General features: G+C 37.1%; 4 protein-coding genes and 1 pseudogene across 8 annotated transcripts; 2 read left to right on the top strand and 3 right to left on the bottom strand.

Annotated features, from left to right (window-relative positions):
• Nucleotides 1–4,970: 4,970 nt before the first annotated feature.
• Nucleotides 4,971–9,265, bottom strand: LOC114355239 (uncharacterized). The gene is made up of 7 exons (XM_028307973.1): nt 9,184–9,265; nt 8,616–8,750; nt 7,643–7,751; nt 6,261–6,406; nt 5,883–5,960; nt 5,733–5,815; nt 4,971–4,982 (listed from the first exon to the last, which is right to left on the bottom strand). Exons 1-7 carry the CDS (start codon nt 9,263–9,265, stop codon nt 4,971–4,973), a joined length of 645 nt encoding a protein of 214 aa, XP_028163774.1.
• A 44,132-nt stretch (nt 9,266–53,397) lies between these two features.
• LOC114355455 (retinol dehydrogenase 11 pseudogene) lies at nt 53,398–54,462 on the top strand (annotated as a pseudogene).
• Nucleotides 54,463–55,418: 956 nt separating this feature from the next.
• Nucleotides 55,419–70,812, bottom strand: Xe7 (A-kinase anchor protein 17A). 4 transcript variants are annotated; one of them, XM_028308292.1, is made up of 9 exons: nt 69,532–70,810; nt 69,054–69,261; nt 67,130–67,286; nt 66,441–66,578; nt 65,603–65,686; nt 62,365–62,497; nt 60,110–60,310; nt 59,550–59,579; nt 55,419–56,049 (listed from the first exon to the last, which is right to left on the bottom strand). In XM_028308292.1, exons 1-9 carry the CDS (start codon nt 70,446–70,448, stop codon nt 55,824–55,826), a joined length of 2,094 nt encoding a protein of 697 aa, XP_028164093.1. In that variant the 5' UTR covers nt 70,449–70,810; the 3' UTR covers nt 55,419–55,823. The 4 variants fall into 4 exon arrangements, with proteins under 4 accessions (XP_028164093.1, XP_028164085.1, XP_028164071.1 ...); XM_028308284.1 differs by lacking the exons at nt 55,419–56,049; nt 59,550–59,579 and adding an exon at nt 59,531–59,549 and having other exon boundaries at nt 69,054–69,303; nt 69,532–70,346; nt 70,598–70,812; XM_028308270.1 differs by lacking the exons at nt 55,419–56,049; nt 59,550–59,579 and adding an exon at nt 59,531–59,549 and having other exon boundaries at nt 69,054–69,303; nt 69,532–70,812.
• Nucleotides 70,813–73,189: 2,377 nt separating this feature from the next.
• On the bottom strand, nt 73,190–86,286 carry LOC114355413 (uncharacterized). Of its 2 annotated transcripts, none has more exons than XM_028308257.1 (7): nt 84,805–86,286; nt 82,167–82,456; nt 81,002–81,109; nt 80,000–80,085; nt 78,655–78,775; nt 77,444–77,622; nt 73,190–76,250 (listed from the first exon to the last, which is right to left on the bottom strand). In XM_028308257.1, the coding sequence occupies exons 1-7, from the start codon at nt 85,760–85,762 to the stop codon at nt 76,013–76,015; spliced, it is 1,980 nt and encodes a 659-aa protein (XP_028164058.1). In that variant the 5' UTR covers nt 85,763–86,286; the 3' UTR covers nt 73,190–76,012. The 2 variants fall into 2 exon arrangements, with proteins under 2 accessions (XP_028164058.1, XP_028164051.1); XM_028308250.1 differs by having other exon boundaries at nt 78,655–78,778; nt 84,805–86,284.
• A 7,987-nt stretch (nt 86,287–94,273) lies between these two features.
• On the top strand, nt 94,274–95,620 carry LOC114355236 (uncharacterized). The gene is made up of 4 exons (XM_028307961.1): nt 94,274–94,656; nt 94,816–94,950; nt 95,149–95,523; nt 95,615–95,620. Exons 1-4 carry the CDS (start codon nt 94,531–94,533, stop codon nt 95,618–95,620), a joined length of 642 nt encoding a protein of 213 aa, XP_028163762.1. The 5' UTR covers nt 94,274–94,530.
• Nucleotides 95,621–140,882: the final 45,262 nt, after the last annotated feature.

Below are 140,882 nucleotides of genomic sequence, written 5' to 3'. Positions count from 1 at the left end.
ATAACCTACTCGTATAAAACATAACTGTGATGTAGAGTCAGAGTACATAGATGTCAACAAAACTGCCGTGCTCGCGATATCAGTATCAGTAACTCCATTTTTGGCAAAACTGCAATGAGCTCTATCAGATGAGCTGACAGGCGTTTTTAACAGCAAAAAATTGGAGTTATTAAATAAATAAATATAAATAAATAAATAAATATCCTTGGACATTTTACACTGCGCCTCTAGTCCCAAACTAAGCAAAGCTTGTACTATGGGTACTAGACGACGGGATATTACTGATAGATATCGCTAATACGGCGGATTAAATTCAAAGCTACAGTCACTCTGTGTCTGTAGAAAATTTTACCTGATTGGGATCTTTGAAGTATAGCAAAACTAAGCTAGGAATATAAAGTTGTGAGATTTTGCTGATAGTGAGAGGCCTATGTTCAACAGTGGACGTCCTATGGCTGAAATGATGACTGATAGTAATGAAACCGTTGATAAACAATAGCTTATTACTTAAATTCAATCGGAGAACATAATACTAAAATTTATAAGATTGTTAATATACTAGTTTTAGAAGTTGTGATTCTCACGCTGAGTTTTAATTATGCTATAGTCATAGAAGAAGACAGAGTCGGACAGTGTGAAAGGACGCTACATCAGAATGTTATGACGATTTAAAAGGTGTATGTTTGTGTAGGAGGAATACAAAATGTGTTAGTAATTATATTTTTATGTCCTTAAATTTAAATGTCGCGTAAATAAAACCCCAGAGTTAATAATATTCTAGATTTGCTATTTGATTTATTTGTTTAGTCAAGTTATTTTGTTGAAATTTATAATAGGTAAATTGAATTTTCTACATATACTAATAGTACTCGTTAACTTATATTATCCTAATAAATGCCTCGTTATGGCTTTATAAAACATATTTTTAAATAACTATTACTTTCGTTTTTTTTTATTCCACTAAAGTAAAAATACTTTTGAAGTGCCTTATAAAAAAGCTATTGAATTAATTTTATAATCGAAATCCCATTAATAATATAATAAATACTTTCTTTTATTATGCAAAATAAACCAGGCTTTCTGTCTACAAGCAATAATAATCATAATCGGGCGTATTAAATTCAATATAATACACCGGCGGCCATTGTGCGCGTTAATTATGATATCATACATCAACCCTGCGCGGGCGCCTAAAAAACCGTCACTAGCAAAGAAATCTCGGGCGCGGCACAGTGCAGGGAGAGTCAGCAATACCCGTTAGAAAAGACTGAATAAACAAAATGCTTTACGTTTTTAACAAGATTTTGAATTTAGTTCCTGAATGCAGTACAAATAATGAAAATTAGTTCCAAATGAGATATCAAAATAAGGCTTCATATCTCTCCATCTAATTGCAATTATTTTCACAAATTATTAAATATCTTTGGAAGTGCTTGAATATTCTACGTATTATGATTATAATTAGAAAACGATCTACGATCTTTATTATGATATGTAGATAACTCCAAGGGATATTTTAAGCCATGTTATGGAAGATGCAATTCATAAATCGGCTGTCCTACAATGACACATGGAGGACTAGCCGCGATTTTAAGAGTTTCGATATGCCAGGAACACGTGATAAAAATTGATAAATCCTAAAAATACCATACAACAGAAATAAGTTACAAAAATTTAACCTGCTGTTCCTATCTGCACTGTGAGAGTGGTCGAAATGATCGAAAAAACGGATGAATAAAGAAAAGGGCGATAACTCAAAGCAATGGCTTATTATGCGGCATTACTCCGCAGGAAGTATTACGTGTCACACGGATTAGTTACGACGATTGGGAGATGAAGTGCACGTGTCCATTACCTAGTTTAAGACGTCACGGTTCGACGATGGCAACCATGGCGATGGCGATCAGATGTAAATGCATTGATCGCCATAACCATCGCCATCGCGAACGCGGGCTGCTCACGTTGGTTTGGTCGAACCTTTACTAATCTCATCTATATCAATTTTATTCACAAGCCTTCGTATTTTTAGCAGTGGTGATGTTTTTTAATGGTCATATCCTGTCAAACAAAATCACACAGTAATAATAAGCTCCTTCATAATAATATTGCATGATAAGGACTCTATAAGGACCACAAGCCTGCGATTCTTCTTTAAATATTTTACTCTAGAGTTAGACACTAACCCCCTTTCTAATAAAATATACACGCTTGTTGAACAGTATTTCAAAGTGACATTTAGTAAGGAAATGCCATTTTAAAATAGTGATCAAGAAGAGTGTACCTTTTATTTAGTAGGGAGGTCAACTTCCGTTAAAATTCTTATTTCTTTGCAATGTATTCATGTTTTCATTGAATAGAATAGAATAGAATAGAATTTATTTATTGCTTTTTCTGTGACCAGTTTGCAGTTGTTTAGGCATAAAATTCGTTACAACAGATTGCTCATATTGAGCATGCAATATTAAATTGTACAGACGATGCCACATCGAGACAAAACTTATTTCGACGTCAACATTTTGAACTTTAGGTTGTTTCTGTAACAATTTTATACATAGTCGTTAATGTGTAATGGAAACGTAGCCGCAGGAACAATGGTCCATAGAAACTGGCGGGTGTTTCGGCTTTCTAATAATCATGTCACAAATTATTTCCTTACTTAGAAATATTGCCTTGACTTATCTCCTAAAAAGATACTCTCTGACAATGTCAGCAGAAGATTTGTAAAGTTCTAATATGACGTCAGAACAAGTCAGTATAAATTTATAAGTATGGTTTTCTAGAACATGGCCTACATTTTTGACACAAAATTGTGATGGAATGCATGTTTTAGTTTTCATCATTGCTTTTAGACGACCAGCACCTTCATAGTAGGTAGTTCTTGATTATTCTTACCACCATCCGATATCATCATTTCAGCCATAGGACGTCCACTGCTGAACATAGACCTCCTCTAATGCTTTCCACGTTGATCGATTGGTAGCGGCCTGCGTCCAGCGCTTCCCTGCTACCTTTACGATGTCGTCGGTCCACCTTGTGGATGGACGTCTCACGCTGTGTATTCCGGTACGCAGCCTCCATTCCAGAACCTTGCTGCCCCATCGGCCGTCAGTTCTGCGTACTATGTGCCCTGCCCATTGCCACTTCAGCTTCCTAAACCGTCGGGCTATGTCAGCGACTTCCGACATAATGTCCCGAAATGGTGGTAGAGCAAGCTATATTGTCACTTGTATAAGTGCCCTAAAAAGGTTCACATGCCCACTAATAACGAGCTTGAATTTGAGCCACAGTATCATAGACAAGACCCTTTATTCTTTCTTCGACTGTCGCTACTTCATGCTTCGTTTTTACTCGGGTATGCTCGTATTTTTTGTGGCGCATAAAGTCGCCCCATTACGAGCCGCGCGCGCATAAACATGTCATCGATGAGGCTCTACGAACAGGGCTGCCAGAAAAAACAATAGAAATACTTTTTTACATTCGTGAATCACCTATTACATTTTTACATTCGTGATTCACCTATTTAAAACGATCTGGGTATTTTACAATGTGAGAGGAGATTTCAAATACAAATAAATAAATAGTTTTTTTTTAACAGGTCTTTTGAAAACTAATAATTATTCTTTACGTTCATATTGATGTCCATTAATAAATTTTTCGCAATCATATCATATGGGATAATGTCTGGTTTTGTTTTTTGTATATTTTAATGTCCTTTTTTACCGTCCTGATTTGTATAATAAATAAAATAAATAAAATATATCGTACCTATAATGGCACTTCAAGATGGCATCTTATTAATACATTGTAATTTTGTAGTAAAAGTCTATTTACAAAATGAAAAGCCATAATATGCTGTCGAGTTTAAAGAAAGTACAACAGTTAAGATACATCGACAACAATAATTTCAACTCTCTCGAGCTCTTGGCAGCCCTGACTGGCTGTGACCCACGCTCTCTTTACGGGTTGAATCTTTAGTACTATTTATTTTGATTTATCTAACCCTCCGATGCGGTGTTCTTCGCTTTCAACTTTTCTTTAAGATGTCTGATATTATAGCTCGTGAATGAAATATTAACTGTTTACATACGTTCGGAACTTCGTAATAATGTAATATCTTCATGCGTTTCTTTGTACTGTATATCATGAAAGAGTTTAATGTATGGTAAATGTATTTATTTAGTACTAGCTTTCCGCCCGCGGCTTCGCCCGCGTGGAATTTTGTCTGTCACAGAAAAACTTTATCGCGCGCGTCCCTGTTTCAAAAACCGGGATAAAAACTATCCTATGTTCTTTCCCGGGACTCAAACTATCTCTATGCCAAATTTCATCAAAATCGGCAGCGAGGTTTAAGCGGGAAAGCGTAACAGACAGACAGACAGACAGACAGACAGACAGACAGACAGACAGACAGACAGAGTTACTTTCGCATTTATAATATTAGTTGGGATTTTTTGTCATGTTGCCTTTTCTAGTTGTTAAATCTATCTCGCACTGCACAAGATCGAATCTGACTTTTGGCACTGATTGTAATTCATAAAACTAAGCATAAATCAAAAAGTAATTTAGATAAATATTGTAAATTAATGCATTTGTGTGTTAGGTCGTTCCTGGAACTTGTAAGTTAGGGATTAGAAGATGATTTGAGAGTCACGACTCGGCGATCCACCAAAATATCCTATAATTTACCTTCGCGTTTTATCAAGCAAGCATTATGCAAATGTTAACTTTACAGGTTTCATAACAAAGTAAAATATTGGATAAGGAGCAATAAAATTAAATGGTCAGTCGGTGGCAATCAGATAGGCTGCGCAGTGCGCATATCTGTGCACGGGCTTGAGACTTATTTCAATAATGCTATAACCATGTCGCATGACTTTCTTCGCGAAAATACAACAATATAATTGTATTTTCTCAAAAAGATTTAAAACAGTTATATTTGTCCAGTTACTCCTGAAGTATTTAAATCTTCATTACACCACCAACTTGAAATAGAAATAATGATTTTAGAATTCCCAACTGTTTATCAAATAAGCGAAACAGTTAATTAATTAATTTACCAATAATGTGAATATTGAAATTGGTTTGAGTTTACGAGTTTATTAGGACGTATTTTCTGATAGTAGGTAGATTTTTGAAATATCATACCTTATCTTCGTACTTCTATTTTAAGAATATTTTTGTGTATTAACAGATAAGTAACGAAGGATGATTAACTTTTTGTGGCAAAGCAATTGGCTAACTACCATAAATAAAACTTCCAAAGCTTGCAGTACAAACAAATAAAATAATATCCATCTTACAATAAATGCAGATCTGGGGGCACGGCAGTGCCCCCGCCAAGTCGAGCGCNATCATCATCATCATCATCATCATCATCATCATCATCATCATCATCATCATCATCATCATCATTTTGACCACAGGACACAGCTGAAAATACGCATCTGCCAATTGACCGGTTGGCAGCGGCCTGCATCCAGCGCTAATGCGTTGTCTATCTTACTGTCTATTTGAGATTATTTATTACTAAATACGCGCATGTAAAGTTTTTGTGTTAGGTCGTCATTTCAGGCAATTACTTGAGTTAGGTCTCCCTCAAAGATTCCCACAACGACCGCATCTTGGTGCTTCCATTCTGTCAGTCCACGGAGTCTGATCGCCACTCGAGAACTTTTTTACTCCAAAGGTCATCAGTTGTACAAACTAATAAATATATTCTTGCTTTTACTTACTCCAACTCGATTATAGAATTCGTTGCACAAAGAAGGCTTTATGTATTGGACGGTGTAAACTATTTTCTCCATGAGCTCGTTTTCTGAAAGAATTCAATGGATCAGTTCATTAGGTCAAAGACTTTTCGATAGGTATTAATTTGTACGTACCGTCTGTGTACCCTACTGCGTATAGTAGGTTCGACGTATTGAAGAAATGGCCTGGCCAGCATACTGGTTTGAATGGCACTGAAAATGTAATTAAATAAAGCGTTATTGAGAATTAATACTTCCTTTCATGTGAGCCTACTATTAGATGGGAGCATGCGCTGAAAAACTTTCAGCTTTTATAAAACAACGTAGGGCTGCCGTTCACTAGCTCTTACCCCTTATTAATAAAAATTTACACCTAAGATGAACCTTGGATTAAAACGACAAACTAAATGACAATTTAAGCCAGAGTTCGACTACGGTGTAACTTTTATTAATAAGGGGGTTAGTCTATAGCTGCTGGTCTTTCGGGCACCTTAGAGCAAAATTAGTACTAACCCACAGTGCCTGGATCTAAGTCAAGCTCCACCAGGGCTATGGTGTTGTACGTGGCGAACTCAAACTCAGGGTGGATCATGTAGTCCTTGAGGTTGGTGAACCACGGATCTCCTGTTTTGGGTATAAACATGGCTTTGCTGTCCTGCCTGAAAGTAAAATATATCGAAAGGTCATTGACAGACTGACTCACTCACTCATCACGAAATCTCAGAAACTACAAGTGCTAGGAGTCTCAAATTTTGTTTGAGGGTTCCTTTTAGAACGTAGGTGCTCACTAAGACGGGATTTTGCAAAATACGAAACGTGGTTCATGCGGACGAAGTCGCGGGCGGCCGCTAGTACTTCTACAGGGTGTTAGGTAAATGGGTATATGAGCCGACACTAGCCCATGTTAACATGGTCATATAAATGGTATGGTGAAGTCAGAAAATTGATATCTTCATTTTAATTATTTTATTTTTCATACAAATAGGATTCAATAAAATTAATTTTGTATGAAAATTAAAAAAAAATAAAATGATGACATCAAATTTCTGATTTCACCATACCATTTATATGACCATGTTAACATGGGCTAGTGTCGGCTCATATACCCATTTACCTAACACCCTGTATAACGACAAAATTATTTACGAACATTTACAGATTTTATTTACGTGTATATTCAGGCAAAGATTCTCCTTGAATAAACATTTAGGATAGTCCGAATCCCTGACAATGATCTCCTTCATTTGTTGCAGATGTGCTCCATCAAGCCTACTCGCTACAGTGTGGCTACTTCTCATTGCTTTAAGCGGGACCCAATGCCTCACTACCTCTTCGCGAAAAAATGGATTTCTCCAATGACGAAGCCCACAGACCTGCCTCAAGGAAACAACTAAGTGTCAGGATGTCCTATTCTTAAGGTATGTACATAAACTTGCTGGACGTAGTATTATGTTATCTGTTGAACTTAGAGAAATATAGTATAAACACAAACATAAGTGGGATAACATAAGTTGTGTCAATGGAAAATTATACCAGTCCCATGATAAAGACTGAAATTACTTATTTATTTCTTGGAACTGATAGAGTCGTTACTCTATCTGCCAAATATCTCTATCCTAAAACAACTAAACTTGTACTTCATCTGACAGATAACTTTCTAATAGGCTATCAGGGGCTTTATCAGTGGTATCCATTAGAGCAGGGGTTCCCAAAGTGCGGGGAGGCGCTAGGACCTTTAAAGGGAGGCGCGCTGAGAGAATACATTCCAGACTGCTCGATACCAATAAATAATCTTGACTGGAGGAGGGGGGGCGCGGATTTTTTTTCATGGTCGAAAGGGGCGCTCCCTTCTCAAATAAGTTAGGGAATCCCTACATAAGAGTCTGTTGACTTACGTAAACACGTGCTTGGGTATCCTTGAGACATCATCGGCGTTGGCGACGGCGTACCTCTCCTTTACCAGTATCAGGCCCGTCACCGCTATCTTCAGTTGGTCGAAGTCGTCTGTTGAACGTGAACATTTATCTATCTATGAAATTTCTTTTTATTTTCAATCATTTCCGTACCGACTGTCTATACAATATACTAACTATGTATGTTATTAGTACCGAGAGAGTGAGAGATTTTCATCGCTTTTGTTATTTTGAAGAGTTTTCCTAAATTAATCAATCAGTATTATGCCTGCGTTGTGACTTTTAATTTAGTTTAATTTACAATAAATTACCACAGACACTAAAAGACACAAATATTCAGATATTTCGCAAGCAGCTGCTATCCTTATTATTAAGCAAAGCCTACTACACATTGACAGAGTTTTTAAGTGACAAATTGTAAGATTCTTGACTTTTTTTTATGTTTAAATGTTTATGAAATTGTTACTGATTGGACATTACTAACTTACTTTTTATTTTATTTAATTTCTACTAACCTAATACGACTCAATGATGTTATGTAAATTTGTACGCCGACCTTGGGCCAAACATAGTGATACCGACTTAATTTTTAACACCTGTAATATGTTATTTACCTATGTTCCACAAATAAACGAATTTGATTTGATTTGATTTGATTTGATTTGATTTGATTTAGATAATCTTGTCTATTAGGTAACTAAGTTACTTAGAGGTCTTTGTTTCATGTATGCAAATATTTATACAGTTGTATTTAGTTTCAATCAAACCACTGCTGGACAAATGCCTTCCCCAAAGATCGCCACAACGACCAGTTTTGCACTACTCGCATCCAGGTGTTTAACGGGATCTGCACTAGATTTCTGGTCCGTCGAGTGGAAAGCCTGCCTGCTGCTATTATAGTGCGGGGCTCAAATCCGCGACCCCCATTAGTCCATTACAAAGCTACAACACTCACGTATGTGCACCCTTAGCAGTCCCAGCCATGGGAAGGCAGCGCTCTGGCCGACGTTGCCCTCAGGTTCGGTGGACCGCGAGGCATCGCAGTTCGCAATCTTCATCATACTTTGTATGGGCACGGGGAGCGACCGATCTGAAATATCATTAAAAAGTTGAAACCTTATTTATTATTCTTGTTTTCGAAGTCATGGGTACAAAGTAATAAATGCTTTTAGAAAGTACTTAAACACGTCCCAGTAAAAAAAAAACTACCACTGGTTCGGGACAATAAATGTGCCTATAATGAAATGCTAAAAAATGGTTAAATAAAAATCGTCATCATCAGGTCACAGTCTCCACTCCAGGAACATAAGGCCCTTTCCAATTTACCAGAGGCAATACGTAAAATATTATATTTGTACACAATTTTCAATACTAATCCAAGGTCAATGAAAAATAAAGGAGTTTTATAAATTAGAGTAAATATTACAATAAATCTGACTCTTAAAACGCAGCAAATAGATGTAACTACAATACAACTTAAGTAGGTATGACAAGTAGATTGTATTAACTAATCAAAAACTCACCAAACAATAACAGCACGACCACGACACACAACTCCTTTCGGTCGTCCATATCAGCCGCCAATGATTGTGTAACGGTAATCATTCCGATTAATTAACCGCGTGAAATGGCGACTCATCTCGGATTGGGTTACACAAACAACCTAGGGAAATGCCAAAACAATACGACGACAAACAAATATTCGTGTTTAGTAAATATGACGTGAATTATGTTATTGGCGCGCGGTTTATTTATTGGGCCGCTATCGCGTCTCTTGTAACTCAGACACTACTATTTTATCAGGCCCTTTTTTAAAAAACATATAAAATAAAAATTAAATTAAAAAAACACATGTACAAGTACATAAAAGTACTGTAGGCTACGGAACTATTCCCACATCTAATTCCCACCGCTGCAACTTCTGTGAAGCCAGGATCTACAGCTTGACCGCCACAACCCAACCAGTGAAGGTCAAGTTTGTCCCGGGGGAAAGTTAATCTTTCATTGGGCCCGTTACGCAATTAATCAGAAGAACACAGTAGGTACGTATTGTAGGCAAGGCAGTTATCTATTTACATTGGAAATAAAAATAAAACTTAGTATTTGGCTGCTTGCATGGCGCTATTGTGAAGTGACATAAATGGTCCAGTAGAGTTTTAGCTCCGTAGTTCAAACAGCTGTTTCATTTGGGACACAATTTCAGTCAATTAAAATAAAATATCCTCATTCTGAATACCTCATTATTTACTGTAGTTATACGTACTTTTTATGCAGTACAAGGCAAGCATTGACATAGACAGCAATCGCACCTGATGATAATTAGCACATTCTAGTATGGTGCATTATCTGCCCTGTAACTTCCTGTAAGTGCCTTTATTAGAGAAACCGCTCTCCTCAATATGTGACAAATATTTTGCAAATAATTTCAAAAATCATAACAAACGAAGCCCAGTTTTTGTGGAAGCCCCCGACGTCACCAAACGCTTGTTAAAACGTTCGTATAAGGCCGACGCTAACGAATTGAGGGCTACGTGACTGTGTTACATAATACGCGGGCTAGGGAGTCTGCATGATGGCTGGACAGAAGTTTGAAAAGCAGTAACCGATGTTCACTTGGTAGCTTTTCTTGAAAATACATAACCTACTCGTATAAAACATAACTGTTCGTTGATATGATGTAGAGTCAGATTACATAGATGTCAGCAAAACTGCCGTGCTAGCGATATCAGTATCAGTAACTCCATTTTTTGGCAAAACTGCAATGAGCTCTATCAGATGAGCTGACAGGCGTTTTTAACAGCAATAATTATATTGGAGTTATTACTGATAGATATCGCTAATACGGCGGATTAAATTCAAACCTACAGTCACTCTGTGTCTGTAGAAAATGTTATCCGATTTTAGATCTTTGAAGTATAGCAAAACTAAGCTAGGAATATAAAGTTTTAAGATTCTGCTGATAGTGAGAGGCATATGTTCAACAGTGGACGTGCTATGGCTGAAATGATGACTGATAGTAATGAAACCATTGATTTAAAACAGTAGCTTATTTCTTAAATTCAATCGAAGAACGTTTGTTTATAATACTAAAATTTATAAGATTGTTAATAATACTAGTTTTAGAAGTTGTGATTCTCACGCTGAGTTTTAATTATGCTATAGTCATAGAAGAAGACAGAGTCGGACAGTGTGAAAGGACGCTACATCAGAATGTTATGACGATTTAAAAGGTGTATGTTTGTGTAGGAGGAATACAAAATGTGTTAGTAATTATATTTTTATGTCCTTTTTGAATGTCGCATAAAACGCCAGTTTTAATTCTACATCTGCTATTTGATTTATTTGTTTCCTGAAGATTTTTTATTTGAGTTTTTAATAAATTGAAATTCCTACCTAATAATACTCGTTAACTTATTTATTATCCTAATAACATGTCTCAATAGCTTTCTTCTTTATAAAACACCTTCTTAAATAATGATTACCTTCGTATTCCTTTTTCTTGCACTAAAGTAAAAATACTTTTGAATTGCCTTATAAAAAAGCTATTGAATTAATTTTATAATCGAAATCCCATTAATAATATAATAAATACTTTCTTTTCTTATGCAAAATAAACCAGGCTTTCTGTCTACAAGCAATAATAATCATAATCGGGCGTATTAAATTCAATATAATACACCGGCGGCCATTGTGCGCGTTAATTATGATATCATACATCAACCCTGCGCGGGCGCCTAAAAAACCGTCACTAGCAAAGAAATCTCGGGCGCGGCACAGTGCAGGGAGAGTCAGCAGACCCCGTTAGATAAGACTGACTGAATGAAGGAAATGCCTTACGTTTTTAATAAGGTCTTTTGATGAATGGAATAAGAGTACGTATTTTAAGTAATGCTTGCTTGCTTGAACCTATTTAGTTCAAAATAAGATATCAAAATGAGGCTTCATATCTCTCATCTAATTTTCACGTATTATAAATACCTTTTTGAATATTTTTTAATTTGCTTATTTTGGAAAAGGAACTTAGTTCTGTTTTCTAATTTTGTTAGCTATTTTAAATTATAAAATGTTTGCTTATTAGTGTCAAGTTGCACATGGTGACACTTGTTTTTGAAAGAAGAATTGAAATACTTAAAATAAAAAGCTTTAATCCTTGTAATTTGGCGAGAAGTGGGTCAATCCCTAGATTTTAAGTATTTTCATCGATAAAATTGTCCATTGACTACGCCCTTAAAGTTTCATCACTAATTCTCCGGACACATTATATAAAACTTGCTGTTCCTATCTACACTGTGAGAGTGGTCGAAATGGCCGAAAAACGGATGAATAAAGAAAAGGGCGATAACTCAAAGCAATGGCTTATTATGCGGCATTACTCCGCAGGAAGTATTACGTGTCACACGGATTAGTTACGACGATTGGGAGATGAAGTGCACGTGTCCATTACCTAGTTCAAGACGTCACGGGAATTTTAAGGTTCGACGATGGCAATGGCGATGGCGATGGCGATCAGACGTAAACGCATTGATCGCCATAGCCATCGCCATCGCGCACGCGGGCTGCACACGTTGTTTTGGTCTCGAACCTTTACTAATCTCTCTATCAATTTTATTCATAAGTGTTCGTAATTTATAGCAATGATGGTGTTTCAAATGGTCGTATCCTGTCAAATAAAATCACACAGTTATAATAAGCTCCTTCATAATATTACGGCGTGATAGACTCTATAAGTACCACAAGCCTGCGATTCTTATTTAAATATTTTACTCTAGAGTTAGACACTAACCCCCTTACTAATAAAATTTACACTCGCTCGTTGAACAGTGTTTTAAAGTGACATTTAGTATGGAAATGCCATTTTAAAATAGTGATCAAGAAGAGTGTAACTTTTTATTACTAGGGAGGTCGATTTCAGTAATTAATTCTTATTCCCTTGCAATGTATTCATGTTTTCATTGAACTTTAGGTTGTTTCTGTAACAATTTTATACATTGTCGTTAATGTTTAATGGAAACGTAGCCACAGGAACAATGGACCATACAAACCGGCGGGTGTTTCGGCTTTCTAATAATCATGTCACAAATTATTTCCTTACTTAGAAACATAACTTGACTTATCTTCTTAAAAGATAGGTACTCGCTGAGAATGTCAGCAGAAGATTTGTATATTATTTTAGGATGTCGTCAGCACAAGTATAGAAAATGACCTACATTATTGTCACTAAACAGTGAAATAATCCATGTCAGAAAGTCTTTAGGCAGAGTTGTACCACCTAACTTTTGTATGAAGTTGGACAGATTTTTGACGTTTGTCAAAGTTAAAGAAAGATGGTGCAACCCAGCCTTAAAATTGTGTCTTTTTTGAAAAAGGAATGAACTTCATGTTTCAATTTCAGTTAATCACATTCTAGTTTTTATTTTATTTTATTTTTATTATTTTCACTAGCGACCCGCCCCGGCTTCGCACGGGTGCTACGAATACTTATAAACCTTCCTCTTGAATCACTCTATCTATTAAAACATCAAAATCCGTTGTGTAGCTTTTAAGATCTAAGCATACATAGGGACAGACAGCGGAAAACGACTTTGTTTTCTACTATGTAATGATTTTGACTTCTGAGTAGTTCTTGATTCTTCTTAGTACTGCCGATATAATGTCCCGAAATGGTGGTAGAGCAAGCTATATTTGGGACTTGTATAAGTGCCCTAAAAAGGTTCACATACCCACTAATAACGAGCTTTTTGAGTTACAGTATCATAGACAAGAGCCTTTATTCTTTCCTCGACTGTCGCTACTTCATGCATCGTTTTTACTCGGGTATACTCGTATTTTTTGTGGCGCATAAAGTCGCCCCATTACGAGCCGCGCGCGCATAAACATGTCATCGATGAGGCTCTACGAACAGGGCTGCCAGAAAAAACAATAGAAATACATTTTTACATTCGTAATTCACCTATTTAAAACGATATAGAAAATACCTACCAACCAGGTAACATGGAAAGCATTGGGGGAGGCCTATGTTCAGCAGTGGACGTCCTGTGGCTGAGATGATGATGATGATAGAAAATACCTAGATTTTTTACAATATGAGAGGAAAAATAAACAGCTTTTTTTTAACAAATCTTTTGAATATCAAAATAGTATTGTTTACGTTCATATTGTTATCCATTGCTGGTTGTTAAAAATCTTATATTTTCGGAATCATATCATAATGGGATAATGTCTGGTTTTGTTTTTTGTATATTTTTATTATCCTACTTTTTATTATCGTATCTATAATGGCACTTTAAAATGGCATCTTATTAATACAATAAATATATTTTTGTAGTAAAAGTCTATTTACAACATGAAAAACCATATGCTGTCGAGTTAAAAGAAAGCACAGCAGTTAAGATACATCGACAACGATAATTTCAACTCTCTCGAGCTCTTGGCAGCCCTGACTGGATGTGACCCACGCTCTCTTTACGGGTTGAATCTTTAGTACTATTTATTTTGATTTATCTAACCCTCCGATGCGGTGTTCTTCGCTTTCAACTTTTCTTTAAGATGTCTGATATTATAGTTCGTGAATGAAATATTAACTGTTTACATACGTTCGGAATAATGTAATATCTTCATGCTTTTCTTTGTACTGTACTTATTATTATCATGAAAGAGTTTAATGTATGGTAAATGTATTTATTTAGTATTTTTTGTTGGGTTTGCTTTTTCCAGTTGTCTATCTCGAACTGCACAAGATCGAATCTGACTTTTGGCACTGGATGTTATTCATAAAACTAAGAAAATATGAAAAAGCTTTTAAAGTAATAATTTATATAGATATTGTAAATTAATGCATTTGTGTGTTAGGTCGTTCCTGGAACTTAAAAGGCTAAGGATTAGAAGATGATTTGAGAGTCACGACTCGGCTATCCACCAAAATATCCTATAATTTACCTTCGCGTTTTATCAAGCAAGCATTATGCAAATGTTAGCCTTACACGTTTCATAACAAAGTAAAATATTGGATAAGGAGTAATAAAATTAAATGGTCAGTCGGTGGCAATCAGATAGGCTGCGCAGTGCGCAGATCTGTGCACGGGCTTGAGACTTATTACAATAATGCTATAACCATGTCCCATGACTTTGTTCGCGAGAATGCAAAAATATAATTGTATTTTTTCAAAAAGATAAACTAAGTAAACATTTCTATTTACCTAGTTACTCCTGAAGTATTTAAATCTTCATTTCACCACCAACTTGAAATAGAAATGATTTTAGAATTCCCAACTGTTTATCAAATAAGCGAAACAGTTAATTAATTAATTGACCAATAATGTGAATATTTAAATTGGTTTGAGTTTACGAGTTTCTTAGGACGTATTTTCTGATAGTAGATTTTTTAAATATCATAATACCTTATCGTTGTAGGTATTTCAAGAATATTTATGTGTATTAACAGATAAGTAACGAAGGATGATTAACTTTAAGCTTAAAGCAAAACTTTCAAAGCTTATACTACAAACAAACAAAATAATATTCATCTTCCAATAAATGCAGATTGATATTACAACAAAGTATTAGACAGCCAATAAAACGTAGGCATAGAGAAAGCAGACACCCGCCATGATTGGCTCAAACGTACTATTATTGTTATGGCCGGCCGACAAGCGAATGCTAACTTGATTTCAATGATGGAGGCATTCCGATTCGCTTATGATGACATACTCTACATAAGACTTACTATTTACTTATCGATATTATATTGTAAGTGCATAGACTCTACAGAAAACTATTTTTTTACTGGTCGATATTATTATTGTAGGTGTTTGGTGGATAGGTGTAACTACTGCAATCTGTATATGCCGGATGACATTAATTTTCTTGAATTCACAAAAGGTTTTTTTGGTCTTAAAGTTGATTTCAGCTAATGTGACAATTGATATATACCTATTTGGTGACAGATCTAGAGTGGTATTCATCTTGTGGAATGGTTTCAGCCAGGTCACTTACTTCGTAAAGGCGTCGCGTCGTTTACTTTTCGGGTCTCGGCGGTAAGCATCTTGCTTGTCGTGTGAAGAGAAATACATATTTTAACCTAAAGATCAGGAAGTAATACTTATTACAATAGGTAGATTAAAAAATAACGAAGGGCGTTGATTTTTGAGTATCAAGTTCCAGCCTAAAGCTGTTAAAATTGTTCCTATGAAGTAATCGGAGCTGTGAGCCGCGACCGATGAATAAAAATATTTGAATTTTGCAATTGCAATTGCAAAAATTACAGTCGGCGTCACATAGTTCGTGACACCCAAGCTGGCCCAAGTGTTGACACAACTTTATTTCAAGTGTAACAAAGACGTGTTGCGAACTTTTTGGCTGACTGTATGCTAATCGAGTACCAACTCTATAGGCAGGTGATAAGTACAACTTGTTTGGATGAGTAACATCAATTCTGATGGGTGTGAAGACGGTAATCAGTCGTAGGAGTCCGTCATTTGCATTATTGTGGTTTGTTTATGGGCAGACGCAAATTGCCGTCGTTACTGATGATGGATCAGCCTAAAGTATGCCGTCACGAACAGCTTAGGTTCGGTTCTAGTGCGAGATGGACTGACGCAATAGCTTACACGTTTGATGTTTACAAAAAAATTGTGTGGAGATAGTATACCTTAATAATTATTTTAAATAGATAGAGCGACGAGTAATTTACATAATAGGTAAGCTCTTGGTTTTGAAAGGTAAGCGTGACTTTAGCCAAGAAATTAAATCTCCATCAGATCTTATGTCTATTTTGCTATTTTTGTTGCATACAAAATATAAAGGTCACTGACTGACTCACTCACTCACTCATCACGAAATCTCAGAAACTACCAGTGCTAGGAGTCTCTTTTGCATGGGGGTTCTTTTAAAACGTAGGTGCTCACTAAGACGGGATTTTGAAAAATTCAACTCCTAAGGGGGTAAAACGGGATCCACGCATACGAAATCGCGGGCGGCTGCTTGTATTTTATAAAATTTGTTCCTTCGTTTCAGCCAAATCACGTCCACTGCTGGACAAAGGCGTCTCCCAAGATTTTCCACAACAACCGGTTCTTAACAAAATTATGTAACGTAAAAAGATTTTTGTGTTGGACAATTATTATTTATAGCACAGATGTAGTTATTCCAATATTTGAAATGGGCCTGGAAATCAATCCCACTCATTTGCTTGCGTTTCACCTGCAATAGATCACAGTGGGAAGCGCCCACGCGTGGGACACGCCCACTCGAGCAATACAGCTAAATACTCATTATCGTAATAAATCGTCGGTCAGCTTCAACAGCTTTCATTAGCGGTCAATTTACGAACTTTTCTTGATTGGTTCGTGGGTTTTGTGATTATCGTGCCTCTTGCACTTGTCGAGACAAACTTTCTTCAGTGTGATTTTCTTGAAATTGTAAAAGGAAAACATTAACCACTATTAGACTCAGACAAATATGGTAATTAAAAATTAGTTACATCCCATAGATTACAATAATTTAACCCAATAAAAGCATAATTCAAGTAAGGTCAGAAGTATTTAACATACTAGCGGCCACCCGCGACTTCGTACGCGTGGATTCCGTTATCCACTTGGGAGTTTGATTTTCAAAATCCCATCTTAGTGAGCACCTACGTTCTAAAAAGAACCCCCATGCAAAAATTGAGACTCCTAGCACATGTAGTTTCTGAGATTTTGTGATGAGTGAGTCAATCAGTGACCTTTCGCTTTTATAGCTATAATATTTTTAAATTAGTGAACAAAGCACGAAAAGGAGTGAAGAGACTTCCCTGGCCCTATTACCACTCTTAGGTTAAGTTGCACCACCTTATTTTAGCCGTAACATTGACAATAAACGGTGCTTTCTGTATAGAGTTTGACAGATTTTTGTCATTTGTAAAAGTTAAAGTAAAGTGGTGCAACCCAGCTACCCAGCCTTATTGAATTTTAAAAAAATACACACGTTTTATTTTATTTTTAAAAGCAGCGTTTATTATCAGCCAGTGCGAAGCGTCGATGTGTTGCAACCTGCGCCTGCGCTTGTACCGCTGTGTCCACAGGACGCCGTTGTACGTCACCAATGGAAACTGATAGGCTAGGGATGGGCTACTACGGATATAAAACGGTTGTCTGGATTACAAGTTCAGAGGTAGATTTTAATCCAATTTAGGCCTGATTCGACCAAACTTTTATCCGAAAATAACTCCCGGCTATCACCCCATTTTATCGATTTTGCCCCCATACATTTTGACGTCGACAAAGTATATCACGGCGCGCATCCTAGTCCTTCTGGTATAACTTGCACACTGACAATTTTAGTATGGGAAATATGTCAAAATGTCTAAGAACTGACGATTTATTCTGAGATTAACATTTACTCTTGTTAGGTTGATTAACAGTCTAATAAGTAAGGGTATACCTTACTTATTGGACCGTTAATGCTGCTAACTTGTAGAATAAATTATAGTCCTGATAACCCCTCGTGCTAAGTTAAATATATGCTTGTGTTACGAGTGGGTTCAGTGGCGACGGGACTCAAACCAGCGTCAACCAGACATCATTAGGCTATTGTCCCTTTAAGCTAGTTTTTAACAAACGTCAAAAATCTGTCAAACTCCATACAAATTTATCGTTATACATAGTTACGGTTAATACGCTTGATGTTGCAACTCAGCCTTACAGTCTTTCACCTGACTTAGTTAATCAATTCATATCTAGTTACATCACTAAACAAAATCGTAAATACCAGGTCCGTCAGCTCAGAGCGGTCGGGTTCGATAAATACCCGCACTCGCCCGTTAGCGTCGCCGTTTGTCACGGCTATCACCGGCTGAATAATATAATAAGCCAGTTTTATTCGATTGTTCGCGCGTAACGGCCATTTGCAAATTGCAGTTTCGTTTTCACTTTATCTAGAATCACTCTATGTATAATAGACTAGCTTTTGCCCGCGGCTTCAACTGTAAACTTTGAAGTTTTTGCGTGAAAGAGTAACAAACATCCAGACATCCATACAAACTTTCGCATTTATAATATTAGTAAAATACATCAGTTAAATGTATTGTTTAGGCTGGGTTCTTCTTATTTTGTTAATGGCGATGCACCATCTTACTTTAACTTTGACAAACGTCAAAAATCTGTCAAACTCATACAATAAACACCGGTTGTCGTTATAGTTACGGTCAAATTTAGGTGGTGCAACACAGCTTTTTATTTATTTTGCATTTTTTATTATTGGGTATTATAATGTAATTTTGTATAGTGCAATAGCCATGCCACAAATTTTGACTAAGTTTTTACAGTTAGGGCGAGGGCTTTGCTCTACATAAGATCTGATAAGTTTTTCACGGTGTGAACCATTGGTCTCATCTTTGCAAGATTTTATTAAAAATTAAGTTCAAATGTTTGAATTGTGTGCGGATCGAACCTACAACCTCTGGCATAGTATTCCGCAAACCACTGGGTCAAGCAGCCGTCAAACATTACCTACTTACACCACTAAATAGTTGATAAATAACGTCCGATTATACCGAATTTACAATGCTCTCTCGGCTCCAATAAATATCTCAATTACTGTTACAATTTGCGTTTTGCTAGACTCGTTCCACAGCGGATATTTTGTTTATAGGACAAATCCTACGACTGTGTGCAGTGCGATTGTCAAGACTTTTGTGTCGGATTGATAAATACAAGGATTTGGCTGGTGTTACGGTAATTTATGGGAGGTTTGTTGTAGAGATTACTTGTTATTGACGGTTATTCGTCGTAAGTTATCTCTAATTTGTATGTGGGATAGTGGACCACGAAAGTGGCATACGATTGTCAGATAAACTTGGTATTGTTGACACATTTTTCGTAGAAAGTTTCATTTTCTGCTTTATCCTCCTGGGGCCCGGGAATTATTTTGATCGTGAATTCATATGAAAACTATCCAAATAGTATTAATAATTGATATAATTATCATAAAAAATAAAATAAAAAAAATTATCTGGAAAACGGCAATTTTCTCAATGTCATATATTTACGACATCGGTTCCCAATGTCAACGACTTTTTTATTTCATGTACAGGATGTCCCGTAATAAATTGCACAAAAGTAATTCCTAGTTAAGTTTCTTGACTATCTACAACGAATTTGAATCGATTTTTGAAATATATTGAGAAGCCAAAATTTTTTTTGCTATATTTTTAATTTTTTTTCTGCCTGTACTTATTTTTTTCTATGCAGTGGATGCAAATATTAATATTTTTTAAGTACCTTTTCGTTAAAATGTAGCTAGATAGATTCTTTATCAAGTTTTATGTCATTTTTGGGCAATAACATTGCATCTCTATTTTTTTTTAAATAGTATTTCAAAATTTTATTGCATTTCATTTGGATGACTCAAATTAAATAATCCTCGTGATAAAAAAATGCATCACACCAATGTGTAATTAACATTAAATGACGTAGATAAGGTCAATAGCAATAAAAAAAATTAAAAAACAATTTGATTAAGTGCCATATGAAATTATTTTAATTTCATAAAAAAAAATCAAAGTGACTTGAGGTGTTGATAATACTTCTGGGCCGACTGTACCAGTAAAATCGATTTTTGAGTGTTCTTATATGTTATATTCGCATATATCTACCTAAACAAATAAGAAAATAATATCAGATTGTATGCTATTTAATAGAAAATGTATAATGTCATACAGGTATTACACTGGGCTCTGTCAGTTTACACTAGTAATTGGGACCTCATGTAATACCTGTATGACATTCAGATTTCACCATGGTTTTCGTAGTTTTCATACGTATTTCCACTATCAGTGATACTCAGNATTTTTTTAAAAAGTTAATTATATTCCAACGCAGTTGTAATACAATTTTCAGTGTTCGGTTCTGCAAGCTGACGACAAACGTCTGTCTTGAAACGTGTAATTTGAAAGAGCTCTTACTTAATGTAATATGTATCTATTACGGCTTTATCTATCTTACTGCGACATCTACAATTCCACATATAAAAGGCTTAAAAATAAATAAACAAAAAAGAAAAAATCCTTATTTTCTGACAGCACTATGTTTCGACACCTGGATATTGTAGATAACCGTGTATACGTCGGATAATATCGCGTTGAATGTTTTTGTTTTATATTTTCTAATAGGGTTGCCAATCATAAAATAATTTTAATTTGACATTAAAAACGTAAAATAACTTATCTTCTTAAGGTTCCTGGTCTCTATTTTATAAAAGCTCCCCGATACTCTCTATATTTCGTACTTGACTCTGACTTGGACTGACCTTGTTTTGGAAATTATGTCAATTTGAGTGTCCTTTAGACTCAGAAATTGATAATGTTTCAAATGATACCACTGCCGCACTCATCGAGATCTCCTCATGTGACCTTGTTAAGTAATCAGTCCATCTTGTTAAAACAATAATGCGTTAACTTAAAACCCATTTATTCTGAAGGGGTGGTAGAGCAAGCTATACTTGGGACGTGTGCCCTGGAAGGGGCCTACGTACTATCGGCAACAGTGTTTAACTGCCCATTGCCAGTCTTGTCATCTCGTTCTTTCGCAAAGAATCACCATTTGATTATAGCGAAAGCAAAAACGGAAATGGATAGTTAACAGTGTGGCCGTGTGTACTGATTAAATTCATTCGTTCGTTTCAGCCAAATGACGTCCACTGCTGGACAAAGGCCTCCCCCAAGGTTTTCCACAATGAACGGTCCTGCGCTGCCCGCATCCAGGCTCTTCCCACTGATTAAATTATTTGAATTTAAATTTGTATATTGCCAGCCCTACCGCGTATTGATTCGCGTTGACGTTGATTCGAGCGGGCATGCGCACGCGGCGATCTACGGCGCTCTGATTGTATCGCTCAAATAAAAAGGCTTCGCGTGCTTTATTGTTTCTTTTGATACGCTTATTACCACCTTCGTTCGTAAGTAGGTACCCGTGTTTCACAGAAAATATATTTTTTTGGAATTGTTGAAGTTTTATCATAAGCTTATTTGTAGCATAGACATCCTAAATTTGTTATCAGATAAAAATAATGCTTTGCAACCTGTAAATAACCTAAAATTACTTGTATGTACCCGTAGGTACTGTTTACATTACTTTACTTTAAAGTTTTCTTAGATGACTGTTTGTAACTTGACTAGCGATCTTCGTGGAATGAAATCTATACTTATAATAAATCTGTAGAGAGGTCAATTCTGTACATGAAATATATTTTCAAAATAACTATCAGGGGGTGATTAGTGNTGGAACTTGATAGGTTTTAGACCATGCCACGCACCAAAACGTCCGGAAGTTGTAATAGTATTATAGAATAAACGTTAAAAGACTTATTTATTTAATTTTTCAATGCTTAAGTGTCCATTAGAATGAAAGGGTGCTTAATGTATTAAAAAAAATAGAAAATAATTATGATGGGTTAATGTTTTTGGGCGGTTTTTTAGGCGGTTTCTGACAATGTCCTTTGGTATTGTTGACACATTTTTCGTAGAACGTTTCATTTTCTGCTTTATATTGAAAAAGTTATCTTAAAAAATACAAATAACGAGTAAAAAAAAACACCGATTTGATTCTGATTCATTTACTTATATATATATCAAAGTTTCAAGACTTTTAAAGCCTTTTATTAGAAATCAAAACACTCCCAAATTTCAATAAACGTTAGTAAAACTAATAAAATAGAGATGACTGATTTTATTTGCGACTAAAGTTAATTAACATTTTTTGAATTAAGATCATGCGACCCGCCGAGCGTTTTTTCCCCGCCAGAACCAGCGTCTAAAAGCCGCTCGTGTTCAGACCATCTAATTATAATCCGCGTCTTCGTGGGTGTTAAATAATAAGCTCTTGCGATACGTCGATCCGGAGCTATGACGGTGATGTCACGAGGGATTCTAATAGTATTTCATGGATATTAACATCAACAAGATGATCTTTGCATAAGTCAATTTTCAAGCCGAGAGTGAATTAGCTACTTACAGGGCAGATTATGTATCATTCTAGACTGCATCTTACTTAACATCAGGTGAGATTGCGGTCAAATACCTGGCTTGTTTTGCATAAAGAAAATAAATTTAAAATCTGTCTTCTTCTAAACAAACAATACGCTATCCATGTCCATGAGATGTATTTACTCTACGAAATACACTTTTCTGGTAACTTAAGCACTTGCAACGGGATTACAACACCTGCACCTGATTTTAAGGGCTGATTTCCTAAATGATTTCGTTCAAGTTTCTACGGCTGTGCCCTTACGGAGATATATCGATAAAAGTGTATCTACAGGGCATCGATATCGTGATGGACAGATAGCATCGACCCAAACATTGCCATGCAAACAGTCAGGTATTTCGCAATACCATAACCGACTAAGATATTCCAGAATATAATTTCGTCAAAATCAGCTTTAGGAGTAGGGTAACATGGGCTGTTTCAAATAAGCGTTTTGAGCAAGACGTCACGGGACTATTCCCATCTCTCGTTCCCACCACTGCAACTCCTGTGTAGCCAGGATCTACAGCTTGACCGCCATAAAAACCCAACCAATGAAGGTCAAGTTTGTCCCGGGGGAAAGTTTAACTGTCATTGGACCCGCAACGTCCTAAGCTGTGTCTGTGTGGACCGCACGATGCAAACTTCCGCCCACCGTCTTCCTCACCGCGTCCGACCATCTCGTCGGTGCCCTGCCCCGAGCACGTCTGCCTTCCATTTGTCCCAAGATAAATTTGTTTAGAACGTCCGTCTCAAAACGTGTAATTTGAAAGAACTCTAAATATCATCTGTATCCACAATTATTATTCCACATGAAAGGCTTAACAACAATAAACAAAAAGGAAAAAATCCTTATTTTCTGAGAGCACTATGTTTCGACACCTGGAAATTGTAGATAACCGTGTATACGTCGGATAATATCGCGTTGAATGTTTTTGTTTTATATTTTCTAATAGGGTTGCCACTCATAAAATAATTTTAATTTGACATTAAAAACGTAAAATAACTTATCTTTTTAAGGTTCCTGGTCTCTATTTTATAAAAACTCCCCGATACCCTCTATATTTCGTACTTGACTCTGACTTGGACTGACCTTGTTTTGGGAAATTATAATTATTTCAATAATTTGAGTGTCCCTTAGACTCAGAAATTGATAATGTTTTATGCAATATCGAACTCATCTAGATTTCAAATGATACCACTGCCACACTCATGGAGACCTCCTCATGTGATCTTGTTAAATCGTCAACAAAAAAACAATGCATAAACTTTGATATAGCCCATTTATTCTGAAGCGGTGATAGAGCAAGCTATACTTGGGACGTGTGCCCTGGAAGGGGCCTACGTACTATCGGCAACAGTGTTTAATTACTGCCCATTGCCAGTCTTGTCATCTCGTTCTATCGCAAAGAATCACCATTTGATTAGAGCGAGAGCAAAAACGGAAATGGATAGTTAACAGTGTGGCCGTGTATACTGATTAAATTCGTTCGTTCGTTTCAGCCAAATGACGTCCACTGCTGGACAAACGCCTCCCCCAAGGTTTGCCACAATGAACGGTCCTGCGCTGCCCGCATCCAGGCTCTTCCCGCTGATTAAATTATTTGTATATTGCCAGCCCTACCGCGTATTGATTCGCGTTGACGTTGGTTCGAGCGGGCATGCGCACGCGGTTACGGCACTCTGATTGTATCGCTCAAATAAAAAGGCTTCGCGTGCTTTATTGTTTCTTTTGATACGCTTATTACCACCTTCGTTCGTAAGTAGGTACCCGTGTTTCACAGAATTGGGATTGTTGAAGTTTTATCATAAGCTTATTTGTAGCATAGACATCCTAAATTCATCATCAGATAAAAATCAAAATAACTAAATCTAAATAATGCTTTGCAACCTGTAAATAACCTAAAATTACTTGTATGTACCCGTAGGTACTGTTTACATTTCTTTACTTTAAAGTTTTCTTAGATGACGGTTTGTAACTTGACTAGCGATCTTCGTGGAATAAAATAGAGTAACATTATATTTTTTGTTGTTACTGTGTAACGAGTTAAACNGGCGGCCGCTAGTAGAGTAATATTATATTTTTTGTTGTTACTGTGTAACGAGTTAAACCTTAATGTTAATTAGTTATAGACAGCGAATAAATTACCTAATACCCACTTATGTTTTGTGCAAATGATTAGTGTGTTGTTTTGTTTGTTCGTTACAAAAACTAAATAAACGAGTAGTTAAATGAGAATTAAAAACATTAAAGGAACATTTGTCAATTCACGCGTCGGAACGCATAACTTATAGTTTTTGTGATCCCCGAAATCCGTTAGCCCACTGGGCAGCTAGTGGCGGCTATCAGCACAAAAAACCAAATGAATTGCTTTCGCAACCGTTGGGCTCCATAGTTGAGATTACTTGAGATGCTGAGATCGTATCACTACGCAGAGGTCGAATTACGCCAAAATCCTCTGTGAAAAATAAAAATACGAAGAAAAAAATAATGCAGTTATCATTTATTAGAAAAGTACTCATCAATCTATTCATTAATTTTATTTGGATTTCTTTTTGAAACACGTTTTTTTATTTGCTTCCTCCCCGAAAGCTCGTCAGTTGTTTTTCAAATTGTAAGCTAGGTAATTTTACTCTAATAAAACCATGTCAAAAATACAAATCTCACTTTCAAAGAGCACTTCTACTGCGCCGCCAAAGATGGTCGTACCCCGAGCCCGTGTTATCAACGTCATTGATGTGTCAAACAAAATCACAGATGCTGTAAAGTCGGTGACGGATCGCCGACCGATCGGAATGGGATCAGTTTTTTGTGTCGGAGTCACTTAGGCAAACAAAAATTTATGTTACGCGACTCACAAGTAACTTTTAGTACTTTTAAATTAAGTTTTGTTTTTCCCACGATTTCGTCAGCAAAAGCTCATGTCATCAAAGTTCTTTATCGTGCTAAAAATGTCGGCTAATTGAATACTGAAAATACTATTCAATATAAATTTTAAACAAACTCCAATGGATAAAGTGATACAAAAACGTTGCAGTTCATGAAATTTATAGGCATTCAGACGTTCAATATAATGTAAAACGTTTAACTGTTGCAGAAAATACGTTACAGAACCCTTTACTCTATTTAAAGAACAGACCTAACAAATCGATCTTTTGATCCAAAAAAGCCTTTTAAAAAGTTGCTATCAGCACTCTTGGAGCTATTTGTTAACGAATTAATTGGCCCGGGCTCCTCTATTGTGACAGATAACAGATGCATTGTGATCGAACACAATGATAAGCAGATACGAGGGTGTTGAAGTTCTTGAGAAGGGTCTCGGGATTCTGGGATTTGATGTTGGTTCTATTGGGATGCACTTGGGGTGGAATTAAAAGCGTACTATTGAAAGAAGGCTATTGGTAGGATAATTATGATTTTTAACCGACTTCAAAAAAGGAGGAGGTTATATGTTCGACTGTATGTATGTTTTTTTTTTCTATGTATGTTCACCGATTACTCCGTCAATTGTGGACCGATTTTCAAAATTATTTTTTTGTTCGATAGGGTACACTTCTGAGGTGGTCCCATTGTCACCAAGTCAGGATCTGATGATGGGATCCTACGGAAATCGAGGGCAACCCTCAAATTTTATAGGCACGTATATCATTTTTCAAACTTTTTCTTAAGTTATTCAAGTATTTGCTCCTGGAAATCATCATCTCATATTGATGAGCTGATGATAGAAGGTAAAACTCCTTAATGCTTAGGAGTTGGAGGATAATTCTTTTAATTTTATAGATAAGTATAGTTTCGTAAGTTATTCAAGTGTTTGCATCAGATAGTCATCATCTCATCATGATGAAGTGGTCATGGTAGGTACAACTCCTTAACGCTTTGGAGTTGGAGGATAATTCTTTAAATATTATAGGTACAAATAGACCAACAGTTGTATTCTTTCATGTTTTTAAGGTGGGCTAACGGTTTAATGTCTTTTTAAGTTGCCGATATGGTAACCTGTATTTTGTACGGAATATTATTTTACACTTGACATGAAGAATATAGTCTCAATGTACTGCCTACGTCAGTGGTAACATCAAGGTAATAATTAGTTAACTAAAAAGAAAGAAATAAGTTATTTTTATTTAAAAAAATAAAACCGACTCCAAAAAACCTACACTAAAAAGTAGAAAAATAATTACTAATTACTTATATTAGGACGAAATAATATTTATGTATACCATGATTGATACTTTTGGAGTCGGTGCAGGCAAACTTTACACGTTTCATAATCTTGGCACCGACTCCAGAAGTATCAATCATGGTATACATAAATATTATTTCGTCCTAATATAAGTAATTAGTAATTATTTTTCTACTTTTTAGTGTAGGTTTTTTGGAGTCGGTTTTATTTTTTTAATAGTCAAACTTTGTTCATTTGCTGTATCAAATACTATTATGCTATTATCTATGTTAAAAATAATATAAATGATTATCAAGGCCAGCGATTGAGCACAGCATGTGGGAAAAATACGTCAAAGAATTACTCGTCCTCAACCGTAATATAACTTTATTAATTCGTGAACATTAATTACCTTTCTTTTTTTTTATTAGGTTTGCAAAACTGGTTTTACAAAGTTACATACATAAAATAAACTTAACTTAGTTGGCATTAATAATGTAAAACCTCCTAGATGACCTTCGATTTATGACCACCTTTTTTGAAAACCGGAAAGTTTACCGAGTGAAGTTATGAGCAAAAACCATTTTTAATGATAGTAACATTCAATTATTAAGTACATTATAAATAGGACATTACGAACAGGTTAATTGGAAGATGGGACTGTAATCAAATACTATAGTACCACAAAGTTCTTGCCTCTTCGGACTCATTACACTTTACAATGTGCGTGTGCTGTACTATGTGCCGCCCGCGGCGCCACTCATTGCTGCCCATTACTGTGTCACTTTGTTAGGGCTGCTCTCACCTGGACGCTGCACATTACAGCTGCTTAAGTGATAGTCGTTTAGTTATAATTTCAATGATTTATTTATTGATCTTAGGTCTCAATTTCACGTTCAATGAGAAGCCAAACTTTAGGGTGGGAAAAACGGGAAGTCAAATTCAAATTATGTACAACTGGTTTTTGCCCGCGGCTTCACCCGCGTGAAATTTATTTTGTCACAGATCGTCATAAATTATAGCTTGTATGTTATTTTGAGTTATAAACAATAATACTGTAAAGTTTCATCAAAATCCTTTCTGTATCTAGTTTTTGCGTGAAAAAGAGGGCGAGTAACATTTTAACATCCAGACATCTAAACATCCATACAAACTTTCACATTTTTATAATATTTTTAGTAGGATTTATTTGCATGATGTGTAGAGTTAAGGTTTTCGACACATTTATGTGCATTAAATTAGAGAAGTAAAATTATTGATTCTGATGAGTCACATTAAAGATACTGTAGAACCTACCTACTGTCAATTTTTAAAGTTTTATTTTTATGTGTGTTAGTAGCATCCTAGTGACAAACCCCAATACAACCACACACAGATTCTCCTAGAACTCAAAACAAGTGCTTAACCCCACAGAATAAAGCTCCATTTACATTTGGCTCCCTTTCAAGTGTTTAACATCGATTACCCATTGTTCGTGTAGTTTGCGGGTAGTTTGAGGCTCGTTACCGTAATGGCCGAGCGACTTGATTCGTCCGAACGGAGAGGGATTGCTGTGCGCTGAGTAATTGCGCCCTCTCGCGTGAGAAAACGAAATGTACGAGCATTTCATGAAACAAATCTGTTCTTATGAGTCTCTATTTCTAAAGTAAACTCTGTTTAGGGTCGCGGTTCAAGTGTTTGGTCACATTTTGAATGAACTTTGCGCCTTCATGAGCTAGCGTTTAGAGAGTTGGGCTCTTTTTTTATCCATAGTTCCCTGGATCACCCAAAGTTAAACTACTTTACCTCATGAATCCACTTTGGTTGGAATATCAAAGGCTCCCATCAATCTAGAGTTCAAAAATAAAAATGATTCTGTGCTATAAAGAGTTCATTATTTTGGCGATGCGAACGTAAAATATCAGGCGAATTCCTGTTATGACTTCAATTGTTATAAGTAACTCATAAGAGAAAGACACATGCGTTTGTAAGTCGATTTCATACTTCGAGTGATACCTGCAAAGGTAATAGCCAAATAATCATAGTACCAAGCGCCGTGTTCAATAATTTAAGAGGTTGCTTAAACAAATTCACTTATCGAAAATCGCTCTAGAACTAAATTCAATTGTTGTTCCTAAGCTTTAATCCGGATTAAAATAAGGTTAAATTAGATGTAAATTATCTCAATTATAATTGGTTTACGTGTTAGAATGCAATCTGGGCGAGCCTGCGCGTGAGTGGCCACTTGTAGGCCCAAATGAAACGCGGCGAACTGTTGTTTCGGCGACGTTTTATGACTCTATTAACTTTATTGTTTATGAGCTCAAGTAAGATTAGGGCACGGACGTGTTATGAATATGAATTACGTATTAAATAGGTAAGGAAGGATAAGATAAGTTATGGTGGTAAAAGTTGATCTTAATCCATAGCCTACCTAATACTTGTAATATGAAAATTAGGGGAAACACAGTCACGTCTGACACCAGCTTTATTATTGGCAATAACATCAGAAGGGTCGATGACTGACAAGACCACTCACGCAATATTTTCAAGAAAGCATTGAGGAGTAACGTCGTCTACCTTTCTACAACATCAAACCTGTCACAAAGTGTGCTAGACTCGTTAAAAAAATCCTGCCAATAACATCAAGTGTGCTTAATGGTAACAAAATTATTATTATTAATCATCGATATTTTGTTGTTTTCTCGTGCGAAATACCAATTAGGTATGAATTTTGTGACTGTATGAATTTTCAAAGTTCAAAGCTTAAATTAAATGTAAACAAGTATTAAATTAATAACAAACAAGGAGGTAGAATTACTTTCACATCGATCGTTTTAGTATATTAGATCCTAAATATACCCACCCATTGAGTGTCCTAACGGTATCGCTTCGTCCGTGCTAATGGCGTTTATCAATTAACCCGCGGAGAGTAACGGCCGTCGAATTTGTTTTCATTCGTCGCTCTATCTTTACTTTGTTCCGATCAACTGTACGTAAACATTAGCAATAAAATTGTTGATATGTGAAGACTTGAGACCAATTTATAGTTTACCTGAGTGTATTAGAACTTCGTTGAGTGTATGCTTTTTTTTATGCAAGACAAGGCAGGTATTTGACCGCAATCGCACCTGGTGTTAAGTGAGATGCAGATGGTACATACCTGCCCTGTAAGTGCCTATTCACTCTCGCCTTGAAAAGACCCGGATTATAGTGTTCTTCAGGATATACAGCAGCAGCTAGCGAATTCCAGATCCTAGCTGTTCGCATTATAAAAGAGTCGTCGAAACGCTTGCGGTATGACTAAATTATTATTAGTTACTGACAACGCCACTCTTGTGGCGGAGTTTTGGGCTGATATTGTGTAGGTTTGTTGTCGACTCTACAAGAAGAAGAAGACCTGTAAACTATGGACTATTTCCAATATGCTGTCTGAAACAAAGCATCTCTAAAGTTAGACTTTATGAAACAAACTGTTTTTTAACGTAGAACGCATGATAAAAACTTTCTGTCTCCATCTGAAAACTACGTGGGCGAAACCGCGGGCAGAAGCTGGTAGCTAAATGTGACTTAATAATAATCCTATTAATAGATATCGAATTGTATCACCTAATGAACCCGTCCGAGCAGTAGCGATAGTCGAGACAATGCGCGAGTGTTGAATTACATAGATTGTTTCAAACTAACGGGTACGGATAGCAGATATACTGAATCTAGTTATATTAATTTGAAGAACCCGTTAAATTAATAATGTTTATTGAGTGTACTAAAATAGAATATAATCTGTCATTTACCACAGTGTATATGAAATCATATTCACATACCAAAGCTTGTGCCCATGGTGACTAGACTAGTAAATTATTATATTTTACTTTTATTTATTATTAAAGTCAAATGATTAAATTAACTGCTTATTTCTTCATTTTCTAATTAAACTATTTAATATTAGCGGCCGCCCGCGACTTCGTACTCGTGGATCCCGTTTTGATCCCTTAGGGGTTGAATATTGCAAAATTCCGTCTAATTGAGCACCTACGTTTTAAAAGGAACCCCATGCAAAATTTGAGACTTCTAGCACTTTTAGTTTTTGAGATTTCGTGATGAGTGAGTGAGTCAGTCAGTCAGTGACCTTTCGCTTTTATAAATATAAACTTGCAATGCCCTGTCTTAAAACCAACTANCAACTAAAGATGTTCTTCTTCGTCACTACACTCTTGCCAGAGTGGTCGTGGTCGTCACACCCGGTCCGGTGGCAAGCCTCACAATCCGTCGCCATTCCTCCCGCACTGCAGCCTTTCTTGTGCACTCGTGGAGTGGACCATTGAGTGCTGTTTTGAGCTGGTTACTGCCTATGCGCTGGACTGACCAGGTCAAAGATGTTCACTTCTAAAGCCCGGTCTGTGAGCACGTAGAATTTTGTAATTATATTGCTGTCGCGCTCGCACACTCACTGCGGGCGCCCGTCGCACAGTCGCGACAGCAATATAATTACGCGCGAGCGATAAGGATGGGTAGCTTGGAGTCATTGGACAAAATTCTACGTGCTCGCAGACCAGACTGTACTAATTAATCGTTAATTAGTTTATTTGCTGCCGTTCCCTAATGGTACATATTAGGGAAAGCTGCGGTCTGCGGCGGCGCCGGGGCCGGCTGCTAACGGTCGCGGCGTCGGTTCACTTGTCACCGCGCCGGCTCCTGGGGTGACCTTCTAAGGCTAGTGTATAGGCAGCTTAACAGTACCTGCCTGTCAAAATTACTTGAATAAGGCTGCGTGCACCGTATTACTTTAACTCTAACAGAAGTCAAGAAAAAAAGTGAAAATAAAAATTCCATACAAAAAACACCGGTTATCGTCATAGTTACTGTCAAAGTTAGATGGTGCAACTCAGACTAAGAAAACGAGGTATTATTTTAAAACAAAACCAATGCACGTCACTTATGTAACTTATGACAGAAACTATAATACACTCGGCATCAAATAAATCGCACCTCCCGCAACAAGCACTTCTCAAACGTATGTATCCCCACTTCCCACCAACATTGGTTCCATTTGAAAGCCTAGTTCTAAACTTAATTTCATTAAAGGAAAGGTTTTTACCCCAATAATGTGTTTTTATAAGGATCCCGAATTCCAGAGTCACTTCTTTAAAAAAATAGGTAATTACGCTTGAGCCAACTTTTATGGCTATGGGATTAATCGCGATCCATCTGTTAAAGAGAACACGTGTGATCATTTATAACCATAAAATTTGGTCTAATTGATCCCAGAGGTGAGCTCAAAGTGAGGTCTTTTTTCAGGTCATATTTATGGTATATGTTAATCTTTTATTAAGAAATTAAATGTGTTTTTCTTTGAGGATATTTATTGGGCTTTCAAATAACACCAATATTATTGGGGCACCATGATTGTGTCAGAAGAAAATCTTTAAAGTTCGCGTCGCGGAAGGTGCGGTTTATTTGATGTTGAGTGTATTTTGTTAGTAAGGTAATTAAACCAACAGATTTTGAGAAACCCTTCGATCAAGAGATGATGTCTTTTGTTGATTGAACTGATAAAAAAATTATTTTAAACTTTCATGTGGCGTGTTTACTAAATTTTCACTATAACGGATGTTTGTTGCCAAATCCCGTTAAAGTGAGAATTTAATAAAATACTGTTGATATGAGTCATTCAGTTTAAAATAATTAAATTGGTATACCATATTGTGGCGTCATTTTCAAAATAAATTCTATTTCATACCCAACAGCAAAAAATGTGCTGACGCTCCATTTCCTCATCCAAGCCAGGTCACTGTTCCCGCACACACAAGCCTGAATTCATTCAGAACTCTGAGCTAGACAATTCTTGTTAAGTGATAAGAACTGATAAGATACGGGCAATTAAGCCTTCATTTATTTATTCTTCATCGAAACTATTTCGTTCAAAATAAATAATAAAATAAAGGAAAGCACATATTGGCTAAAGCTTTAATGGACTTTGAATAAAGTAGTGTAGAAAACAAAAGAATCACAACTTAAGTTAGCTTTCATACAAAAGACATCAACGAGCTAGAACTTGACATAACATCTTGAGAGTTAAAATCTTAAAAGTAGGTATATCGATTACGAAATAAATGCTATATCAATTTTGATTTTTGTTATTTTTTTTAACAAAACATCATAATTATATGTTATAAATCGTACCGGAGATGGTCTCAGTTTTGGATTTAATAAATAATAACGATTTTATGATGTTTCAGAAATTGTGACCAATATTTTTATTTCCCAAATACTTTTCGATAATAACTGACTGACTAAAAAGTAACACAAATAACTCAGTCACCATTAAACCAAACAGTACTCGTAATAAAAGAGGGAGAACATTTTAAAATCTGTTTTACACCACGAGGAAACTTTTATCAACGCGGATAAAGGCTTAGCTGTAAATTGACGTCATTAAATTCAATCTTCAACACATCCTATTCAATGACATCTGTTTATTACGCACTAGAAATGGCACATTACATGAATAAATGTTATTTGCCGTCCGCTACATTCACGTGGCATTCCTCATGTATGAGTCCGAACATACAACCTGCTCAAAGCCTCATTACGGCGTAAAAAGCTCGCTTTCTGCTCCGCACATGGCGCGCCGTAAAAACTGATCTAAGAAGGTATTACGTGTGGCTAAAGATATAACCATAAGATTATCGTAAGAGGCGACTTAGGGACTACACATCAAACAGAGAACGGGCAGCAGCGCTCTCTGAAAAACATCAATCTTTTAAACTGCGATCTTCAACCCGCCTGCCAAGCGTGGGGATTATGGCAAAACCCTCCACTATAGTGGAGGAGGCTCATAGTCCAGCAGTGGACTGTAAAGGGCTGTTGATGATGATGATGAAAGAGATTACCATACCCCTAATTAAACTACCCAACTATTCATGATTTGTCCCTTTCGTGTATAATATGAAATTGTACCCTAGCTGTTTTTATGTTGTTTTTTTACCAGTTCATTATCAGCTAAATAAAAAAATCTGCAACCACTTTTTGTGACTTCAAACCTTCAATTACTAGAAATGCCACTCATTGTCCGTTTTGTTAAGTTGTCAATAGTTAGTATGTGCTATAAGAAAAAGAAAATATCAAGTGATTGGACATTGAATGATAAACTCTTTGACAAAAGGCTAGACTAATAACTTCCAAGTTAGTGTACTAAGGTTTATAACTTAAAGCTGAGCTGAAAGAATGTGCTTCAAATGTATAGCAAGGTGATAGCGACTGCCACACGTAATACAGGCTGTGTACACACGAGACGGACATAATGAGCCGCGCTCACGCGGGCGCGGGCCGCCTCGCAATGAGATATCTTTATGTAATACGCGCGATCCATCATCCCGGGTCGCTAAGTTAACTTTTTGTTGTTTCGGTTATAAATAAATGATAACGATAAACAACTTTGCAACTGAAATCAAGTCGTTCGTCAGAAGATTGTCTTAAACTTAGCTAAATGTGGTCTTCTTCGTAGAATGAATATCAATAGACTAATTTATGGTTGATACTGGCTGCTACTGACTGACTTACCTCATTGAAAGAAGGGTTTTTCTTTTAGTAGTGGACTTAAATGGTCTTGAAATCACAACTATGCAGAAATACCAGCCTCGACTATTTTACAAGCTTTATATTGACTTCACTTGTTAGTATGTGTGGGACAAATCTTGCAACTGAAATTAAGACCAGTTCTCCTACACCGATTGAGCTGAAATTTGGTATACTTATGTAAGTACGATGACAATGCAATGTTATGGTACCATTGAGCTGGTCTGGTGATGGAGTCAGGAGGTGGCCATAGGAACTCCTAAACGAAACGGCGGAAACTCATCGAGTTTGGGTTCGTTGGATTTGTCTTTTCGAGCACTTTGGTGCTAAATGATCACCAGGGCCCAGAGATTGAGATACTAAAAAGCGTAAAATAAAATTGAAATAAAAAAAAACTTTTTTAAAAACAAGCTTTATTCTGAAATGCAGTTGTACTAAAACGAAAAAAATAATTGTATGCAAGGTTCAAAAAATTTCGAAAGCTTGTAGCGCAAACAGAAAAAAAGAGGAATAAATTCCATGCGCGATACAAGCTTTCGAAATTTTTTGAACCTTGCATACAATTATTTTTTTCGTTTTAGTACAACTGCATTTCAGAATAAAGCTTGTTTTTAAAAAAGTTTTTTAAGAACTCATTGTCTTTTATGATGTCATATAGGTGTATCAATGGCTATGAAAACTGAGTCCAGTAGTTAGCCGCTACGCAGATAAAACAATTGAGATACCAGTTAATTTGTTCTATTTATAGAAAACCAGAATAAAATGTAAGTACAAGTAGGAAAGTATTTTTAAACTATTTTAATCATTAATTAACTCTTGTGTACTTTGTAATTTCAAAAATATAAATTCAATTAGGCCCTTCATTGTAGCCACAAATTACTTTGAATCCGACAGTCATCTCTTGACCGAACGATACCATTACATTTTTAATTACACATCACACTGGGAAATCTATCGAATTCGACATTATCAGTTACACTTTCACTCAATGAAAAACAAAATAGCATCGGCATTTGCATCTCTACGTCAACAGTAGACTACGGCTAGCACGAAAAACTTTCGAGTTCAATCGTTTGGTAATTCGAATCGCCATCAAAAAATTTATTACGAAAACTACAACAGCGCCCTTGTGAACGTATCGTAAATTAGTATGTGAAATGGTTGCACGAAATTTATTTTGAGTATCAAAATTGTCACATCATCGTTTAATTCGAATTTAAAGTATCGAATTTTGTCGAATACGCAAACGATTCGAAGACGAAAGTTGTTCATGCTAGAGGTACTGGTCGGCAAACAATGCACCCGACTGAGCTCTCCGGCTCGGATCAGATTCAGAAGCACGGCTCTGATCAGTGGATGCTGCGCGGCGAAACTGAACGCACGACCGCGAGACTAGCGCCGGGAAAATTCGATCGTTACGAAAACTTTTTCGGTACAAACTTTTGTTGTAACTCATTCGCGAACTGCATTTTTGAGTGCGCATTTTTTAACTGTAAAAAATAATAAACTAATTTATTTTATTGTGAAGTGATAAAAACTTTTTGGAGTGTTGAAATAGTGTTCAAAAAACTTTTAAAATTTGTTATCATCGGGTTAAAGTCGTGTTAAGTTTTTAACAATTGTGAAGTGTTCCAGTGTTTTGGAAGTAATTTAAAAGGTATGTTAGAATTTTTCACATATTTTTAACTCACGTTGCAGAAAATCCAAATTTAATGGCCGAAATATTCATTTCTTTATAAAAATGTTCCATAATTGCATTAATATTTTTCTGCATGGAATTGGCAAACAGTGGTGACTGAGTTTGTTGCGGCGCTTCTTCTCAGCACTTGCCAAATGTTTGTATCGAAGCGCTGGTAGGGCAAAAAAATAATGAGACATGTATAGGCTCCCTATGAGCATTTGACGATTTGTAAGTACTAATTTAATTAGTCTACACAAATAAAGATAATTATGATTTTGATTTTGATTTTATACAAATGAACTCAAATGCCATAGATCTTTTATCTACAAACGAAAGTAGGAAAGAATCAAAAACTGGACGCGTTATCAGCCTTATTAATATTAATCAGTTGCACACAAATTTCGAATCAAATTAATTTAAATGTTTTCCTAAAACATTTATTGAAACACGTAGACGAATAAAGATTAAAATTTGTATTTAATAGGTATGTAAATATCTGTTACGATTAAAATTAATTTTATGTTGAGAAAACATACAAATAATTATTATAATTTGATCGTTTATTATTTAAATCCCTGTTGTAAAAATATCATAAACGCAAAATTGTTTTTTACAGGTTCATAAAACTTTGTTTTATGCCAATTCTTATCGTTATTATAAACGAAACGAAATCTGTTTAATTTGTGAATGTTTAGCATTTTTGACTAATTAGGGATTAGATAGACCTAACGCCTGTAATTTTTTTTTTTTCATAAAACACAATATAAATTGTATTACTAGATATTTAACTTAATAATTAACTTTTAAAAAAATAAAACCGACTTCAAATGCGTGAACACAAAAAAAACTAAAAATTAAAAATANACCAACTACATCTTTAGTTGATGAAGCGCGCTGACGAAGCCCATCTTCTTCTTCTTCGTCGCTACACTCTTGCCAGAGTGGTCGTGGTCGTCACACCCGGTCCGGTGGCAAGCCTCACAATCCGTCGCCATTCCTCCCGCACTGCAGCCTTTCTTGCGCACTCGTGGAGTGGACCATTGAGTGCGGTTTTGACCTAGTCAATGCCCATGCGCACTAAAGCCCGGCCTGTGAGCACGTAGAATTTTGTAATTATATTGCTGTCGCGCTCGCACACTCACTGCGGGCGCCCGTCGAACAGTCGCGATAGCAATATAATTACGCGCGAGCGATAAGGATGGGTAGCTTGGGGTCATTGGACAAAATTCTACGTGCTCGCAGACCAGACTGTACTAATTAATCGTTAATTAGTTTATTTGCTGCCGTTCCTAATGCTACATATTAGGGAAAGCTGCGGTCTGCGGCGGCGCCGGGGCCGGCTGCTAACGGTCGCGACGTCCTGGGTCGCTCCTGGGGTGACCTTCTACGGCTGACTTGCACCACTTAACTTTGACCGTAACTTTATCGATAGCCGGTGTTTTTGTATAGTTTGACAGATTTTTGACGTTTGTCAAAGTGAAAGTAAGAAGGTGCAACCCAGCCTAAGGCTAGTATAGGAAACTTAATGGTACCTGCCTGTCAAAAATACTTGACTAAGGCTGGGTTGCACCGTATTACTTTAACTTTAACAAAAGTCAAGAAAAAAAGTGAAAATAAAAAATTCCATACAAAAAACATCGGTTATCGTTATAGTTACGATTAAAGCTAGGTAGTGCAACTTGGCCCTGAAAAACGAGGTTTTCTTTTTGAACAAATGCACGTATTATGAAAGAAACCATAACATTTTGTTAGTACAGATAGGTAAATAAACCAACAGATTTTGAGAAACCCTTAGATCAAGAAATGATATTTTTTGTCAGGCTGATTAAACTGATAAAAAATTTATTTTAAACTTTCATGCGGCGTGTTTACTAAAGTCTCACTATAACGGATGTTTGTTGCCAAATACTGTTAAAGTGAAAATTTAATAAAATACTGTTGATATGAGTCATTCAGTTTAAAATAATTAAATTGGTATGTCATATTGTGGCGCTGCACTGTCGTCATTTTCAAAATAAATTCGATTTCATACCCAACAGCAAAAAATGTGCTGACGCTCCATTTCCTTATCCAAGCCAGGCCACTGTTCCCGCATACGTTCAAGACTGAATTCATTCAGAACTCTGAGCTAAACAATTCTTGTTATGTGATAAGAACTGATAAGATACAGGCAATTAAGCCTTCATTTATTTATTCTTCATCGAAACTATTTCGTTCAAAATAAATAATAAAATAAAGGAAAGCACAGATTGGCTAAAGCTTTTAATGAACTTTGAATTATGTTGGGCAGAAAACAAAAGAATCACAACTTAAGTTAGCTTTCATACAAAAGACATCAACGAGCTAGAACTTAATATAACATCTTGACAATTAAAATCTTAAAAATTAAAATTACACTTATTAAATGGTAAACTACCTACTATTGATTTTAGTTTATTTTTAAGCATCATAATTAGAAATTATTACCTGACGTACAATAGTAGGTACGACGTAGTCTCAGTTTTGGATGCTCGAATCGATTTGATGAGTAATGACGATTTCAAGATGTTTCAGATATTATTACAATTAATATTTCCCAAATATCACTACTTCTCGACAATAATAAAAACAGGCGACGAAGTAGCGCAAATAAAGCAGTCGCCATTAAACCAAACAGTACTCGTAATAAAAGAGGGAGAACATTTTAAAATCGGTTTTGCACCACTAAGAACTTTTATCAACGCAGATAAAGGCGCAGCTGTAAATTGACGTCATTAAATTCAATCTATAACACATCCTATTCAATGACATCTGTTTATTACGAACTAGAAATGGCACATTACATGAATAAATGTCATTTGCCGTCCGCTACATTCACGTGGCATTCCTCATGTATGAGTCCGTACATACAACCTGCTCAAAGCCTCATTACAGCGTAAAAAGCTCGCTTTCTGCTCCGCACATGGCGCGCCGTAAAAACTGATCTAAGGGGGTATTGCGTATGGCTAAAGAGATTACTATACCATTAATAAAATTATGCGCCGATTAATGATTTTTGGCTTACATTAAAATTGTTACTTAGTTGTATCTGCCTTGTCTTGCATAAAAATGAAAATGAAAATATGAAAATGAAAATGAAAATATTTATTGCCAGAATCAAACAATACAATAACTAAAAGACAGACCTCCACACTAGGCATTGCCTGTCCTGTGGTTATCTTATGTTAGTGTTAAAATGTTTACCAGTTCAATATCAGCCAAATTATTAAAAAAATCTCGACATTGGTACCGTAGCTCACAAGTGAATAACTACAAATTGTCATCTTCGCATCGGTAGCCCAAAATCCTGGGAGGGGGGCACCAGACCATTCTGAGGTGGGCTCGGCCCTCTCGGCTCCCCCGCTATGCAGGGTGTTAGGTAAATGGGTATATGAGCCGACACTAGACCATGTTAACATGTGCATATAAATGGTATGGTGAAGTCAGAAAATTGATATCATCATTTTAATTATTTTAATTTTCATACAAATCTGATTTTATAAATTTTATATTGTATGAACATTTAAAAAATTAAAATGATTATATCAAGTTTCTGACTTCACCATACCATTTATATNTATATGAGCCGACACTAGACCATGTTAACATGTGCATATAAATGGTATGGTGAAGTCAGAAAATTGATATCATCATTTTAATTATTTTAATTTTCATACAAATCTGATTTTATAAATTTTATATTGTATGAACATTTAAAAAATTAAAATGATTATATCAAGTTTCTGACTTCACCATACCATTTATATACTTATGTTAACATGGGTTAGTGTCGGCTTATATACCCATTTACCTAACACCCTGTTTACCCCCGTGAGTGAAGGTTAAAAACTGTCATTGTACCCGCAACTAAATTAATTAGAAGAACTACGAGGAATTCGTAATTAAGGTTCGACTCCAGTGCAAAGCGGGTTACGAGTATTTTTTGCAAAGTAAGTAGGTGCAACTCAGCCTTAGATGGAGTTGCACCACCTAACTTTGACCGTAATTATAACGATAACCGGCTTTTTTGTATGGAGTTTGACAGATTTTTGACGTTTGTCAAAGTTAAAGTAAGATGGTGCAACCCAGCCTTAATGGAGAAGCTAAATCAGAGGTGGAATTGTGTAAAGCAATCGTAATCATTTGACAGTTTTTGACGTACAATAAAGTCAGTTAAACAAAGCGTTTGACAGAATAATCGTACGTTATGAACTGTCAAATGATAACGATTGCTTTACACAATTCCACCTCAGAATGTGCTTTGAAACGTATAGCAAAATGATAGCGACTGCCACACGTAATACAGGCTGTGTACACACGAGACGGACATAATGAGCCGCGCTCGCGCAGGCGCGGGCCGCCTCGCAATGAGATATCTTTATGTAATACGCGCGATCCATCATCCCGGGTCGCGAAGTTAACTTTTTGTTGTTTCGGTTATAAATAAATGATAACGATAAACAACTTTGCAACTGAAATCAAGTCGTTCGTCAGAAGATTGTCTTAAACTTTGCTAAATGTGGTCTTCTTCGTGGAATGAATAACAATAGATTAATTTATGGTTGATACTGTATGCTACTGACTTACTATTCTCTTGAAATAAAACCGCCTCTGTGGTCTTGTGGTAAGACCACCTGCTTCAGACGCAGAGGTCCCGGTTTCGATTCCCAGTGGGGGCATATTTTTCTGTTCGGTTTGGTTGGTGGTAGGGTTTGTTCTAAGTCCGCCTGGCTAGCTACCACCATATTACCTAAGTCTGTCGCCATAACAACAATGTTAACATAATTATTGTGTTCCGGCAGTTAGAGGTAAGATAGCCAGTTCCTCCGTGGTTGAGGATTCCGGGTGAAGCTCGCTTCCACCTTCGGCCTGATCTTCCACTTACCATCAGGTGAGATACAGGCCAAGAGCTTCGTCGTTGTGGATAAAAAAAATCTCTTCCCTTTTAGTGTAACTTTTTCAGTAGTAGACTTAAATGGTGATGAAATCCACACTATGCAGATGTCCCAGTCTCAACTATTTTCAAGAAATCTTTGTCTTTTATGATGTCTTAAAGGTGTATCAATGGATATGCAAACTGAGTCCAGTAGTTAGCCACTACGCAGAAAAATATAGAGACACCGGTTAATTTGTTCCATTTATAGAATACCAAAATAAAATGTAAGTACTAGTAGGAAAGTATTTTTAAACTATGAATTTCATTCATTAATTAAACTCTTGTGTACTTTGTAATTTCAAAAGTAGGTATAAATTCAATTAGGCCCTTCATTGTAGCTACAAATTACTTTGAATCCGACAGTCATCTCATGACCGAACGATACCATTTCAAGTTTAATTACACAAAATACTGGGAAATGAATCGAATTCTCCATTATCAGTTACACTTTCACTCAATGAAAAACAAAATAGCATCGGCGTTTGCATCTCTACGCCAACAGTAGACTACGGCTAGCACGAAAAACTTTCGAGTTCAATCGCTTGGGTATTCGAATCGCCATCAAAAAATTTATTACGAAAACTACAACAGCGCCCTTGTGAACGTATCGTAAATTAGTATGTGAAATGGTTGCACGAAATTTATTTTGAGTATCAAAATTGTCACATCATCGTTTAATTCGAATTTAAAGTATCGAATTTTGTCGAATACGCAAACGATTCGAAGACGAAAGTTGTTCATGCTGGAGGTACTGGTCGGCAAACAATGCACCCGACTGAGCTCTCCGGCTCGGATCAGATTCAGAAGCACGGCTCTGATCAGTGGATGCTGCGCGGCGAAACTGAACGCACGACCGCGAGACTAGCGCCGGGAAAATTCGATCGTTACGAAAACTTTTTCGGTACAAACTTTTGTTGTAACTCATTCGCGAACTGCATTTTTGAGTGCGTATTTTTTAACAGTAAAAAATAGTAATAAATTTTTAATTTTATTGTGAAGTGATTAAAACTTTTTGGAGTGTTGAAAAAGTGTTCAAAAAACTTTTGAAATTTGTTATCATCGGGTTAAAGTCGTGTTAAGTTTTTAACAATTGTGAAGTGTTCCAGTCTTTTGGAAGTAAATTAAAAGGTATGTTAGAATTTTTCACACATTTTTTACACACGTTGCAGAAAATGTAAGTTAATGGCCGAAATATTTATACCATTATATTTTAATCTTTATAAAAATATTCCAAATGTTGCATTGATATTTTTCTGCGTGGAATTATACAAATGAACTCAAATGCTATAGATCTCTTATCTATAAACGAAAGTAGGAAAGAATCAAAAACTGGACGCGTTATCAGCCTTATTAATATTAATCAGTTGCACACAAATTCCGAATCAATTAATTTAAATCTTTTCCTAAAACATTAATTTAAACACGAAGACGAATAAAGATTTGTATTTAATAGGTATGTAAATATCTGTCGCGATTAAAATTAATTTTATCTTGAGAAAACATACAAATAATTATTATAATTTGATTGTTCATTATTTAAATCCTTGATGTAAAAATAACATAAACGCAAAATTGAATTTTACAGGTTCATAAAACTTTGTTTTATGCCAATTTTTATGTTTATTATAAATGAAACGAAATCAATTTAATTTGTGAATGTTTAGCATTTTTGCCTAATTAGGGATTAGATAGACCTAACGCACCTTTATTTTTTTCATAGAAAACAATAGAAATTGTATTACTAGGTATTTAACTTAAAAAGACACTTCTTTGTTTCCACAAGGTTTTTAAAGTTATTTAACTTACTAGCTTTCCGCCCGCGGCTTCGCCCGCGTGGAATTTTGTCTGTCACAGAAAAAATTTATCGCGCGCGTCCCTGTTTCAAAAACCGGGATAAAAACTATTCTATGTTCTTTCCCGGGACTCAAACTATCTCTATGCCAAATTTCATCAAAATCGGTTGCGAGGTTTAAGCGGGAAAGCGTAACAGACAGACAGACAGACAGACAGACAGTTACTTTCGCATTTATAATATTAGTTGGGATTATTATATCAATAAAATTTGCCATTATCTAATACAATTACACTATATCCATTGAAAAAATGTCGGATAAGTAATTCGGAAAAAAATATTGTGTAATAGTACTTCAGACAGAACATTTATAGTCTATGGTTTATGGCTAGCCACTGATTGTTTCAGAATGACATTTTATTTTCAATGTCGAGCATTCTGTGTCCTTCTTGAGCTCTTGCATGTTTAGTGAAAATTATTTCCCGTAGTGCTGGACTATAATATGGGACCTACTCCCATCGCATCAAAAGGGGTTAACTGAAATATATTAATTTATTAGCCACAAATTACTAGTAATATAAGATGTATGAGTATACAGAATGTCCCAAAAAGTAGTGTCAAGCCGAAGCCCAGAGATAGAGCATGAGTAGGGCTACCCGAATCACCCCCATGTACAGTCGCGGAATGAAAAGGTTCGTCACCTTAGTGTCGGTTTTCGCTTGCACTTAGGTACTGTAAGAGTCAAACCTGCCAACATAACCGTGCAAGAAACAGTGCTGCTAACATTTAAATAAATATGACGTTTGCAAACGAATAAGGTTTTGCTTGTTTATTTTTCTATCCCATCAGTGCAATGTTACAAAATGTAGTTTTTTTTATTTAATAGATAATGGCAGGTTGAACCAACAAGAAGGTTTTAGTTTATCAATCATAATAATCTTCTTGACAAGTTAAATCGTCAAACAACTTTGATCTGAATAATTTTGAACTTTACTGACGAACAGTTAAAGATTATTTTCTCTAACTCGAGATTATTCTGTAACATAGTTTCAAAAGGTAATGTGCTCGCGATTCGTTGAAGGAATCAATTTGAAACCTGACGAACCTTTTCATTCCGTGACTGTACGTTCCGCGATTTTTGATAGTTCCGGCTTGATAATATTTTTTGGGATACTCAGTATACTTACTCATTACTTATTACAATAATATTACCATGAACGGAAAGTTTTTTTAAATTCGTATAAGTGAGTAATAACTTCTGCCATTATTAGTCATAATTATCTCGTAGAACCATAGATTAATCTTAGCAAAATTCTGAGGAAATAGCCATTAGTTTGATGTGTGATGGTACTGATGGTGTTTCGCTTTATCCTTAAACGGAATCCTTTTTATGTCTGTACTAAATAATATGTCTTAGATGCTTTACGAAAACCCCCTGTAACTGAAGATCTCGATTATACTCGTAATAAATAAAAGATTTTCTATAGAATCATAAAATACTTTTACCATTACCTATTTAAAAACTATAGATGTGAGTGTAAAGTTAATTTGAAATCCATAAAATTCAAGAGATGCACTAAATTCCTCTGTTTCCGAATGGCTGGTATACAATAAGTCCTTATGGAAAGCCAAAATATTCTTTCTGCTTCCATTCCATCCCCATAAAACACGTAATAAGCTGGCTTGAAATTAATGATGAGAGTATAGCAAAATCTATCCAAAAGGTGCTTTAAAAACTTTTTAAATCATGCACATAATAATTAGGTGCTTATATTTTTTTCCAAATGCACACTTCACCGCCTGGTAGCAACTTTAGCAGAAGACCACCTATTACAGACATGGTCTATGCAGCTTGTCTAAGATGGCCGGCAATAGGTCAAACTCCCGCAAAACCAGTTGCCGAATTAACCGACCACAACTCGAGGAGGCAATAAATAAAATAATAAATAAAACAGGACACCTGCGACGTTTAATGGCGTACATCAGTTAGTCACAGCAAATGCAAATTAAAATGTTTATGGCCCAACCACGAACGCATTTATGACACTTTTTATGTCACACGTTCGGTTAATCGTACGTATAATCGGATTAAATAAATTAAGCTTGTTTTTGAACTATGAGTTCAGCTGTGGTCAAAGAAGATACTCCATGACAGGGATAATATGGATATTCGTAACCGTAACTATCGGATATCCGAAATGATTTAATATCCGTAACCGTAACCGAAACCGGTATAATATTATTCTAATATCCGTAATCGTATCCATAACCGAAACTTCATAAATCCTTAACATCCCTGCTCTATGGATTGGTTACCTTTCGCATCGACAAAGTGCGGCCATGACCATGACAGAAATAGCTTTATAACTAATTTTAATGTTTGTACAAAAGTTATTGTAGGTACTTCATACTTCACAATTTGAATTATGAGTCTGTTGCTGCTCTCTGGTTTATTTTGTATGCTATTGTGGAAAAAATAAAATACAACTAGATTTTTGTCTGTGTGTCTTAACTTCACACAAGGTGGACTAACGACATCATAAAGGTAGCAGGAAGGCGCTGGACGCTGGCCGCTACCAACCGGGCAACATGGAAAGCGTTGGGAGAGGCCTATGTTCAGCAGTTAAAGACGTCCTATGGCTAAGATGATGATGATGATGAATGTGCCTTAACTACCATTTTTGTTCATTGCCATCCTCAACTTTTCTCTCTGTAGGTCATTGATCTTAGGTAAAGAGAATTAAGCCTTTACTAACTCCAAAGTCAAGCTCAATGGCTAGATTTTCCATTATTATCTACTGTTAATTGTGAAAAATATAAAACGTTAAAATAGCGGTATCGTTATAGCCAATGAGCTGCTGTCATAGTGACATTGACGTATTGTCAATGTCACGCTAGCATCAAACGTCAGAATAGAGGGACGCGCGGAGACGACTCCGCGCGCTTTTGTGCTAAGTGATGAATTGTATCTAAAATAAGGCAATATTATAATGTACAAGATGAGTATCCAGTGTTTTATTTATGAGAATAGATCGACCGGCCTTTAATACTACCAAACTTTATGTGGCAGCTAATATGCATAGTTTATCTAAATCGATTTCAAATAAAAATATACAAGTCCGCAGAATGCGATTAATTAAGTAAATTGGGTGTAAAACCGATGCCATGCTTGTCACAAGGAAATGGACATCCGACACAAACGAGTTGGCGATATAACAGAAAAACTAAGATAGTCACATAACGTTACATATCAACCGTTTTCAAATTATATTATTTGATTGACTTAATAACATGAAAATATCTAAAATAGCTAAAAACTCCATCTTCCAACTATCAATTTTATTTCTATTAGTTTTTTGGTAGTCATTTGTCGATAGTGTTTTGTTTTTTAATTACCTAATCATATTTAGTTCAAATTCAAATTATTTTATTGCATCACATGAGTAAAGGTTGACAGAACTAATGATTTGATTGACAGCTGTATTTGACAGATAGTGTCAATTTTGAAAAAATATTTTCATTATTTTATAGTTAGAACTTTGCATCTAGCCGCTCTAGGCAAGGTTGTTACTTCTTACTACCCAGACAGAAATCAAACACCAGACCTACGCATGCAAGGCAATTCGCCGCGTCATAAAACCAATCCCAGAACTCGGCACCTGCGAACTTAATCAAAATTAACTCGCGTTCCCTTTAAACTATAAAACCGCGGATTGGCTTCAATCGGCCGATAGATTGGCTCGTCTTATTTACGTTCAAATTGACGGCCACTTCTAAGAACGACGAGCGACTGATGTGGTGAAGTAAGGCAGAGGTTAGGGCGCGTTTACACTGGTCTTATGAAAAAAAAACTCCTTCATTACATTAGAATATTTAAAATCATAAAAGAAAAATAATTTAATTAGCACTAACAGTGCTTTTTCAACCGTACTTTCGATTCATTCATTTCTTCTGGAATTCACCATCCATAATGGCAATCTATTATAACGTTAAATTATTATTTTAGTATTCTGTCAATACATTAACTCGACCAAAAACTTCAAGCAATGTGTGGTCTCTACTCAAGAATGTTCTCGAGCCGTTGTTCTCTGAGTTACGTATTAAATGGCCCATATAAATCGGTCTAAGCTATAAATTTTGACTTGTTATAAATAACACAGGTATTATTAAGTATGAATCGATCGGCACCAAATCACTGAACTTCTCGGCACGCGGCGATTTGCGAAGATACCGACGAAACGCGGCAATTTGCTACTGGTTTGTGCGCTTGATGATTCCAACGGTTTGACGTGATAGGTAATCATCGTTATTTATGACACCTGTCATATACGAGAATAATCAGAGCTGTAATTTATAGTCGACACCATAAAGGAAGGAAAAATCATTACAAAGTACTTATTTTTAGGCTGAGTTGCACCATCTTACTTTAACTTTAACAAACGTCAAAAATCTGTCAAACTCCATACAAAACACACCGGTTATTGTCAAAGTAAGTTAAGACATTTTTTTAAATTTTGTATAGGATGTAACAACTCCATAGTTCATATCAGACTCTACAAGATGCAATAGGCATCATCAGCTTTCAGAAAATCTGTTTATTATATAAGTCTGCAACGTTGTAACCAATCTGTCAATTCTAATAGACTCAATACTCAATAGGTTTATTGCTTCCTTAATAGTACATTTAGGTGTTACATAATTATATTTGGAGATCATTAAGGACCCTGTTGGGCGCTGCAAACAAATGCAAATCAAACACCACTGCAAACCATAGATTTTTTATACGAATCAGTTCTTGCACGGTCATTCGTGGAGATTCCAATCCATAAGGTATAGGGGTATCAGTCAGTAAGTCAGTGATGTTAACGAGTCATGCCAAGAATGAGTCAAGTTCAAAATAAAACCTTATCTTGCCAACAATCTTACCAATTACCAAACCCAAAATAAGCAAATTTAATAGCGGGTAGTTAAATTTAAAATATGACTCGAAAGAAACACTCATCATGTTCAACATACAAATAGGTTATTCAGCGTAACAATACAGTGTGAGTCACGTTAAAGTGTACATATGAAAATAGATGAAACTAGACCTATTTTTATCGACAAAAAAGAGGTAAAAAAATTTTTGAGATTTTTTTTTATTTTTCATATAATTTTTTTTCTTCCAATTACTTATTGTATAGAAAACGTAATAAATTTTAAACTAAGCGGTATATCCTGATAAAATAAAAACAATAATAATGATAAATAATAGGCGATACTAAAAAAATACACAAAAAAGGCCAACAAATAATAAAAAATGATACTTTTTGAAAAAAATCTGCTTTTAAATTCGTGTTTTTTTGGTTATTTGATAAATTTCTCCAAAAAATGCCCCTATAACCGGTAGTTTTTATTACTTTGTATTATTCTCTATCGTATTACCTTCGTAAAACCAAAAATCGCATGTCTCTAACCCTATCACAACGTTTGCAATGATCGTTTGAACTAAGCCTCTCCGGGCGCGCCATTCAACGCTTCGTTAACAACGAAACTGAAAATGGCTCTAGATATGTAATTTTGATAAAGACAAGTTAGATTTCAAATAAAAACAAAAGATTTCGAAGTAAAATAAACATTTTAGTTAAAATTAAAATTGTCTCTACCTGTTGCGGAGAATAATGTTGTGGCAGGCCTTTGTTCAAACGATCATAGCAAATGTTGTGATAGGGATAGAGACATGAAATTTTTGGTTTTACAAAGGTAATACGATAGAGAATAATACAAAGTAATAAAAACCACCTGTAATAGGGGCATTTTTTGGAGAAATTTATCAAATAACAAAAAAAACACGAATTTAAAAGCAGTTTTTTTTTTTCAAAAAGTATCATTTTTTATTATTTGTTGGCATTTTTTGTGTATTTTATGTATTTTTTAGTATTGCCTGTTATTTAGCAATATTACTATTTTTATTTTATCAGGATATACCGCTTAGTTTAAAAGTTATTACGTTTTCTTTACAATAAGTAATTGGAAGAAAAAAAATTCTATATTTTTTTTTAAATAATCTCAAAAAATTTTTGACCTCTTTTTTGACGATAAAAATAGGTCTAGTTTCATCTATTATCATATGTACACTTTAACGTGATTCACACTGTATAATAAAAAGTTGCTAAAAATACTTTTTTAAAGTTGCCAGTAGTTTTATGGAAACAAACCATAGGTCACATCACTTACTTCTAAAGGAAAATTTTATAATTTAACTAGCGGCCGCCGCGTACGCGTGGACCCCGTTTTACCTCCTTAGGAGTTGAATTTTGCAAAATCCCGTCTTAGTGAGCACCTACGTTCTAAAAGGAACCCCCATGCATGAGACTCCTAGCACTTGTATTTTCTGAGATTTCGTGATGAGTAAGTGAGTCAGTCAATCAGTGAGTAAGTGAGTCAGTCAATCAATGACCTTTCGCTGTAATAGATATAGATTCATCATCATCATCATTTCAGTCACAGGACGTCCACTGCTGAACATAGGCCTCCCCCAATGATTTCTACATCGTCCGGTTGCTAGCGGCGGTATAATACGATTACTTACTTGGAAATCTCAACGTTATACTCGTAGATATGAATATGAATAGATTACAATATTCAATTTCCCACCAGAGGATTTATCACTGAAACTTTTCCTAACTTCAAAATGTCGGCCATTAAAATATATCATTAGCGTGCCATTATCATAAGTGATGAAGATATCGGCATAATTTGTGTCAGTCGCAGCCCCCGCGCGGACGCAAAGATTGCGCGACAGATGCGACACGACTTAGATACGGGCGAGATACGATGCCTACACTATAAGACGAAGTTCTGAGTCACTTGGCGCGATAAGGTTTACATAAAGTTTGTGATTCATACTTTCATTATGCACTCTATTGAAAATACTTTTTTCATTCAAATACCTTATGAAATCTAAAATATTTATAAAATTAAATGTAGCTATGTTTATTATAGCTCATTTGAAGGTAAAAATTTTAAATTTCTTTTAATTAGTCTCATAATTATGTTATTTAATTAATTTTATCGTTTATTGCATGTCACATTACATTTATACAGTACAAAGTAGTTACAAAATAGAGGTAAGTATACATGTTAATAAAGTGTGTATAAAGAAATAATATTGAAACAATTGAATTATTATGAAATTAAAATTCAAACACCGTCTATCTTACGTTTATTAAAAACTTCGTTATTTATAATTATTTCATAATCACCAGTTTCATTGCCCACGAAATGACACAAATTAATTTAATAAATTAAACAAGTCAACTAAATAATCTACGTTTGGTCAATCAGGTCTAGAAGACGCGGAATCCGATACTTCCCTTAAAAGTGCAGGTAATTAAAATGACATCATTCAAATTAATTTAGTCTTTGACCTAAACAGAAGCGCTTTTCGACTAATTGGTGGTTCATCTCCGGTGGCTATTACGTATTTGATAGCCAATGGTCTCTATGATTATAAACTCATAGAGACTGCCTACTGGTCTCTATGGCTATAGATACATATAGAGACTGTCCACTGGTCTCTATGACTGTTTAAATATTAGTTTTATGGAAATAATGTGACTCCGTTTTCGAAAACGTTAATTANTATTTCACAATCCAAACTAATATTTACTATTTAGCATTTACTTACAGTAAATATTAGTTTGGATCGTGAAATATTTAAAATAAAAAAAAGAATAAAACGAAATAGGGTTTCAAATTACCTATCTATAATCTAATATTATAAAGAGGTAAAGTTTGTGTGTTTGTATATTTGTTAAATTGTAAGGGGTAATCTCGGGATCTACTGAAATGATTTTAAAAAATCTTTCACCAATAGAAAGCCACATTATATCTGAGTGTAATAGGTTATATAATAATTAACTTTTTAAAAAAATAAAACCGACTTCAAATGCGTGAACACAAAAAAAAACTAAAAATTAAAAAAGTTCATCCCCAACTTTCCACCCTTGGGGGTTGTTTTTTCTATTATTAAATTTAAATGGGACCACCCTTGAGGTATTACCTATACGCCGAAAAAAGATTTGTTCAAATCGGTTCATAATTGGCGGAGTTATCGCGTAACAAACATAGAAAAAAAAACATACGGGTCGAATTTAGAACCTCCTCCTTTTTTTTGAAGTCGGTTGAAAACCAAAAAATTCCACGAGGGCGAAGCGGCGGGCGGAAAGCTAGTTTATTTATAATTATGTAAGAGCATAATTATTAAAGTCGAAGTCAAACATTCTTTATTTGTGTGGCGTCAAATATTTCAAGAAAAAAATTAAAAGCTAAATTTTGCTCTCATGGAGCCTTTACCTACTCTGACAAATTAAGACTTAGAGAAGAAACTAATAATAAAACTATTTAACTGTCCTGCAATGAAAAGCTTGATTGGGTANAGGGAAGGAAGTCAACCTAACTTAACCAACTGCGTATTTCTATACTGTGTAGCTGGAAATTGTGGCGGGAGCTCTTTGACGCGCTGTTTTCGGCGAAGAATTGCGCGCGCAGATTTTGACAGCGCGAAATACCTACTTTAGAAGAAATACCAAGCCTTAATTGTCCTGAAGCAGTGGTAGGGTTAATACTGGGACGTGTAAAAGTGCTTTTTTTAAGCCTATTCACAGAAATAAATGAGTTTTATCGATTATAATTAAACATTAGAACATTCAAGTTACAAAGTTCGTAAAATACCAACCTACTTATTTTTATGATTTAACGTGATGAAATAGAGTTTTAGATTTTCAAGTGAAAGTAAAGCATAGCCTAAGCGCTTCGCGTTTAAGGCATGCAAGATATTTTACGCTCCTGTCTAAATTAATCTTTTTTTATTCGGTCAGACAGGCGTTGGAGCGCGGGGCCCCCAAATTCGCGGGGCCCGTAGCATTTGCTACTCTTGCTACGTGGCTAATCCGGCACTGAGTGCAGTCCTCCTTCTTATCAAACCTTTCTTTAAATCTAATTAAAAGGTATTGTTAGGGCTCTAGGGACTACAAACGAACCAGGAATATAGCTTGGTTATGAGTAACCAATACCTACTACCTATAACGCATGTAATCCTGTCTCATTCTAATATATGGCCGCCTGAATAAACTTGAATGAAAAAGTGTTTCCACTGTCTCAATTGCATCAAAAGCTTCAAACAAATCATTTAATTCAGTTTCCATTTTGCCGAATAGGCGTGATTGACATTAAGCGAAAGTGACAATATGCGTGACAGTTGTGGTGACAGTGACAACCTGCACGCGCAGTGATCGCCATCGCGGTCGCGGCAGTGTGAAACAACTTTTGCACGCGCAGTGGTCGCCATCGCCATCGCCATCGCTGCACGCGTTGGTTTGTCCGAACCTTAACTCAATGTGTAGGAAAGCACTTTATGAGTATTTCAAGGGATATGACTATGAAAAGACTGAGAATCTACTTCAAGAATATGCGTAAGCTATTACTTATTATTTATCGTATAAAATATAAAGTCAATGTTATTGTAAAATTATAATCAGTAAATATAAGCATAAATTTATGTTGTATTTATAAAGTAGGTACTAGCTTTTGCTCGCGGCTTCACCCACGTGAAATTACGTTTGTCACAGATCGTCATAAATTATAGCCTATAATATGTTATTCTGGTTTATAAACAACTAGCAATCCGCCCGCGGCTTCGCACGCGTGAAATTTCGTTTGTCACAGATCGTCATAAATTATAGCCTATAATGAACAATAATACTGTAAAGTTTCATCAAAATCCGTTCAGTGGGTTTGAGCCTATTCATTACAAACATACAAAAATAGGTACAAATCTTTCCTCTTTATAATATTAGTATAGAATCAGATAATACTGCGGAGTTTTATCAAAATCCGTTCAGTAGTTCCGTTCCGTATAGTGGTTTTTACGTGGAAGAGTAACAAAAATCCTTTCGCACATTCTGAGACACCCTGTATACCTACCATACTGGGTGTTACTGTAAAAAATGTATTAAAATCCGTTAGCCGATATTGTCCAAAGATATTTATTTATACATTAACTTTATTTACAAAAAACAGTTAGATACCAAGTTCACACACTGAGAACATCTTCTAACCTTCTGAACTCAAGTTTTTAGAGTTCCGCGGTCCAGCAAAACTAAACTTGTTGTTTATCACACGCACAGGTAAATGTACTTTTGGCTGTATGATTTCCGCAAGTAGGTAGATCCTAACAATATATGATGTACCTATCTATTTACGTGCAATAAATTAATAAACTATACTCACACACCCTGCGGATGATTTAAGAGGTAACTAAGAGACAAATAAGTGAGCACCAAACTTCCCCAACCCGTCTGATTAGTATGGACTGTATAGACCAAACCCTACATTTACCTCTGGTCTGATAAATTAAAGAGGGTTGTGCTCCGCCAGTGGATAGTGTACCTACTGGACTACTAAGCAAAAGATAACCGTCATTTTAGTAACTTAATTTTTACCACTGAATTAATCTTTGACGTTAGATACATTTCTCGACTCACACTTGGCCATTCAACACTTATAAAAGAATTTTCGAATGTTTTCAAGCTGAGAAAAGCCACCGCACTTACTTCACCATGGTTTTAAATTATTTGATTACTTTATTTACAACATGCTTTTATTTTCTCATAATATTGTTCGGTTTATTAGTTTTAATAAAAATATATTTGGTATTAACCCTGCGTACGTGCACGTGCAAATCGAATTTGGACGGTAAAACTGTTGTCATCACCGGTGGGAACACGGGCATAGGCTTTGAGACGGCGAAAATTCTCGCCGAGCGCGGGGCTCGGGTGGTCATCGCGAGCCGCAACGTCTCCAAATCCCAGGCAGCGGTGCAGGCGATCATTGCCGCCACGGGAAACAAGAAAGTAGAGTGCAAGTCACTGGATCTCAGCAAATTTTCCAGCATAAAGCGGTTCGCCGACGACTTCAACGAGAATTACGACCGCTTGGACATTCTGATCAACAACGCCGGCTTCTCGACCTTCGAGCAAGTCAAGACCGAAGACGGCATCGAAAAGGTGATGCAGGTGAACCACGTCGGTCACGTCTATTTGACCAACCTGCTGCTGAACAAGATCGTGAGCTCCAGACCGAGCAGGATAATATTCGTGGCGTCCGGGGCGCACATGTGGCACTGGTTCGATCCGAACGACATGGTGGGCAACAAGCCGGTGAACGTTTGGACCCGGTACAGTAATACGAAGCTGTGTAACGTGTTATCGGCGAAGGCGTTGGCGAAACGCGTTCCCAAGGGAGTGACGGTCAACTCGCTCCACCCCGGGGTGGCGAAAACGGAGATTTACGAAGTGGTGCCGGGGCCTTTGAAGGCTGTATCGCATTTTCTGCTGGGGACGTTCTGTAAGACGCCGGAGCAGTGCGCCCAGACGTCGGTGCACGCGGCCAGCTCCCCAGACCTGGCCGAGGTGTCGGGGCAGTATTTCTATGATTGCGAAATCTCAAAACCCATTAATTGGTCGGTTAACGACGAATTTGCGGAACGAGTCTGGGATAAAACCATCGCGTTAATCGAAGACAGAACTCGGCAATTAGATGCTAATGCTTTAATTCAGTAACTAGTTATTTTAGGTGTATTGGTCAATCGGAAGTTGCAAAGATAATCGGAATGTGATAAATAAGTTTAATAGTCTTGTAAGTACGAAAAAAATAAAACCTAAGTAATGTAGGATTTTTATTTCTTTGACCATAACCATGAGCAATAATAATAATAATGCTAATTGCCACTAAGTTGGAACTTAAATTATAAACCAATAAATGAAATAAAAATAATAAACCCACGGCTACGCAACGCAACACAATAGGCAGTTATAAATATTGATAGGGTGATTAGAAATCCAACTAGACTATCCATCCTAGACTGCATCTCCAGGTGCGATTGCGGTCAAATACCTGCCTTGTCTAGCATAAAAAAAAACTAACCAAAGAAAATGAGGTTTTAAAACCCACGCACACTACCTCTGGGCTATATCAATTAAAAGACAAGCAATTTTCAGCAACAATCATTTATTAGTCGTTTTTAGGGCTCTTGGGGCTCTTCGACCAAGACTTGCCGTTGCCGGCCTCCCAGGGCAAGGACCAGCTTTTCGACCGCGCGCGGGGCACCATAGGGGTGGCGGGCTCCGACGCGTGAGGCTTTAAAACCACTGATACCTCTAGGCTATATCAATAAAAGACAAGCAATTTTCAGCAACAATCATTTATTAGTCGTTTTTAGGGCTCTTGGGGCTCTTCGACCAAGACTTGCCGTTGCCGGCCTCCCGGGGCAAGGACCAGCTTTTCGACCGCGCGCGGGGCACCATAGGAGTTGCGGGTTCCGGCGCGTGAGGTTTTAAAAGTACTGATACCTCTGGGCTATAGGAATGAAATAAGACAAGTTTTCAACAACAATCATTAGTCGTTTTTAGGGCTCTTGGGGCTCTTCGACCAAGACTTGCCGTTGCCGGCCTCCCGGGGCAAGGACCAGCTTTTCGACCGCGCGCGGGGCACCATAGGGGTGGCGGGCTCCGACGCGTGAGGTTTTAAAACCACTGATACCTCTAGGCTATATCAATAAAAGACAAGCAATTTTCAGCAACAATCATTTATTAGTCGTTTTTAGGGCTCTTGGGGCTCTTCGACCAAGACTTGCCGTTGCCGGCCTCCCGGGGCAAGGACCAGCTCTTTGACCGGGCGCGGGGCACCATAGGGGTGGCGGGCTCCGGCGCGTGAGGTTTTAAAACCACTGATACCTCTAGGCTATCTATCAATTAAAAGACAAGCAATTTTCAGAAACAATCATTTATTAGTCGTTTTTAGGGCTCTTGGGGCACTTCGACCAAGACTTGCCGTTGCCGGCCTCCCGAGGCAAGGACCAGATTTACGACCGCGCGCGGGGCACCATAGGGGTGGCGGGCTCCGGCGCGTGAGGTTTTAAAACCACTGATACCTCTAGGCTATCTATCAATAAAAGACAAGCAATTTTCACAATCATTAATTAGTCGTTTTAGGGCTCTTGGGGCTCTTCGACCAAGACTTGCCGTTGCCGGCCTCCCGGGGCAAGGACCAGCTCTTTGACCGGGCGCGGGGCACCATAGGAGTTGCGGGTTCCGGCGCGGGCGCGGTCGCGGCCTGCGACTTGCTGCGCGAGCGGCGGCGCGATCGCGAGCGAGTGCGGGAGCGGGAGCGGCGGCGGGAGCGGGAGCGGCTGTGATGCGATCTGAAACAATTTCAATTTTGTCTTAGGGCAATAACACTAAATCTTAGGCCCGATTTGACCAAACTTTAATCCGAGAATAACACCTGGCATAACTGGCACATTGACAGTTTCAGTGGGAAATGTATGTCAAAATGTCGAATAACAAACTATTTATTCTGAGATTAATATTCACACTTGTTTGGTCGAATCCACCCTTAGTGTAATAGCGTTAAACCGCCTACTTGTGCCGTATCTTTTGTATTTCTTTCTTTCTGGTCAAGTGTGGTGTACAATACAGTGTGTTCTATCTATCTAAATTTGACAGTTTTTTCCACTTTTGAGCAAATTAATATATCCTAGGAAAATGTTTCGGACTTCGGACTTTTGATTTGCGCAACTTGTTATGCAAATAATACCACTTCTTCAGCCAGACAATTCCCGGATGTGTTGTGCATAAGAATAAGTACCTACCTAAGTGTGCAGATGGAAAATTGTATTCTGTGTGCCTACCATGAGTTTACGTTAGGTGAGTTCGCTAGCGAATACGTCAAAAAATTCTATGAAGGTCTTATTTCTTGAAAGTAGCCACTAGGGGCGCTGCACAATATGTCATACATTTAAATGTCATTTTTTTACGCAGTCGCTAGCGAGCACACCTAACGTAAACTCATGGTAGGCACACTGTTTATGCGAGTTAAGTGAGCGCTACTGTATTTGCTCTAGCCAGTTGGCTCCCTTAGTCACTCACTTCGGATTTGGATCGCAATAGCACTCACTAGGTTCCGGTTCCACCATAGAATAAGGTCGCCTCACTCGCTAGTGGCGCGAACTGGTGAACGCAAAAGCCATTCCCACCTTTTGTGCCTTTTTCCTGTGTTGCGGATTTCGCCACGCGTGCGGATGTGCTCCGCAATTACGCAAGCTACACGCACGCGTGCCGAAACCCGGATCACAAGAAAAAGGGGCTTATTCCACTATTACCCGTTGACAATCCCCGTTAACGCCAATTGGAGCTTACAATGGGGAATAATGAACTAAAAAGTTAATTAATCCCCGTTATATTAGGATTTTATTTTGAACGTAATGGGGATTAGTGAACTTTTTAGTTCATTATTCCCCATTATAAGATCCAATTTAACGTTAACGGGGAATAGTGGACAAAAAGTTCAATTATCCCCGTTAATAGTGGAATAAGCTGAAAAAAGGCACTTATGCCCGTTTTCACCATCAATCCCTAATTTTTAAATGCCCCCTATGGTAACACATAACAGGCATTTTGTTTTCATTGGGGTCAATTAAAAATTAGGGATTGATGGTGAAAACGGGCATTAGGCACCACTCGAAACGCTAACTGGAAGCTGCAACTACAATAATGAACGTCACTTACGGTGTCTGTTAAAAACCTAACATTATCTCAAAAACAAACAAAACACGCTTCATGTAAGTATTTTGAGACAGCCCAAACGAGGTCAGGGGTCTAGAGGTGTGACAATACTGACAATGTGTTGAGGTTACGTAAAAAATGGAAAACCATCGTTATTTAACTTTTTTTTTATCAGCTACAAGGAGGATTTGTTGATTATTATTTTAAGTTTGGACAGAGTACATATCAGCAGCAAAAAAGAGTTATAAATTAATTACTGTTTACTTGTTCTTATTTCTTAAGTGCTGTATTCTGATAATATGTTTAATTTAGGATGTCAGTGCGTATTTACTACGCAGGCGTAATATTCCGCCGTACCTTGGTCCAGACATGTAAGGGAATAGGGTAGTTGACAGTTTGACACCACCCGTGTATCGACTGACTTTTTTATGCATAACAAGGCAGGTATTTGACCACAATCGCACCTGGTGTTAAGTGGGATGTGGGATGCAGTCTAGGATGGTACAAATCTGCCATGTAAGTGCCTATTCACTCTCGCCTTGAAAAGGCCCGGATTATAGTTTTCGGGAAAGACAGCAGCAGGCAGCGAATTCCAGTCCCTATCTGTTCGCATTATAAGTCATCAAAACGCTTAATGCGAGCTAGTGGAATGTCATATAGGGATGGTACGTATATTTGCCAAAAAAAGCCGAAATGATGTCAACTGATACTATAAAGCAAGCTTATTCTTTGACCTGGCGTATGTAGCATATTATGTAAATTTTTTAAATGTTTTATACGTGTTCAGTTTGGGTTAAAGAGCATTGCTTTTCAAATTTGTTATTAAGTAGGTCTTCGTACGCAAGACATTTGTGTTAATAAAAGACGGTGGTTTATATTTAAATTGATCGAGAGAACTACTACCTATTAGAAATAAACTCATAACCCAGGGGACTAAAAAGCGGAGCCTATTATGTCTTGCACTGCACTATTATGACATGTTCACTGTTCAATGGGTAGTTGGTTTTTGGTACAGACGACCGCACACATCAGACTATAAATTTTTGTTGCAAAACAGCTTGTATTAAGACGATATATGTCTGAACCTACTTGCGAGTTGCAATATGTTGTAATTTATGTACAAGCCAGAACGAAGTAAGGGTAATCGTCGCGTGCGCAGTCATGTTTTACTTTCTTAATGATTTATTCTGACTCCAGAGGCATGTGCCCTCTGTTTAAACTATCGTCTGTAGTGTGCGGGGACACTTTAATCCTTAAACGGCCAAGGAATCGAAATTTTGCGTCCTTAAGACAAGGGTATATATAACGTTGAATTTAAGGTGGGAACTATATTTCCACTACCTCAAGGGTTAAAGTCAGCCACTAGACTGGCTCACCTGGGTCTTCTGCTTCAAGAGCGTGAGCGCCTGTTGCTCCGCGACCGCCGGCTCCTAGACCGCCGCGACCGCGACCGCGAGTATGACCGCTGCCGAGACCGCAACAACGAGTCTAAGGGTTAAAGTTAACCACTAGACGGGCTCACCTGGATCTTCTGTTTCGAGAGCGCGAGCGCCTGTTGCTCCGCGACCGCCGGCTCTTAGACCGCCGCGACCGCGACCGCGAGTATGACCGCTGCCGAGACCGCAACAACGAGTCTAAGGGTTAAAGTTAACCACTAGACGGGCTCACCTGGATCTTCTGTTTCGAGAGCGCGAGCGCCTGTTGCTCCGTGACCGCCGGCTCCGTGACCGCCGCGAGGACCGCAACCGCGACCGCGACCGCGAGTATGACCACCGCCGCGACTGCGAGCGCGAGTCTAAGGCCTCAGCCTTGAATTTAGCGGGCAGCGGCGCGGGAGCGGGGCGGGCAACGCAGACCCGTTCTCGAAACAAGCGGGCAGCTCACGCGGCGCTTTAGCGGCGAAGTGTTGTGTTCGGGGTTGTGGTGAATCTCGATTCAAATTTATTCCTAACGCTCGATTTATTGTGGGCAAAAGAAGGTGTGCTGCCCGCTCGTTGCCCGCTCCCGCGCCGCTGTTTTCGAGAACCGGTCTATTTGATTTTACGCATAAGATCTTGCCGCTACCGCCGCCGCCCCGCTGCCCGCTAAATTCGAGGCTGAGGCCTAAGGGTTAAAATTAACCACTAGACGGGCTCACCTGGATCTTCTGCTTCGAGAGCGCGAGCGCCTGTTGCTCCGCGACCGCCGGCTCCTAGACCGCCGCGAGCGCGACCGCGACCGCCGCCGCGAGCGTGACCGCGAGCGCGAGTATGAACGCCGCCGGGACTGCGAGCGCGAGTCTAAGTGCTTGTTCACGTAGGTACGCGCGGGCGCGGGGGCGGGCGCGGGCGCGGGAAACGTCGCGAGCTCGTGTTCACATTGACGACCAGGCGTTCGCGCGAGTGTGACGTACTATCGTTTCTAGCGACAAGTTCAAACTGGTTGAACTTACCTGACGTCGCGAGTGAAACGCGCGCGCCGCCGCTAGTTTGACATGAACACACACAAACATCTTCACACGTTGAAATTACCGCGAGCGCTCCGCGCGCACCAGTCGCTAGCTTGCCCGCTAGTCAGACCGCACCTGCGTTTCGTACGTGAACACTTAGAATCACTACATATGTTTGATATTTCGTCACCGCGCCCGCCACCGCGCCCGCGAGTCAACGTGAACAAGCAACTAACTAAGGGTTAAAATTAACCACTAGACGGGCTCACCTGGATCTTCTGCTTCGAGAGCGCGAGCGCCTGTTGCTCCGCGACCGCCGGCTCCTAGACCGCCTCGACCGCGACCGCGACCGCCGCCGCGACCGCGACCGCGACCGCGAGTAGGACCGCCGCCGGGACCGCGAGCGCGAGCGCGACCGAGTGCGTTCTCTGTCTCGGTCGTCGTGGCCGTCGAAGTTCTTGTTGTATCTGCTGTGGAAACAGAAAAATACATGTTATAGCCTGACCAGGAACATAAAAACCCTGCCATAGAGACGCGTCAATTGCATTTGACAGTGCAACACTGAGTACAGTCGTACCTGTGTTATATTAAGTCATTGAACGCCGAGACGCTAGACACAATAGAAATTGTATTGTTCACCGGTGAGCCGCGTGGCGTCCAACGTGTTAATAGGCTAACTTTATGTATCAGGATTCAGGATTACGGGCTAATTTGATATTTTCATAAATTAACGAAAAAATATTATTATAGGTAACCTGGTTTAAATAAATTAAATGAAACCATCAATCGAGCTAGTAGGATTTATTTTATTAGTCATCATTTATCAAATTCAGAACTTTAATATTCAACTGCAGTCTGCTCATGAACACTTCAAACTCGGTACTTCTTTCCCAATTCCATAAAATTCAACACTTAGAAAGTGACAAAAAACTTTAAAATAGGTAGTTGAAACAAACCACAGCTAATTTTCATAGTGGACTGTACTATACGATAAACATGTCAGTCAATTTGACGACCTTTGTCGAAAACATTATTCAATGAAAATATTGTCCGAACCCTTAGTATTTCTCTTCGACAAAGATTTTAACACATTGTGAACCATTTTTCTCTCACGACTATAAAAAGATTTTAGCAATATACCTAATTAACAAAATCAATTGCGCACATCTAAAATAAAGTTTGTTTACACTTTGACAGCAATAGACTGCCATGTCAATGAAGTTTTCAGTTACAACAGTAACTGAAAACTTCATTTTCATGGCAACAGCCATTAAAAGAAATTAGTACCATTAGTTTTCCGCAACATGGCGAGGGTTTTTATGTTCCTGGTCGGGCTATACAAATTCCAATACATAACGTCGCAGACAACTTTTACGTTTTAGCACGGATAATGCTCGAATTGATACAACTGTATTGGGCTAAAATAAAATGTAGTCCACTGCCCGATTTAATTAAGGTCGCGTCGCCAATTTTTTTCACACTGAACCCGAACGCGCGGGCACTGGCAAGACGCTATTCTTGGGGATTCACAAGATAGTCACTACCTAAAAGCGTATAGCGACATTCACCTGTTACAAAGCTGCATCGCGTACAAAGCTTTGGAGTTTTTAAGATGACATCTATCAAGAAGGGTATAGCTACACTCACTTCTTGTAGGGCTGCATCAGCTTTTTTTTTTCAGGGAAAAATTCATGAAATAGCATACCTACCCTGCAAGGACAGGGTTGTGTGGGGGCTCCCCTCATCAGAAGAATGAGATGACGCATGCCCGCTAAAATAACCCGGGTGCTCCGTCGATCATCTTAGTGGGAATAAAGCGCTTTCAAATGATACCAAACACGGCATATTTATCTTAACTTTATTTTTTTACTCTGTATGTTTTGTCCGCTAGAGGGCGCCACATTAGATTTTGTGAAACCCCATACAGCATATAACCAGCGGACAAATAAGACGCTTCTAATGATGTCATTTGTCGAATTCTGATAAGTAGTTTAGAAGTTACGAGGGAACCGATGAACATACATACATACATACATAGCCTGTCAAAATCATAACCCTCCTTTTGCTTTGCCGTAGTCGGGTAAAAACTAAGGGAATCCGGACAAAGCTTTCAACTACCACAGTTATGGCTGCATTACTTATACAAAGCTTCAAAAACCATCAATGTTCATCACCTATGCGGGTATGTACTCACTTTAAAATTATCACTTTACGGGATTTATTGCAACAATATCTATTTTAACGGTAAATAAAATATTTACCCTCCCGACGTTTCGGCTCGGTTGCACGAGTCATGGTCGCGGGCAGACTGAAGAGGTGCGGCGTCGTAATATATATTACGGCGGCGTTATAACTAGTTTCATCAAAATCCGTTCAATAGTTTTTGCGTGAAAGAGTAACAAACATCCAGACATCCAAACTTTCGCATTTATAATATTAGTAGGAGGATTATAATAGAGTTGCATCGCGTCCACAAGGCTTCAAAAACCATCAATGTTCATCTCCTATGCGGGTATCTACTCACTTGTTATAATGCATGTACGCGCGGCCGCGGCCGCGCCCTCTCAGGCGCGGGCGGCGCGGCGCATAGGACTCCGGCGGCGGGTAGTAGCCTCGCACCGGGTAGTACATCGAAGGGTCGGCCTGGTACACGCCATCTGTTTTTAACGTAACAATTTGGTTTGTGGCACCATTCACCAATAATTCGAAACCACAACTTTTTTTAAAAGACACTTTGTGGTCTTAAAAACTTTATTAACTTTAAATTAGCTGTAAATTAAGATTTTTGGTTGCATTGATAAAAAAATGATAAAAGTAGTTTCAGTTAACAATATAGTAACGTCACAGGCTTGTATTGCCATACAAAACCAATGAGTCTCGTTTTGACAATTTATAATAATAGGTACAACATCAATGGATTGGTGGTGTGAACCTAATAGCGACTTAACACCATAGCCAATGAGGGCTATCGTTTTTATACTTAACAGTTGGCACCCCTGGCGATTGACAGGATCTTACTCTACAGTGGCGCCATCTTGATGAGTGCAAATGCGATAGTCCTCCTACCACTTTCGCGCTCACCAGTTGGTGCCACTGTCTTCGCTACTAGCAAGTGACAGGACCTTACTCTACAGTGGCGCTAACTGGTGAGCGCTAAAACGATAGCCCTCATTACAATCGACACCATTCACTAATTTATTTATTTATTTTAACGAACTAAAGTCGCTGACCGTAGGAGAACCAGAGCGACTGACATATTATAGCCCGCAGAATCGCTAAAATCAAGTGGCAGTGGGCGGGGCACATAGCTCGAAGAGCTGATGGCCGTTGGGGCAGAAAAGTTCTTGAGTGGCGACCACGAGCCGGAAGACGTAGCGTGGGCAGACCTCCCACTAGGTGGACCGAGGACCTGGTGAAGGTCGCGGGAGGTGCCTGGATGCGAGCGGCGCATGACCGGTCTTTGTGGATATCCTTGGGGGAGGCCAGCAGCAGTGGACGTTTTTCGGCTGAAACCTCAGATCATAGAAGGGAATAGATGTGAAACGGGGGCGTGGCGCGTGTCTCCGCGATATGCCCAGAAACGAACATCGGCCGCGTAGCTAGGTTAGTCGCGATTCAGTCGTACTAAGGAAATGTTCTCCGATATTTTGGATAATGCGTCGTTATATTGTGCAATAAAACAAGTGAAACGAAGAACTACAGGAACAATGGAGTCATTTACTACATGTAAGTATTGCAAATCCATTGGTATTTTGCTTATAAATAGAAAAAACTAAACATTTTTACGAACGAATTCAGTGCCGTAACAGTTACTGCGATATCGAAATCAGTGGTGATAAAAATTCTAACACACTTGTACATTGACGATTTAGTTAGCAACCACTTTATGTCATGCTCAACTACTGCGCAATGTATTTAATTTCTTCCGATATCCACTGTCGTGTGAAAATACACAGTACGGCCGCATGTGCCGGTCGTAACATAGTGCCGTGCTCGTGTTCTAATGCGGTTTCCTATTATCGATAAATAGAAGTAAATTATAATTTTCTATTTAGTAATTTTAAATAAAAAAATGATGTAGTGGCGCTCTCTTGGTGAGTATAAAAGCGATAGTCCTCCTACCGCTTCAGCGCCCACCAGTTGGCGCCACTGTCTTCGCCACTAGCAAGTCTACAGTGATGCCAACTGGTGAGCGCTAAAACGATAGCCCTTTTTGACATAGTTTTTATGCTTTAGCTGTCAAAACGCACCAATCCCTTTAGCAATTCAGTCAGACCCCCTAGACAAGTGTGATTTCGAAATCCCTTCAAAAAGCGAAGTAAAATACATACAAAAAACTCCGTAGCAAAGGGATTTGCCACATGTCTAGGGGGGCTGGCTACTCAATTTTCGCCCGTTTGGTGTAGTGGTTCGCGTACCGGATTACTTATTATTATTAATAATGATTTAAATTTACCGTTACACGTACTAGAATAAAACCTGTAAAAATACACTGGACCGCAAAGAAAAAAATACCTACATACTAGCTCTATGAAAAAAAAAACAAATAAAAACTACGCATTTATTTCATTAAAATAAAAATCTTGAGTCAATTTACTCTTCATTTCATAAAGATAGGTTAAGTACGTTCGAAGATTTTCTAACCAACCCTTTTTCTTTGCGGTCCAGTGTAATATAAATTTACCGTAACATCGCACTACATTAAAACCTGTAAAAATAGTTTTAAGTATAAATAAAATGCTATGCCTGTGTTCGAAGACAACCCCAAAGGCTGATATAGATAGGTAAGATAGTCAGGGATTCTCAAAGCAGGATTCGCCATTCGTTTGCGACAAGATTTAGAAAGAAAGTATTTATTTGATGCGAGTATTAAAAGTAATGGTGGCAGAATTAAAATTGTCTAAAATTACTCCTAATATTGACTCCATTTGCGACAGTTAACAAGCATACCTATCATATGAATATTTTGTAATTTATTGAAATTAAATTTACTTTAGGGCTAATTAGCTAACTATAGATGAACTACAACAAACCGTCCCACCAGTAACATTGACAGGGCGGCGTCACCTTTAATACTTACCGGATCGCTGGTTCCGATTTTTGCCACGTTGGAAACCGTTGACCGATGGTGGCGCCCCCCTGTCAATGTGTTTGGTAGGACAGTTCAGTGTATAGATGAACCACGCTGAACTGTCCCACCAAACTCAGTGACAGGGGGGCGCTACCATCGTTCAACTTTATGGTTTCCAACATGGCAAAAATCGGAACCAGCGATTCGGTATTGACGGTGGCGCCCCACTGTCAATGTCATCGATAGGACAGTTCAGTATTTTGGAACTATAGTTCATCTTTATGGTGTTTGCTGTCACCTGTACCTCTAGCATGAACAACTTTCGTCTTCGAATAGTTTGTGTATTCGACAAAATTCAATACTCAACCTTCGAATTAAACGATAACCTGACAATATTGATTCTCAAAATAAGATTCGTGCAACCATTTCTCATACTAAGTTCACTTTACGACACGTTCACAAGGGCGCTGTTGTAGTTTTCGTACTAAATCTATGATGGCGCGATGGCGATTCAAATACGCAAACGATTCGAACTTGAAAGTTTTTCGTGCTAGCCGTACTGGTAATTTTTCAAATTCAAATAGTGTTTATTGTGATTTTTACAGGGGTTCGTTGAAAATGAGCCTGAGTTTGAGAAACCCTGAGCTAGATAAATAAAAGAATAATAAACAAATGTAACTGCTACTCATACTTTGCGGCGGGAAGGGGTAGGCGGGCGGTGCCATGGCCGCGAACGGGTAGCCGTAACCGTACGGCATCTGGTACATGCCCGCAGCTGGAAAACAATCATTAAAAACTTATAACACCTACTTGTAATACCCATGTTCACAAATAAAAATTATTTAAATTGATTTTAATTAAAAATTCATTAATTAATTGGCTGAATATACAGATGTGAGTGATTCAGTCGATATTAGCGAAACTGATGAGCTTCCACCATTGAGGACATTTAAAAAAATAATTACCCTTAATACCCTATTCCACAGACTTTTCATGAGTTTAAAAAAAACATAATTATCCTTTATAGGATTAGTTGGATTCATATTTGTATCAATGTAATCAAAGTACATGTTCAGTTTTTCCCAAAATTCAAAAATGTCTGGGAACCTTTGCATTATTTCAAATAAGACGTGTTACGACGACGTAAGTTTATGCAGGACAGTAGTCGTCCGTTTGTAGGACTCTGGTCTGGTTCAAACGTCTAATTTGAAAGTCCTTAAACTTACTCTTTTTTTTTCCTATTTAAAAAAAAATATATTAGTAATTTGTGTAATAACAAATTACTCCCGTTAGCCCCCTCATACTAAGTTAAATATGCTTGTATCACGAGTGAGCTCACCACAATAGTCGAGCGGCGGCGGGGACCGAACAAGGATCACGAGTCGGCCAGTCCGATCCCTTCACCGTTTGGCTATTGTGGCTTCAATTTACCATATTACAATCTGTACGAGAAAGTAAGCACCTTTCTAACATCGTGAATCCATACCAATTTATCATAGAAAGTAACAATACAATTTCCTGACAAATACCTTTATATTGCATCTCCCGATCGGGTGTAGTGACGCGTTCCGTTTTGATCCTCTTGACATCCTCCTCGCCAGAGGACGAGCTGGCTGACTTATGGCGCGGCTTCTTGGTCTCGAGAGCCGAACGGATCACGATGCGACCTGAAGATATAGCACACCAAGTTTGTATTGTTCTGGGTAATTTTTGATGGAATAGGTTGTAAAATGTAAATTATAAACTTAAGAGTGGAGAGAGCAGAGACTAATAGCCTGATGTCAAGGAAAAAATGACCTTCCTATACCAATAGTGTTACAATGCATATAGCCGGTTAAGTAAAAAAACTGCTCTCAATAAATCTCTTCCTACAGAATTCAGACCTAATTTACTTTTTTTAAAGAGCATGGACATACCATATGTCCTTAAGCCGGGCGCAGACCACCGACTTTTAGTTGGCTGATAGTTGGGTCAGGCTTTTAATCAGTATGGAGATTACACTGACCGATTTATCAGTCGACTCTTCATACAAATTAGAATCGGATCCAACTATCGGCCGACTAAAAGTCGGTGGTCTAGGCGCCTAGGCTAACAATCTTCCCTCAAATGGAGGAATATAAGATTTTCTTATGCAGATGTTAGGAAATGGAAAATTTTAGTATATCTTCACACAAAAGCAGTTCCTCATACATTATTCCTGAGGCTCATACAGTCTTACCATCAAGCGCGCATTTGAGTTGCTCCCGCTGAGATTCGAGCATGACCTCCTGTTGGCGCTTGTAGCGCTCGACCATTCGCGCGCGCGCCGAACGCTCGCCCGCCGCGTAATAGCGCTCGTGCTTCTGACCCTGTTTTTGCTGCAGATCCGGCCGTAACTGCAACAATTTAAACCATTTTTATAAAACACTGACAAGAAATTTATAGACATACTAATTTATTTTGTTAATGTGTAATAAGTTGAAATCTATCCTTTTCCAATATTACATACAGACAGGTGTTCAACTGTGATTACATAAACCTTATCATTTAGGTGCATATAAGTTTTAAATAAAATAAATTTATTTATTATTTATTTGTTATTTATTATTCATTATTGAGCAATTACATATTTGATCCAAATAGCGTCCTAAATCCTTTATAAATAATAAATAACTTGCTTACTTGTACAGAACACTATGGAAAAAAATGCATATTCTTTATTCAGTTATCATTAATTTTGAGTTCAAAAGATTAACATTAATTTCAGTCTAAATAGCTTTAGTAGTTAAATAGTTAATTCATGAATAAATTCTGAAAGAATATTTTAGCACATAAGCTCTCAAAGTATTTAGTTCCAAATAAAGAGAAAATACCAAAACAGGGTGTCCACTGCAAATGTTCGAAAAAATTCCCTGACTTTTCCCTGACTTTCCCTGACAATTTTCTCAAATTTCCCTGACCAACTATGTATACAACGTGTCCCAAAATTCAAGGATAAGCCGACGCCACAGGATGGACATAGTCATGATTACTTTAGGAAAAATAATGAAAAAAATCTATCTCAATTATTTTTTAACTTACACGATAAATTATGAAATTCAACGAAAATTGACACCCCTTATGATATTTTACATTACCACGACCACAATTTTTCAATTATTCCTGGTTTTCTGTTTATATCGGCAACTTAAGTAGTGCTGCTGTTCACCCCAACTCTTAAAACCCCCAGAATACTTGCAGTTTTTACACAAAAGTTAATCAAAATATTTTATTTCCTTAAAATTTTGAACGATTTTTACTTTCACACCACTTTGACTCAACTGCTCACTAGTCTGCACTCAATAATCAAATCAATAAATAATTATAAAAAATATATAAATAAACATAAGTTATAAGTTGCACTTTCACATCGACAATAGAAAATATATCATTTTACTGAAACAAAAACGTACAACTATTAAAACAAAAAGGAGTAATCTAGTTATGACAAAAAAAAATCATAACAGTCTACCTATTAATCTATCACTCTAATCCTGAAAAAAAAAACTATATGAAAGTAATCTAATTATGAACAAAATTGTGTCATAATTTAGATCAATCCACTTCATTAGATAAAAAACTAAAAAGGAGTAATATAATTATGACTAAAAACAAAGTCATAATGTAGATCACTCCAAACCTGAAAAAAAATTGCTTCGATAGTCAAGATCAAAGGTCTTTCTAGAGCATAAATTAATTAAATCCCTTATTTTACAATCACTGGGAAATTTCGGGAGACAAACAGTGTTTTGGTAGACAAAATCTCAATGTTTCCCTGACTTTCCAGGTGACCCCTCTATTTCACTGACTTTCCCTGACTGCTATGAGCTTCCCTGACTTTTCCCTGACTTTCCCTGACTTTCCAGAATGTGGACACCCTGCAAAAGGATGTGTTAGGCCGTTTGTAGACATCCGTTTTTTCACCGGACGACGGACCGTCAAAAAACTGATATCCTTTGTTTGCTGTCAATTTTCTCGCCGACAAAATTCTCGACGACTCTCGACCTATGTCCGATGCATGTGCACACGTTCATTATAAATCATACGCCACCGCTAAATCCGGTGAAAAAAATCGGGTCGTTGTCCGGTCAAAAAAACGGCTGTTTACAAGCGGCCTTACATACCTCTATCCTCCTAAACAACTCTTCAATTAATCTGATAGCCTGCAATTTCTTCTGTTCCTTTATAAGCTTGTTCTTCTCTTCAACCACTCGGCTGCTCAAGTCCACGTCGTCGCGCTCCATCAACTTGGCCAGCTGCTTCCTCTTCCTCCGTTCTTCACGCTCCTTCATCTTCTGAAGCTTCTCGCGCTCAGTGCGCTCATACTTTTGTCTTAAAGAGTGAAAAATTATACGTGAGACTCTTTCTTTTTGTCTGCAACAAGTTTGCTACTACTTTACAAATAATGGTGTTTAATAAAATAAATAAAATGCTACAAATCCTAACCGTCACCACTAAAAACTCATGTCATTTATTTTTTGGAAACAAAAGCAGTTTTAAACATCCTAGTAAACTGTACCACAATTCCACATGCTGTATTTATGCTAAACAGAAAATTATATGAATTAATGAATTAAGTTATGAAGAAAAATTGGAAATTACCTTTCTTTGGCTTCTCTTTTGGAAATTCTCTCTTTTTCCAGTCTTTCTTCCTCATCCTTAGCTTTCTGACGGACCAGAAGTCTCTCCCGGACGATCGCTCTTCGCTTCACAGCAGCATCGGTCATGTGTTTGGTTTTGTCGAAGTCAACTTTAATACTGCACCACTCAGCAATGTCATCCTTTTTGCGCAACAACTTGCGCCCCCTCAGAGCATCCATACATCGAACAAAACTAACATATTCACTGTACTGAATATAAGCTTCAAAATAAACCTTGGCTTCTTGGGGAGGTGTGGTTAAGCCCCTGATAGCTGCTTTCATCTGCATCCTATATGGATCAGCTGCTGGCACGTCCACTTGACGAACTGTGCCATATTTTTCAAAGATCTTTTTAATCAGATTCTCAGATGGTGGGGAATCTTCATCGTGGTCTCGATCAGACACAAACCAACGTATTGGCAAGTTTGTAATGTGAATGGTGTCTGGTCTTTCCCCTGGTTTCATTTCATCCATATCCGTTGCATCGCGGAAGAATGAATCCCACGAATGGCGGATCGGGAAATCCGACTTGGCTTCAGCCACTCGCACCTTCAGAGGCTCTGGATAATCTTTCAACTGCACTATCCGATTCTCCAGACGTGACAGAACTCGTTCCAGCTTGTCGCGATCTTCTAACTCTGCTTCGTACTTTATCACCTCAGAACTATGCTTGCTCACTTTTAACACCGAAAAGGACTCAGGTTGGACCATTTTCCGTATCTTCTCCATCAATTCCCAGTTGGAAAGCGACTTGCCGTGGACCTTGTGAGTAGGGAGCTGAATAGAAATATTTAGCTTTGCGAAAGATTTTAGGTACAAACGCTGCGGCAAATACAGAGCCACAGCGTCTGATGTGTCCCTACATACTGTTATGTTCATCGTGAAAGGTTACTCTACCCTATTTCGTAAGTATTAGTAAACAACTATTCCAGTACATCGAATAATGAAAATTAACACAAATAAAACAAAATGGAATGATCCTAACAAGCTTAAACCCTACAAAATCCTAAATATATGAAAGAAATGACCAAAATATTCAGCGTCTGCTCCCATTTTCCTTCGTTTCCGCGGCACAGTCTTGAAGCAAAAAGAAAGAATGTTATATTTTTAAAGTTTTAAACTAAAACACTTGTTCTTATTAATTGTGATAACAATTTGTGGGATAATTTTCGATAATAATTTAATGACGAATCGGCAAAGAAATTTTTCGCTCGATTTTTTGACACATGACGTTCTTTTTTTTAACCAGTAACCATTGCAGTTCCATAATTAGGCAACTGATATTGAGCATTTAAAAAAAATCAATTCGATTCGATTTCAAGAGATGATATAAATACATTTTTACCTTAAATAGGTATCAAATAATACTACCTACTCCCCATACCTCTTTAACCTTTGGCGTGCTATTGAGCCGCGCAAAACTGCACCCGCCAACTGCTACGGTTTTCAAATGATGTTTCAAAATGACAAAGTAGTCTTGTCTTAGATCTGAGACATAGCAGTTGACGGAGGTTGCACAGATCTGAGACAAAGCGAGAGGTTAAGACAATGGCTTACTACTTACTAAAAGTGACAGTTGCAATCTGCAATGTCGAAATCGACAACTCTGGCACATAAGCACGTCCCATAATGTAGACAAGGCATAACCACAGCAGAGCACGTAATAGGGCATAACGCTTCTTATTTTCTAAATCGCATAGGTACCTACCTAAATAGCAAGAGACGATGCGAGAGGAGGCGAAAAGAGAGGAGAGGAGGACAAAACCGTGTGTGGTAGGCAACGAAGGCATGGTAATATTATCATATAGTATTACCGTGACGAAGGGTTCAAAATACACCTTATCTCCTCCAGTCTCCTCTCTTCTGCCTCGCTCACCCTGTATGCTGACGACGGGATTGGGTGTCTCCGCTATTTGCTCTCAAATTAAAACACAGTGTTATAAGAATCCTTTTCTTTAATTTGTTTAAATACAGAATCGAACAGTCCAAATGGACATTGCTTGAAGAGCTATTGCGTAAAACTGCAATTTACATCTGATATACACACACCGGCAGATTTAGAGGAACGGAAAAAAAAGCATCAATATCATCATTATTTTAGGAAAAAAATGCCTAATTATGACATTATTTTTTAATTTAATTCTAAATATGAAAAAAATAATTGCCAACAGTATATTTTTTTAATTATTTTGTTTAAATTACCCCATCAACAGTTTCGTTGAGTGTTTTGAATTGAATGAAGCTTTTGCTAATTTGGATTTCTTTTACGTGAAAGATGTTTTTTTCTGAGAATTTTGTTGTGTAAGCATTCAGTTACTTATAAGGGTTTATTATGCCCAGCTTAGCACCGTCAGAAATCATTAAGGCAGATGAAATGAGAAGTAACGGCCATGCATACAAATCGGCTGCCGTAAGACGTCGTTGATCAGTATCGACCACCCATGGCAGTAACCAACGGTACAGATTGATCATTTCTGTCGTTAGGAGGAGGGTTCAAGTCAGAAAAAGGCGTACTTCGCGACGGGATGACCGTTTTTTACAACTTCGAGTTTTCAGAAAGTCGCGGTTACCTGCTGTTCAAGCCAGAAATAACCTTAAAGACACTCGAGGAGTAAGAGTGACTGAGCCCACAGTTCACAGGAGATTTACTGAAGTTGGTATAGGGTCGTGCATACCCGAGAAAGCTCCAACTTGTGACACAGCACCGAAAAAACATATTGAACTTTTCACGTGAATATCGTGATTGGGTCTTGAACGACTGGAGGCATGATCTCTTCACTTATGAGTGCAGAGTTCTCTTAAACCAGATCGATGGAAGATAGCGAATATGGAGACACAAAGAGAACGTAACATTTAGTCTTAATTTTGAAAATATCGTGGTTTATGGAGGTAGCTTAATTCTGGTGTGGGGAAGGATTTTTTTGGGAGCTCGCACGGAGTTAGTGGTGGGTGATGGAGGAAATACGACTTCTGAATGGTACACTAGGAACATTTTAGAAGAACATGATGTGCCATTTACTCCATTTATTGTGGACTCCTTTAGTTTAATTCACGATAATGTTCGTTTTCACAGTGCTCGCTCAGTACAGGCACATCTAAACCATTTGGATATACCCATGATGCAGTGGCTGGCAAGATCCCTAGACAAGAATCCTATAGAGCATGTCTTGGACTTTCTTAAAAGATGTGTTAAACTCAGAATACCACCGGTGGTGTTGAGAAACGCGTTACTAGAGGAATGGCAGACATTGCCCCAAAATACCCTTCATATCATTAACTGCAGCATGCTCAGATGAATGGAAACCATCATCAGAGCAAGAGGGGGAAATACCCATCATTAATTCATTCATTTGGATAGTGATAAGCTACCCTAATTTTTAATCTGGCCACAATTTCTAATTTTTGTTCAAAACTGAAAAAGTGAAATTTCGTTTCGATGATTTTTTATTAAATAAAAACGACTAAATATTTAAAAAATATATGTTATTTTATTTTATTTTAATTATCTCTTTATTTTGTATAATAAATATTTCATAGATCAGTAGTAATTTTCCTTATTTTCATACTTTTTTTTGCGTTCCGCTAAATCTGCCGGTGTGTGTAATTTTATATCCTGTTACTTACAGCTATGTCATAAATAAATTAACATACCACGCGTACACAGCTCTGCATACAATAAATGTTACATCTAAAATTTTGATTGTATAGCAACTCTAGAGGCCTAATCAGCGATTATAAAATTTACAAAAGGATTAAATAAAATAAATTTGCATTTTCGCTATACATAGCCATTGTCAAGTACGTTGGATTCCCGATTCACAGTACTAATGTTAGGAATTAAGAAAACAAGTACAACGTGTTTGAAATTCGTAGTCTATCCAACAAAAGTACCCTCAATTTGTTACAATGAGATTTTAATTGTTGTCTAAACAATCATAAATTAATTTTAGAAAAAAGAACAGACTGTATCAAGATTTGATGAACCATAGAAAATAACCACAAGTAATGTCCAACATTCAAATACTGCTACAAAATGTTAGGGACATCACCTGAAGAACAAATTAAGTAAGCAAGCATTTCCAAACGACGAAAATATTCAGTTACATTTTTACAAAACACTTCTTTGTATCAAAAGTATGGAAAATTTTCGATTCCACATTTTTAGAATTACATGGGCAGTCCAAAGTGTTTTAGTTTTAAGATACTTAATTATCGAAAGTAGAACATAAATTCTAAATTAACACTAAAAATACAGGTTGACTGGTCGAACGACAGACATGCATAAAGATGATCCTAACAATATAAAGTATAAATTTTATTTCTTAAAAGATGAAGACAATTTTAATTTCGTTAATTAATTAAAAAATCTTTGTTCAATTCTCCACACGTCGTGCGACCAGACTCCCTGTATATCCACAAGCCGAAGCTCAAGTAGCCAAAATTTATAATTTTTGAACTTACATAAACTTCGGCATTTGATCTGTTTTACAGTTTTGTAGACTTTGTCTAGCGTATACATTCACAGAAAAAGTGTATCAGGAACAAATTTCCTTTCAAAATGATAGCTAAATTATCATTAGTTCAACTAATTGTTTTGTCACTGGTATGTCTCAAATCTAAATCTTTTTAGATAATGAGTTAAAATAATTGTATCAAGCAGCAAGTGATCACGTTATGGCCAATCAGTATAGATAAGTTTTCGATGTAGCTCAAATAATATAAAGTATCCTAATATTCGCCTACATACTTGTGACTTAATTGAAGACTTATTAAAATTGTGATGATAATTTATAAGCGTCTTAAGAATTCGAAAATAATACTTATTTTTAGTACACTAAAATTTAAGAGTTATTTTACAATAGGTACATATCAAATGTATTGCTTGAAATCACATTACTGTGAAAATGCAGTTTAACTTTACACGCACATCTACCTATTTACAAAATATTGTACATACAATGCCAAGACTTACTCAAAGAAACTCTGTACCATCGAAACACTCTGATATTATTGAACTAAAATATTAGCATTCACAACTTTCTATACTTTTTTTGATTACAAAATAATTTAAAATAAAATCTCAGTCTTCTATTAAATAGTTATCATTGATCATATAAATTAGATCTTCCCATTTACATTAAGGTATCATACATTTTGTACAGCATTGTGAAAATTGACATTAACACTATGGTAGCCCGTGCAACACTCAGCCAGAGACGGCCGACACGATACCTCTAACATTGATAAGGATCACTTGTGATATTCACAGCTACGGAAGCACATCTATATCTGACGATTTCACATTTACATTACAATTTGCTAAGTCTTTCATTAGTGGAAAATATTTTTACTACACCTATGTAGAAAGTTCAATGTTTGTCAGATAGTCCAATTTTTAAACTATACAGAACATATAACTTGACAGCTGATTATGAGGACACTCCAGTCATGGATGTTATTTTAGTTCTTATTATTCGCCACGACACCTGCCACACTATGTAATAAATAACGCCTTTTCATATCCTTCTTATCAGATCACTAGGGTTCCTTCTGTAGCCAACTTAAATTGTGCGGTTTAGGCGCACGCGCCGGATTGTATACTATTGTAAAGCAGCACGACCACATCGTTATTATAGCACTGCAGCTGCCCGGGGATTCAATCCACTGGCGAACTGTTTTAGATGGTGCGCGCATTGGGCCGTATTTTCGTGATGTGTAGTAGGTTCAGCTGCGTGTAATCACGTGAAGCGTTACGGCCCTCTGTCGCGGGTAGTGCGGTTCAGTAGATTTCGCACAGGCAGTACTCGTGTTCTCGTAATGCACAATCACGTGGTGTGCAGCCGTTAACAGCACTCCCCGGTTTTCAATCAGCTGCTTTGTGACGCGGCACGGTCACGTGAGATACGACCCTTACGGCCCTCTGCCGCGAGATGCAGCCGTGGGGTAGTGCGGTTCAGTTGGTGATCATGTTCTCGTAATGCGTAATGCGTAATCTCGTAGTGCACGTGGTGTAGTGTACAGCCATTAAGAGCGCTCCAGCCACAGTTTCCAATTAGCTTTATTGTGATGCGACACGGTCACGTGAGATACGATCCTTACGGCCCTCTGCCGGTGCAGCAGTAGGTAAGTTTGTTGCGGCGCTTCTTCTCAGCACTTGCTTGCAATCAAATACAACATTTTTTTATGCATTTGCATAATTAGATTTCGGATAAAGATAATGTTTTTTTACTGAGGTAGTTTTTAAGACCTCTCGCGACCCCCTTATAAAGGCTTCACGGCCCCCCAGGGGGTCGCGACCCACAGGTTGAAAAACACTGGTCTAAACGAAATAAAGAAATTTTGACTTTGAGTTTGACTTTGACCTCAGGGGACTGCAGTTGAACAGGCGGCGCGCGAAGGCAGTAATCATGATCCTGAAGCGCTTGATCACGTGGGCTCGTCTCTCAGTTGGCGCGCGCTCGCTTGGCGTGGGGCGGGGCGTGGGACTGGGCGTGGGCGTGGGCGGGGCGTGGTGCCAGCGGCGCCAGCGGGGAGTCGTCGGCGGCCAGCCCGGACCGCAGCATGTACTTGAACTGCGGCATGTGCTGCATGACGTCACGGATCTGAACGAGCGCCATGCCGTTCTCGCCGGCGGCCGCCGATTTGCACTTGCCAGAGTTGCGGAGCACTTGCAGTTGGGTTCTGGAATAGAATGCCAGCTTTAGAATATCGAAACCTACTACTTTAGTACCTACTGCTAATAGTGGTGGGATTTTTTTTATGTTTATTGCATAATAATAATATTATTATGTAGTAGTCCTGTAATCCTATAAATCCTATTGACAGCGTTTTGTACTACTAGGAGCAAGATACATGATACACAAGAACCTAATGTGAGTGACATTAAATGTATGCGGATTGTACAGCGCCCCTAGCGGGAAACGTTAAAAAACTATCATACATTTTTATGTAAACTCACACTCAGCCCAACAGTACTGCTAATGAATCATTAGTAATGATTATGTAGGTACTCTACTGATAGTGACTGTACTGTATTGATAGTGATTGTGTACTGTATTGCTAGAGAAGTGCAGCAGTCGGCAGCAGGTCGGGCAGCGTCATGAGCGAACGGTGACCGTGTACTGTACCGCCGGTGACCGTGTACTGTACTGCTAGTGCGGGTACTGACTGGTTGGGGCGGAAGAGCGTGAGGCCGAGCGCGTCGAGCATGGCGCGGCAGGTGGTGAGCGACACGCGCGGGAAGAAGTGGCTGGCCAGGTCGGGCAGCGTCATGAGCGGCCGGTGACCGTGTACTGTACTGCTAGTGACTGTGTACTGTACTGCTAGTGCGGGTACTGACTGGTTGGGGCGGAAGAGCGTGAGGCCGAGCGCGTCGAGCATGGCGCGGCAGGTGGTGAGCGACACGCGCGGGAAGAAGTGGCTGGCCAGGTCGGGCAGCGTCATGAGTGGCCGGTGACCGTGTACTGTACCGCCGGTGACTGTGTACTGTACTGCTAGTGCGGGTACTGACTGGTTGGGGCGGAAGAGCGTGAGGCCGAGCGCGTCGAGCATGGCGCGGCAGGTGGTGAGCGACACGCGCGGGAAGAAGTGGCTGGCCAGGTCGGGCAGCGTCATGAGCGGCCGGTGACCGTGTACTGTACTGCTAGTGACTGTGTACTGTACTGCTAGTGACTGTGTACTGTACTGCTAGTGCGGGTACTGACTGGTTGGGGCGGAAGAGCGTGAGGCCGAGCGCGTCGAGCATGGCGCGGCAGGTGGTGAGCGACACGCGCGGGAAGAAGTGGCTGGCCAGGTCGGGCAGCGTCATGAACGACCGGTGACCGTGTACTGTACAGCCGGTGACTGTGTACTGTACTGCTAGTGTGGGTACTGACTGGTTGGGGCGGAAGAGCGTGAGGCCGAGCGCGTCGAGCATGGCGCGGCAGGTGGTGAGCGACACGCGCGGGAAGAAATGGCTGGCCAGGTCGGGCAGCGTCATGAGTAGCTCGGTGTACTGGTAGGGCTTGGCGTTGATGCACGGCACCATGGTGTTCTCCACTAACGCTTTCTGAACCTGAAATAGAACGCTAGTTAGTCGCTGTCAAGTTTTATTGAGCTGTAGATCCTGGCTACACAGGAGTTGCAGGTGGGGGCGAGAGAATGGATCTCCAATGCATCATACTTTTCAGAGTGGTGTATACGATATAGACAAAAAAACAGTATTTCAGACTTGATAACAAGCGAAAGTTTTAACCTTCAACCTAAGACGATATAATTAACCAGAATTTTAAAGGCGTATTTTCCAAAGTACTACAAGTAAGTAGCAGTAATCGAAAAAAAAATAGACTAATCACGTTTCAAAGTTCAGTTTTTATGACGTAGGTAATTGTTACTTGTTTTTGTAACTTTTAATGCTAAATGTATGTAAGTACCTACGTCATTGGCCAATCAGGATAACAATTAAGTGTCGCAGTTAAAATTGTGCAGGTCTATTCAAACACACGCAGTCTCTCATTGATGTGCATTCTTTCCAAAGTTTCATATAAGCTACTGCATTCTCATCAATTGCATTCGAATGCATAGCATGTTCTCGGTTTCGAGTGTTTAGGCCATTAAATATCCTCAATTCGTTATAACCCACTAGAAGCCGTGGGTAGTGGTTCAAGGTCACCCTCACGTGGCTCGACATCGATTGCCAGCATTAGGGACTTTGCGTATCCATTATCATTACTCAAGGTCATTTTTAGGTTGCCTAGTAATTTTGGTCAACTAAGGCTCGATGATACTCGATGCCAAGATTTTCAATTTATTCTGGTATGTTCTCGTTTTTTTAACGGCAGTTAACGAATGCTTTTGATGAAAATGCGCTTAGAGCAAGCAGAAGAAGCGAGGTGACGCAAAATTGGGAGTTAACGTAAATAAATCAAGGATGTCAATGTTATGAAGACGAGCCCAACACCACTTATCATACAAGATAGAAAACCACACACACACAGGCACAACAGAAATAAAAAAGAAGAAAAAAAGAGAAAAACCTCATCGAGAGAACGAAAGAAAAACAAAAGTAAGGAATAGAAAACAAAATAGGGAAGACGCTTTAGCTCACCTTATACGGCGTATGGTTGCCAGTAATGTGAATATCTGGTATCGCTGTAAGCCTTTTGCGGCTGTCGACGGAGTGAGAGGTTGAGTGGCCATTCATTGTCCCAGTCACCTGCGACGGCACGCTGCTGGTAAAACACAACAGATTCACTGCAAGTTCACACACACTATGCTATAGGTCTAAGCACACGAGGCACTGTGACTGAAGTTTTGCAAGCTGAGAAAATACCCCGCAATGTAAGCGAAACACCCTGAAGTCAGTTAGGTCTGATGGAAGGCCTATGTTCCATCTTGAACAATATGGGGTAATTTTGTCATATAATTAAGTACTTTACTTTTTTACGTCAAACATTCAAATGACGCGTTTCTGTTACTTAGTAAACCTAAAAACCCGTTTCTTTATACTAATCTGATTTATATTTTCTATCAGATTAGTTCTAAAGCTTCTATGCATTGTAGGTACCTCGATAATCCTATTAGAACTGTGAGATACCGTGACTTTGTGCTTTGATCGTCCGTGTGAGAGAATCCACGGTTTCAGACTCCTGTAGTCCTGATATGGCAGTCTTTTTTCAGTCACCTCTTATTCTATTTCGTCTAATTCAACAATAATGAACCTACATATTTCATTTAGACTTTCCTAATAAAAATACAAAATTATTCTTTGTCCTCTAATTTAGATAATGGTGATGATAAATTAAGACTGCTTAGAAAATACATAAACCCGTTTTTTTTTTCTTATAAAAGCCAAATAAAATAATATACATAATAAATGTAAGAACATCACAATAATATGATAGCCAATAGATTAAAATATATCTGGAAATCAAACAGTTTTTTAGAAAAATATGGTGATTGGAAATAAAAGTTAACACTAGTTTTATGGAAGCCATAAACAGTGTCAAGACAATGGCGAGTGGAAGGTACTAACGTTACACCAAATACTTTGAGAACAGCTATTATTATTTCTTTACAAAATAAAAATGTAGCATTTAAGTAGGTAATCATAACTCACAAAAATAGAGTAAAAGAAAGGTCACTTGACTCAAACGCGCACGGTAGCGGGTCTGAGCCAAGTTCGCTAATAAAAGCTGTTCTCCAGTGGACTATAGTCTGGTCTGTGAGCACGTAGAATTTTGTCCAATGACCCCAAGCTACCCATCCTTATCGCTCGCGCGTAATTATGTTGCTGTCGCGCTCGCACACTTACTGCGAGCGCCCGTCGCACAGTCGCGACAGCAATATAATCACGCGTGAGCGATAAGGATGGGTAGCTTGGGGTCATTGGACAAAATTCTACGTGCTCACAGACCGGGCTTTACAGAAACTTGATTGAAAAAGATGCTCACTTCATTGTCGATGTGTTGGCTGAGCTCCTCACCAGAGGTGGAGGGTGCTGCTGGCCCATCGCCATTGTTATTGCACTGTTCGGAAACTGAAATAAACGATAACACAAATATGGTTTACGTGCCGCTATAATACCAAATGGGTGCCGTAGCTGAGATGAGGACCGGCATTAGTCAACATACCGATGCAATACAAATAAAGAAACTGTGTTTGGCGAGATACTTATCACGTTATTAACGCGTTATTAGCGGCGTTTGAAGTGTTAATTACCTAACGAGAATAGTATACATTAAACACCGCATAATGAACAAAAAGAAATCACACAGATGATCGACATAGTTACATAAATAAATAAGATAAATACGTGTCTACTTTTATCTATATCTTCATGTATGGAGGTGATGCAATAAAATTCAAAATTGGTCAAGTCATTCTTGTTATAGATAGATACTTCACATAACAGTGGCCTACTTAAAAATAAAGTGTAGACCAATATTCCTAGCAGATTTACATAAAGAAATAATACGTTGAGAAAAGGCAAGATTAGCCTAGCCTTTTGAATACAGTAACTAACCAACCCCGCGATTTCATTCGCACATGTCGGGGCACCCAAAAAACTACTACTATTATGAATAATTATGATGATGTTAATCCAAAACTTGATCATACATCTCCAACTGGAGAAAAATTAAATTACGACTTATCCACCGCGGCGGAGTGAGAGAAAAATATATTTATTTTATTATGTCCAGCTACCCATTTCCGTTTTTTCTCTCGCTCTCATCAAATGGTGACTGCGATAGAACGAGACAATATGACCGGAAATGGGTAGCTGTGGCCGATAGTATCTACTGTAACAGCAGTTATTTAATAAGCAGTCAAATGGTGACTCTACGATAGAACGAGACAATATGACCAGAAATGGGTAGCTGTGGCCGATAGTACCTATTGTAACAGCAGTTATTTAATAAGCAGCATCAGTATAGTAATTGTTTAGTAGGTACCTGGTTATTCCTTTGGTGTTGCGAGCGGTGCTGTGGCATGGCGGCGGCGGCGGCGATGGCCGCGTTGCTGTACCGCGCCGCCGCCTGTGCCTGCGCTGCCACTTGCGCCTGTGGGGAAACCCCGACCATTAATATCTAACATAGATAGATGTAGTTTAGGGTATAGTTTGGTCTGCGAGCATGTAGAATTTTGTCCAATGACCCCAAGCGACCCATCCTTATCGCTCGCGCGTACTTATATTGCTGTCGCGCTCGCACAGTCGCGACAGTAATATTTTTTTTTTTTTATCCACAAAGAGGAAGCTCTTGGCCTGTATCTCATCTGATGGTGTGACGATCAGGCCGAAGGTGGAAGCGAGCTTCACCCGGAATCCTTAACCACCGAGGAACTGGCTATCTTACCTCTAACTGCTGAAACACAACAATGCTGTTAACACTGTTGTTATGGCGACAGACTTAGGTAAGATGGTGGTAGCTAGCCAGGCGGACTTAGAACAAGCCCTACCACCAACCAAACCGAACAGAAAAATCTGCCCCCACTGGGAATCGAACCCGGGACCTCTGCGTCTGAAGCAGGTGGTGGTACCACTAGACCACAGAGGCGGTTAAATATAATTACGCGCGAGCGATAAGGATGGGTCGCTTGGGGTCATTGGAAAAAATTCTACGTGCTCACAGACCGCGGGCTTTAGGAGGATAAGAATCATTATTATCAGTTGGGCAATCGCCGACGAGCCAGACCCTTTAATAAATGTAAGTTATTCAGTACTGCAAAGTGACTGCGAATGTCGTCGCTTCAATTAGTAGGATATTAGGATAGGCAGACTTTAACAAAAAGTTGTAAAAACTGTTGTCAGAGCATCGTCATCGTAAGTTGTATCTCCGAATCATTCCAGATGATAGAGACAGCTCTATCGTCGTATGTCAGATCGCATTTCTCTAATAACAAGCTAATCTGTCGGTATTTACCTGAGCCACGTGAGTAATGCCAAGTGAAGAAAGGCAGCAGTGGTGACTTTGGCGTTCGACAGTTGCGGACAGCCTGCTGCACTTTCGGCTTAATGACTTCGATAAGCATCAGGTGCGTGATATGAGGCTAGCTAAGCTACAATGAGCTCTAAAACCGGCGTGTGCCGTTGCCAACATCAACAACTCGTCAATGTACCTGAGCAAGCCGCAACACGTGCTGCGTTTGCGCTTGAGTGAGGGTCCCGGGGAGGCTCCAGCCGTTGGCCAGGGCTTGTACTGCTGCAGCGGATATGCTAGCCGCGTGGGGCATTTGCATGGCGGCCGAGGCCGGGGAGTGTCGTTGGGAGCCCGGCCGGCGCCCACGCGTGGACGCCGTCCCGACGCCCATGCTTGCAGCGCTTCCCACGCCCACGCCCACACCGCCGACGCCTCCTGGGGGCGGCACGGGCGGCGCCCGCGTCCATTGCCCGCCGCCGGCGACTGAACCTTTGACACATAGCTAACATTGAGTCAATCTACACATAGGTGCACCGCAGTTTCCCGCGTTTGTAATTTGTATCTGAGTAGAACAGGATCTTTAACTTGAAAATGATTAATGTCCACGACCTATCGTTTATTGTGCGACATTAATATTGTGGTGCAAATCAGAATATATTTTTATGTTTTCACTCTTTCAATAAATCACTTTTTTCAAGTGAAACATCCTGTTCTTACAAGGTATACATGTTCAACTATGAATGCTTTAAATATGAAACAATTTATTGAAAATATTTCACACACAGACAGATTTATGTTCCAAATCTTGTAACCTTTGTTCATACACAATAAAGACTTTATTACTTTACTTTACTTACTTTAAATCTACTAAACGATTAAAATACCTAGACTGGAAGTAAACGTAAGTGTTCAGAAAGGTCAAGCAAGTACCCAAAAGTGGCTGTTCACTATAAACTTGTTTGCAAAAAAGCGCGCCAAAGAGTTTTCTAGGTGGTAATTATACCTAATTATAATGTTTCTGTTATCCCAACTATAATATTATAAATGCGAAAGTAACTCTGTCTGTCTGTCTGTCTGTCTGTTACGCTTTCCCGCTTAAACCTCGCAACCGATTTTGATGAAATTTGGCATAGAGATAGTTTGAGTCCCGGGAAAGAACATAGGATAGTTTTTATCCCGGTTTTTGAAACAGGGACGCGCGCGATAAAGTTTTTCTGTGACAGACAAAATTCCACGCGGGTGAAGCCGCGGGCGGAAAGCTAGTTTTGAATAAATAATTAAATTTACAAATTACCCAATATTTTACTCATTACATTTAGAAGTTTTAATGTAAAAAATACTACTGTACTATTAATTAAGCTGTATAAATTAAGAGAAGATTATTTTTCATTAGTTTTAATTTTAAACCTTATCTCATCTCAATAAAGTTCAAATGATGGTGGCAACAATTCAGCCATTATCAGTAAACTTCAGTAAAGGGGTTAAATAGTCTGAATAATGACTTAAAAAAAGTTTAATTAAAATAAAATATGATTTTAGAAACAGAATAAAGATCTAGACATTTTTAAACATTATCTCTTAGCCTTTTAGGCCTCAGCCTCGAACTTAGCGGGCAGCGGGGCGGCGGCGGCGGCGGCGCGGGAGCGGGGCGGGTAACGCAGACCCGTTCTCGAAACCAGCGGGCAGCTCGCGCGGCGCTTTAGCGGCGAAGTGTTGTGTTCGGGGTTGTGTTGTCGAGATATTTGTTTTAATTCGCAAACGAAATGTCTGAACAACGGCGACAATTTTATTTCGATTCAAATTTATTCCTAACGCTCGATTTATTGTGGGCAAAAGAAGGAGTGCGCTCCCCGCTCGATGCCCGCTCCCTCGCCGCTGCCCGCTCGTTGCCCGCTGCCGCCCCGCTGCCGCGCCGCTGTTTTCGAGAACCGGTCCATTTGATTTTACGCATAAGATCCTGCCGCTTCCGCGCCGCCGCCGCCGCCGCCCCGCTGCCCGCTAAGTTCGAGGCTGAGGCCTTACAGTCATTTGAGTTGAGAACTTAGCCCAGAAACTACCTAATGTGGGTCAATGAAAAAGTATACTTATAGTAAGGCTGCTAAGGTCTACATTTAGTTGCAGGTGTTAAGGTAGCAAAAACCTTCATGCAATTATTTTGCCTTGACCTACAAAGAGATTATGAGAAAAAACATAAATAGGTGTCTGCCAACTAGTGTGGATTTTAAATATCCATTTCAGTTTTGTATTGGCATTTTAGCATAGTCTGATATTTTTAGCCATAATGTACCTAATTAATTTACCAAGGAAAGTTTGGATGAATTGCATTTGATTATCCTGTTTGCACCAACATTGCACATTTCTCATAAACATTGAGATTTTGGCTTATTGGACTTCCAATATTAGTTCCAATTTTATTGCATATTTATTTAATTGAGTTTATAGCCAAAAAGTGTAGAATGCCTACCTACGCAGCTTGATTTTCTTTAGGTTTAAGTACTTAGAAAAGCTCATACAAAATACTTAATGAATTATGGTAAACAATAAAAAAAAAGGTGCTGCGGTAAGTTTCATGAAAGTTACACACATAAATATTATCGTTTGGAATGAATAAACCCATAATCCACCTTTAAATGCTATTAAATTAAAACAGAAAATTTAGGATCAAGCAAGAAACAACTTTTGAAAGAACGGTTACTTACTGCATTATTCTAAAGCCAAAACAAAATTTAAAACATCAGTTTCCACCAACTGCTGCCATTTAAAAAAGTTTTGAATGTTATTTATGAACTCCACAACAAGTTGATAAAATAGATAATACATGACAAACTCAAGCTCACCTTTTGCCGAGATAAGCAGCTGTGAGTCAACCACTTTGTTGGGCCAGTACTCCTCGAACTCCGTCCCCGGAGGGAAGTAGCTCTTAATGTCTGACAAACTTATCACTGAACACGTCTCACTAGCAAACAACTCGTTCCTTATCCCCTGCACTTTACAACAAAACTTAAGGTACGATAAGTCCCAGCCTTTCAACTGATCAGCCTTTAATTTCAAATTGTCAGTTTCACCTTCAAAATAGAACAACGGCACAAACTTTTGATTGTCTCTCACTGTATACGGAACCACAGATTCCTTATTTATACGAATAAACCCACACTTGTCTTTATTGTTAGTTGTGCCCCTTAATAACTTATTATAACAAACATCTAGGAAATTGTAAAACTCATACGCGTCCATTAACCGCACCACTAGGTCCTTTTGAGTGAAAGGTTCCCGGCCAAACTGGCCGTCACAATGCCTGTTGTTGATTTCGTTCAGGAGTCGCGACTCCACCTCCGTGATGTAGTAGCTCCTGATGCAGGTACACGAGTAGATGTCCGCGTGAAGGTAGTTCAGGTACTTGTTGAGGAGTTTAATCTCCACCATCCGGACCGCCACGTACTTCTCGCCGGAGCGGTAGATGTAGGGAATGTGACACTTGCCCAGCATGTCCCAGCCGAAGTGGCCCTTCCAGCTGGCCTCGTCGGGCGTCGGGCTCTTCTTGTCGGCGTCGGGCGCCAGCCGCGCGTCGGCCGCCGCGGGCGCGCCGGGCTTCCGCGTCAGGAAGTTCAGGATGCCCATTTGGCCTCCCGCGCCCGCCGGCGGCACGCCCACCAGCGCGCCGGGCGGAGGCCGAGCGGCCGCCACCGAAGCCGCCAGCGCCTTCGCCTTGTTGGCCTCCACCATTTTGGCGGCCAACTCCCTGATTTCGGCCTCATCGGGCCGCTCCGTCTTCACCTTGACCGTCGGGTCCGTCATGTTGGCGGCGTTAAACGCACTCTTCAAGGCTGCTTTCAAAACGACACTTCCACGGTAGCAGTACAGGACATCACGACTCAGGACTACATCCTGCGACGATCCGCTAGCACTTTTCAGTCATGACGATGCACGTAAACAATCGCACTTGCTGATCGTGACATAAACTTATCACTTCACCGTTTTGACAGTTGCAGCAGTTTCGATTGATAACAATTATTTTTCATGAAAACACTTTGCACTGTCTTCACAAAACTCGGATCCGTCCACCATGTGACGAGGGTCGATGGTTGCCGCCGGAAAACTGAAGTTTATTTACTGTAGCCGCAAACAAACTTTTTCAAACTGTTTTCCGGTGATTATTATATTGTTATCAGTACTTTTTTGATTTGTATAAACTTATCAATAACTTGGAAAAATAATTTCAGCAAGACACGCTGTGGTAGGTAAGGAACATGAAACCCAAATTTTGTGTTCTGTTCAGGGAAATGCCCAATACCGTAATGTAGTCTCGTGGGGAGTGCGCATCAATTCATGTACATTTTTCACCTTTTGGTGACTCAGCTCGACAAAATGGCCGCCGACGAGGCTTTGTTAGCCAATCAAACAGCTGCTTTCAGCTATACATACCTACAAAAAGTTCTTACGATGACGTCGACGCACTCCCCACGAGACTACTTCTCAAGGACTTTTGATTTAGGTATAGTTTAGAACCTAGAAACTGCATGAAAGTGCTCAGAAAAATCATTCTATTATGTCATCTAAAAATCCAATCATCTCTAGTTATCTGCCTACTGCAGAAATTGATTTAAAAATTAAAACACCGCTAACTTAATAATAATTTATGAATGTACTTTTACAAAGTAGTCACTATGACTAGTCTCGCTACACAGTTCTCGTTACTGTAAGGTGGTTTCAACTTAACAATATTAATAAAACAGACCTTATGTTGTGGCATATAAGGTTTATTATACCAAACTTGTTTTCAATTATGCTCCTTACGGCCGCGTGTAGCGAGACTAGCCGACGCGCGCATTCCATGAACAATAATCCCCAGAGTGAGGGAGCGAGATAGCGTTACTAAAAAGTAGATGTCAAATGTTTAGGTATTTTACTATGAACGTAAAGAGAACGTAGGTAGGTATATAATGCAATTACAAGCTTACGTAAGCACCTCTAACCTACTTTGCTCCTAGCGGTTTTTTGGTTAAATTGGCGTTTTGGACTGGCGATGGCCTAATTTTTTCAAAAACTTGCCCATTTTACGGATCAGTGGGTCTCAGAAGATCACTCCTAAGTAAATAGTTTTATCTATTTAAGTTACTTCCGATTAGCTCTCAGAGAATAATTTCCCTTTAATATTGTCGTCAAGCATAAGAAGATTAAGAAGACTCGCTACGCCAAAGAAAAATCTTAATAAAATACCTACTCACCTACTTATTATTAATTAAAATAAAAACTAATTGCTAGGCTTTTTGCTAGGTAGATAGGTATTTTGAAAAAGTAAAGTTAAACTGGAACTCCAGTTTTTTCACGCTAATATGGGGATAGGTATTCTTCAATAAACCTACCAGCTTGACTTCCTACCTAGGTAGGCCAAGGGTAGGCCTAACTTTGGTCTTTATTTTGTTATTGCTTACAGCCTGATCATTTGAAAAAGCCCGATATTATCAAGATACGACATAGCACGTTCAATCGCTTTCAGCACAATGAACTCCAGGTTCGATTCCCGATTGAGTCAATTTTCTTGATTGAAACCTAGTTATGCTGCAACTGCAGTCAGCATCTTTAGGTAAATAAAAATTCATAATCCTTTTAATTACCTTAAGAAAAAAAAATACGTGTCAGTTTTTATACGACCAGTTTACTAAGACCCCTCAACTTCATAATGTACCTACAAATGAGAGATCTTGGTTGATTGGAATTTATTTCCACGAGTGAAAACGTAGTTGGCTGAGGTTGAATGAGTTTGATAAGACTTAAGAGTAATAGCAGAGTAATAATACCTATGGTAATAGTGATTGATTAAGATTAATAAATTATTTATCATTGTCATCATGCTTAATTTGGTACCATTGCGTTTTTTGTAACCAGATTTTAAAAAGCAAACCTAGCATACATTGAACGGGTTAGTTAAGTAGGTTCGTTCGTTTGTTCGTTTCAGCCGAAAGACGTCCACTGCCGGACAAAGGCGTCCGTCCCCCAAGGATTTCCACAAAGACCGGTCCTGTGCAGTGCAGCTTGCATCCAGGCACATATACAACTAACAGTTAAGTAGGTACATACAACTTACAAGTAGTTTTGGTACTTAGCTTTGGTGAAGGTCACGACGAAAATTTCGACGATTTCTTCTTCTACATACAGGTGATAGGTACCTATTTTCTGCATAGCACAATCGTTAAGGGTTGATTTCTAATAAAATTACGACAATAAAATTCACTTCAGCAATATACCTATATTATACCTACCCTCTAGAAAACCGTAAACCTAAAATATTGTCGGAAACTAGCACCCTCTAGAAAACCGTAAAACCTAAAATATTGTCATGGACTCCAATGCTCCTAGTGTACCGTAGTGTTAAATAATTAATCGATTCGAACGATGTTTAGATATTGATTCGATTCGATGTAACGGGGTTGGTGACCCCCACCATTGCCCCCACTACTGCAGCTCTACCCTGAGTATGACCCTGAGGCTCTACCATGTAAGTTGCACCATGGGTGACCATGTTTTGACCCAGATCACGGAATATTCCTCGGAATATTCCTTTTTTTTGTGTTTTGTGGTTCCGTAAAGACAATGGACAATCTAGTCTATTCGGGTTCTTTGTCAGTCACTTACCAGCATTTTCCCCTCGTACTTCCATTTTATTTACTATTACCACAGTAGATAAATCATATATCTACTGTGCTATTACCTTAAGCTTCCATCGCTCGCCATATTCTTCAAGACTTTCAAGAGTAAGTTTACCTAGTAAGCTCCGGGTGGTTGACTGGTAGAAGAGAAGTCCGTCCATTAAGTCCGGCTTCATGCAAAAAAGTTTCAAGATTGATTAAGTAAGGGGTAAGATTAAGAAGACAGATTCTTAACTTTTGCGATTGTTTGCAGGTTAAAAATAAGTATAGGTACCTACAGCCTACAGTTTGATTAGCTTGCAATAGGTAACTAGGTGACTTTCTCGCAATAATTTGTAGAAATAGGCAGAATAAGTAGGGTGACGGCACCAATCATGGACATGTTAAGCGCACTAAATTAGAATTTGGTTAAAAATGTGATGTTTTATGATGATACAATAATGGTGATTTTTTTTTCGGCACTCAAATAGATGAGGAACATTTAAATAAAACTAATAATCCTGTATGTTTAATATATAATTAATTAAAAATACATAAATTGAAATTTACGAAATCACCATTGATGGACATCAAAATTTCAGTAATGGACACCCAGTTATGGACATGGACTAGGGTTTCTGCTCGAGCTTTCTCGAACTCGAGAAAACTCGAGAAATTTGGCTTCATTCGAGACGAGAAAAATATTACCGGAGCTCGAGAATTCTCGAGTTTCGATTTTGAAGCTTTAATATTCTTGAAAGCCTATTTTCTTAGACAAAAGTAAGTTTTAAACTATTTAATAGGTTAACGTTGCATTTAGACTGGCCTAGTCTTTCCTTTTTTTAACTAATTTGATTTGCAAGTAATGATTTTAACCGAAACTAATAATGTTCACCTACGAGTATGCTATATTTTATTATGTTTGTATAACTGATTGATTTAAAGACTGAAAACTTTTTTGTTAACTATCTGTTAGTTTAGGTNTTAAATTCGTGTATTTTTGGTTATTTGATAAATTTCTCCAAAAAAAGCCCCTATAACAGGTGGTTTTTATTACTTTGCATTATTCTCTATCGTATTACCTTTGTAAAACCAAAAAAAATCGCATGTCTCTATCCCTATCACAACATTTGCTATGATCGTTTAAACTAAGCCTCTCCGGGCGCGCCATTCAACGCTTCGTTAACAACGAAACTGAAAAGCTCTAGATTTGTAATTTTGATAAAGACAAGTTAGATTTCAAATAAAAACCAAAGATTTCGAAGTAAAATAAGCATTTTAGTTAAAATTAAAATTGTCCCTACCTGTAACGGAGAATAATGTTGTGGTAGGCCTTTGTTCAAACTATCATAGAAAATGTTGGGATAGGTATAGAGACATGCGATTTTTGTTTTTACAAAGGTAGGGTGACGGCACCAATTATGGACATGTTAAACGCACTAAATTAGAATTTTGTTTAAAAATGTGATGTTTTTTGACGATACAATAATGGTGAATTTTTTTTCGGCACTCAAATAGATGAGGAACATTTAAATAAAACTTTTTTTTTTTTTTGATGATTCTGCTTCATGGCAATCTGTTTTTTCAACAATAAGCCACTTAAATAAAACTAATAATCCTGTATGTTTAATATATAATTAATTAAAAATACATAAATTGAAATTTACGAAATCGCCATTGATGGACATCAAAATTTCAGTAATGGACACCCAGTTATGGACATGGACCCAATTATGAACATCCATTAATGGACACTTTTATATTGAACACATAAATGAAACAAATGATGCCTCAAATCAACTTTTATTAATGCTATTTGAACTTTCAACATGATCAGTCTTAGATTCCCAAGTTATAAGTACTTACTATCAGAATTTCAATCATTTATAAAGTTATTTATTTTATTAAACATTAATAGAGGCTTTGCCTCTTTGCCAGCAACTGCAACTTAGAATTGGTAACATAATATAAATACATAAATGAGATCTATCAGGTAAAAAATTAGAATCTTAGCAATACAAATTTACAAATCTAGAGCCACTTTCAGCTTTGTTGTTAACGAAGCGTCGAATGGCGCGCCCGCAACTTGACTTGACGCAGACTACGGCATTACTGGTGAGACTGACAAGATATATTATGCTAACGAACACCCATAAAACACAATTAAAATATAAAAAAAAAAAACGATAAAAAAAATCTTTTTTTCCTAGTACAACTGTGACTAAAAAAGCATATTCTTCAATGTAGAAATATTATACAGTATGTGGTTTTGTAAAACAACACCCATCCCAGTACACATGAAAGTAATTACAAGAAAAATATAAATAAAATTTTATTTAATCTATTACTTTACTAGTAAAAAACCTTGTTCAAATATCTCCTAAACTTTCTAGATGGTGCTTGTTACCACCCGCACCACCCCTGCGTACCCCGCTACACTACCGAGCATATGTGATTTTACCAGAATGTCCTCTTCCTCTGCCGTGAGGATAATATAGAAGCCCCATACAAACTGCCGGACTTTTTTGCCTGTCCTTGTTGTGCAACGTTATTCGAGGAACCCCAAACCGGAGGGCAGCTGTGCTTATCTTTTCTCCCATCCTTACATCCAATGCTCTCCCCATTTGTTCGGGGGTGTAATTTTTCTTTGGTGCCATCTTAAGACAAAACAAAGAACCCAATTATGGACAACTAAAAATACCCAGTTATGGACATCGTCCATTATTGGAAAATAAAGAGTTATCACAAAATCAACTCAACTCAAATGTTTAGTGCGTCAAATTAAATAATTAAATACAATAAACTAAAAAAGTTATAAAAGCCTTAAGCATGGACACTTGTCCATTACTGGATTTCATAAAATTTCGAATCCAGTAATGAACAAACCCCACAAAAAACTTATGGCTGTGATTGGACATTTACAACGTAGCTCAATTTACTTGCTATTTATTATTATTTAGTAAAAATAACATCAAATCTTATTATAACACAACATAAGATAACACCATGCACAGATATGTACTCACTTCCTAAACGATTTCAATAGTATAAACGGATTTTCATGACCACCGCGCGCAACGAGATTTCACTTCCCAGCTATGTTAAAACAAAGTTGCCGATTTTGGTGACGTGTGTCAAAATGATAGCCCAAACGTCTATTGGTTGTGATTTTAGTGTTGCCAGTTCAAAATGTTGCGACAGTTGCTTAATAAATTCGATCAACGAAAAAAATGTCCATAATTGGTGCCGTGTCCATTACTGGTGCCGTCACCCTAATACGATAGAGAATAATACAAAGCAATAAAAACCATCTGTTATAGGGGCATTTTTTTGAGAAAACCAAAAAAACACGAATTTATAAGCAGATTTTTTTCAATAAGTATCATTTTTTATTATTTGTTGGCATTTTCTTAGTATTTTTTTAGTATCTTCTGTTATTTAGCATTATCACTGTTTTTATTAAAAGTTATTACGTTTTCTTTACAATAAGTAATTTTAAGAAAAAAAATTATATAAAAAATTAAATAAAAATCTCAAAAAAATTTTGACCTCTTTTTTGTCGATAAAAATAGGTCTAGTTTCACCTAATTTCATATGTACACTTTATCGTGACTCACACTGTATAATTAACGAATCTAACAGTTCTTGCCCCAGTAGAAAACGAAGTCGCGTTTTAATGCGCTTTAATGCTGAAAATTGTCTCTCACAAGTCACTTGCGTGAATGAAATTGTGAGAATTAAACACTGTAATTACATAAAAAAAGCAAAATAAAACTTCCATCATTTTTCGGCAATTTTCCGAGTATTGCATTTATTAGAGAACGCAATTTTATTTTTGGGATATTTGTGGGTCAATGTGGTCAATAGAAGCTTAACCTCAAGTTTTTGGGGTCGCCACCCTTGTCCCCCAACCGCCATCTTGAAAAAAGGGGTGAAAACACTTTTTTAAGCGTCTTACAAAAATTCGCTGTGTTATAATTTGTAGCAAATTGTTTTGCCTATAAATATGTTTACACAGGCCCCTCTTTCCCACTGGGCACTATGGGCACGTGCCCAGGGCCCCACGACGGAAGGGGCCCCCGTCTGCTCAAAAGACCTTTTTCCAGATGATAAGACCCCCCTTGATCCTTAAGTGCCCAGGGCCCCTAGTAAGTTCTCTTTCAAGGTCACTAACATAATTATTATTACTGGACGGGATTATTACTGATGGAAGAAACATATTCCATAAACAACAACCACTCACCGATCAACCCCAAACCGGAGGGCGGCTGTGCTTATCTTTTCTCCCATCCTTACATCCAATGCTCTCCCCATTTGTTCGGGGGTGTAATTTTTCTTTGGTGCCATCTTAAGACAAAACAAAGAACCCAATTATGGACAACTAAAAATACCCAGTTATGGACATCGTCCATTATTGGAAAATAAAGAGTTATCACAAAATCAACTCAACTCAAATGTTTAGTGCGTCAAATTAAATAATTAAATACAATAAACTAAAAAAGTTATAAAAGCCTTAAGCATGGACACTTGTCCATTACTGGATTTCATAAAATTTCGAATCCAGTAATGAACAAACCCCACAAAAAACTTATGGCTGTGATTGGACATTTAAAACTTAGCTCAATTTACTTGCTATTTATTATTATTCAGTAAAAACAACATCAAATCTCATTATAACACAACACAAGATAACACCATGCACAAATATGTACTCACTTCCTAAACGATTTCAATAGTATAAACGGATTTTCATGACCACCGCGCGCAACGAGATTTCACTTCGCAGCTATGTTAAAACAAAGTGGCCGATTTTGGTGACGTGTGTCAAAATGATAGCCCAAACGTCTATTGGTTGTGATTTTAGTGTTGCCAGCTCAAAATGTTGCGACAGTTGCTTAAAAAATTCGATCAACGAAAAAAATGTCCATAATTGGTGCCGTGTCCATTACTGGTGCCGTCACCCTAGGTAGTTTAGTTTTGCATTTGAGTAGTAAAATATGTGCTTTCGTAAGTCGAATTTTCAGTTCAGTTAGGAGCTAAGAGTTTTCCCTGAGTTATTCATTATGTACCTACCTATCTATATAGACGTCAATTTACAAGAAAATACCCAATTACAACATCAAAGGACATTTTCCTTACATTACCTACTGCGAATAGGAAAAGGCCCATTCGTCACCCCGAACTACAGTCTGTTATTCGTCGTTTCTCTCACTCATAGACTCATATCAAGTGCAAGTCAGAATTTTTAGGTCAGATAGTTTGACTTGTTCCTTCCAAGCGACTTCCAGGAGTACCAGGGGTACGCCCATGCTTCCCCCTGGGTACGCCCACCCATGCCTGCCTGACTGCACCGTTGACGTTTTAGAATGCTCTATCTATTTGATGTTTTATGAAAACCCTAATTATAAATAGCTAATAAGTTGACGAGTGCTGTTTACTACAAAAAAACTTAGATTAACTTAGATTAAAAAAGGTTTTATTAATCTAAGCAAAAAAAATATACAGGTGTCCTTAGATTAATAAAAGGTTTTATTAATCTAAGCAGGTGTCCCATTAATCCCATTTTTAAAAAATCTGAAATATCATGTAACGAAACGCAGAACTTTCGTCATGTGTCAAACTTTTTGATTAGAGATAACAAAACGCTTTGTCAAAGATGGAAGCTTGGCGTCTTGTGTAAAATCTTAGATTAATGTAAAATTAGACATTCTTGGTTGATTTTTGTATTTAATTAATACCACGATATTTAGAGGATATTCAGGCAAATTAAAGAGAAGAAGATAAGTAGAATTTCATTTTTAAACAAATGCCCTTAATTGTGATTTAATGGAACTCATCATAGACTGTTTTCAAATAGTTTTTAGATGCAGAAATTCTATGATTTTATAGCTCTATCTGTTACCGCGAACCTACAAAATAAGTTTTCCGATTATTTTTATGAATGACTTAGTTATTAAATACAGCATGGAGCAAGTGAAAGTGTGTAGAATTTGTCTTATTATGGACGTAAAAATGTATGACTTGCGGTTACATCCTCTGGACTATTATTCAAAATCAATAAAAGTAAGTAAATGGTAAACAAAGTTTTTTTAGTTTTAAAAATATTAATTTGAGCTATTATGAAATTTAATTACACTAACTACTAATTAATAAGTAGTAATTGGGCTTGCCTATATTATCCAGTAAATTGTTATAAAATAATTTGCAATAATTTATTTCCAGACCTTGACTTCAATGGATCTTCCGCCTTACGCTTGTTTCGAATGTGCCGCGTTGATCACAAAGACCTACCACTTCAGAGAGAAATGTATGTGGGGTCAAACAGCTCTTTACAACATTATCAATTCCATTGGCATGGTAAGTAATAACTTATTAATAATAAGTAATAACTTATTACTAATAAGTTACCTACATGATAAAAATTACAACTATTTTAGACAGCATGTAAGCTTCTAATGATAATTTTGCAATAATAATAAAAACAAGTTTCTCATTTTATGGTGAATTATTAAATCACTTTTTTTTATTCAAACAATAATTATTTCCTCGTTACAGGTAACAGAACAAAGCGTAAAACAACTTAATAGACATGAATTAAATTTAGTTTCTAGTCTCTCATGTCAAAGTATTTGTATGGATAATACAATAAATATAGCGAGTGAAGAGTCGGAGTTATTAGCTATAAAACATGAACTGACTAATGAAGATGGAGTGGATGCAGTGGATGATGAACAAAAGTATAATTTGGACTTAGGGTTCTTCAAGCATGAGATCAGTGGTGATGATATCAGATTCTCTAGTGATGATGATGATGAACCATTGGTGTTACACAAAAGAAACAAACAAAAGACTACCAAAAGCAAAGGGAAGAAAAAGAAAGCAGATAAACAAATACTTGAAGTGGATTTAGAAGATAGTGCTGAATTTGAGGTAAATAATTAAATTTAGGAATAAAAAAATCTAATAAGTACTTAGGTAATATTGGTAAATATTATACTTAAACTTACAATTTATTCAACAGTACTGATCCATATCTTCATCTGTGTGGATATTCTTTCAGCAATTAAAGGTATATTCTAGACTAGNAGTACTTGCCCAGATTATTATTTGCTTTATTGTTATTATCGTTGGAAGTAGTATCACAATAATCATTTTTATCCATTTGTAGCGGTAAATCTAAAATTATTTTCTTTCTTGATGATGCAGACATCGTAAAACATATACTGTGACACTGAATTTACACTTTTTTATCATTAATATGACTCAGAATAAAGAAATAGTTTTAACCTCCAAAATCGAGAGTCACTGCGGAGTACAAACTCGTGTCTGATGTTACGAGATTGTTCGTCGGAATATATTTCAGATAAGGTGATGTTCAATTAGTTATTTCATAAAGTAAAAATGATATTTAAAAAATAATTACACATATATATAGCTACTGTGATACTTATTAGATTTGATCAAAAAACTATAATTCGTCTTATAGTAACATACGTGTTCGTTCTACGGACCCGTCGATGTTATTGCTTTGCCTTTTTTGAAAGACTGAGGACTCTTTTCAAGATAGAGATATCCCGTTTTTTGCAGGAACTGTAATTTGCAGAGTCCCGTTTATAATAATATATACTAATATTATAAAGAGGTAAAGTTTGTGTGTATATATATTTGTTAAATTGTAAGGGGTAATCTCGCGAAATACTGAACCGATTTTAAAAATTATTTCACCAATAGAAAGCCACATTATTTCTGTGTGTCATAGGTTGTATAAAAAACCGAAAATTTCCACGCGGGCGAAGCCGTGGGTGAACAGCTAGTAAATAATAATAATAGTATTTGTTTTAGACCATTATGATCCATACTGAGTTGTGTTAGTAACAATCTAAGTTAGTAGTGACAAAATCAGTGAAAAAACCGGTTTCTGCGTTAGAACAAGTATGTTTTATTTAATACTGAAATTCACACGAACATCCCGTTTGCAGTGTCCCGCAAAAGACCGATCCGTTCCATTTTGTAATTCGATTTTCAAACACACTCGTGTGTTCACACGGCAGTCCGGTTTTGCGGGATCCTACATTACTGGATCCCGCAAAACGAAGGAAGGTAAGTTCACCCGTGTTCAAGAGGTTAAACACGGATGAAATTGTTGCTAGAGATCTGCATCTTCTACCTTAATCAATTGTTGAACTCTTTGCAAATAGAACTGGCAATAAAGAACCTTCATCGCACATTTAAATTAAAAAAAATATTTAAAAAAGGAGCGACTTTCATTTCAAAGAAAAACTATTTTTATCGAATGTTTTTGTCTCTAATTAAATTTTCCCAGATGGCCAGCATTTACATAGTGTGACCTGTAAGGTAATTAGTGCTAATTTAATTTAGCAACAGGCGACTGTAGTTTTTTTGAAGCTAAAAATTAAGCACAAAATGGCAGTGACCGCTTCAGGTCCCACGGCTTAAAAATTACGAAAATAATTGGTAGAGTTTAAATAAGATAATATTTTGTATTTTAATGTGACTGCTAACATTTAATTTTGTGGAATCATTTTTAGATAAATGAACGAATAAAATTGAATAACTGAAAATAGTTGTATAATATTATTAGCAGCATGCTATAATCCAAACCAAGACTGCGTTTGAATTTGAAATACTTGAAATTAGGTTTTAGTTTTAATTATTTCTACATAGTAGAGTTCTTCTGTCGTGAGATTATACTTTTCTACCTTCTATTGTTCAGAAAATATTATTAAATTAGTAAACAGAAGTTGTAATTGAGTTTCATGACGTTCAGTTTTTTCTATATTATTATACATTTATCGAAGAGGTGTTAGGGCAGAAAAGAAGTAGCATATAAAGGCTCTTTTATTTTTTAAGGTATTTGACATTAGCCGTAATTAACTGGCAATACTTTCCTTTATTTTTAGAAATGAACATGCAAGTTCTAGCTATATCAGTGTTCACTTTAAGGCTCACTTCGACATAATGTCTTTGAGCGAATAGCTCGTGTAACAGTCCATATCAGTTGCACAGTTTCAGGCCTTTGAACGATCGTTTAAGAAGTAATTGGCAACCCTATCGAACAAGTTATACAGACGAGGGTAGCAATAAATATGTAAATTCAACGACGTTCAGTCTTTGCTGGCAAAAACAGGAATTTAATATCCACTAACAGTCTTCGGTAAAATTGTTATACCAGCTTTATAGCAAGACTTTTAGATCGAGTAAATTTATAATTTAACAGCATCGGAATAAAGTGACAATGGCGGTAAAATTATACGATTAATAAACGTTTACGATGTATTTTAATATCAATCAAAATGGTGTGAAATCCAATTTGGTACTACATAAAGTTAGTCGTTAAATAACTGTAGAAAATTACATAAAACAGTAAAATAAAAACATAGTTTTTTTCAGAAACATAGTTTATAACCTTTCTGTCCAACACCGAAGTGTCCCAGATAAATGACATTGACAGGTGGGCGCTACTAAAGATGACCTACACTGAACTGTCCCACCAAACTCATTGACAGGGGGGCGCCACCATCGTTCAACTAATTGTTTCCAACATGGCAAAAATCGGAACCAGCGATCCGGTATTGACGGTGGCGCCCCCTGTCAATGTCACGGATGGGACAGTTCAGTATATTTTGGTCTATATTACTAATACGTAATTACATAAGTGCCACTTGTGGTCTAAACTGAATAAATATTTTTGATTTCGGTTTTTTTTGATTTTAATGAATTATTAGTTCAGACTTTTGCCACGTTGGACTACACTGAAAATTTTCACATGGAATTATGAAACAAATATTCGATAAATAATATCTGTCTTTTGTAATTCAATGTTTAAACTCACAATTAATATTAGTTTAAGTTTTATTCAATCGAGTTTAGACTGGGATCCATAGCCTATGAAAACGTCCTTTTAAAATTATTAAATCAAAGTTAAGATTGCAAATTATATTTGGATAACTAGATTTTAAAATCTAGCTAAACAAATTAACAGACTATTTGTTTCATCAATCACTAAACGTAGGACGAAAGGAGAGAGTGTTTAAATTTTAATGTCTAAAAGTCTTGGAGTCAAAAATTTTTGGGTCAAGGAGAACTTTAAGCTTGAGGAATCGGCTCGAAAACATCCCGTTTTTTGCAGGACCCTATCGTATCGATCTCGAACCGTTCGTATTGGAATCCGAATTTCAAACACACCACACACTTGAATGTTTACACGACGGTCCAGTTTTGCGGGATTGCCGAGGGAACGAGCTCTTAACATTACAAAAACATATACTACTAAACGGGTTCCTGCAAAAAACGGGATGTCTCAGTGAGAAAAAGCCAAGCCCTAAAAGCGCTTTCACATTAGGGCGTTAGAAGCGGGACAACAGCGCGGCAGCGGCGTTTTTATAGTATGAAGGCATGCATCCACTGGTACAATGATATTTTCGGCAGCGCGTCTGTTGCGCGTCTGTCACGCGTCGGTCGCGCATTTGTCGCGCTGCTAAATCGCCTAAATGTAAAAGTGCTCCAAATCTCAAGCAACAAAGCAAAACAAACAAACACAAGAACTCTCAAAAGTATCGGAACATCAAAACAGCTGCATTCGAACTCGGAACAACGCTTACAAACTAATTGAGTCGCGACAAGTGATCTACTTACAAACTACTTTACAATGAAACTTGCCGGATTTCCTCCAAGTCCCGAACATTCCGCGTTTCGACTCATGCAAATGGAGGACGCGCGGTGGGGTGGCCATGTTTTGGGATAAAAGAGATATTTGATAATCAAACATACCGTTCAACAAAACAAACAAAACTAAATTGGTAAGTCAAATTATGTTCCTTAGCACGATAGGCGCCACGCAGCTCTACACAGCACCGATAAGCTTCGAATAATTTAATTTGTTCACATTCTTGTCAGATGCAGCGTGAGACGTCCAGCCACAAGGTGGACTGACGACCTCATAAAGTAGCAGGTAGCAGGAAGCTGCAGCTGGATGCAGGCCGCTACCAATAGAGCGAAGTGAAAATCATTGGGGGATACCTATGTTGAGCAGTGGGCAGAGAGGTCCACTCCTGTGGCTGAAATGATGATGATGATTCTTGTCAGATAAAAGACACCAGCGATAAGTGTATCTAAATATCTAAAACTATCTATTAAACATAAGCTATGTAAGTTTTGGTAAACTTTAAAAGCAAGCAATATTCTGTAAAGTTAATAAATACTTTCTGCACATTCCCAAGATGCGTGGTGACCCCAAAAACACGCGACAACGTGACAAGCCCTTCCCGCGACTCCGCTTGTAAATTAGCGACAACGCGAACTTTCGGGACCCCGCCTCGGTTCGTCGCGCGTCCCACGTTCGCACGCACTTAAAACTTCTGTTTTGTTACCTCAAAAAGAGCGACAGCTTTTGTGTGAACTACAGTTCTTGTCAACTGTCTTTTCTTTCAGTTTTTACCCGACTGCGGGAGAAAAAGGATTATGTTTTGGTTCAGTTTTAAATACAGGGTCAGAGAAGGCAAAATAGGTGTATAACGTTTTAAACAGTTCAAGTCATAAAATCATTTAGTTTCTGCAATAGGCTTTTAAAAAGCGCTTTCACACTTTCCACTATTATTTAAACCCTACCACTGCTTTGGGACAATAAATGGGCCAGAAACTCGGTCACTAGCTCTATTCTATTTCATAATCTACAACCACAGTAAAATATACTTTTTCTTTTACGTACTTCTTGCAGTTATAGGGCTATTTTGATATTACACCAATTATTAGTAAACAAGACTGACAATAAATTCACATTTCACTCATCTGCTCATTTTATTCTATAGTAATAAATAATTACCTTTTTTCCGCAGTCGGTTAAGAAAACAGTAAAATACTACAGTGGAAGTGGAATCATTTATTGTACGATATAGAGCCACGTTGTATCTCACACGGTTAAGTCTACGAGCGATTTGTTGGCGCACGTAGCACCCTAGGTATGTATCAGCCTTCGATTGGGTAGACCGGGAGCTTAGGAGTATTTAGGCAGATTCACTAATTATCACGGTTCACGTATGACATATTCATTTTGAGAATGCCCGTAAAAAGGTTCACATAGAGCTTTGATTTCAATATAATGTTTTCTAGTATCATAAAAGGATACAGGTGGGTTTGTTCGTTTGTTTCAGCCAGATGACGCTTACAGCTGGGCAAAGTCCTCCCCCTAAAATTTCAACAACAATTGGTCCTGCGCCGCTCGCATCCAGATACCTCCCGTAGTAATAGTTAGTAGTAGTAAGTAGGTAGGCTTCACCCACTTAAATTCCATTCAATCACAGAAAGATTCAAGAAAAATACATGTCCCACTTTAACTCTATTGTGTGTATCTGGGTCTTAAGCAACCTAAAAACAGATAGAGTTACTTTCGTGTTTATAAATAGTTCGTTCGTTTCAGCCAAATGACATCCACTGCTGGACAAAATACCATGGAAATATTTATTTCCACTAAAACCTTCAGGTTTCACATCCATAGCTCCCGGCCTATGCGGTTACATTTCACAAGGCGATAGTAGCTCACTTGCTCCTTTTACGCGGTACAAATTCAACTTCTGTTTACTGCGGAGCGTGTAAGATCGGTTTGCGAGTTAAACTAACTTATCGGGTCAGTCTCGGAACTTAAGCAGCGGTTTGGGTGAAAGAAAATATATTTTACAGAACGTTCTCGTGAGATGGCATCAGAACGTTCTCTTGAGATGGCACGGGAACGTTTATCGTCGTGGCGTAGGTAGAGGGTTACGAATACCTAGGTAACTACCTAACTTTTGACATTATAAAGAAAGTTCATGTTATTTTCAGATGTAAGCTTTTAAAGAGTAACAAAAATTTTCATTACTTTGTTTATCAGTAATCCTAACGCTGTTAAGGGACAATAAAGTTACCCATAACTGAAAAAAGCAGTGCAAGAATCTCTCTCTGGTTTCTTCATTCTAAGCATCATTTTTATCAGCTCATTTGATGTCAAAACATAATAATATATCGTTTCAGCCGAAAGACCGGTCCTGTGCCGCCCGCATCCAGGCACCTCCCGGGACCTTACATACCTATGTTACTTTAGAAAGTATACCAAAAAAATTGATTTAACATTTAAAAAAACTGTCATTAATTAACTGAATTATACACGATGAAGAAAAAGCTTCATTTTCTTGATCTACTCCAGTATTTTAAACTAAATCTGTTATTACTCAAAACGAAATCAACAAACTTGCGGCAGTGCCAGACAAAATAAAAACACTTCTGGCTCTTTAATAGCCACCTCGAAAGTTGGTCCATCTTCGGCAAACTTTGGTTGCGGCGGATAGCTGCATAATAGCTGCAGTATACACCTTTATAGGACTTTGTTTACCCTCAAGCCCGTTCCAGCCAAATACAAAATGTCCAATATTAAAAAACTCTATCGAAGTGCAATGAAACAGTCTAATTGGAAAAGTTATAAAAATAATGATGAAAAAATTACAAACTAGGTTTATGAACGCATCTTTTTAGAAGCTATTAAATAATTTTGATCTTAAAAATATCTACCCCACCTCTCACATTAATTTTTGATTCCAAATAACAGCAAAGCTAGGTTTTTATATTAACTTAGCGAAGCAATTGCAAAATGATAACAACGTTTAATGATCTAGAACCCCAATATTATGGTTGGGATTCTTTAGGCTGGGTTGCACACTCTTATTTTGACTGTAACAAACGTCAAAAATCTGTCATACTCTACGCAAAAATCACCGGTTATCGTTATAGTTACGGTCAAAGTTTGGTGGTGCAACTCAGCCTAAAACAGTGAGTATTAAAATTTCATGTTCAAGTCAGGGACCTATAAAAAAAGTCGGACGGATTCTCATTAACAAAATACTGTGACATTTGGATACACCAGCTTGCCTGTACGTACAGGCCGGCACACTCATTCAAACCCTGACGCACCACTTCGAATGCAAACTTCACACAGTTAACACATTTAGGCGGCGAAAAAATAACACGAATACGACATTTCTTGTGTGATGAAATTGTGTAAAAACCGTTCTGTTCGAACAAACAAAAATCAAGGAATCACATTTCACAGGTAAAATAATAATCCAATCACTTATTTCCCGACATTAAAATATTGAAATTAATTGAAATCAAACGTCATTCACTCGAAAAAACAATACGTCAAAGACCAGTGTTCTCAGTTATTTACGTGGGAAAATTACCCGAAATATGGGAAATAATAACTAAATATTTTAGGACTTTTTAGTTCTTTATTACGCATACTATAGAAATAAGATAATTTATCATAATAATTGTGTTTTAATGGGATATATTTTCATAGGCAGATTTGATCCTTCCCAAAAATGTGGAACTGCGAAATTCAAATTGTCTTACATTGATTGCAAGTCAGTGTCAGGTTGTATGTTAAAATCTATCAGAGATAATAATAATATATTGATGATGCATAAGATTATGATTATAATGTACACAAGATTCGTAATTTGTAACTGCGTGAATTATTTTTGATCAACATTATGTACTTACATGTTTCTTCATGGAATTGTTCAGAAACCATGGGAAAGTAGAAATAAATCGTAACTAAAGAGTAAATAACGAAATAGTAAATGAGAGCGACTCATTTTGTTTTTTTGCTTTAAATTGCCAATTCATTATGACACCCCATAGAAAATCAATTTGATACAGAAACTGCGATTACTGTAGAACAATAATACAAATAAATTTACTATAATTTAGTTACGTATCGCATTTTATGAAACAAAAATACATGAAAAAGCTAGGGTGGCAAACAGGTTTTTGTATGAAAGGTAAAAAAGGACTATTTTTAAAATATCTAAATATTTGGTAATAAGTAGGATTATAGCTATAATTCTTCGTTATCTTAAAGATTAATATTCATACGTCAAAATTGTGTGTGTTTTTTTTGTGTGATGATTTATAAATATAAAACTTTTGAACTGTTTCAAAGCACACTTTTTTTTTTCAAAATGTACATTTTTTTTGAGAAATACTCACATACCCTGACACTGTCTTGCAAACAATGTTAGAAAATTTGAACATTGAAAATTTCGCGACTACCTCAACGCATTCACCTTTCATCCTATTCAAATGGCACGGAATAATTCTGTCTACATTTCCAAGTAGCATCTGCCGATCTATGTTTTTCTTAAAATAAATGGGTAAAATGTTTTGGCTAACATGGCACCCCTAAATTCACTCACACAATAGACAGACGCCAAAATTTGGCGTCACAGTTTTGTTGTAGCGCGAGTTCCGTCCGCCTTTTTTTATAGGTCCATGGTTCAAGTGGTAACTTTGTTGTCTACCTTTACATTAATTTCTCTACCTTTTCCCTATTTACATTTCTCTTTGCTCACTCTATTTCAAACATCACACGTCTAAATACCGAGTACAAAAAAACATTACGACATCGTGTTTAACTCCAACACTTCAGTGCCAAAATAATGGCCGTCGCCTCAAAAGGGTTGTAACGGCGCGAAGTTACGACACTACAGCAACTATACAGCACTTGTACAGCGTTTGTACAGCGAAACGACTTACAACACCTTTGGCGCCCAAACAGAAATGAAGTTGGTCAGTATTTTAGCTGACTGAATTGCAGAGCGAATAATATATTTTTTTACCTATTACAGAGAAGCTTTTGGCGTGTTTCTCACCTGATGGTGATGATCTGGTGAAACGACTTCTTCTCTTCAGAAGAACTGGCTATCCTCTTTTATCGTTGTCTTTGATCGGACCACTCTTCCGCTAATGTTTGAGTGTTATCAGTACACGCTAAATTATCAACGAGTGCACACGCAACTACAATAATGACGCTCGGATTGCTCAATGCTCGTATGTAAGTCCCAGCACCCCGCGCTTTCCTAGACCAAAAATTGGTGGGGCGCGTCTTCTTGGATGAAACGATCTATATGTAACTCTAACTGCCGAAACACAAAGATGGTCTTGACATTGTTGTTATGGCAACAGCCTAAGATAAGGGCTTGTCCTTACGGTGACATCCCGTTTTTTGCAGGAACTGTTTTTTGCAGGATCTCGTTCAGCAGTGTCCTGTATTCATTGCACACAAATGTTTGCACTGTGCAGGAACCGAATCCGTGACCACTGGCATATTAGTCCGTTACGAACCACCACATCAAACGGCCCACACATTATTATCTATGTCTCCATTTTACGAGAACTACCTACTAACAAGCAGTGTTATTTTATTAACAACGCTTAATGGCACAGTTACACTACAGAAATTTACCGAGACAAAGCGCGACCACGTACCCCGAAGTATGGGCGACGCACGGCGAAACTAGCTGAAGTGCATGTTTACACTATTATGTTTCGATCAAAATCAAATCAAAAATATTTTTATTGAGCCATCCATTATTCTTACTAACTAATAAAAAAAAAACTTATCAGTAAGTGTACATTGTTTGTTTACACAAAATAGTTTTACATAAATTATATTAATAGTAAAAAGTACTACTGAATAAGCAATAATGAGGGTGGCAAAATGTATCAGATTCCGTCCCCTACCCGCCGCTAAGTAAAAACTGTGTTGCGACTGGTAGTGTTCGTCATCGTCCAACCGGGCAACGTTTGGCCGGTACACATCTTCCAACGTTGCGGTTTCTAAGGCTTTGTAGTAAGGTCAATTTCCCGTATAGTGTAACTGCACCAATAAATTATCAAAATTTTCTGGTCATAATAACAGTCACATCTATTATCAGAAAATAAACAAAAAATGCTAAACATTGACATTGTATAGTTCCAAAATACTGAACTGTCCTATGCATGACATTGACAGTGGGGCGCCACCGTCAATACTGGATCGCTGGTTCCGATTTTTGCCATGTTGGAAACCATATAGTTGAACGATGGTAGCGCCTCCCTGTCATTGAGTTTGGTGGGACAGTTCAGCGTGGGTCATCTAATGTGATACACGACCACATAGCGCCATCTTTTGGTAAGAGTACACGCGTTCGCTAATAGATGGCGCTGTGCGGTTTTACATCGCGGTATCATTTGCTTTTTTCCCAACTTATAAGTGAAACTGAAAATTTTATTTTTTTGTTAATCTCTCATTTTAAATTCTGTTAATAAATTAATTTTTGAACGCGTTCTCTTCCTTTAAAGAGAACGCGAATAGAGTAGAGATAGGTCTGATTAGTATAAATACTAAATGATACTATACTAAAGTTTAGTTTAATAAAATTGCTTTTTATTTAATTTTGAAAACGTTTTCTTCCAAGAGAGTTTTCTTAAATAACAAGTATTATTGTAACTTACCTAACTATTTATTACAGTGTGTTCGGTTATGTAGTACATTCTACTACTTTAATATAAATCATTTACATTTTAAATGAGATTATTATTATTTGTAATTTTTGTATTCACAGCCATCTCTCATTGCTACATGAACATCATAAATTAAATCTTTTAATTTAATCATGTTATATAGATTGGTATAAAGAAACTTAAAAATCTTTTAATCCAGAATAATTTAACTACCCAATCGTATGTTTATGTTAGTTTAAGATACACTCACAAGCAAATAAAGATCTATACAGGGTGACTTTCAAAACAGTATCCAAATTGGGAGCGACTCAGAATCTGTAACTTAATCGATTTACGTAAAGAATATATTATAAGTATTATTCATATTATATTTCATTCTGCATAGCGATAAGACCGCCTAGTTGTACCTTGTGTGTTCCTTTTCTTTCTATTCTTATCTTTGGTGTGCAATAAAGTGTATTTTTTTTTCATATTTATATTTATCCGCTGCGCGTGGTTTCAAAATTGGCACACGGTGACACGTGGTTAATTAATTTACTTCGTTCATAGAAAAATACGCACACACAGTTAACTGCGAGGCTTAATAGATAATAATGGTACGCGATAATAAGCTTTAACATTTGAAACTTAAGATATTAAATAGGTTGTCTGGAAGAGATCGCTTTATAGCGATAAGACCGCCTAGTTGTATTTGTGTGTTTCTTTTTCTTTCTGTTCTGTTCTTTGGTGTCCAATAAAGATTAATTATTATTTATTATTATAAAATAGGCACCCGCGAATTAGGTTTTCATTTTCATTATTATGTAAAAAAAATAAGATAAAGATGTATTGTTAAATTGTTCTATACCTAGAAATAAATACTGTTTGCAAAGTCACCTTGTATAAGTAATGCTTATACAGCAACATAGCACAACTTGAATTGAACTTGCCGTAAAACACTACTTCTCGTCCGGCTAGTTTAAAGTTAAACGACTTTAGGGTTAACTGTTCAGTTTAACGCTGTATTTACCTAAGATGCATGTTCTTTATTTAGGCTGGGCTGCACCATCTTACTTTAACTTTGACAAACGTCAAAAATCTGTCAAACTCCATACAAAATACGACGTTTATCGTCAAAGTTACGGTCAAAGTTAGGTTAGGTTATTTTGTTGTTACGTAAAAGATTTTGAAACGGCAGTAGAAACACAATATATCTGTAAATCTTTATTGGCCGAATGTATCCCGTTTTTTATAGGAACCCGTTTAGTGTTTTAAAATTAACGTTCACACGAATGTCCCGTGTCCCGCAAAAAAACGGATCCGTCCGAATTTGTGATTCGAATTTCAAAATCAATGTGTGTTTACACAACAGTCCAGTTTATCCTGGAAACTGGATTACCAGAACGAGCCTTTACACGTTCTTACCAAAAATGGAGCTTCAATAACTTTTTGATTATGAATCACTCCCACTAGGTGGATGGTGGACCGACGATCTGGTGAAGGTCGCGGGAAGAGCCTGGATGCGGGCAGCACAGGACTGGTCATTATGGTAATTGGGGGAGGCCTTTGTCCAGCAGTGGTTGTCATTTGGCTGTCCAACGATAGGAATCACTACATCATTTTGAACAATTTGTTCATTGAAAGATACGCCTGATAATATTTTTAGAGCAAGCGCGCCGAGGCGGAAAAAATTGCCTTTTAAATTCACTATCTGGAGTAACTGTTGAACTGACTGCATAAACTTTAAAGCTAAGACTTTAAGTAATTTGAAATAAAGTATTTTTTTGTGCATAGGCAGGTATTTGACCGCAATAATTGCACCTGATGTTAAATTGAGAAGATGCAGTCTAGGTTGGTACATGTCTGCCCTGTAAGTGCCTTTCACTCTCGCCTTGAAAAGGCCGTTTGTTCGGGAAAGAAATTAAAAGTCAGTGGTTTGGTGTCGTAGTTCGCGTGGAGAGGTTGCGGGTTCGATTCCCGTACTATATAAATATTTATTTGTGACTATAATCCGTTGTCTAGTAAACATATTACAAGCTTTGTTTCGTTTGGAACTAGATGGCGCAGTGTAGAATGTCCAGGATTTTTTTATTTATTTAAAACTTGCTGCTGCAGAATCGTTGTTTTGGCAGTTTTAGCTAAATAAAAAGTACTTAGAATTGCATTAATATGAACGTCATTATTATCGTTTTACAACGTCTTGATGCTTTTTTCACAAATTCACCGTCAGCCATCTTCTTCAACCGTAAGTTAGCTACAGCCCAGGTCTTCTCTACTTCCCAATCTTAAACCATATTTCCACCTTTCATCTAAATTGGTACAGTCAGCGTAAAATAGTTTGTGGCACCCAAAGTAGCCAAAAAGTTCGCAACACGTCTTTGTTACGATTGAAATAAGGTTGTGTTTGTCAACTTTTTGATCGCTTTGATTGTCACTAACTATTTGACTCTGAATGTACAGTAAGTGCTTAAGCATGAAAGGTTACAGACATACTAACAGCCGTTTTCACAAACGATTCTTGCTTGTAAAGCAGCAACGCGAAGTAGAACGCGCATCGTTGAATAGAACCACATAGAGCTAGTCTGTGATTGGTTCGTGTGTATCATTCCGCCACTCAAGTACTTATTTTATATGAATAGATTTTTCGGGCCCTGTGCGTCCACGCGCACTGTGAGACCTCATAGTAATGTTTTTGAATACAGGTGAAAGTTACTTTCGCATTTATATTATAAGTATGTTTCATAAGTTCAAAGTTCCCATACATCGTGGTCGCTTCAACAGAAGACGTTCAAAAACTGTGTTTGCATGCCTCTAACGACACCCCTTTGAGAGAGATTTCAGACGTCCCTCCGTTCGGCCTTTATTCTGCTGTCCCTTTGTAGAAGAGTGATACATGTATTTCACTAACGAGATTATCTTTTAAGAGTTTCATGTAAACAGGTACTTGGCTGCAGCTAGGGTTGCCAGGCGTCCGGATAAAGCCGGACATAGGCTTTTTGATTGCGTGTCCGGCCAAAATAAACGGTGTCCGGCCTGTCCGGCTTTTGTTAGGCTTTTTATTTGGCTGCCGCGCCAGGAAGAGTCACAGAATAATATGAAGCGCAGATCAGGAACGTTGGCCAACCGATGTGATAGTACTCACTCGTGAGCTATAACACTGAAAGTGCATGGTCACACGTTCGGCTTTTAGGGTTAAATGTCCGGCCAAATGAAGTACAGAGTCCGGCTTTTGTGTTTTTGGACCTGGCAACCCTAGCTGCAGCATACATTTGGGTCTTTATTTTAAATAGATAATAAATAGATAAGTAACGTAGGTGCGAACAGATTTTGCGAAAAAAACTGGTTGCAGACAATAAGTAGACCTACAACATCTCGTGCTAGTCATTTAATAGGTACACAACATTAAACTCAACCCCCCTTATTAATAAAAGTTACACCCTAGTTGGCTCTGGCTTAAGTTGTCATTTAGTATGGAAATGACATTTTAATCCATGCTTCATACTAGGTGTAACTTTTTATTAATAAGGGGGAACAAGTATAAAAATAGGTGATTCAAAAAGATGAACAGTTCTCTGAAACTATTGCGGCTATTATCGTACACGCTTTTTCATGTACAAATTTTCTTGTTTCCAATAAATAAATTTTGAATTTGAATTTGAAAAAAAGGCAATAAAAATCAAATTCATTGGAAAGTAATAGAAGTAGTTCAAATTAGGAAATCACTTTTTATTTTCAAACTATCGACTGGCCGTTTATAAATTAATAATTTATGAAGTTACAAATGGTTAGTCATAAAGTCCCGTGCAATTTATAAAAGGATGGCACATTGATAGTTTCTTTCTTTTTATTGTGAATAATTTTAAACTGTAAACAACAAATCTAAAAACTCAGTAACTTTAACTAAACCCAGTTAAGAGACAACAAACGCTACGGACTACGGCGTAGCTCGTAGCAACCACCCCCGGAAGTTGGAAACAAACAGAAAGCCTACGGGTTGTTTTGCATAATATTCGCGTTTGTATGCCCATTGCATGCACACCTACTTGTGTGCTCATATTTATTCAGAGAGCGCTCACGATACAGGTCGAAACAGTTTTTTTACGGGGAATTTTTCAAAGATTTGCAAAAAAACTTATCTTAATAAGGTACTAAACTACCTGCTGATAGTTTTTGGTATCCCTTAGTGTACTCAAACTTACACACTTCACACTCGCATTAGATTGCAATAGATTATATCTTTACAGAGTAGGTAAAGTTAAAATTCAGGATTATTATGAACTTTACAATCGATATTGCCTTAAGAATAATTTGCATTTCGACCATCGTCGATTTATTAACAGAACGTGATGTTAATAATCTGTATTTTTAATGTATTCTATTTATTAAATAATGAGTAAAGTTAAACTTTTAACGAACAATAAATACAAATTAAAAATTTTTACAGAGTAACTTTTGAAATTGTCTCGCCTAACCCAAAAATTTCGCCCTAAAAATGTTTCACTACTTTTGTACCTACCCAAAAAAACTCTACCAAAATGTTTCTACCGTCAAAAATACTTGCAACACCCGCTCTGCCGCAAAGTGACGCTATGACCAATTTGCGTAAACAAGCGCATATTGCAGCAAACATTGTTGTTAACTTTGTTTACGAACAACAAATAAACTTTGTTATCGTTTGAATCGTCGGTGCGGAACTTGCTGGCTCGGTTGTCGAATATGGAATAAAATAATAAGGTGCGGTAGGATCACATCTAATTGCTTTAAAATGACCTTTTAACCTATGCTTAAAATGTTATAAATAGTGGGCTTTGTAACATTTATTATACTTTTTTGAATGGACATTGCACAATTTATGCACTACGGTCACTAATTTTGCCATAGATAAAAATAATAATTTAATTTCATATTTTGGAAATATATCTGATGATAATTTACAAAATGGTCTTATTTTTTGGAAATGGTTTGAAATATTTGTATCATTGTTTTAGAAAATCTTGTGAGACCTGTTTGATAACATAATTATTGTGTACCAGCTACTACTTCATTAGTTAGTTAGCCTTTACTGTACTAGTCAATAATTAAACTTGAAATCACTATGCCATCGTCTATGACAGCGATGAAACTGTTGCTTCCTAACACAAAACCTTGCAAATTTACTCATTATTTTATGCGTTTCTACTGATTTGTTATAGCAGAGTTGTAAATCGGTCTATAGTTTAACCTGTTTATTAAATGTGAAGTACCTAGACCAGTCCTACTACATAACATCTCCATTATGATAAAACGAAGTTTGACTGAACATCATTGTTTATGGTACGCATGTATTGATTTATATGGCAGTTTGTACTGTTTTGAATATTACAAAGTTTAGAAAAATATGTACATTTTTAAATTATATTTTCAGCTGTATCTCAAAATAGTTATAAAAGACTACTTAAATGCTTAGTAGTAATAGTAATTTCTAAAAGATGCTAAAAATCAATTAGGTAACTCCGTTTTTTATCGTTTAACTTAAAGCGTATGAAAAACTGAATCACCTGTTTCGTGAGTGTAGGTCATAAGATCACAAAAGGGCTTTGACCTCAGCGAGTTTCGATTTTGAAATTATAGATCTTGATCCGTCCAGTATTTAACAGCTTTCTGGAATTACTGAAAGGTTTTTATGTTATTTCTTAGAAAAAATAAGTGTGGTGGCCTAAATTTGACGTTTGACGTGTTTGCGTATAATTTTCATAGAACTAGGTAATGGTAAAACCACAAACATTAATGTTTCACTTGAAATTGAATACACAGTTATTATTTGAAACAAGCATTTTAATGTTTCAGTACTGAATCAAATCAAATATATTATTTATTCGGTACATAGGCGCTTTCCAGGGCGCTTATACACGTCCCAAATATAGCTTGCCCTACAACATGGTCTGGTATTGAGAAGAAGTGGCTGAAGAAACTCAGTAAAAGAATGAAACAAAAAAATATATACACATTGCTATACGTATGAAATGACATAGTTTTTGATTCAAATAAGATCCCCAAAAGTAGATTTTATGATCTTCTTACAGAAGTGTTCATAGTTTAAATATTATAGGAAAACGTTTTCGTAGCTTTAGGGTCAGCTACGGATCTGTTACGACGTAGCATCACTAGTTCGTAGTAATCACTAACTTCTAGCTAATTGGGTGCTACAATGAATGAAACCTCAGTTTTTGTACGGCAATTGTATCTCTAATTCAAACTTCTGAATATAAATGTACTAGTTTTCCGCCCGCGGCTTCGCCCGTGTGGAATTTTGACAGTCACAGTAAAACTTTATCGCACGCGTCCCTGTGTCAAAAACCGGGATAAAAACTATCCTGTCCTTTCCCGGGACTCAAACTATCAACATCGGTTCAGTGGTTTAGGCGTGAAAGCAAGACAGACAAACAGAGTTACTTTCGTATTTATAATATTAGTAGGTATAGATAGTAGATAGTATAGATTTCATAAAAGCATAGTTTTATAGTCGTTTCATGTCTGCAAGATTTCTACAATAACTCTCCCGGGTATGGGTCCCGAAAAATGTACTTACATTTTTATTTTAAATAAAAATTACAGCTTATTAAATATTCTTATTATTGAAATATACGGCCTAGGCTATTATCAAGTTAACAAAGAACTATTTTAAAGGATTTATTTAAACTTAACGTAAAATTAGATTGTCAAACCCATCTGACATTTAACTAGCGCAGGTCACATGAACTTTGACTTCAAATTAATAAATTCGTCTCGAATCTGATAGCTCAAATAATTACTACACGAGACAAAGTAACTTAATTTATTTAGACATTTATATTAGATTTTCTGAAACTCGCAGACTCGCAAGTCTGGAACTTCTTAAATCGCATTTTATTGTTAGTGAAATCTTTTTAATAATTTTCACGATTTCAGTTTAAAATTGTTATTTCATAACAGTTTTCATTAAAATGTTTATGTTTTCATAGATATAAAAAGATTTTCTTGAGTGTCAGTTACAAAACCGTTCGCCGTTCGCCTGTTGTATCGTACCGCTATTTTTTGTGTGTGCAATAAAGATTTTAAATAAATACATAAAATAAATAAAACCTCCTTAAATTTTTAGTTGTAAAACATAAATAAATATGTATAACTCTAGCTAATAATAAATATAACAACCTGTACAACTTGGTTGTTTTTAGTAAGAACAGCTAGGGACTGGAATTCACTGCGTGCCGAATTCGATTTAAAATTTCCTGAGCAATGTGTCTTTCATTTATCTACTGTGCAGGTATAAGAACTGTATCTCCACTTAGCACCAAGTATAATTGCGGTTTTGACCTTTCTTATGTTATAAAGGTACTAAAAAATCTTACCTCAGGTCATTCGTCCGTCTTGATGATGTCAGACGCTTAAGGTAGCCCATGAAGTCTGCCACTATCCTTGTGACCTGAAACAAAAAGTAATATTTCAATTTCCAACACAAACACACCATAATTCCAACTCTGCCTCCACAAAGGCACTCTTCAAATCTACAATTCAAAAGGCAAATAACTTACTCCTGTACGAGAACAATTTGCGCCCTTTCTCGTATACAGAGAGTATTTGCTCTTAACTTTTCCTTTAGCAGTATGTGTTTAGTCTTGGAAGATAATCGCGTATTTAGATTTGGGATGAATTAGCACTCAATTAGATTCATATTGACTCAACTCTAACACCCTTATTAATAAAAAGTCACACCTAGGATGAACCTTGGATTAAAATGACATTTCCATACTAAATGACAATTTAATTCAGAGTTCAACTAGGGTGTAACTTTTTTTAATAAGGGGGTAATTGAATTAAGATGGCAAACGCCAGACGGTGACAGTGTCTGACTTTTGATAGTACGAACTCTGTCATTCGCAGGACTATTTGTGGACCCATTCTTACCTAAGCATAATTATTTAGCTTAGCTTGAGAGCTTTAAAAATTACTTAAGATTCTTTTAAAAAAGATGTAATAGAACTATCTAGAAGAGAGCTGAAGTGATGGGTGAGGCACATATAAATATTATAGAACGGATGGCCATTGGGCCAAAAACTTTCTCGATTGGCAACCACGCATCAGAACGTGACGTAGGCAGGCCTCCACTTGGATGACTGATGACTTGGTCAGGAAGTTCCTAAATGCAGATAGAGCAAGTTCGATCGCTTGTCTAGAAATGAATTAGGATAGATTAACAAACTTATTTACAGGTGAAAAAAAAACAATGTCAAAAAAGTTGACGTTATTTTAGCCTGGAAGTAAAAAAATCGTTCAGAAAATTTCCGACTGATTATGTTTGTCTTACAGTAAATTGTTGATCCATGTGTCATTAATATTACCTGCGAGTATACATCACTACTTGTTCAATCTTCATCTTGCTATACATTCAATAATTTAGTAAGTACATAGTTTCCTTAAAATTTTACAATTCTCTTGAGAATTTCAAACAGCAAGCCCGAGGTAAGAAGCTTACGCTCTATTATTTTCGGATTTATACATTTCATTTCAAAATGCTATTTTGAAGTTCCCTTTACTGAAAATTTTCAATATCGTTAAAGGTGACAAGTATAAATTGACACACTGTAACTTTAAGCCTTTGCTTTTATGTTGAAAATTTTTATTCCGTCGAAAACATTCACTTCACTTTGTTAAAAAAGGCGTTCCGGCGAAGTGAACATTAAAATCATTTTTAGTATATTTTAAATATTGCAACGAATACTGGAAAACAAAAAATCATGCATAAATTCGAACATAATGCATCATCGCTTTGCAATATTTTTCATATTGTATTTTTACATGTGCATGTGGATTGAGTGATCCTTGCTTCAATCTTACAGTACCTATAATTTTATTTAAGGTATAAAAGTACTACATTATTATATTCGTTATACTAGTACTAACTAACGCCCGTATTCACAAGCGATGCTTGCTTAAGTGAAGCAGCAAATCGAACGAACAGCGTTTAATAGAGCTCTGTGATTGTTTCATGTCATGCGTCCACGCGCACTGTGAGACCTCATAGTAATGTTTGTGAATACGGGCGTAAGCTCTTAAGTAAAAGCTACTTAATTATGTCTGTCATACAGTAAGGCACTTATTAAAACTGAAGACAAACACTTAGCTCTTAAAAACTTGATTTTGGTAAAGGGTGTGCGCAAGGAGCCAAAAAATTTAAAATGGAGGTGATATTTTGTGAAATCTATAAAAAAATTATCAAAGAATTTATGCCAAAATAAGGTTAAGCCTGTTACTTATCTTTTGTAAAATTGATCATAAGAATAATTAAATATAAATATATAATATAAATATAAATAATTTTTTTTTATTGGTTCTACCAAGCGGCCATTTTGTAAGTCATTGGAAGAAGTCTAATGTTCAGCAGTGCATGAACATTCTATCAGATGGAGAGCTTCGTCGTTGGGAATAAAAAATTATAACCTAGCTTAGGAAGGCGCTGGATGCAGGCCGCCACCAACCGGTCATTGTGGAAATTAGGAGGCCTATGTTTAGCAGTGGACGTCTTAAGACTGAAATGATGATGATGATGATCCTTGCTGAAATTTATGATGATGATTGCAGGCAAAGCGTTTTTGATAGTGGGGAATTCGAAAGATTTTTAATGACAAACAAAAACCCACGCTTAGTTGTAAGCAGAAGCTGTTTTATTAATAAAGATATCCAAATATTATACTCAGCTACCCTTCACAACCGTGTATCCCAAGTTTCATACATCCTCGTCATCTGTCCCAAAGTATCCAATGGCGCGAATTGACGAAGGCTTTTACTGAAAATTGTGACGGCACCCATCTTGAGGCTTTAACTTCCAAGTTGAAGGGTGGAGAAAGGCTTGGGCTCGTTGAAATATAATAGCGATTAACTATAATATGTCAGGAGTGACTGGAAGTATGCCAGTTACGAGGCAGACTTTATTGTGTTTCAAATTTCAAGACTGTTTTAAATTGTCTTCGTAGATTGAAAATACAAGAATGTTTTTCAGTTGAACTAAGATGTTTTGTTTGGAGCAGTTTGACAATGAGAATTCTATAATAATTATAAGTTTGCCTTTTAAATCACATAAAATAAACTGCCCAAACCACTGCACGTTGGAAGATTATAATGAATGCTATTGACAACGCCACTCTTATAGCAGAGTTTTGGGGGCTTTGAAGAAGAACTTATAGTTACTTAGTATAAAACTAATATTTACTTAATCTAACCGAAAATAGTTAAACTTCTACTCTAGATATTATGTCCATTTCTAGTATAGATTGAGGCTCAGTCTTTCAAAATGAGTGAATTTCAATATTTAGACTAATTTTAGTATAAATTCCGTAGAATGGACTTAAAATTAATCGTATATAAATACATTTTCGCAGAATGTTCGCCCCCAAACTCTAAAATAACACTTAAAAACTTCTTAAAAGTTTCAATAACTTGGAATTTATAAATATTATATTAAACTCTGGTGCAGGTGGTATCTCTGAAACTGAAAGTTTCTAATTTAATTAAATATCGATGGTTGGTTCGAGCCACAACATAATTTTAAGAAGAAGACTTACTATTCGAAATTATTATTAGTAAGAAAAAACTAGGAATGTAACTTACAATCAAATCATTTGCAAAAATCCCATTTATTAATGTTTTAATTACAGTTCTATCAAAATATTATGATATATAAAAATGAGTACAAACATTTTATGTAAAATTTTACTATCTTCCATCATTACTACATTTTCCATTTTTTGGAAAAGGACATTGTCAGAAATCGCCTAAAAAACCGCCCAAAAACATTNGTGAGATTATATCCAATTCATCTTTTTCCTTGAGGGAAAAAAATTGCCCCCATTACCTTTTACCATTGTCGTTCTTATCGTTAAATCGCACAAAACTACACAGAACTCAACACAACATCTATCAAAATCAATTTTCATTGTCATTTTTGGTGCAACAGTCATCTTGACATTTACTTTTTTTAAGGCAAAGGAAATTACATTATGCACCCAAACCACAGAGTACATAATAGTCCAAATATCTTTTTTTTCTTCAATAAAACCCAAAATGTCGGCCGTTTGGTGTAGTGGTTCGAATCGGACTACTATTCCGGAGGTTGCGGGTTCGATTCCCGCACAGTACAAACATTTGTGTGCATGAATATATTTGTTTGTATTGGACTGGGTGTTTTCTATCTACACTAATATTATAAAGAGGAAAACTTTGTTTGTTTGTTTAGTTGTAATGGATAGGCTCAAAAACTACTGGACCGATTTTAAAAATTCTTTCACCATTCGAAAGCTACATTACTCACGAGTAACATAGGCTAAATTTTATTTTGGAAAAAAATAGGGTCCTGTAAAATATTTGGGATTTTCGTAAGACGTTGAAAAGCGCCATCTATCGTCATTGGTTAAAATCTTCTCGCGCCTGACAAAAAATTTTGAGGTTCGTAAATATTCNTTTATAACTAATTTTAATGTTTGTACAAAAGTTATTGTAGGTACTTCATACTTCACAATTTGAATTATGAGTCTGTTGCTGCTCTCTGGTTTATTTTGTATGCTATTGTGGAAAAAATAAAATACAACTAGATTTTTGTCTGTGTGTCTTAACTTCACACAAGGTGGACTAACGACATCATAAAGGTAGCAGGAAGGCGCTGGACGCTGGCCGCTACCAATTGGGCAACATAGAAAGCATTGGGGGAGGCCTATGTTCAGCAGTGGTGCCGTGTGGGGACGGCCGTAAAAGAATACTTTTCCCCACCGCCAACAGGAGGCGTGTCGTAAGAGGCGACAAACTCCTGTAGCACCGGACGGGCAGCAGCGTCTGCGTGCGAAACCAAGTAAAAAACTGCGATCGCCAACCCGCCTGCCAAGCGTGGCGATTAGGGCAAAACCCTCCAAATGGTAGCACAAACAAAAAAACGGCCCCTAGTCCCCGGCGGCCCCACTATCCCGGACCACGGTAGCGGTCACGGTAACGGTGGGGCAAGGGGTGCGAAGAATCCCCGGGGGATGCCAGGCTACCAACACCGACGACCTCTGGCCCTGGCAACCTATAACGCTCGCACACTGCGTACAGACGTGAAGCTAATGGAACTCGAGGAAGAGTTGAGCAGGTTACGGTGGGATATCGTGGGATTATGTGAAGTCCGAAGAGAGGGGGAGGACACCATAATTCTTAAATCCGGAAACCTGCTCTATTTCCTTGTTTTTTTGACTTCTTACTACCCAGACAGAAATCAAACACCAGACCTATGCATGCAAGGCAATTCGCCGCGTCATAAAACCAATCCCAGAACTCGGCACCTGCGAACTTAATCAAAATTAACTCGCGTTCCCTTTAAACTATAAAACCGCGGATTGGCTTCAATCGGCCGATAGATTGGCTCGTCTTATTTACGTTCAAATTGACGGCCACTTCTAAGAACGACGAGCGACTGATGTGGTGAAGTAAGGCAGAGGTTAGGGCGCGTTTACACTGGTCTTATGAAAAAAAAACTCCTTCATTACATTAGAATATGTAAAATCATAAAAGAAAAATAATTTAATGTAATGCACTAACATTTCTTTTTCAACCGTACTTTCGATTCATTCATTTCTTCTGGAATTCACCATCCATAATGGCAATCTATTATAACGTTAAATTATTATTTTAGTATTCTGTCAATACATTAACTCGACCAAAAACTTCAAGCAATGTGTGGTCTCTACTCAAGAATGTTCTCGAGCCGTTGTTCTCTGAGTTACGTATTAAATGGCCCATATAAATCGGTCTAAGCTATAAATTTTGACTTCTTATAAATAACACAGGTATTATTAAGTATGAATCGATCGCCACCAAATCACTGAACTTCTCGGCACGCGGCGATTTGCGACGATGACGACGAAACGCGGCAATTTGCTACTGGTTTGTGCGCGCGCTTGATTCCAACGGTTTGACGTGATAGGTAATCATCGTTATTTATGACACCTGTCATATACGAGAATAATCAGAACTGTATATTTATAGCCGACACCATAGATGCAGGAAAAATCGTTACAAAGTCTTTAGTATTAAAAGAAAAGACATAGGTATTTTGCAAATTGTATATAGGAAGTAACAACTCCATAGTTCATATCAGAATCTACAAGCTGCGATAGGCATCATCAGCTTTCAGAAAACCAGTTTATTATAAGGCTGGGTTGCACCATCTTACGTTAACTTTGACAAACGTCAAAAATCTGTCAAACTCCATACAAAAAACACCGGTTATCGTTAAAGTTACGGTCAAAGTTAGGTGGTGCAACTCAGCCTAAGTCTGCAACGTTAGAACCAATCTAAGTAATGAAACAAATTTTATTTTATTTTTTATTTTATTTATTAGGACAACCAACAAGACAAACACGCATACATGAAATTACTATAACTAATAGTGCTTAAAACTAAGTGCTGTCTTAATTAAAGGCTGCCACGGCATGCAATGTGGACAGTTGCAAATATAAAAACTAAGAGATAGTAGGTAACACAGTGAAAAATTGAAATGTAATGAACATTATGAATAAATTTCTTTTACATTATTTACGTATTTGCTGTAGCTGTAAGGGACCTCAGCACAGCACGCCTGAATTTCAATGGCTTGTGATAAAAAATGTCGACGTCACATGTTTTGCACAGTCTGTTGTACTCCCTCTGCAGTCTGCTCATGGTGGCGTGGTAACCCAGATTGGTTTTACTAAGTTTTGTTGCGAAGGGGACATACTTGCAGGAACGTGGAAGCTTAAGCGGTACGTTAAAATTAATTGAGCTCAAAAGTGAGGGACAATCGACGGCTCCGTTGATGAGTTTGTACAATAGCATACAATCCAAGAGCATCCTCCGCTCCCGCAAGCTGTGCAGTTTGAAGTAGGCCAGTCGCTCTCCATATGAGGGAATCCATCCATCCATCCATCTCCAAATAGTTTTGTTTCTATCTCGTTTGCCCCAAGAGAGTCTATTCTAATAGATCATAGCAGCTTTATACTAATCACTTCTTGCCCGGTCATTGGAGAAATCCAGTCCATTTAGGGATATCAGTCAGTAAGTCAGTGATATTAACGAGTCATGTCAAGAATGAGTCAAGTTCAAAATAAGAACTTATCTTGCTGACAATCTTACCAATTACCAAACCCAAAATAAGCAAATTTAATAGCGGGTAGTTAAATGTAAAATATGACTCGAAAGAAACACTCATCATGTTCATCATACAAATAGGTTATTCAGCATAACAATATAATAAAAAGTTGCTAAAAATACTTTTTTAAAGTTTCCAGTAGCTTTATGGAAAAAAATCATAGGTAAAGGCCGCTCGCGACTTCATACGCGTGGATCCCGTTTTACCCCCTTAGGAGTAGAATTTTGCAAAATACCGTCTTAGTCAGCACCTACGTCCTAAAAGGAACCCCCATGCATAAGTCTCCTAGCACTTGTAGTTTCTAAGATTTCGTGATGAGTAAGTGAGTCAGTCAATCAGTGAGTAAGTGAGTTAGTCAATCAATGACCTTTCGGTTTTATAGATATAGATTTATCATCGTCATCATCATCATTTCAGTCATAGGACGTCCACTGCTGAACATAGGCCTCCCCCAATGATTTCTACATCGTCCGGTTGCTAGCGGCGGTATAATACGATTACTTACTTGGAAATCTCAACGTCATACTCGTAGATTACAATATTCAATTTCCCACGAGCGGATTTATCACTGAAACTTTTCCTAACTTCAAAATGTCGGCCATTAAAATATATCATTAGCGTGCCATTATCATAAGTGATGAAGATATCGGCATAATTTGTGTCAGCCGCAGCCCCCACGCGGACGCAAAGATTGCGCGACAGATGCGACACGACTCTAAGTCGTGCGTGATACGATGCCTACACTATAAGACGAAGTTCTGAGTCACTTGGCGCGATAAGTTTTCATAAAGTTTGTGATTCATACTTTCATTATATTTGCATGCACTCTATTGAAAATTAATTTTCATTCAAATAAAACCTTATGAAAAGTATAAAATATTTATAAATGTAGATGTTTAACTCATTTGACGGTAAAAAAATCAAACTTACAATTAGTCTAGACTAGTTATTTTTTATCGTTAATTGCATGTCACATTACAATTATAGTGGTGTTACAAAATAGAGATAGGTATAGGTAAATAAAGGTGTGTATAAAGAAACACAATTGAAATACTATTAAATTAAGCGCTGAACAAAAAAGAAACATTATTTCATTTCAACCACCGTCTATCTCACGTTTATTATAAAACTTCGTTATAATTATTTCTTAATCACCAGTTTTATTGCCCACGAAATGACACAAATTAATTTAATAAATTAAACATGTCAACTAAATAATCTAAGTTTGGTCAATCAGGTCTAGAAGATGTGAAATCCGATACTTCCCTTAAAAGTGCAGGTAATTAAAATGACATCATTCAAATTAATTTAGTCTTTGACCTAAACAGAAGCGCTTTTCGACTAATTGGTGGCTCATCTCCGGTGGCTATTACGTATTTGATGGCCACTGGTCTCTATGACTATAAACTCTTAGAGACTGCCCACTGGTCTCTATGACTGTAGACACATGAAAATAATATAACTCCGTTTTTGGATACGTTAATTAAATCTTCGGATAGATTATATCATGTCAGGGGCCTCACAAACTAGAGTTATAACCTATACGTTAAAAGTAGAAGTAAACTTTAAGAGAAGGATTTCAATTTGTAACTTTATGTGCACGCAAATCATCTTAACTTGCGGTTTTGTGGTTCATAGTTAGCTTTAAAACCTAACAGAAAATCCTGTCGTTTTCATTGACATTGGCATTTTATCTTTGCAGTTTTCTTTTTAACATCATACCACTCATCTTACTTTAACAAACGTCTAACTCCATACAAAAATCGCCGATAATGATCGAGTTACTATTAAAATAAGATTCAACTCATCCTAAGTTGTTTTTATATCACCAATCTTTAAAGCTTTACTTAATAAGACCTCAGTTTTGCCCAAACCGCGTATTGTTCGCCATCCACGCACGCTCTCAAAATTTATTTGATGGCCCATAAACGTTGATTGGCTTTTAATTAGTGCTCTAAACGGATTGTTTATGCCTTTATGGTGATCTGCCTGTTAATTGGGTGGCGTAACAAGCGCATAACAAAATCTTTATAATGTTAGCTACTTTGACGTGTCTCGAGTGTTTTGTTAGATATTTCTCATGGTTTATTTTTATTCTTCTTTTTTATTTGTTAAGGTCACCATTTTAATGTGTGTTATTTTTATTATCTGCCCAAATGTTAAGCATAAATATTAGCCTGATAGAGTCATTTAAAACAGACTGAAGGGATGTTTTTATGAAGAACGGACTTTCACTGAACTTCATAGTTACATAGTTAGTGGATTATAGGATTTGCAAAAATAATTCGCAGCTAAATAAATAAAATCTACATGAAAATGCTAAATTATTTCAAAGTCCACGTAGAAATTTCGTAGGCAAATAACAAATCTGTAAAATAAAAATAATTGGCCAATCACGCAATTTGTAAAAGGTGTAAAACACACAGCCAAGTGAAGTTTGAATAATTTCACACTTTCATTATGCTAGAAATTATTCTAAAAACCAGAAAAGTTTATGGACTGTAATTTGAATTAAACTTTCCAACTACGAAGAAATTATTCCATCATTGAGTCAATATTCAATAAGGCTGAGTTGCACCACCAAACTTTAACAGTAACGATAATCGGTGTGTTTTGTATGGAGTTTGACAGATTTTTGACGTTTGTCAAATTAAAGTAAGATGGTGCAACCCAGCCTAAGAGTGTTTATTTATTATCTCAAAATCTTAATTTACTTAACTTTTAAAAAGCTTGGAGCTTAACACGCACGGTTTTCACCAATCGCTTTCCTTAAAAGTGAACAACCGATTTCAATTTTAGTTGTTTATTAATTTTACATTAAGTTTTTAAGATATTGCATACAAATTGAAAGCCAAAATGACTCCAAAGGTAGTGACAATCTCTATCTCTGCGGTGTTTTGTTAATTAACGAAATTACAAGTCGTTTTGACGCGATCGCAATCGGCCGGACAACTTTTTACTTCGCGCTAACGGGAGCTTAAACGGAGAGCTTTTTTCTCACAGTTTTTCGAGGAGCTAAGAACTTTTTCTAATTTTGTAGTGATTGATAGTGTTACAAGTCTTGTTTGGTGAATTATAATGAGACATGTATCTATACTAATATTATAAATGCGAAAGTAACTCTGTCTGTCTGTCTCGCTTTCACGCCTAAACCACTGAACCGAATTTGATGAAATTTGGCATAGAGATGGATTGAGTCCCGGGAAGGACATAGGATAGTTTTATCCCGGTTTTTGAAACAGGGACGCGCGCGATAAAGTTTTCCTGTGACAGAAAAAAAATCCGAAGCCGCGGGCGGAAAGCTAGTATAAAAATAACTCTAAGAAGAAATTAAATAAAGCATTTTATGAATGTTATAATAAAATGCCACCCACAGCCGCTTAGTGACTAACGTAATATCTATAGATATAGCTTAGAATTATGATAAATAATATTAAATAACACCAATAATATAATTAAACATCTGCCTAGTTTTATTCTAGGTTGATCATTATCAGATAGCTGTAAAACAGACCGCGTTGTTCACAGATGTTTTCTAATTGTTATCAATTATGTTTACAATAGGTATTTTACAAACAAAACTAATCAAATCTCACATCGCTTGATGGTATTTGTAAATTGTCTTTTACGTCCTCTCAAGTCCTCTGCTTCTCTTTTGTTGTCAATTTCAAATTAAATGAAAAGCCTAAGTATGGTCAAGATCTTAAGAATATTTTTCGTAAATTCGCACCTCGCACGCTTTGGCAAGGACAACTTCCACTCAAGTAACGGGATTTGTATCGACCTAATGGACGATAACAGGTGTGAAATTTACGCTCAATTAATGGATCAGAGTCATCAGCACATCATTCAGACTATACGCTTACATTTTTGTTGCAATATCGCACTTAATACAACTACATAAGAGACACTGTTTTTGTTTCGACGTGCAATTTAAAAAGTGTCGTCTTAAACGACACTGAGTGCAGTTAACAACATGTAGGTATTTATTATCAGCAAATGAGTAAAAATCTTTTAACCGAGGTGCTTACCACAATTAACATTTATGGCCATACTTCAAGAGCACACAATACTATAGGCATACGTACCGTACAATAAAATTCGCAACCACTAACTATTTATATACCTACTAGCTGTGCCCCGCGGTGTTACCCGCGGTAGAACGTAGCCTATGTATTAATCCAGGGTGTCAGCTAACTCTATACCAAATTTTATTAAAAATCGCTCCAGCTGTTTAGATGTGAAGTAACAAACATACTACACACTCATACACTCATAAACTTTCGACTTTATAATATTGGTGTGATTTTACATAGGTTTACTATAATGTAATTATAAAATAATTAAAGAAAACGTTTTACTGCCGAAAAGATTATTTTAATTAAATAAATCAATAAAATAGATACTTACAAGCCCGGTGAATCATGGTAGCGATTTAGCATCTTCTAACGAGGTTATAAAACATAATAAAACTTTACACAGATATTACAACCAGCCATATTGTATCGCCCACCAAGATTACGGCTGTAATCCATTGTCCGTTTACGAGTTTTTAATTAAAAGGCTTATTGGGGCTTTAAATTAATTAAAATCTGTATACCAATTTATCATGGTCTTGTTAAGGTTATTAGACTGGACCATCTAACTACGAGTATAAATCGTAAATGAAATTGCGTATCGATGGATAATTACACACACACTCTCAAGAAATTTAAATCTATTTTATTATTTAAATGAAATATTTAAATATAATAAATATTTAAATTAAATCTATTTCGGTAAAATAAATGAATTCGAATTTGAAACATTAGGTAGCTAAACAGACCATTTTCCAATCATACTCGTAGACAGGTACGTCTCTAGCACTTAAATATAACAACTTGAAGGCTTTTAGAGTTGACTAGCGGCCGCCCGCGACTTCGTACGCGTGGATCCCGTTTTACCCCCTTCATCTATCTTACGCGGTTTAGGTTTTTTCATACAAATGTTTTTTCCCGCTAACTCCCGTTCCCGTGGGAATTTTGCAATATCCTGTTGTAACTAAGCTTTAAGTTTATTAAGGTACCTGCATGCCAAATTTTTAGGCTGTGCGTTGATATGTCAGTTAGTCAGTCAGTCAGTTTCTCCTTTTATATATTTAGATTTCCAAATTAGCCAAAATCGTTGCAGATTTGTTTAAACCTATACATCTCTGCATAAAAACAAAGAACTAATAAGATCATCTTTTTATGACTATCATAATACTTATGCGTTTTTTCTCGTTATTATTACAAAATGTGTTAACACGCAATCTGCTGCAAAAACCAATTTGCCGGTCTGACACCAGGTTAATTCGCTAAACAGAGCACTAATTTTTTGCTAAACTTCGGAGGAAGCTTAATTTTGGATGTGTGGTCCAAGAATAAAATGAATCGACTCACTATTCTTCCACAGTATTTGGTATTACCACAGTTTTGTCAGGCATGTTAAGGACATAAGTAAGTTATTTTAATTTACTTCTTAGTCTTATTATTTATTTTTTATCTGCAAAAAAAGCTGTTTTAAAGCTACTTTAAATTATTTTACCACTTTTTTTAGCCACACGTTCTTTTGTTTTTAATTTGGAACTGAGCAGCCATTTAGTTAATTTACTACCTCACTTTTTTGTTTATAATTTAATATTGTTTATCTATAATATAAAAATGAATCGCAAAATGTGTTGGTAAGCGCATAACTCAACAACGCCTGGACCAATTTTACCAATTCTTTTTTTTAAATGTTTGTTGAAGTCCAAGGATGGTTTTTACAGCGAGAAAAGTTTGAATAATTTCCGGGTAAACCCTAAAAAACTCGAAACTTCACCCCTAAGGGTAAAACGGAGTCCACGCGTACGAAGTCGCGGGCGGCCGCTAGTAATTTAATAAAAATACTCATGAATTGGGGGAGGCCTTTGTCCAGCAGTGGACGTCTTTCGGCTGAAACGAACGAACGAACTCATGAATTAATATGTTACTGTTTTCCTTATGTATTACGAGATTTTAATACCCATATTTTATGTCTACTATCGCGTTCCCCTATGAATTGTACCATTTACTTACTACAAATACATTATACATAATACAATTTCTCAGCCAAGCACAGCGCTAGTTCCAATCACATAATTACAGCATCCATAATAACTTAATATCTATCAGAGCCTTGGCATTTGTATTCAAATTATAATTCCGAAGTCTAGACGATTATGTGCCTAGGCTCAATATCAACATACCCTCGGGTAATGTGTGTTATTAGCGGATGAATGAATTATAGTTTGTGTGTTTTTTCTTGAGGAAAACCGTGTAATCTAATAATAGGGATTAGATAATGTTAGATAATTGGAATATTTAGAGTTCTAAGAACTATAACGATCCAAATTTTATTATTATGCTGTCATCAAACACATTTTTATGTTTATTGGAATTTTAAGTATGTAGGAGGTACCTACAGTGTCTGTCTACCCTTCAAATACCAGCGAATCGAGACACAATAGAAATCGATTGTTACCGCGGCCTCATGCGACATGCGACCACTTAGGAATCTACAAGCTACATATATGTAACAGATGGGTATACTCGTACAGTAACTATTGTGAACTATGTAAATATGTTTTCAATGGCAGTATAAAAAATCTTATCTTATGGTTACACTTACTTAACATAGATGAGTAGATACTTACTCAAAAATAGATAAAGTAGGTACCTACCTGTGTGCCTACCATGAGTTTACGTTAGGTGAGCTCGCTAGCGAATACGTCAAAAAATTCTATGAAGATTTTATTTCTTGAAAGTAGCCGCTAGGGGCGCTGCACAATATGTCATACATTTAAATGTCATTTTTTACGCAGTCGCTAGCGAGCATACTGAATCAATTTAATTCGCGTTTCAAATTACAAGTGCCCTGTAATAAATCTAAATGCAAATAGTACCGTACTCTTAGCCGAGTTATGTCCTGCAGCTCGGTAGCGGGGAACTCATGTCACGCTGTACACTCAAGCTCAAAAAACTTCAAACAAAATTCCATAAATGTACTTTCGTCGTTCCAGACTGATAAAGGCTTATTAATACCCAGAGTCCCTATACAAACACCCCTCAACTAATTAAAATAATGTTCTCAAATCACAAAATTTCAGTTTGTTTAAACTTTTGTTAACGCTGCCGCGACACAAGCGCAGCTTAATGCAGCGTGAGCCGTTTTGGCAAGCTCACTTTTGCTAAGTGCCATAAGTTCGATGTAAATTTTGTATGCTTTTTATGTACTTTATTTATTATTTATTATAAGTATAGATGTACGTAACTTATACATACCCGTATTCATAATAAAGAATTAAGTCTGTTTAAACCGCTGTCCTTAAGCTTTAATTTGGGACTAGATAGCGCACTGTGAAATTCCACGATATATCCGAACATTGCAGGGGTCGGACTGGCCGGTTCGAGATCCGAGTAACGCGGGTTCGAATCCCACCGAGTTCGACTATTGTGGTGAGCCCACTAGTTACACAAGCATATAATTTATTTAGCTTACCACGAGGGGCTAACGGGAGTATTAGTAATTTGTGCAAAAAAAATTAGTTACTAATAATCTTTTTACAAAAAATAATAAATGTCACTGTATAATTTATATACCTATTATAAAAAAGAAATGTCACTGTATATTTATATACCTATTTTTACTTAGTTTTTGCCGCTCACTGTATCGTGTAAGTTCATCTCGAAGCTCGCAGCGATACTCCGTGTCGAGCGTGCGTGTAAATCAGACGCACCTGTCGCGCCGCGTTAGCCGGACGCTACATGCGCGCGCGCCGGGAAAGCGCGAGCTACTTGCATTCCTATTGGAAATGAGGGTGGAATGTTCAGGGTTCTTAAGAGAGATATGAAGAGTCAACATTTAAGACGTCGTGTTTTATAAAAATAATAAAAAAAATTATGAGGCTTTCATTTTGATCTGTCTAATACATAAAATAATACTACTACTGTATACGATACGCGTACGAAGTCACGGGCGACAGACTTTGTGCGCGTGGAATCTTCAAACTCCCGTTTTACCCCATTAGGGATTGAATTTTGCAAAATCCCGTCTTAGTGAGCACCTACGTTCTAACCCCATGCAAAATTTGAGACTCCTAGCACTTGTAGTTTCAGAGATTTCGTGATGAGTGAGTGAGTCAATCAGTCAATCAGTGACCTTTCTCTATTATAGATATAGATTTTCTTAGTTAGAACAATAGCAGGTACCTTTAAAAACTATACGAGTACATTGATATTGTGTCGTATTAATATCATCTGTATGATGCACAGCAACGTATTGCTTAAATCTGATGGATTAGAAAATTGCTATTTTCCTCAATGAAACAACTTCCATAGTAACAAATTATAAGCTTTTAAGTTAGGCTAACGCCCCTATTCACAAACTACTATGAGGTCTCACAGTGCGCGTGGACGCACAGGGTGACACACGAACCACAGAGCCCTATTTCACGCTGTGCGTTCGATTTGCCTCTTCACTTACGCAAACATCGTTTGTGAATACGGGCGTAAGTATTCCAGGTCTGGTCTCTTACAAATTGAAATAATTAACAAACTAGCGTTCTAATCCTAAGTTACAGCTTCTAGTAACCGGCGAAAGCCAACTACAATAGTCTTTCAGTCGTGTTCAACAAATGCAATTGGGTCGGCGCTAGGGACGTGCGAGAGTATCGTGAGATCACAATCGCAATATGAACAGACCGATTGGTACCGATTTTTTGTCACAGATATAACAAGACTAAGGTAATATTTAAAACGTACTTAAGACAACATACGCAAATACATTTCTTATTATTAAAATTTCAAGGCGCCTAATGTGATTTTGACTCATTTTTCTTTCACAATTGAAAGCGCTTTCCTGAAAATTTTCATCCATACAGGCGACAAATTCCGTTTAAACTACCACCTATCGATTCGTAATAATCGCTGAAACGTATGTTTACTATCGAGTCGTCACATCCCTACGACTGATGCGGTTTCTCAGAATACGCCAATAATGTGCGAGTTCTAAATAGAAATGGTGGAAAACTGCTTCCTAGAGTTAAAATGGGAAACTATTTTCTGTTTGTTGTTGCTCTCTTTGTAATCTATTTCCTGCCCTGCATTTGTCACAATACTCAAATTTAAACAAACCATATCATATCACCAAATTGAGAACTCTAATTCCTATAAAAAACGTTAAAATTAATAACATGTCACTTTCAAAGTCAAAGTATTTATTTGCACAGAATAGGTACAATAGTTTACCACATGCCCTTTATTAACACGACCCAATATCAGTTGCGAGAAAACTTTCTGTTCCAAATAAGATGTTGTAACTAGTTTTTTTGGATTTGCTTATTATGATGGATATGGTTTGAAAACATGCATGTCATTCAATCAATGATCTTTTGGAAAGTTTTAAAAAAATTCCTACCAATCTTATGAAATTAATCTTAGAAATCAGGTCAGGTGGGGATTCTTGGATGGCTCAAACATGGAGTGCAGGTGCGGTTTTGTTCCACAGTCGATGAAGCACATGATGTCGTGCCCAGAGTGCCCGAGCACTCTTGTGGCGGAGTTTTGGGCTAACACTCTATAGGTTTCTTTTCGACACGATAAAAAGAAGAATCTTAGAAGGTTACCTATTTAAAACTGTGACAATAACGTAAACCTCAAATTGTCTCATGTTCAAAAACATGACAAACTGGCAACCTTCGCCGATGTTCCCAGCGCGGTCACCCATCAAAGTCAAGGCCCTGTATTTTTAGCCGCAAAGACAATCGCCCAATTAACTCATCAATTAGCGCGCAATTGTCTTGATCGGCACCGAATATGGGGTACGAATTTAGTTAATGGGATAGAAACTGGGACATAGAGTCTAACCGGTCAAAACAGGTGATTCTTTAGCAAGGAAACTAGTAAATTAGTCACTGTAGGCCTAGATACGATACTTTTATCGAGGCATGACGATACATTTGTCATCTTATTTATTTATTTATTTATTATTACATTATTTAGCCATTACATCTTTGATTTAAATAGTGTCTTAAATCCTCTTGAGGTTTGTCTAGACACTATTGTCCTCTATACAAATAAAAATAAAAGTTTTAGTATAAGCATTCACAACACTTTCAGAAACATAAAATCGTCGATAAAATTTTATCATGGCGTGCATAGGATAGTCGCTAGTTTTTTTTTTTTTGCAAATTACAATTTGGTGAAGTGCACAGTCGTAAGTTGTAACTTCGGTACGGTACATCAATTACCTTCTTATTGAGCTTAAAATTGGTAGGAAGATATCTTTACTGCTGTTCCATGCAATATGGCCACTGTCATCCGCCACCGTAATAAACACATCAAGTAAACACGTTGTAACTTACACCTATCCCACAAAGTCCCATACAAATACAAACAGCAAACGTTTCACCGACTGATTTATAATATTGGCGGGCCATCGCTCACCGGGCAGTATCGCTGGACGGATTGCCGTTTGATGTATGGCGATACGTGGTTAGGGCTCCGCATTGTGCAACAATATCAGCCTATCGTCTTTCACTGTATCCACGCAAATTGACAACAAACCGCCGTTTTGCGTTTCACCGACTGATTTACAATGGCTCTCAGTGGAATATTGCTGGACGGGTTGCCACTTGATGGATAGCGATACGCGGTTGCTTGCGTCCGCATTAACGTGCACGGTAACGTTCAGATTTCGTGTACGAACTCGTAGCAATGCGTTCACATTGACGCGTCGTCCGATACAGTGTCTGCATGCGACGGTGGCGATCAAATCACGCTTACTATTTTGACGTTTCTGATTTAAAAATTGCGGATTTTTTTCATGGTGATCGTCTGGAATGCGGACGCAGCAGTGTGAACAACTTGCACGCGCAGTGATTGCTATCGCGGACGCAAGCTGAACGTTTTGGCCGAAGCATTAGGCGCTACACATTATGCAACAGCTTCTTGCACGAAATCCCTTGCAAATTGACCACAAACCGTTTGCGTTTCACCGACTGATTTACAGTAGCGGCGCGCCATCGCTCACGCGCGGTGTCGCGACGGATTGCCCATTGATGGATAGCGATACCTGTGGTAAAGCGGAACGCATAGTAACCAACGTAGCTTTTTGGAAACCACCAAAAAACATAAATATCAAAATGTTTGGGTAATTTCTCTAACTAATAGGTAGGTACATTTTGGTATACGAGTACCTTTTGTACACACATAGTACAATAATAATTTCATATTCAAAATACAAAAACAGTGTAAATACTTGGTTACGAAAGTAGGCTAAGTAGCCGGCAAATTTCATACGTTTTATAATCTTGGCACCGACTCCAAAAGTATCAATCATGGTATATATGTATAAGTAATTATTTTTCTACTTTTTAATGCATGTTTTTTTAGTCGGTTTTATTTTTTTGTTAAAATTTTTACGCTAGTGTGGAACAATCTTAATGCCACCATAACGCTGCAATTTTGTCAAGCAGCTCGTTACGCGGCGCGACACAACTTAACACCGTAAATCGAAGCTTGTAAAACATGGAATTTGTACGATATGTCGACTGTTAGCTGGACAGCCGTGAGTTATGAACAACACTATTTCAAAACGTTCGGGCTGCAGCAGACATGATACTTTGGCAATGAGATATTCGATCTGAGTATCAAATTCGAAGTATATAGCAGTTATAACGAATCTGCATCACTATTCAACTAGTTTTGGTGTTCGAAAAGTATTTTATTTTATTTTATTTTGGATTATTTTGGCTTATATACGGGATTATTTTGACCTTTGCCACTCCTGTACAGCTAAGATCTGCAGCTAGGCCGTCAATAAAACTCTCGACTAGTAATGTCTGAATAGATAGTTTAAAATATTGAGTTTGAATTTCATCAGTAGAATATAAAATCGACGGTGTTAAAGTAGTATGTCTGATATTTCCCCTAAAGGCAGTTTTGTTTGGAGGCGTTTGGTGATTGCACCAATAACCACTTAGTTTCCATTGCAAAATCCAAAGGATAAATCATCGACAGTTATAGTACCTACATATTCTCTGAAGTGGTTTACTCTTAGCCTTACTGAGAGAGAAAAAGATATTATTTGTTTTTATTTTGGTAATATTTTTTTTCCACAACGAGGAAGCTCTTGGCCTGTATCTCACCTGATGGTAAGTGATGATCAGGCCGAAGGTGGAAGCGAGCTTCGCCCGGAATCCTCAACCACAGAGGAACTGGCTATCTTACCTCTAACTGACGAAACACAACAATGCTGTTAACATTGCTGTTATGGCGACAGACTTAGGCAAGATGGTGGTAGCTAACCAGGCAGACTTAGAACAAGCCCTACCACCAACCAAATCAGACAGAAAAATCTGCCCTCACTGGGAATCGAACCCGGGACCTCTGCGTCTGGAGCAAGTGGTCTTACCACTAGACCACAGAGGCGATTTGGTGTCATTTAACCGGGCTTGATGGACACTCTTCCTTCACATACGCACCGCAAAGGCGCGAGTGTGCAACTTGACGAATCAATCTTGGACAAGTGACTTTTACGAGAGGCGTCGGGAGGTGTCAGGTTACCGTGGGATTCATAATAATCACCGACGTTTACTTAATTATATTTACGTATGGAAAATTGATACGTCGTTATGAACGTAAATAGACTTGCAAAACTTAACAGATCATATTATTATCTTAGTTAATTCATCCTCTAATTTACAAATATCTATAGATGGTGGCAAAATTAATTAATGAAGTAGTTAAAATACCTCATCAGGCTTTTGAATATGTCAATTTATCAAGTTCTAATAATTCAGTTGGTTAGGTTAGTTACCTAAAAAGGATTTAGGACGCTATTTGGATCAAATATGTAATTGCTCAATAATGAATAATAAATAAATAAATAAATAGTACTCAACAATATTAATAAGTATTTTTAACACAACATAAACTGAAACTTTGAACAGTAAAAAATATAGCTTAGACATTTTACAATAAATTTTGGCAATATCAAATACTAATCAAAAGTCGCCAGCTCGCAAAAAGCTTAAGAAATGATAAATGTAATGGGCACTATATTTTATCGCGGTGTTTATCTCGAAATTGTAGGCTCCTGTCGACTCTATATGGCGCACAATAAAAATATCCGTCTATTAGCTGCACGTTTCCGCGGACAAACTGGTAAAAACCAGCAACAGATATTTTGGGCTGTCAATCACAAGCTACAGAACGTAAAGGTAAACCGCTAGATCATTCATGTTTTGACTGCACTATGATCAATGACAGTAGGCCATAATCTACGAGTAAAGTTGACAAGCCTCTAACGATTTTTTTTTTCGTTAGGTTCATTCTGAAAACTTATGGCTATAGAAATATATGTAGATCGAAAATCATGATAAATTATAATTTATATTCTTTAAATAATACAGGTAATATGTATCTCTAGGCATTGTGAAATAGCTTTCGGTATACTCCGACGTTCCAAATAAACTCGTGCGCAGGATTGGTCCTACCCAAAACTCCAAATTTTTTATCAAAACATAAGTGGAAAATATTTCTAAAGTATACCACTTTATGAAATGTTCATGCAAAACCAGCCCCACCCAGTGTTAGCGCTTCACAAAATGCCTTATTCTTATCGACGGACAGATGACCGGTGGCGATGGCGCCGTGAGGCCTTCAGCAAAAGCTGAGCTGATCGCATCAATTTAGAAAATGTTTTTTCTCAATCATGATCTTCGTGTGATGGGAAATGCCCTCGGCAAATATCCTTACTGCCTCTAAGAATGTATAAAAATACTATCGATAACGTCGCATACCATCAACGTTTTTAAGTAAGAACTTTGACGATCACAATCTTTAAGGGTTCGGACAAACCAACGCGATCACACCGCGATCAGCCGGCGTGCAGCGATGGCGACCAGACCTAAATGCATTGATCGCCATCGCTGCACGCCAGTTGATCGCGTTGGTTTGGCCGAACCTTAACGAATGTTACATTGTCAGATTCAAGTACCTTACGCCCGTATTCACAAACATTACTATGAAGTCTCACAGTGTGCGTGGACGCACAGGGTGACACACGAACCAATCACAGAGCTCTATTCAACGCTGTGGGTTCGATTTGCTGCTTCACTTAAGCAAGCATCGTTTGTGAATACGGGCGTAAGAGTAGGTACAGCTTTACTTGAAGATCATAACCCTAAAGATCTATCTGGATTAGAACCGATTCGAAATCTTAATAAAACTCGAAATACTTAATTAGAGTTTCATTTGAAAATAAAACTGTGCCCTCATCTTAGGGGATAAAATCAGTGTAGCTTGAACATGCCCTTAGCGTGTGTAGCAACATGCGGTGCAATCGCGTCGTGTTAGGCTAATGCTCAGTTAGAATTATGGCCTTAGTGGAGTTTACATGAGACGACTTTAAACTGTAGGAAATACCAAACAAAAATGATTTTGTGACTAAGAAAAGTTATTACCTAATTAAAAAAAATATAATTAATATTGTAAAATCGCTCCAAGTCTTGCCGATTTTCTTCGAGCGAGATCAAACGTGAAGCTCAGATCGAACGCGATGGAGGACTGTTGTGAACGCCCTCTACCCCATCTAAGGGACATTAGTCAAAATAAATGAAACAAGCAAAAATGAATTAACTAATTTATGATTTACTGTGCGTCTGTGTTTATATGGCTCTTTCTCTTTCTCTCCATATAGATTGTTTATAGATAGTGAGTAGTGTAAGAGTGGTAATATGGTTAAAATCTTCATAACTTTGATACTCCAGCTTTACAGCTCCTAGCTAGACGTATATTACAATCAACCAATGTCAATGGTAAACAAAGTGTATTTTAATAAGGTTGTCGATCACTGCCTTACTTGCTATGTCCTAGCTAAAATATCTAGTTTTAACGGTACGCAACATAATCTGTACCTCTAGTAGGAAAAACTTTCGAGTTCGTTTCGTTGCGTATTCAAAGTGTCATCGAAAAATTTTGTATGAAAAATTAAACAGCGCCCTCTATATTATAGCCGCCCTAGGGGGCGCTGTTTAATTTTTCATACAAAATTTTTCGATGACACTTTGAATACGCAACGAAACGAACTCGAAAGTTTTTCCTACTAGAGGTACTGGTGTTGTAAACGTGCCTAGGCCGACGGCGATCGGTCTAGATTACCACGAGTTGATCGATGGAGCTCTGTTCCAGCGGAGTTGGACTACAAATGGCTGTAGGAAATTAATGTTTTTGACTCGGGCACTCGGTGTTTTGACTCGAGCGAAATTTGATTGGAAACGATAATCGGAATTATTGATCTGTTGTAGTAAGATAGAACTTCCAAGAGACAAAGTTATAAGCTTATTCAATAACGCCCGTTTCCCATATTCAATACTTGTCCAAATCTTACAACTGTCTTTGAAGCTGTGTTCGATCAAATATCCATAATTTTTGATGCGGTTACACTTTCATATTGTTTAAATAGTCTTATAAACAATATGAAAATGGAAAAACAAAATATTTTGACCAAAACCTAATTGAAATTTGACAGGACGGACGGATTTGTATTAGGATTGAATATAGAAAACCAGAATTAGGTATTTATTTATTTATATCCGAAAAGCAAAACATGTCATATTTTTATTTTAAAACATATTTCGATATTAGCGATTATTAATTTTGCGACAGAAACAAATGAGCTACCACCTACTTCAACCGACTATTTTGTAATTTGTAATTCTCACGTTAAGAAACGTCACAACTAACAATTTATTAATTTGGTTGCTCAATACACGAACCTACTAAACGCCAGGAACAGCTTATCTTTACAAAATCAAATAATAATATATTGCCTTAAGCACTCACAAAGATTACAATTTGTTTGGACATTAGTTGGAGTCAAGTGGTCACTTAGGAGATTATTCCAAATGAACGCATTCAATCTTTCTTTGTACGGAACCTGTTCAGCGTCAAATTAAAGTGTTTAAGCCTGAGGAACGATAGTGCGGTAAGAAAAGATAATGTTTTGTTGAGCAGAAATGCGAAATGGTTAATGTTTAGTTAGTGTTTCATATGTTGTAACAATAAATACACTAATACTCGTATAATATGTACCCACTTGCTTTTGTCCACGGCTTCGCCCGCGTGAAATCAAAGTCACAAATCATTATTAATTATTATGGCCTATGTGTGTTGTTCTGATGATGTGTGTTGGTAAGCAATAATAGGTACCTACCGTAAAGTTTCATCAAAATCCGTTCAGTAGCTTTTGCGTGAAGTGTAACATACTTACAAACTTTCGCATTTACGAATATAATATTAGTAGGATTTTTTTAAAATATTTTACCTGCATGAAATAAAAGTTTCTACTACTAACTGTACAATCTACATAATCATTTCAAAAAGTTATCTAAAGCAGTATTCCCCTAGCTATCGCCAAATCAAAAATAAACGCCTATAAAATATTAATTAACTCTAATACCAAATGAATGATCATCGATGTCTTTGCAAATTTACTTTTACACGCACCTTAATCCGTATTTCAAGAGAGATAGAGTTCTAAATGTAAATGTTAAAGTAAATAGATTATGGCAAGATAGTTTGTTGGTTATTGGATTTATCAATATTTAAACAGAGTGCACGTTTAGAATTATAATTATAATAATCAGTTATTAGTGAGTCGGATGTTGTTGAAAATTAATATGACTGACGGTGGTCTCTATATTTTACGCATGGATATTTAAAAACTTCCACTCGAAGTTTTGTTTGTATAATTTAATTAGTACCTACTCAAATTTTATGGCATTTGAAATATCTTTGTTTAATTTATTTACTGTTACATAAATTTTAACTTTAACTTAGTAACAAGGCGATATCTTTATGAAGAAAACGATACGGTAAACGTAAAGTATACCATGCTAGACCTACATTCTATTTATCATCATCTACAATATTGACGTTTCATTAATACGAGTATAGTTAGTGTAGAAAATTACGAATAGAAGACAGTTACAGTTAAAGCTTGGAGTCAAAGACTTTACGTTAATCTCATTGAGATTTTGTGAATGGTCACTTGTAGCGGGAAAGCTATTAATATAGCAAAGATAATAAACGAAGCTGGTTCACGCTGAATGTAGAATTAGACGATACAAAATGTCATGCGCGTCGAGGGCTGTCGCGAACTAACAAATATGTAATTTCTATGATATAATTTCGCAATTTTTCGCTCCATCATAGAGCGCATCTGCTATATCCCTGAAAAACTTTACTTTTGAAATTAATGAATTTTTTTTTAAACGACCCTTTTTCAATGCGTTCCAGTGTATTTGCTATATCACGTGTTAAAAGTTCTTAATAATAGTACACGCAAGTACAAGTTTTCGTCTAGCAAAAACACTAAATACAAATTAGATAATAAGTATGGTTTAAATAGTTTTGTTATCAGCTGATTGAATGATACTATTGTTTAATGATTATGATTTATTTTCTCCCGATGAGGTCTGCCATCTGAAAAAGAACTCAAGAATTTCCCAAACCACAAGAATGCTTTGTGCCACCCCTTTGTTATTACATGATTTAATGCATGTTTGTTTCACTGGACGTAAATATACAGTGTGAGTCACGTTAAAGTGTACATATGAAAATAGATGAAACTAGATCTATTTTTATCGACAAAAAAGAGGTCAAAAATTTTTTGAGTTTTTTTTTAAATTTTTTATAGAATTTTTTTTCTTCCAATTACTTATTGTAAAGAAAACGTAATAACTTTTAAACTAAGCGGTATATCCTGATAAAATAAAAACAATAATAATGCTTAATAACAGGCAATGCTAAAAAAATACATAAAATACACAAAAAATGCCAACAAATAATAAAAAATGATACTTTTTGAAAAAAATCTGCTTTAAAATTCGTGTTTTTTTGGTTATTTAATAAATTTCTCCAAATAATGCCCCTATAACCGGTGTTTTTTATTACTTTGTATTATTCTCTATCGTATTACCTTTGTAAAACCAAAAATCGCATGTCTCTATCCCTATCACAACGTTTGCAATGATCGTTTAAAACTAATCCTCTCCGGGCGCGCCATTCAAAGCTTCGTTATCAACGAAACTGAAAATGGCTCTAGATTTGTAATTTTGATAAAGACAAGTTAGATTTCAAATAAAAACAAAAGATTTCGAAGTAAAATAAGCATTTTAGTTAAAATTAAAATTGTCTCTACCTGTAGCGGAGAATAATGTTGTGGCAGGCCTTTGTTCAAACGTTCATAGCAAATGTTGTGATAGGGATAGAGACATGCGATTTTTGGTTTTACAAAGATAATACAATAGAGAATAATAAAAAGTAATAAAAACTACCTGTTATAGGGGCATTTTTTGGAGAAATTTATAAAATAACTAAAAAAACACGAATTTTAAAGCAGATTTTTTTCAAAAAGTATCATTTTTTATTATTTGTTGGCATTTTTTGTGTATTTTATGTATTTTTTTTAGTATCGCCTGTTATTTAGCATTATTATTGTTTTTATTTTATCAGGATATACCGCTTAGTTTAAAAGTTATTTCGTTTTCTTTACAATAAGTAATTGGAAGAAAAAAAAATCTATAAAAAATTAAAAAAAAATCTCAAAAATTTTTTGACCTCTTTTTTGTCGATAAAAATAGGTCTAGTTTCATCTATTTTCATATGTACACTTTAACGTGACTCACACTGTATTTAATCTAGTGCATTCGTCCTCTACTCTTACGCCTTATCATCCGTAAATTCTTCTTGCTAAAGTTTAAAATCGCATAAAATCCGCTCTCTTATTTGTTTAATTCGTAGTCCATAGTTCATTTTAGTCCATTATATGTTTTGTCATAAAGTGCATTATCGTATAATTCAATTTCATCTCTTCGTACAGCGTCGCAAAATCTATGATACTGTTGTACCTTAATATTAAGGGTATAAGGTACATTTAAACAGGTTAATATAGTTGCAATAGTATGTAGTGTTTAGTTAGACGGTTCTGGTAACCAGTGCGTTCAATCAAATGATATTCCGCTGGAAGCACCTGCGCCGCCATGTTGGCATTTGGATGAAAAATTGTGCTTCGGACGGGACAGATTCAGTTTAGATCAGTAATTGAACAAATACTAATCGATGCTCTTCATTTTTAGAATAATGGACAAATTGCAAAATTAAAGTTATTTTTGACTGGGATAGAGCAAAAGGATCTGGTAGAGAAGTTAGTCCAGCATTTACATTGAACAATGTTACTTTAATGCCCGTTTTATCTTTATATGCATCATTACTCAGATAACCTTTGCTAAGCAGAAAAAAATACGTTAATAAAGTTTTTTTTATCGCAGGATTCGCAGGAGACCTTTTTTGGTAATGTAAGATGAAATGGTGTCAGGTCTACCTAGTGTGCTTTCCCCCTTGTATTATCATAGGGGTCACTTAAAAATCAGGGATTTATGGTGAAAACGGTAAAAAGTTCTAAAAAACAATCAAATTACAATGCATTTAGAAGCCAGAGTTGAACATAACAGTTTTAACTCAAAGATAAATAAATACAAAACCATCATCATTTAACTCATAAGATCGTCTCACCTTTAAGATCGAAAACAGTATCACTTGCATACATTAAGCACACATCACATCAGCACAAAAAGACGACAAAAGAGCATAAAGGCAGATCATTACTGCGTGAGAACATCGCCGTAATGTGCGCGGGCGCCGCGACCGGCCTAAGTTATTGTACTACTTCAAGATACTAGTGCACGTTGTATTTTACTTTTTTTAATAAAAGTATAGTGTGCATTAAAAATACCTTTAAGTTTTGTCTTCTTGAAGCTGAGACAGCGTGATAAACAACGATGCAATGAAACATACGTATTAAGGCTTGGTATTTCTGCTAAAGTAGGTATTTCGCGCTGTCAAAATCTGCGCGCGCAATACTTCGCCGAAGACAGCGCGCCAAAGAGCTCTCGCGGCTACACAGTATAGAAATACGCAGTTTAGAAATACGCAGTTAGGTAGGTTAGGTTGACTTCCTTCCGTTCAAGCGTCACACTCACAGCACTTTGTAATACAAATCATATCCAAGTGATACAAATTAAAACAACTTTCAAAATTTTTGGGAATATATTTTAGAATCGAATAAATATAGAATATAACTGCCAAAGTAAACACGGTTCAAAGAGGCGTGGCGTCACCCGACCTTCCGGAAGTTCCGCGCCGGCTAAAAGAATTTCAAGATTACGTCACCCGACATATCCGTAGATCCTCGGGAGCTTGAGCGATTGGAAAAGCATTTTATGATCAGTTACTCGTAGTAGCGATTATTTAGAGCTTGGATAATAAATAATAGTTGTTGCAATTCACAAAGCTTTGCATGTGGTTAATTACATTACACATTACACGNTAATTTTACTGTTTAGTGCCTCAAAAATGAAAAATGAAAACCTCATTTTCGCCATTTTCTCTGCTACCCGGCCTTAATGGTTTGAATGAATGTAGATTTGTTCCTGAAACTGAAACACTACATTTTGTAGAGTTTACCATTTCCATTTTTATAAATAAAATTTTACTGCTTATACTACCTATGTGAAAAAAATTTACAGTTAATAATTTCTCCATTACTTACCTAGGAATAAAAATCGTTTCAGTGAATTCACAATAACGTTGACAAATAAAATAAATACAATACTTCTTGGCCCGAGTGCTGGATAATAGCATTCTCATGTAAAATCGATTAAACGGCGTCGTCGCTCGCGCACCTCTCGGATCTTTTATCCACA

Source organism: Ostrinia furnacalis, unplaced genomic scaffold, assembly GCF_004193835.3.
Source record: "Ostrinia furnacalis isolate ACB-3 unplaced genomic scaffold, ASM419383v2 OfSCF0197, whole genome shotgun sequence".
Lineage (NCBI taxonomy): Eukaryota > Metazoa > Arthropoda > Insecta > Lepidoptera > Crambidae > Ostrinia > Ostrinia furnacalis.
Note: the sequence above shows the minus strand (reverse complement) of the source record. Positions and strands in the feature narration are given on the sequence as shown.

What these genes read in the sequence shown, in the direction of transcription:
- Xe7 (XM_028308292.1), bottom strand. Translation starts at nt 70,448, where the DNA reads ATGAACATAACAGTATGTAGGGACACATCAGACGCTGTGGCTCTGTAT. An exon ending in ACTCAAATGCGCGCTTGATG is followed by an intron (nt 66,579 to 67,129) that starts GTAAGACTGTAT and finishes CTATATCTTCAG; the next exon opens with GTCGCATCGTGATCCGTTCG. An exon ending in TCGGGAGATGCAATATAAAG is followed by an intron (nt 65,687 to 66,440) that starts GTATTTGTCAGG and finishes ATTGTTTTCCAG; the next exon opens with CTGCGGGCATGTACCAGATG.
- LOC114355413 (XM_028308250.1), bottom strand. Translation starts at nt 85,762, where the DNA reads ATGACGGACCCGACGGTCAAGGTGAAGACGGAGCGGCCCGATGAGGCC. An exon ending in AACACCAAAGGAATAACCAG is followed by an intron (nt 80,086 to 81,001) that starts GTACCTACTAAA and finishes CGTTTATTTCAG; the next exon opens with TTTCCGAACAGTGCAATAAC. An exon ending in GCCAACACATCGACAATGAA is followed by an intron (nt 78,779 to 79,999) that starts GTGAGCATCTTT and finishes GTGTTTTACCAG; the next exon opens with CAGCGTGCCGTCGCAGGTGA.
- LOC114355236 (XM_028307961.1), top strand. Translation starts at nt 94,531, where the DNA reads ATGAATGACTTAGTTATTAAATACAGCATGGAGCAAGTGAAAGTGTGT. An exon ending in ATTATTCAAAATCAATAAAA is followed by an intron (nt 94,657 to 94,815) that starts GTAAGTAAATGG and finishes ATTTATTTCCAG; the next exon opens with ACCTTGACTTCAATGGATCT. An exon ending in TTATCAATTCCATTGGCATG is followed by an intron (nt 94,951 to 95,148) that starts GTAAGTAATAAC and finishes TCCTCGTTACAG; the next exon opens with GTAACAGAACAAAGCGTAAA.
- LOC114355239 (XM_028307973.1), bottom strand. Translation starts at nt 9,265, where the DNA reads ATGATTACCGTTACACAATCATTGGCGGCTGATATGGACGACCGAAAG. An exon ending in GGTCGTGCTGTTATTGTTTG is followed by an intron (nt 8,751 to 9,183) that starts GTGAGTTTTTGA and finishes ATGATATTTCAG; the next exon opens with ATCGGTCGCTCCCCGTGCCC. An exon ending in CTTAGATCCAGGCACTGTGG is followed by an intron (nt 5,961 to 6,260) that starts GTTAGTACTAAT and finishes TTACATTTTCAG; the next exon opens with TGCCATTCAAACCAGTATGC.